Source organism: Chlamydotis macqueenii, chromosome 13 (assembly GCF_036417535.1).
Source record: "Chlamydotis macqueenii isolate bChlMac1 chromosome 13, bChlMac1.mat, whole genome shotgun sequence".
Classification (NCBI taxonomy): Eukaryota; Metazoa; Chordata; class Aves; order Otidiformes; family Otididae; genus Chlamydotis; species Chlamydotis macqueenii.
In genome coordinates, this window is record NC_141568.1 from 8,936,412 (window position 1) to 9,080,590 (window position 144,179).

Below are 144,179 nucleotides of genomic sequence, written 5' to 3' on the forward strand. Positions count from 1 at the left end.
GTTTAGAGATAGGGATGCCAGTGCTCGAAGATGGAGATTTTTGTGGCAATGCATAATGATAAAAACTTACTAGTCAAAAGACCTCAGCTAACATTGATTCTTCCCACCATCCTATTAAGTTTTGCAAATGGGAGATTTATTGGTTTATCTAGGTGCACAGACTAATCAACAAAATATAGTATTCACTTAAATCAATATAGTAATGCAGTATTGGCAAGAGAAAAGAAAGATAAATGCATCAATAATGTAACTATGATAAACAATCTATATCAATATCTAGTGTAGCATGCCTTGGAGAAATTTGGGATTAAAATAAAAATACTTCCTGTTCAAGATTCTCCTCATATCTTTACTTTCTCAAATAGAACTGCATTGCGTAATTCCAAGGCTTTATTCACTTTGAGACACTCATCTTGAAAGAAATGTGAATGTGGAAAGTATTAGTGCGTACACAGTCTTAAAAGTATTGAGGACAGCTTTCAGCTCAAGAGATTTGTTACGGAAGTTTATATGCAGAACACAAGTACAGGAGTCCAGTGAATTCTTTGACTCTGGATGTCTAAAGAAGAGATTTCAAGGAGAAGAGATGAAGGAAGAATACCTAAGCTCTTCTACCAAGGCTGGGACTTCATCACATATATCCTCACATTACAGGGATCAGATACATTTGTCTAATTTATTATCTCCAAAATTTAAGGAACGAATCAGCTTATCACCCTAGGAAATCAAATCAATCACTTGTTATTCCTATACTGAGCTTTGCTGGGACTCAATATCCCTGATGTGCTTAGAAATTACTGCTAATACAGATATGGTTTTGTCAACATAATCCATTATGTGGATACTCTTTTTTGAAGAAACCGTGTCTTTGCTAAGGCTTCAACTCCATCCTCTCTTGAAGTAACACAGTTCAGAACAAGGTTTTACTATTGAGAATGCAAGGGAATGTTAACTATATGCATTGATAAGTCCTTACAGTACTGGGGGCGGGGGGGGAGGGGAATGTGTAAATCTGTCTGCATCTAGAGTCTTCAACTTCTTTTTCTGCCTGAACATCTGGCTGCTTTATGGCGTTTGAATACTGAGAAGATTATCTTGGCTGATGATCCATCCAGATTGACTGTTAAACACCTCTTTTCTACTTTCCTTGCCAAGTTCCTCCTTTGTTTCCTTCCCTCTCAGTTTAAACCACAAGGTGCTCTTACAGACCTCAATCTTCATCAAGATTTACTGATACGAGCTCAAGATATCCATCTCTTCTAGTTAAATTATTAGAATCTTCTGAATATATATAAACAAAATATGTTTAATGAACAGCTTCGTAGAGTTCACAGGGATAACTTTTGCCCTAATAAATAGAACCTTTATGATAAGTCTTTCACTCAAAACCACCATACGTGTGTGTGTGTGTGTTTAATGTAGACAAATATTTGAAATTACACGCCCATTAACTTTTTTTCTGCATGTATAGAATAGTTAACTCTTAAGTGTTGTCAAAGGCCTAAGATTAGTACATAAAAATCAAAGAAAGGTGAGTATACAGTAGATAAAATAGAGACTACAAGACAAGCAGTCCACAAAATATCCACTACCGAAGACTTCATGTGTTTGTAAGAAATTAAGTTCATGTTTCTAGGAAAATGGAAATACTGTTCATCTTTCTTCCTGATGATAATATATTTAGAACATTACAAATCTTAAGTAAACTGTTGTACCTCTTCCCATCTCTGACTTTGATTTTTTTTTCTTCACATGGCTTATGAATCATTGTCAACATTAGATAAAACATAGGAACTTTATCTCCCTGGTTTAACAAACTGTGAATAGCAGCTTGGAATACTCTCATATTCTCATCATCACTTATTTGAATGCATTGACTTTTTAAAAGCCTGTTTTCAGCAGTTTTTAATGACCTGACCTACTGTTCACCTCAAGTATTTAGATACTTAATATCGATAATGAAAAAGAAGGTATTTTATAAAACAATTAATTATGATACAATTTTCTGATCCAGCATTTTCACACACCTTTAGAGTCTTACATTCTACCATAACAATTTATGCATCTAGAAAATTGAAGTGTAATTGAAAATTATAACGTGTAAGAGCAGTTCTGACTGACATAACATAGAGGCATGTAATAGGAATGTTAGACTCAGGAAAGAAAATAAAGCCTCTGAAGTTTGAAGTGTCTCTATCCACAATATAAGCCATCAATAGTACAGTGATTTGTGAGAATGGTGAGAACATTTACAAAATCATCTCCTCATTATCTCTCATAGAGAACACTGAATTTCACTTGGATATAGACTTGCTCTACTCTAATAGTCTTTCTTTTATTATGTAGATTTTTTTTTAAATGGTGCATTCTTAATGTTTTGTTTTAAAATTACTTGTGAATTTTAATGGAAAAATAGGTCCTCAAAGTAACTAGTAGTAAATTCAGAATGGTACTTTTGAAAGAAATCCTTTGAAAAGAGAACGCATTCTCGATTTTAAATTAGTCTGACTGTTCTTAAGTACACTACAGTTTCTACATTTCCATTGCAAATTTAAGACTTCACCTTGACTCAAGCAAAAGAATTATTTATCATGGAGTAATTTATCAGAATTTTTTTTTAATGTCAATAGCTGATGAAGGATACATCTAGTACAATTCCCCTAAATAAATGGAGAAGAGAATAGTGTTAGAAAAATCTCAGGTTTGGTTTGGGGTTGGATTTTAGGGAGGTAAAGAGAAGTATTGGTGGGATGAATCTCTGATATTTGTCCATGAAAAGACTTTGTATAAGAAGCTCTTTACAAATTTTAAATGTCAGTATCATGAATATTCATCTCCTGCTGCTTACAATAAAAGCGTTTTCAAGAAAAACTTGACAAAGGTAAAACCTTAGCAAGTATTAGCATCTCTCTCTTGAAATCAGTTGAGCTATGCTGATTTATATCACTTAAGGTCTAAAACACAAAAAAAAATCATATGTTTTTTGAAGGAAAAACAGCTTATACTTTCTTTAACTACCAAATTACTTTAGAATTTTATGGTGACAGATTTTTCTGAGGATGAAACACAGCATCAGGCTGGAAGAACATCGGTGCCATGAGGAAGGAATAGTTATTTCATAACATTTTACCAGCCATAAGCATTATATATAAGACTGAAAAGACAAGTTAATATTTTGTTAGGAAAAATCCCAAACTGATGGAAAAAACATCTGCTCCACTTAAAAACTAATGGAAAATATCAGTGCAATAAAAAGAAATAGTGCAATTAAAAGAAAGGGGAATGCTGAGGGAATATAATTTGTGGAAAATGTTTATCAGTTTTGCACATCTATTGAGGATTGCTTAGGCACTTCTCTCCAATCAACAGAAATCCATATAATGTTCAATATATGCAAACGAACTCTCATTTTTAAAGCAGAGCTACAAGCTCAACAAAGTTAACATTAAGTCAAAGCAAACATTAGACCCACAAAGTTACTGTACTTTTCCTCTCAGATTTTTCAGTAAATAGAATGGATTTATGGGAAAAAAGTGCACACTGTTATTTTCCAAGAAAGTATCCTCACATTCTCTGAACCTAAACAAGTAATAATAATTTGACTTTATATAATAGCAACAACTATGAAGCAATGATATTTTCTGACTATGTTGGCCAAAATTGTAGGATTCTCTTCCAGACTTTCTAGAATTCATTAAGTTTTGTGTGCACACACAGTCTGGTTTTAGTTACAATGTGGTATAGGTTTGAAGAGAACTGATTGTATTATTCTCTATACAACTATAACTCCATAGACTTCATGTAACAAAGGTTACAGAGCTGTAATATAAAGTGAACTGAGGAAAATCCGTTTGGAAATAGATCTGATTATTAACCCCAAGTTATCTATAATTGGACTGGAAGTCAAAGCTGATAGCAGAGAGTTAAGGAGGCATTTCATCTCCCTATCCTCTTTTAGAGGTTGGAAGTCCTGAAGACTTTGATCATTCAGTGATCTAAGCCCAACGTTGCTGTGGATTCCATGGTGGGACCACATTCCTTGAATCTCTGGACTGAACCACCCAATTTCTGATTTCCGATGCATAGTGAGGATCAAAACTCTCAACTAAACACTTGATATAGAGCTTGATATTCATAGTAAACACTTGGGCCTAAATCCAGAACACCTTAATTCCCACTCATTTAAACCTACTTGACTTGAGTCAAGTTGCTAGTTAGTGATGAGAGTCACTGTTTCTGACTAAAATTCTGACACTGACTGGTTCAAAACAGGACTTGAAAATCAGCTGCAGAGGCTACTGAAACACTAATCTAATCTCTGATTAGGTTTTATAGGAAACCTTAAGCATGCAGGAAAGCAGAATTTTCTAGTAGACATAATTCAAGGCACCTATCTGAATTTATGAATACTGTAGTAAATAACTAAGTATCTTGATAATGATAATATTGTGTAAGCATAAAGTATTTTATTTGCATATTTTAGCCTGCAGAGAAAGTTTTGCATGAGATTTTTTTCTAAATTAATATGACATCAGGGGTGTTATTCAAACCTTTAACTGCACTAGATAAGCAAATTAATTAACATTTCTGATTCAATACATTGCTTATTTTGCAATGTATTCTTTTGTTTGTAAGACCTAATTATACTTCAGTATTAACATCCGATCACCACAAATCAGAAAATCTCTGTTGATACATTTGTTTTGGTCTTGGTTTTGCATAAATGCTTCTCCATCACAGGGGCATTGGAGGGAGACTCATACTGAGATCACATGTACTCGACAGAGGCTTTTCTGTGGTTGTCACTAGTAAATAAAGGCTTTACGTTATCTATTGATTTAAGGTAATACCTCCAAGGCACGAAGTGCCTTCACACCAACTCAAATGTAATTGGTGAGGAGACAGGAAAAAATTATTGTTTGTAGTAGGAAAGAAAAAAAAAAAAAATCTTGTACCTGGAGAGGAAATTTTGGTGGTTTTTTCTCATTATTTTAATGAGTTTCTACACTGCTTTCAGTGTTAATAAAAAGATTTGCCAGTATTCTGGCTTCTTTGTATCAGTGCCTTGTATCAGATGTTTCCTGCAGAATAGCTTGTTCTATCATCGTTCCACACATTAAATGGTCGACTAAACAAGATTTTCCGTATTTTCTTCCACTCTGTTTTTTCACTTCTTTGCAGTTCCATTAAACCACAACAATAAAACCTTTCAAAGACCTCTATGCATTAGCTGGGCACATGCTGACCATCTTGAAACACTGATTCAAAAATACTGAGATCTATCGACCTCAACACAGGTACTGACATGACTCGATAGGCAGAAGCATTATAGATATAAGCAACCTCAATGAATATTATAATAGAATTTATATGCAGCACTAGAATAGTAGGATGTAGGAGCCTTGTTTTTTCTCCTGTCCTTGTCACTTGATGATATGTGATCTTATGCACATCTCTTTGGATCTCAGTATTCCTAAGCCAGTCAAAGTCCTGCATTCCCTCTTGTCTCCATTTTATTCTGATCTTACCAACTCTGAAAATCAGTTCCTTTGTTTATCTAATTGATCCCTCAACCAGACACAAAGAGGGTTGTCTGACTCCCAGAGTTTCATTTCCAGGGGGATGGTGGCTCAGCATTCTCGAGTCACATGAGACCCATAAAACAGTTAGCCATGATGCTTACTCAAATTCCAGATTTAAATGCTTTGCTGAAAGACTAAATATGGAGCCTGACTGTGTTCCCATGAAGATAAAACTGGGTCTGCTCTCCTTGTAACATTGTTAGTTTATCATGCTGTCTATATTAAAAACAGACTTCCCTGGTGGAATGTTGAAGTTAAAAAATGAGCTCACCAAAGTCAGCAAAAACAGAGATAATGCTCCACTTTCTTGTCATAATCTTAGCTGATCTAACCATTTGCAATTCCTTAAAAGATACAGATCTTACAACGAGCTGTTGTTGATTCCAGATGGGCAGATCTTTCTCTGTAGATGGGTGCTGGAAGCCTTCTCCCAAAATAATGTCTGGAATGTCAGAAAAGAGGAGCTCCACATTGACTGGGAATGAGACCCAGCAGACACTGCAGGGGCACTGATGCTGGAGAACTCACTCAGAACTGTAAAATTATTTCTTGGTTATGCAGAAAGCCTCTTCAAATTTCTTTTATAAGAAGATCCAATGTTGTGAAGGGAAATGCAATTTGAACCAAAATAAATGGGAGTGTGCTGTGTTCAAAGCAATGACACTCTCAGCTGAGAGTGCCTTAGTTTATGTCTTAGTTATACATCTCGTTTTCAGAGATCCCGGAAAGCCATGGGATGTTGTCAGACCTCAGTTCAGGCTCTAGTGTTTTGTTTCCTGGGTTCACCTTTTGAAGTTTAGTGACAGATCAAAAAAGGGATATGTAAGAAAAATAATGGTACCTATGGAAGCAAATAGTTCATACACTTGGTATTTCATGTCTGACTTTGTAATTCTATGTGAAATCAGTCTTCCTGAACAGCTGCACAGAACATTCATGTAGGGCATAAACTTTATGCTGGCCTGCACAGAAGAAAATTCTTCTATTCAATAGTATTTTTTCATTTGGTTTATACAGATCATGTACCCAAATACTTTGTATTTTTAGCTGACATGAAAAGACTTTCTCGGTACAATGTGGTTTAGAAAAATCCATTCAGTCAGGAAAAAAAAGATTGTAATGACCCATTAAGAAAACATTCCTTTAAACCCAGCAGTTTAATTTTAAAATGTCTTGTTTCTTCAGTCTCTTAATCCTAAACAGCCTATGCAACTAATCCTGAGAATGCTCACTCATGCAAATTGTTGCTTAGAATGGGAATAAAAGATTATGCTGTCAGGTTTCATATCTAGGATATGTAGGACTTCACATTTTACATTTTAGAAATGTCACTGCTCTTCTGGGGTGATGAAATATACTTCAACCTTGCACAAGTACTGCTTTACTATCATTAAGGTAAATAGAATGAATAATAATAGTAGTATTTGACCTGTTTAGGATGGAAGGCTGTATCTGTACCAAAACGCAGTTCATAAAACTGAGATTGGCCTATTTAGTTAAAAATCCTTCAAGTGTATTAGCATCCCAAATGCTATGAAGAGCTCATGGGATTTTTTTAAAGGTATGAGGCTAAAGCTTCCTCCAACATGTTCAACATTTGCATGAATAGAGGATGCCTTTTGATGGCAGAGAGCAGGATTGATTTGCTAATAGAAGTTTCTCCATTTCTTCTGCCTCTGTATCTATGGATCTTCCAGCCACAAGCTATCAGACGTGGTGGGTATTTACATTTCTTGTGGGAAGAGAAAGAGAGAGTGAGATCATAGCCCTAGGTGATACGGTCATAGTAAATTATTCATTGTTGTGATGCATATATAGCATCTGCCTTAAGTGGTACGTCAGTAACATGAAACATGATAGGTTGTTTCTTGGTTTCTAATGGTTAAATGGACAAATGCCTGAGACAACTTCTTTCTTATATTTCACCTTTTTGTGGGTGTTTTTTTCCTTTTTTTTAACTTCATGAACGTGCGCTTTATGTGAAATAATATGACGAAAGAATGAAGATGACATTTAGAGCAGGACAGAACTCCTTTTCCAATGCACTATGTAAAGCATCTTGCATGCATTGACATTAGTCCTCTCATATAAATTTAAAATATGTATTTCAAAACTTCCCCATGCTTCTAAACCATAAATATTTAATTCTCAGTATTATCATCAATCAAGTTAGATGATCTATGGAAGATATTGGTGGTAAAAGCTTCTTGCACTGTTTGCTCTAGACCTCCAAAAGCACTCCATGTTCACAGAGAGCTTCTAAGGAGCTGATGGCAGAGGGGGGCCATTGATTAATGGCTCCCTGGGACTCCCTGACACCTCTGCCTGGATCAGAGAGATAAGAGACAGCCGGAGTCTGCCAGAGAGCAGCGTTTTATACACGTGAGGCAAAGGTTAGCAGCACTGAGGAATTCCTGCAAGAAACATGAGATATGCAGCTTCCTCTGGGGCAGGATAATGGTCTGCAAAGGGGAGTAATAGAGTGAAGGATCGTTTTGTAATAGTCAAGCAAAAATAAGAGACAAGACAGATGATATTAAAGGGTTAGAATAAAAGCAAGAATAAGGATCCACGGAGAAATGAAGCTTAAAGTATGTCAAGTTTTGTTTGGGGTTTTTTTATAGTTTAATTTATCATCCACAACAGAGGGCTTTTGTCATGAGGGATTTTTTTTTTCTTTTGTTTATATATAATTTGCCATGCTAAACAAAGTGCACCTCTCCATTGTGGAAGGAATATCACCAATACACCTAACAGTACAGTCCTTATTTAGTTAAAATAATGCTCACATTATAATGGTGCAAGGAAAAGTCAGATAGATTGGTAAGAGTAGTTCGGTGTGAAAATGTGTTTTATTTTTGATAACTGGCACAAAACACCTATTGTAGCAAGGCAGTTTCCGTGATCCAAGAACATTGCTAGCATTTCTTCCATGTAAACTGATACAGAATGCAGGAATTTGCAATGCTCAGTCATTCATTTATCCCAGCACCATGCCTTTGGAAGAATCTAGAATCACATGCTTCCCAAGAAAATGGAAAAATTTTATTTTAAGTTAACTTTATCTTTTCTCAAGATTGTACTTGGACTTCATGGTACAAAGCAAGTAGTCTTCTTGTAGTCAGTTTCCACTTGAAGTCTGGAATGTTTTTCTCAAGTAAAATGTAATCACATAGGTTTCATTTCTGACCAAGCAGAAAGCTTTCTTATTTACTGATCTAACTATTAGTAAATGATCTGCATAGAAATAAAGGTGGCTTTAAACTTTGCAAATGTCTTTTGCAAAGAAAGGCACAAGACACCTTTGGGAGAATTCTGTACACAGGATTTGATTCAGAGAACCTGGGAAATCATTGGAGGGAAAAATAATTTGGCTTTAATGATCTTTGACTTAGTATTGAAAATAGGAAATTTTGACACATTTGGAAGTACTTTGCATTAGCATAAATAAGCTGGGAGCACAAATCCCTGAAATGGGAATTATTTCTAAGTTACTGTAGACTGACATCACTGACTGGATTTAACTGTCTCCTTTTCAGTGGGAAAGGTAAGGAGGAAAGGTCCATCAGTGTATGACAATATAAACTTACGCTGGGCATGGAGACTGGAAAGGACTAACACCTATAGTATCTCCTGGATATGGGTGGGTGAAGCCTAGAAACAGTTGTTAGAAGCTACTAATCCTATGGGTGCCCTGTTACACAGTAAATGGTATTAACTGGTGGCCTTGAAGAGAAAGCTGCAGGTGAAAAAGACAAAATGTCAGGTATGTATGTACTGTTTGGCATTGGGGTGTGTACATAACTGAAATTCACCTACAGGAACTCAAGAAAAAGTGTTTCTTTGGGCCAAGAAGGAGGATTTACAAAGCTCTGTAAAAAGCTTTTATTGCAAGAGTCATTGGGAGAGATGTTTTGAGAGTACAAAGATACATCTTTCAGTTACATCAAGTGCCTTACTCTTAAGAGATCACGCACAACACACATGTGCAGCGCTCACTTTAAACTGCAATGGGAGAGCAACAAACCATAAACTTAGAAAACAATGTAATTTCATATGGAGTTGATCCTTCAGCAACAGTTGAGGAGTAGTAAATGTCATTTTGCAGAGACAAAGCTTCACTGCTTGAAGCAGCAAAAATAAGAATATTGCATTCTTTCACTAAAAGAAAATAGTTTATTTAACACTATTGTCATTACTGTAACCAGACAGAATGACCAGAGAGTACTGTACTCAAAGGTCTTGTTTGCTACATGACATAACTAGGCATAACTGCAAACAAGGATAGATTCTGCCATGCTTAGTTTCTTTGCTACAATGATTCTGAGAGGCATCACTATAACCTAAAATCACAAGATTTTTAAAAAGGCGTTTTATAATGGTTTTTTTTTTAGGCAAATGAGCATCTAGTAGAATTTTGTTGTCTATAACTATTTAAAAAAATACCACTATATACCCTCCACCAGTGAAATTGCATAAGAAATAAGGCTTGTAGTTCCTTAAGTTTTGAAGGGCCCCTTCTTCCCCAGTTCTGAGAGATGTTGACTATGTCCTTCTTGTGGACTTAGGCCTTTAATGTCAAGGTTACTACAACTGAAAAGCAAATCTGTGAGGTGAGTTTTTGCTAGCTTAAAGAACTTAAAAGTGCAGTCTCACTAGGGAAAGAGGTTTGGAAATAAAGGGATAAGCTAATTATTTATAATTAGGTCAGACTGGGTAGGCTGATTGCCATAATTAACATTGCCTAATGACTGTCCTCAGGGATTTTACTTGGATACACCAGGTAAAATCTGGTAAAAGCAGATATCTATTATGCTCTTCTGGTGTGAGCGCATTTATAGCTCCCAGCTGAAGCAGACATGTGAGCAGGGATGTGCGTGGGAGGCTGTGTGCTACAGGCGCAGCGCGTGGTGCGGGCTGGAGCACGTCGGGGAAATGTAGGTTAGTGTGCTGGAAAGCTGAGCAGACTGGGTTAACGCCAGCGCTCTCGGGAGGGAAGCATGTGTGGGCTAGGGAAACACTCCTGAGCTAGCAATGAGGGAGCTTATAAGTAGTTAGAGATCTGTGCATCAAAGCAAACTGCAGCATTTCTTAATTGAAAAAGAATCTCTAGAAAATAGAGGAGTATTCATGTGGCTCAAAAGGCTGGGGGACTTCTTACAGACTGAGTTAACCAGAGGTACACAGACTGTGCACATAAATATTTCATGCAGCAATAATAAGCCATGAACATTTCCCTTTCCATAGCTTCTTGCAGGATAAGCTCAGATAAGACCCTGCGGGATCCCACACTGAGTCGATGCTAGCGGTTTTGCCTCACTGCATGACCTTCTCCTACAGCACAGCATTGTCCTACCTGCCTTTGTCTCACTGTAGGAACATTTTCTTCCTTCAGCCTGGTTGCTTTAATCCTCTCCATGACACATATGAAACGAAGCTGGGTAATAGCCAAGCGGACATAAGAAATAATTAACAGCAAAGAGCACACAAAAGAACCAGAGACTGAGTTACTTCAAGCCCACTTAGGAAGGGTGCCACACACACCTTGACAGATAGACAGCATGAGCACAAATCCTGACATGGCCCTTATGCAGCTTTCCACTTGGGTGTTCAAAAATCTCAGACTACATCCAAGTGTGGGGTTTTTTTATTCAGAGTTAAAGTGGCTATCTGAGGGAACAAAATGGCTAGAGGATCTACAAGCTTCACAGCTGTCAAAATGCACAACCAGAAAGACAGACTGTTACTAGAATTCTGTGAAAAATGTAGACAGTTGACACTGATGTGCGCCTTCAAATCACATATTGCTCTCATTGAAATATTCATGCCCCCCCAAAAAACACAAAACTTTACAAAAATCAAAACATTTAGTTTTGACGGACTTTTTAAACACAACTCCCTCCTTCCATTTGTATTAGTTTTCATTTGGAAGTTTGTTTCAAGTTTATTTAAACTTTCCCACTGAACTGTATAAAAGTGTTCTTAAAATACTGAAATCTAAAATGTTCATTGCAGATCAAAGTAAATGCTTTCATTCTCTAGTAAGCTTCTAATCCTTTCCTGTCCTTTTCAAACTTTAAAAACATTATTCTCACAAATCTAATGTTTTTTCCAATTAAAAAAAAAAAACCACAGCCAACCACTTAATTTGGAGGCAACATGGGCAGCATCCTGATGAAAACAGCCAGACGCCCATGGTGCCACAACTTTGTATGGGCATCTAACAGAAGAACGACTGTTAAAAATGACCTTCATATTGCAAATTTTGGTAATCAGCGACTGCAGTTAGGCACTCAGAGGGCCTTTTCATCTCTTGTTTCTGTGACGATTACTCTCGCCAGGTTACCACCAGTGTCTCACCCATACACTTTTCAAAGTCACTGAGGCCCTGACTCAATTAGCCTCGTTTTGCCTCCCACCTGCGTTAAACATTCCTGTTCCTGTTACCTTCTTGTAGGGAAGAACTATTGGGGTGCAGAATTTTAATTACTGTGTTGGAGAGGACACAACCCTTGACCCAGTGAAAAACAATACACTGTTTTCTTACAGTTATAGATCATTTTAAAGAAAGAGAACAGTTGTAAGTCTGCAATTCACAGGTACGGCTGTCAGCCTGGAAATCCCACACTGACGCCAAGGGGTATGTAGCAGCCCCTGGAGGAACTGTGAACTAAATGAATGAGTTCCATTGAAACTGGTGCTAAAAGAAAAGACACATGCACTCTTAACCAGCACAAGATTGTTCATTATAAAAAAATAGTACCTCCACATTTTAAACTAATGATGACTTTTAGGCATGGTGTAATTATAGCACCAGTGGGAACCCATATGTCACCGAACTTTCAAATGTAAAGGTTGTGCCTACAAAATGAAGCCATATATTCCCATTAATTGAAGCAGTTTATTTCTGGTTACACAATATTAGCTTTAATGGTGAGACTATTAGAAAGTCTATGAATTTCTTTTTGCTATTGATCTGTAGTGTTAAGGAGGCACACTTGAAACTGAGCAAAGTTGGTAAGAGGGTGACATTTGTGCCAGCAAAGTTATAAATATAAGAAGTGACTCTTATAGTTGTGGTCTGTAAGTTAGCATTAGAATAACCTTGGAGAAATGGTAGTTCTGTGCTGTCAGCACAGCCTGCACAGCTAGAGGATAAAGGATTAGCAAGAGAAATTTTGATGAGAGTATTTACTACTAATGACTGCCTTCAAAATTGCCTTTTATCTACAGCTTTTCAAAGCCTTTTCTATTCATTAAGCCTTATAAAACCTTTGTAGAATTGGTAGAAGATACAGAAGTGCAGATATCTTTGTGTCAAAACACACAGTAATACTTTGATAGAAAAAGGCAACAGTACACATCACATTAAACATTATTTAAAATAGGAATTGCACCATTTTACAGAGATGCTATCACTCTGTTAATTAGAGTTTGACCAGAACAGGGGAACAGTCCTTCTCTTATGAAAAATGATGTGGCATAATTGGCAAATGGTGCTCAGGGCTTCTGTTTTGTGTTGTAGCTCTAAGACAGATGTGTGTTATGCAGTGATATTAAAAAAAAAAATAAGTTAAGAATATGAATGGCACCTGTTCTTTTATTGTAATGAAATCTGCTTCCCAAACTGACAGTCCCCAGGGATCAAAAGCTGTGAGTCAGGCCTACTAAGACCTTTTTGGAGGTCTTTTGAGCATTTAGAGTCAGATTTCTATTCTTCTGCAGCCTCAAGGAATATAAATAGGAAGAAAGGCAGGAAGAAAAGAAAGAAAAAGAGAAAGAAAGAGTTGAAGGCGTATCTGCAGAGATGTTCAGTCTAGTGGTCTACAAGAGATGCCAGAGCCAGAAGTCATGCAACTGCTTCAGACGGTTAGAGCTGGGAAGACCAGACAGGCTGGCAGTGCTATTACTGAGCTGTAGTGCGTGAGCTCAGCCTGGCTGCATCAACAGTAGTTTTTATAATGAACACCCTTGTGCTGGTTAAGAATGCATGAGTCTTTTCTTTTAACATATGCAGACAAACACATTTTTTAAGATAAATTAGTAAAGACTGAAGCCAGTGACTACACAGTGCATTGCCCAGTGACTCAGGAGCCAGCTCTGACTGCATCAGTACCGGAGCTTGTGTCTCTAACCCCTTACACTGCTTTTAATTTGGGTAGCTCTAGTGTGCTTAACATCTTTGTCAATGACCTGAGTGCACCCTCATCAAGTTTGCAGATGATTTTAAACTGGGAGGAGCAGCTGATACACTAAATAGATGTGCTGCCCATCCAGGGGGCGGGCATGACAGGCTGGAGAAACTGTTGTTTCAAGACTCTGTTATAGAGTTATAGAATCATAGAATGGTTAGGATTGGAAGGGACCTTATGGCAGGGTGGTGATAAGAAAACACTTTTGATGTGGGTTGTTTTTTTTTTAGTTAGGCTCCTCTTCTCTTCTCTTCTCTTCTCTTCTCTTCTCTTCTCTTCTCTTCTCTTCTCTTCTCTTCTCTTCTCTTCTCTTCTCTTCTCTTCTCTTCTCTTCTCTTCTCTTCTCTTCTCTTTGCTCTGCTCTGCTCTGCTCTCTTTCTTTCTGTCCTTTTTTCTTTTTTTTTTAAATTACACTAGTTATTACTTTTTAATAATGTGTTAAGTCTCATCATTGCTGTTTAAATTTCTGGTTACTTGAAGTACCTCAAAATTCAGTGGTTTCTATAGAAGCAATGTTTAAGGGCTATCCATACAACTAGTCAGTTCTACAAAAACACAAGGAATTTAATAGCATGCTGCCAAAATATTCAGTAATCTGTTGAAAAAAAAAAAAAAAAAAGGCACTTTAGATTTAGGGTTTGTCTGAAGGCCACACTAGGCACCAACAGAGCTTTGAAGTCATTTAAATGCTTCTTTTATATACAATTGGCACACAGCTATGTTAAAACACAGAGCTAATTTGTAATCAGCTATATGAAAAAGCATAGAGTAAGTATGTGGATTTCTTTTTTATAAGGCTTGCTGGCTGTTGGAGTACTGTTGAAAAAAGGGACCTACATTTCAGTACTTAATATGACTGTAGTAACTGCATGGCCACAAACCATTAGGTTCTTCTTCTGGCAGCAGATGATTAATTTCCAGGGAATTACATATTTCAGAGAATAACATATTTCCCCAGACATCTTCCCCAAAAAGTAACCGTAAGAAAAGTTTCTCATAAAGCAATGTCAATTGTCAATGCTTTGTATTTACTGACAGAAAAATGAAAAAAAAAAAAAAAAAAAAAAAAAAAAGAAAAAAAAAAGAGAGGAAGAATAAGGTTTAAAGAATTATTCCAGCAAAACTAGTTTTCGTGTTTTGGTCATTGAAGCAAAACAAATATTCTCACAATTTCTGGAAAGAAGTTCTGTAAAGTAATACAGTGATCACGAGGAAAAAAAATGATTGCAACAAACTTACTGTGAGCATGAAATGTCTTGTCACTGTATCCTGACTTCCGAAACCAAGTAATGCTGGCTTATAAAGTGACTATAACTTCTTAAGAGAAGAAAATTTGTTTAAATATATTAAAAAAAAAAAATTATTACGTTGACCCTCTCCCACATCCTATTTTAACCCTTCTTATAGGCAGCTCCATGTTCAAGCTCATCCCTGGAGGCTGATGCTGAGCCTGGGAAGGACAAGGAGAGGATCGGAGCATTTGCTGCCCAGGCTGTTAGAGAATTTATCTGCCAGGTGTTAACTGGTCTTCACTGAGCATCTGTACACTGAGAGGTTTTTTTTTGGTTTGGTGTTTGTTGTTGTGTGTTTTTTTTTTTTTCGTTCCCTCTCAAGCTTATATGTCTTCTACATTTGTCTGGGTTTTCTTAGGGAGAGCTGAGTGTAACTCAGTGATGATATGGTCATCCTCCTGCCGGTTTCCACATCCCAGCTCCAAGTCTTAGCAATGCTGAAACTCTGTAACAAAACCAGTTGTCAAGAGTCTTTTAATCTTAGCTCTAATATTTTCACTGAAAATTTTCACCTATTCTGGTCCTCCAAAAACTTAACTTTTTTCAACTCATCCAGAAAAATAAAAAAAGAGTTTAAATAGTTTATATTTGACAATTGATGAGAGAGTGTGTGGGTGCATGCACGTGTGTGTCTGTCCAGGATGGAGCTCATAATGTGAAGTTACAGTGCTATGGTGTTATACATTTCAACAGTGTTTGCAAGGGTGTCTTATGTCAATGCGAATGTTTGAAAAATAGTGAACAACTAAATCTGTCTTTAAAACTCGCTATTTATTGTGTAAGGTTTCAACATATGGACTTAAATATCAGTATTGAAGTCATCTATTTCACCTGTCTCCTTACAGAAGTACATATAACAGCTATAAGACTATAAGGGTTATATAAAATTGCATCCACTATTTATGTATTATTGTATGCAACACATATGTCCCTTCCATATGGGATGTTCTCACTGTACAGAACATGGTCGGTTCCAAGTATAACTCAACAGAAGCATTCAACCTTTGATTTTAAAACTGTTATAATCTCCACTTCAACAACCCACATTGAAAGGAAATTCCAGATTGTGGGGGGGAAATGGCTGCCAATCTGAATAAGGAGGAACATCGTCAGATGGCAGGGAAGTATTTGTACTAGTTGTATTAACAGAAGCAATGACCTTTACACACTCCAAAACAAGCCATATGGGCTTTGGATCACAGCAACCGTTTGTCAAGCAAAACTCTTGAATCATTTCAAGTGGTGTTCAAATACAGTCATAAGAAGCCTGAACACAAAACACTCGTATAAAATGCATCTCTGAAAAAAGGGAGATGCACCAGATTTTTGAGGTAACTGCTATTGAACTCTTCAAATTCTAGAGCAATTTTTTTTTTTTTTTTTTTTTTTTTTGCATAATTTTTGGCCTATCCATTGTTGGGGACAGAAAACAGATGGGCTGCAGTTTAGCATTGCAGTAAGAATCCGAATTCAAGTCTCTGGCTTATTTTTAGGAGAGTTAATGAAAGTTGAATAATATGCACTAGCAGCCCCTAAGACATTCTATGTTTTTCTTTTTCTTTTCTTTGGCAGGGTGACACTATTCTGCATTAAATTTGCATAAGGCCACCTTTCTCCCTAGCATAATTCTAGTGATTCTTCTGGCCTTATTTCTGATGAATACAGGCCCTAAAATTTACAAACTTTGCCCTCACTCCTTAGGCAATCTCTGTGCTCCTTATAGCTTCTGCAGGTGAACCAGAAGGACCTGTAGAAGTGAGCAATGGTTTAGTATTTATATTTTATTTATTCATTAAACTGCTGAGAGTGTTACTATGCTCCTCCATGACAACACTGATGATTAACTGAAACAAACTAAACCTGTACCATAAGTTTTCTTAGCAGAGAGTAATACACTAAGAAGTTCTGGATGCTTGTGACAAGGATATTAATGGAGTACTCAGGGTGGCAAGAAGAATACAATTTAAATGTAATCTAAAAGAGATCAAGAAAGAAAATAGCATTTTTCAGGGACAATAACAGAAAAAAAGCAGAGACCAAATCGAGCATGTGACCTTCCCTGTGAGTAGCACGAATAGAGTTTTAAAAAAAAAAAAAAAACACACACAAAAAAAAAAAACAACCCACACCACACTACACAAAACAAATAAAGCAAAACAAATAACCCCACCACACTCTGCCTGGAGAACCTCAAAGAGCTGGGGCGGGGGGGGGGGGGGCCGCGGGGCGCGGCGTGCAGCCCAGAGAGGGACACAATTGGAAAGGAACTCAGCAGAGAACAGATTAAAGTGTTCTAGAAGTCTGTCACTATTCTTAAAGATCAATGGGGGGGGGGGGGGGGGGGGGGGGGGCGGGCAGGGGTGTCATGAGAGAAAGGGATTTTTAAGAGCTGCAATGTTATATTTGAAGTAAGTGGTAGCCTAGATTAGATTCTTTAAAATGTCACAGATCTGCAGGGCCTCCTGAAGACCATTGCTCCTATGTACCAGGCCTCAGAGCAGTCTGCTTCTTCTTCTAGCATACAAGCAAACCTTCTCCTCACATTGACTTGCCTCTGTTGTCTTTGGTGTTGGGTCTCCATCATGTCAATGCAACCAAAGCAGTGGCTGGAGAATGGGAGCTGAGGTGAGCACTGAGAAGATAGTCCCTTTTACACCTTGATACATGCTCAGATTATCTATATATCTTGCTTGTCTTGTAACCTCCTATTTCTCTCCCTACATGACACTGTACTAATCAGTGACAAAATAATAGTTTGCCTGAATCTTTTATCTCCTCACTCTTCACTGTAACAGCTTTCAAGACAAATAGTAAAGCAAGCCTGGGGAGTCTAGGATGGTTTAAGGTGAGCTTGTCCTTCTTCCCCTGCTGCCTTTTCCTCAGCACCTCTCCTGTTGCTTGGCGAAGGCAGGAAGCCCTCCTAGAAGTGCTTCTCTCCATCAGTTTCCTGACTCCCTGAAGTTGACAGTATTTTATCTGGCCAGAGGGGGTGGTGTTTTTTTGATGGTTTGGCCACAGCATATTGATCTTGGCAGGTGCAGCTCTGCAGCTGGCACACCTGCAATGCTCCCAAGGCAGCCCCAGTGCCCCCGTGCTGGGCAAGGAGCCCTGAATCTCTTATCCATCAGCGACTAATCCATCTTGTGACTCCTGGGAATATCGCATAAATTTTGCCCTTCTTAGACTCTGCAGCCAACACAAATCAGTAGCAAAGAATTATTCTGCCTGAGGCTTATGATGGAGGTCACAAGAGAGGATGTAGTCTGGGCTCTCAGAGACAGATTATTACAGTAACCTCCGTATTGCCAAATAAACAGAGCAGCTGACTGTTACTGAGCTTTGGCTCACCTCTTGTACGTGTGATGGGAAGGGGACATTGCTGCAGTGAATCTCTGGCATGTGGCTTCTTGCACTGCACTGGCAAGGTTAGTTTAGGTTCTGGATTTTACAGATGCAGTGGGAGTCTAACGCTGTTTTATCAGCACAACTCCATACTGACCACCATGCTAAAAAAAAAAAGCAAGGACTTTTTCATATTATCTCATAATCCACCAAGGGCAAATAAACATTCGGAAAGTTTAGTCTTTCTTTTTTTCCCCAACTCTCATTAGAACTGTGGTCTCTGTTATTATCATGCAGACATTTTGCACTAGTTTTTTATTACAGTCAAGTACAGATGCCCTTTTTTGTTTTGAAGCAGAGTTAATAGCAAAGCTTGTTTGCTGAAATTTCTGATTATCCGCTATGGCTGAGAGCAGTTTACCAGCAATAGTCTCCTTGGAATATTCAGGGTCATGAACAGCTCTTAATTCTTTAAAGAGTTTGGTGATAAATAGCCTGTTTATACTGTGATCTCACTTGAAAAGCAGCCAGCAGATTTCTGAATGGGCTTGCCGACTTCTTCCACCACCAAGCTGCTGGTCCAGCATCAGAAGCGTGAAGCTGGTAATGCAAAAGCCATGTTGTGTATTTACAGATCAATCCATTTAGTACCAGTTGGCTTTACAATGGACCATTTTGCACATCAAAAAAAGAAGGGAAAAAAAAAAAAAAAGAAAAGAAAAAGACTGGTATCTATGTGCTAGGTGCTTGTGCGTTTCTGTGTTCAGTAAGATGGCTTCTGACCTTGCACTTGGAGCAAGTTTAGTTTTGCAAGTCGATGGGGAAAGGGAGGAGGAGACAGCAAGAAAGACAGACTTCGATTTTGATCTACATGTTAGAGTGGCTTGATAGTAGGTGCTGACCTTACTGGCAATTTACGGTATCTCTCCATACAATGAACTCCTGCTGCTTTCTTCTTGCTTTTTCAAAATGTTTTCAAGCAAGTCCTAAGGCTTTATTTATTTTCCTGTTCTATTTTTCCCCTCTTACTACAGTTGCATATTGTTACTTACATGAATGAAACATACAATCAGTTCTCTTTAGGTGGCCATGACAAAAAAAATACACCATTTTAGCAGTTCTTAGTGAGTTGTTCAGGTATTATTGCAGGAATTTTTTCTCCATGAAAGGAATTATACGTGACACTGGGCACTTCAGAGTAGTTTGCAGTCCAGTGGCAGTATGTGTGGGCACATAAAGTGTTCGTATTCTTTCATTTAATGATGTTCTGACACAGTGCAAGGTACTAGCTTCCAGTAGTGTGGGAGCACGTAGATTACAGTAGTGATACCTCATTATACATGCTTTATGAGTGTTACCATTTATTCACAGTAGTAAACAGTGTGCTAAATAGTAAGTATATGCAGGATCTAGGCTTTAGAAAATAATACCACAATTATGAGCGCTGAACAATCTTGAGAGATTATGTTTAGTGAAAAGTATTTGCTGGAGCATTGTGTAAAGCCACAGAAATAGTTGCTCAGTTGTCAGAAATATTTCCTTTTGAATTTTTTTCCCCTGATAAAATTCTGAAACGAATTAAATGGCTGAGATTAAATGTGATTCATTAGTGACTAAAGCTGCAGATCCTAGGGCAGTCAGCCATTCTGTCTTTGACCTCTTCTGAGGCTGTTAGTGCGGGTGATGGATAGTTGGAAGATGGTTTTTGAAGTGTAGATTTCTGCTAAATCAATGGACAAGATGATATGCCAAATTTCTAGTAAATTTCAAGAGCTGCTACAAGCCCCACACAAATAGCTACTCTTTCATTTGCTATTGCACTGCACTGGAGCCACATAAATTAACACAAGAGAAAATTATGTTATGTGAGTTTTTATAGTCTAATGCATCCAACTTTCCACTTTAGAAAGCAAAGAACATAAACAACAGTTTTGCTTATACTTCTGGGTAACGTACATACATAACAGCTCCATAATCAATAATAGAAAATGTTACTGAAAGGCCCAATAGACCTCGAAGAGATAATGTGAATCGGCCATTAACAGTAAGTCATTATAGAACTTATTAAGTGAAGCCTTGGGGCTGTCACAGAGCCTAAAGGTTGACATAAATTTTTCATACACGTTGAACTTTGCTAAATGTGCTTGCATTTGATTAATGATGACTTTCTTCAGCACATTAATAGGAAAAAGGAAAATACAAGCTTGGGCTGCAGCAGGGAGAATCGTCTCCTGGAAGGAAGGCCATCTTTGGCAGCAGCAGAACAATGGGGCTTTCTAAAGACACCCTGCCAAGTACGAGGGAGTTTATTACTGTCTGAAAAAAATTGCTCCTTACCGCCCAGAGATAGGGCACTGAGCACAGCATGTGAACGTGGAAAGCCAGTTTTGTAGTTGGGGAAGTGAAAGCATCATAGCTCCAAAACAAAAAAAACAAAACAAAACAAAACAAAAAAAAAACCAAAAAAACAACCACCCCTGTGACTCCCTTAAGACCTCAATATAACACACACAACAATACAGAAGCTCTTTCTATTTATAAAGCAGCTCTGTGAGAGGAGAGGTATGTCTGCAGGGCCTGCTGGTGATAGAGCTGGAGAAAATTTGCCTTGGCAGCCAAAGTAGTGAGTCATGGGTTCATGGAACGATTTAGGTTGGAAAAGAAGACAACAACAAAAAAATAAACACTTCACTTGCAGAAAGGCCTGGAAAACAGCATATGGATTTGGTCAATTAAAATAAACAGGGTTTTGACTTGTTATAAAAAAAGGAAAGCAATCAGTACCCTCAGCCCAAAGCAGTTACAAACTCCCTTTCACTAACTACCAAAAACGCTACTTCAGGGATAGCTTTAAAAAAAAAACTACAAAGTTTTTCTTCTCTTTCTAGATTTTATATCTGTTAAAGCTCAAACTATTAAGCTGTTGTTGTGATTTATTTTAAAAGAGCACCCTTGTAATCAAGAGTCTAACAAATAGCCCTAAGAGAACGCAAGAGAACCCAAAAGTCTTTTCCTAGCCTTAGATAGGTAAGTAATTAGATTTTGGTCCTGATTTGCAAACATAAAAGGAAAAACAAATGCAGAAAGTGAGAGATGTATCTATTTGTTTTCACCTCCTGGCAGTATGGGGTAAAGATGATGTTTTATTCCTCATCGCTTCCAGCTATGAATTCACCACTCCCAGGTTGCCACTCCAAAGCAATTTCCGCCCCTCCAGCCATGAAGTTCTTTGCCCACCAGCTTGCCTAGTGTTTCAGCTATTGCTGTTCTTGATGCAGCTATAGACTACTGCAAATGGACTAAACAACTACTAAAATTAAAAAAAACCACAAAAACAAAAACCCAAACACACCAGGTTTTGAGTTTGGCGGTTAGGTAACTCACCAGGACTTTGATAATCTCAGGTTTAATTCCCTGGCCCAGTGAATATTTAATTATTTATAGAACAGAAATTGGCTTCAATTGAAAGTCTGAAAGATTCTTGAAAAGGACACATCTCTGACCTGGAAAGAGATCATAGAGTCACACACAGTCCAAACAAGTCTGCTTCTTTTTGGGTCTCTCTCTGTTCTCTTTATTTCCACTGAGAAACCTGAAATGCTCAATGTGCTCTGCAGAAACTCCCACATGGGTAAGCACTTGCCACTGGCTTGTGCAACCCGCCACCTCTGTCCAGAAGATGGGAGGCCTTGGATATCGACAAAGTCCATTGCGTGTATGCACACACAAGGTTACCACGTTGTACATGGCAAAGCTGCTCTCTCTTCTTTGGGTCATAGCTTCTGTACTCCCTCTGCTGTAAGAAGGCTGAAGACCTGATTTTGGAAGCAGAGTTTGCTGTTAATAAGGGAGAGAGTAACAAATACAGAGCTACAGCTGGTGAGCAGACAAGGCCGGGGACTGTGCAAAGCTACAAGAAGCATGTTTTCCAAATTACTATGAATCTATAAGTTTGAGTTGGTTAAAATGTTTCTTTTTGTGACCTAGGTACTTGTGGCCAGCCCAGCTCAGTCAAGGATTTGAAACCACCTTCCTTATCAAATGATGAGACTGGTGATATTAAATAAGAGAAAACTTGTTCACTCGCATGCCTGGGCATGGAACTGGGTCAAACTGGTTGATCCCCAGTCTCAGCCAAAATTAGTGAAAACAATAGCAAAGCTCCAGAGATCTGCACTCAACTAATTCTGACAACATAACTCATTTCCTTTCAAAAGCCATTCCTTTTTGTTCTTCTGCTTCTTTTTCTTTTTTTTTTTAAATACAGAATGTGATTCTTCTGCTAATTTTTCAGCTTTGGTTACAGTAGCTCAGTATTTTGATCAGTCATCAAAGTAGAAATTTGCACAGCGTCTACCTAGATTTTTTGTTTACTGAGCTTTCCAATAAAAATACATAATTCTGAGAATTCTGCTGGATGAGGAAGTCATAAAATTATTTAGGCTTTTGAGTCTTAGAAAACTAAGGTTTCCTCTTTGTGAGCCTGATTTAAATTCCCATTCTTCACTTCTTCTGTAAGCTTATCAGCACCAACATGGTAAAATTCAGCTTTTTTTTTTTAATCAGTTGGTCAAAAATATGGAGCCAAGAAAACATGCAAATTATTTAAAAGCTTTTCTCATCTGTGGTCATATCAGTTTCTGAGGCATGATCTTGCCCAAGCTCATGTAAATATTGGTGGCAAGCTTGTAGGCTTGTACCTCTTGATGCAGTATCAAAAACTGCTTGACATAATGGCAAGAACATGACAGGCAATCTAAAAAATCCCAGACAAACTCTCCCCTTTCATATCAGTGTAAGTTTTGAGAGTTCCCTTAGCAACCACCACTGAACTTGCATACCTAATAGCTTCTTGCTGGTGATGAGAGAAATTATGTACAAATATGCACTGTAGATATGCGTGAGATAGGGGACACATCAACCTTGCTCAGATGCAAGTTCTTCAGGTGATAAGCAGCTAGACCAGGAGCGGAGTATTTTTGCCAACAGGAGCACATACACATACTCAGCTCGCAAAATAAACATCGCTCCTGGCTGATGTCACACTGTCTGTTACTGAGGGTATTTGGAAGTGTTTTGTTGTTCCTGCACTCCCTCTAAATGATGTCTCAGACTTAGAAGAGGGGGAAAAGAGAGGATGAGGCATCATTTGCACTTGCTACCGTCCTTTATCTTACCTGGCTCAGTCATGGTGATCCTCCTTTTAATTAGTGTTTGTCTTCAAACCCACTGAAGTTGTAATTAATCTTTCAGTTGCCTTCCATGGATGCGAGTCCTTCCCTGAGCTCAGTCGGGAAGTGAGAGAAACTACGCTAAAGTAACTCATGCAAGTAAAACCCTTCCCAGGGTGTTGAGATCCTTGGGAGCACTGTGACAAACGACAGCCCCAGCCCACAGACTTCTCTGATGTGTGTCAGGGACTAACCCAGGACTGCTGCGCTGGGCTGGTTTTTACACTCTCAGATTATAAACCTGAGACTCCAGTGAGCACTGCTGTGAAATTTCACACAAATAAAAATGTCCTGTTGTTGTGCCAAAACACGCGGTTCATCAGGGGTGCTGCAGATGATACGTAATGAGTATAATTCCCAGCATTTCAGAGGTAGTGTTGGCTGAGATTAGCAAGACTAACTTAATAAGGCACTATGATAATTGCATATTCACTGGGAAGGGGAAAAATAATCAAATGAAAAAGGACAAAACCAGCAGGGAAAGAAAATTTATTTCCAAGCATCTATGAGAGTGCTACAAACAATAGAGACTAAAACTCAAAGCATTTAAAACTATTAAAAAATGTCGTTGACAATGTCCTCCTTAAAAATTAAACATAAAAATGTAGAAAATGCAGTTATTAACTCTAAAACTTACTCAATAGTGAAATAAACCCAGATAGCATCAATGAGGATGGAGTCCTAAAAATGCCTTTTTTTTTTTACTTCATTTCCACTTGTTAATTTGTAAATTGATACTCATATCATTTTTTAAATTTTTATTTAAATTTATAATGGAGAAATGTGCAAATCTAGCAAAATATTCTTTGGATTATAAACAGAGAAAAATCAACAACCAAAGAAATTTGAACCGAGTTAATAATAAACTATAGAATTATATAGAATGCATACAGCTATAATAAAGTGAAATATTACAATAAACATTGTAGAGCAAATCTGCTGATTTAGCAAACTCTGCCTTATAAAACATAGGGATATAATGGGACAAATGAATATGTTATGAATATAGAGCTGAAACATCATTCATAATTTTAAAGAGTTAAATTTTAATCTAACTACATATATGGGGATCTTCAGAAAAGCAATACACCAACAAATCAGATTTCCTTTCAGATCAAGCAGTTTGGTACCTGACTGCAAATGAAGGACAAGGTCTGTAAAATGAATGCTAGAAAAATGTATATAATTTCTATTTATTGCCTCTTCCCATATTGCAGCTGCTGATCTCTGACCCTAAACAGCAAACTATATTAAATTTAGCAGAAGTACAGCTGTACACAGATGCTGAAAATGTTGATGCATGGAACATATTCCAATCCCTTGCTCATTCCGAACTAAGATAAAAAAAAGTTTAGAGATCATTTTTCAATTAAAAACATACATTACAAAGAACAACTCTGAAAGCACTCTGTATTTCTGTCATCACAAATTAAAATGTCTTCCTATCAGTAGACGATGCTATTCTACTGCAGTAAATGAAAAAAAAAAAAAATCAAAAGAAAAAAAAAAGTAAGTGCCAGAATCTTAATTACTACTCAGGTAAGGTAATTGTCAGGTAGAACAGTCTTTAGGGAACTTACAGCTAAATTGGGTCAGATTTAAGTCTCTAGAACCTGCAGAAGCTTAGTACAGATACGGAAATTCACAAGCCTGGAGTAAATTGTAAGTACAGAGTACTCCTGTCCACTTATAAAGTCATTTCTGAAACCTCTGGAATTTCTAAGATATACGATAAATGCATATTACATGGGAAATATTGAAAAGTATTACACTTAATTTAATCCAGAAAACACAGCAGTATTACATGAAGATTACTACTGCCTTCTGGGAGCAGCCACAAGCTGTAGATAGAGAGGGTACAAAATGTTCACCAGACATTACACTTTTTTAAATCTAAAAAACATTTGTAAAATGTACTTGATTTTTAAATAATCACTTAACAAGGCAACAAACCAACTACAAACACATAATAAATAAGGCTATTAAAAGGTCACAATTGTAGTAAATTAGTGAGAACTATAAATGGGACATAAGAAACACTATGTTTTTCCTTATATGCTTAATAACCAGAACAAGAATTAAAAAAGAATCAGTTTATTTCAAAGTCTGCTTCTTATATTGAAGCACATATTAAAGCAACAGTACAATGTTCATAAAATATAAGTGTGATGCTGTAACATTTCTTACATGTCAGAATACTGATATTTGTATGTATACTAAAATAAGAATTTTAAAATTGTACAAATAGATACATTAAAAATGACATAGAAATAGGGCGCCTCCCACTGCAACAAGACAGAGTTTTTATATCTGGCACGTATTAGTTCAAGATGAAAGTATAAGCAAAAAGATTTACAAGAATCAGCAGTAACAAGTTTGATGCTCAAGAGACATAATAATTGTACATTGTACTGTACATACATCATATGGGTTTAAGCTGGCTGAATATTATATATTTCAAGTTTAAAAATGCACTACCATATAGAGTGTCCATAGTTTAAGGCGAAATTACAGCTCAGAACTGTTATCTTTTCTAATTTGTGGAAGCTTCTTTGACATAAAAGATTTAGATGTTCATAACACATAAAAGATTTCCCTTATTTGTAGGTTCGCTTTTAGCTTTTTCCTTCATTTAAATATTTTGGATTTCTTAAGTGGGTTTTTTCCTCTAGTGAAGTTGGCAGCCAACTTCTATATTTGCCTTTTGTAGGCAAAGGTACTTCACAGTATTTACCACTTTCATGTCCTTTTTTATCAAAGGAATCCTCTCTGTCAAACTTAAATGTTTAAATGAGATTTTTCTTGATTTTAAAAAAATACCTGCTTACATTTCTTCTGGATTCTTCAGAACATCGGACACAGTTCTTAAGGCCAAATCTTAAACTTTATTGTTAAGAATCATCATCGAAAGTGTCTTTGGAGCCATACAAGTCTGCAAGTTTCTTAAATCGAGGTCCCCAATTTTGTAGATAGTCGTAGTCCAAATCAGAATCTGTTGTCGCTGACTCTAACGAGCTAAGTGAACCAGCCACTGAGCCTCTTCCTTCATAGCCATAGATCTGAATAGAGTCATAAGGAGGAGCAGTTGGATCATTATCAGCCTCTTGTATTCTTGTGTTGATGAAATCATCAACATCAACACTATTAGGGGCTGGCCGAAGCCCTGGTCTTGGCATATACTGATACTCAGGTTTTATGTCTTTACGAGGAATAAATCCATTGATGCCATCAGGGTTCTGCAAAGTAGCTATGTCAAAAGCTTCGGTATCTTCCTCTCCTCCACCTTCATCATCGTAAGTAATAATGTTCTCTCGGACATCTTCTTCTTCAAAAACAATCAGAGGTTCTTTTTTCTGTCTTTTCAGTGTTACAAACAACACTACGATGACTACAGAAAAAAAAAGAGGGAGTTAGACTGCACTCTCAAACAGTAGCTGCTTTATTAAGAGATTATCGCATTCGCTGAAACCGCAGCTTTTGTGCTGCAGTTCACCATGTAGTTTTGCTAACATCTGCATTTTTAGCATATCTAGCTAGATAAAAACATTGATGTTTGTACACAGAATTGAACATACTGATTTGAGGTTCTCTTTTTGGGCTGAATGTCACTGATTTTACTAATTGCTCATTACTGCAAGACTAATTCAAGAAAAGCATTTGTGGGCCCCCAGTGCTGCATGAACACTGTGGCACTGCCCTTGAGCACTCCAATCACACGTATATCTGCAGCAAAACAAAGATGAATCTTTATTCTGTCCTGTATGCCCAAAGCTGAAATACATGAAAATGGATTTTTTTTCTTAAGCAACACCTCAAAACTCACGCCTTTGTTGTTGTGTTCCTTCTCACTTCAAATTTCTATGAAATAACTTTAAAATACATAAGAAAAGAAAGACTATAAATTACTATAGGCAAATTTAAACATTTTATATAAATATTTTCAAATCATGAGGAGATGCTTTACAGGACTTTCTTAAAAGCAGGTCTTTTGTGAGGCATTCGTTTGCTTCAAGACAAGAAGAGTTAGAGGGAAAGAGCTGGCTGGAGCCATTAATCCTGGCTGACCTCAATAAGGAACCTGTCATCCAGGGATTATCACAAAACTCAAAACTGTATGTCATGACCTCCTTTAAATAGTGTCCCTGATTAACTGATACGAGGCCACAAAAGGGTATGCTCTGAGCACACCTAAACAAATTCGCTGATGTTTGCTATTGCAGCTGTCATATATTGCATTTCAGCCAGGCAGATTAGTACTTTTTATATAATAAAAGCTAAGAAATTAAGATTCATTTATCTATATTGGAGCTGAAGGCAAGATTAACTTTTTAACACAAACAAGTGTAGATGAGTAATAAGTAAAGAACTTTTTTTTACCTAATAAAATTACAATGCAAGCAAGAATTGCAATTAAAGCTCCAGTGCTTAATCCAGCATTGAGGATGTAGGCTTCGGCATTACAGGAGAGCAAGGAGCCGTTGCTGTCACAGCCACAGACCCGAATGGTGAGGGTGTTGGTGCTGCTCATAGGGGGGAGTCCACCATCACTTATTACAATAGGAAGAAGGTATAAATCTTGCTTTTGGCGACTAAATCCTTCCCGTCTAACAAGAACGCTTGCTGTGTTATCTGTTTAAAGAAGAGAGAGAGTCATCATTATTTTTTCCACAAAGTCATCCTCCTAGTAAATACTGAAATAAATATACCTTGCTACAATGGCTCTGCATTTTCCGATGCTTCAGCATTATTTGTACAATAAACCAGTACAATGTATCACCTTCCTAATGACCCAAGAGCAACTACAGTATTGTACTTTGTTCATACAGTACCACACTCAATTTTATTTATTTTGGGGTGATGACAGTAACACAAGGAACATAAAAAAAATTTCTGTTAGTACCTCTTTTTAGCACCCACTAACTTTCTGGGAAACTCATCAACTGGCAGAATGACTGGGCCTTGGCAATGCTCTTTAAGCTGGTTTTAGTCCCTTTCCAGAGTTAAAGCCTTCAGTGGAGGGAAGAAAACCAAATCCCCCTGGTCTATTGTTCTTGGTGTCAGACCTATAGGGATGGAAGGAGAAATCTGCACCAAAATGGCCTGTGTTAATGAGACTCCCACCAAAAAGAAAAGCCACCAGCTGCTGTGTATTAGCAGATTTGAGCTGCAGTGTTGACTCAGTAAGAAACACTAAAGCAAACAGTATTTTATCAGAACCTGTTTTTCACTGAAACTCCCAAAGCCAGAATTCAGAAAGCTTGATCATACGTGCACAGTATGTCTGGGCACACTTTGAAATATGTGATATGAGGAACAGCTAAAGTATTTCTCTAAACACTACTTCCAGTTGTTTTCACTGAGCAGTTGCTTTCCATGGGTCTCCCAGTGCAGGGGATGGAAACCAAGCTGTCATCTCCGTGCAGAAGGTCATTTTGGATAGTCCTTCACACTTCCTGGCACAAAAGCATTTGAAAGGGAAGTGTGTGACATGAAAGACTGGGATGAGACAGCCAGTGCTTCCTGCTCCCAGTCATGCTGGACAAAGGCTAAGAAACACAAACAGCATTTCTTTGTTGTGCTCCTTGCTTCTTAGTTCTCAAACTAAACCAAAGTTTATAAGATTGTAAACATCCTTAAGCACATAAAATGAAACAATCATATTCGTGGTTTTCAGACCTTCGAAAACTAGTTTAGGATGAGGATTTACTTCACACAACCTTTTCTGTTTTATCACTGTTGTAGTTCAGTAGACCCTCCCTCACTAACAAAACCAGAACAATCACGTTCTTTATTTTTTGCTATATAGAAAAAAAATTAAAAGAACAATTCTTTTATCTACTAAGGGAGGTCTATTCACCTCCAATGGTACCCATTTTACTATTGCCTTGGGGTACTGCAGAAGATTAATCATTTCCCTTTTGAAGAGTCAGCATAAATTCCAGAATGTAATAATGCAAATCATAAAACCTCTCTTAATGATCTAATCACTGCTATTTCCATGAAAGTCTGTGAATAAATTATACAAAACCAGAAGTATCCTTGCCTTATACTAACCACTCTTGCAGGCAGTACCCCTGATACAGGACAAGGTCTGGAACTGTCCCCAGATTTGGTGGACATAGGTCAAGTTATGGGATGAGAAGGACGCTTGCACTAGGGCCCTGCTTATCTGACTCTCCCACTAGTAACTTCTGCAGATCACACCAGAAAGGATAAAATTTTTTTAGGACTGTCCTAGATAGGATCTGTTTGCTACATGCCAAATCAATTCACCTCCCCATAACTACACCTCTCCTGCCAGGCCCACCACACCTGATGCCCAGCGTGGTTACCTTGGCATGAAAGAACTGTAGTCTTTCTGATACTGAAGTCCCATAAAAATAACATCTGGACAGAAAACAGCTTGTTAACTTCTCCTTCACACAATCATCATATTTGCTAAGGACAGAGAATTTTATACAGATCTGATTATTTGTTACTTCTGGTTATCAGAAGTGCCCTTTGTCTCTTTTCAGAGTCTTTCTAATCTCCTAAATGATTATATGTAACATTTGCCCAGCTAGGCTTTGTAGCACAATTTTTAAAGGACTTTAGTGATATCAGTGTCTGTGTGATAGCAGTCTTATTTTAGGACTTTAAATTATCAGGCTTGTAACAATTTGGTATAAATAGAAATGTAACATCTAATATCTATTAAGCTCTCAACTAATACTTGAATATATATTGATATAGAATTAAACTATTCCACAAGGTTCTCTAAAATGCATTTAATAATGAATTTCCTCAATATGAGAAAAAAAAGATCTGCTCTGTTAAATAAAATACCACAATAGGACAGATTATTCTCGTTGCAAAAAATATGAACGCTAATAGTAGGCTGAGCTACAATTGCCTAGAGCTGCAAAGGCAATCTGGAAGGAAACATAGGCAATATCATATATTAGTATATTTAATCTGTTGGCTATGCATTTTTAAATTTTATTGTATTATATTATATATCCTATTGTATTTTTCTTGAATTTTGGCAGCTCAAATAGTATTCCTAACTAGAAATAAGAAAAAGATGGCAAAGTATTCAGTTATTATACAGACTGGTCAATTCCACTGCAGTCAATTACATCACACTAAGGCTAAATTTGATCCAGTGGTTGATTTATCTGGTTTAATCTGAAGTGATTTTGAGTTTAATATATTTTTTAAAACAAGAAAAATCCAATCAACATGGCTGGCTAAAGTTTAAAAAGGACTACTACATATCAACCCTAAAAGGTCATTTTAAAAACTTTTTTTTTCTGTTTATGTTAGCATCTCACATTTAGAAGAAACATAATATCCATAAAAAGGAAAAAAGGTCTTTTACCTAGATAAAAGATAACATATAATCCTAGCTAATATTCTCATCCTTGCTTTTTCATTATTTTCAAGTCCCAGGAGTATAACTATAATCCAGGTATAATGGCATTCTTTAAGCCAAGAAACAGAAGTTAAATGTCAATATCAGCTTAAAACTATTACTTAACACATATGGGAGCTACTTGACTGACAGTCTTAATGAACACAATGGAGGTTAACACAAGACAGAAGGAAGAAAATAGCCATCTCAACATCATCCAGAAAAAATACACATGCTCTCATTTTTCCAGCTATTATTGTCTGGGATATCCAATATCCAAAAGTGTTGTAAGTGAAGATTACCTATACTCTCCATGAAATCTTCACAATTAGAAGCTGAAATTGCATTCTTTTATGGTGACCATTGATTTGTGTCTTTTTCTCTTGTGATTTTATTGATGGTTTTCCAATTTTTCCTCTACACACAGGCAAAGGTAGATTAGCTTTGGGGGGCTTGTTAACATATATATTGTGTAAGGAGGCTTCTAGATTAAAGAAGCTGACTGCAGTGTGAACATTATCACCTACACCAGAATGTGAGTGCTGACTCAGCAAGAAACTAAAACAATTTCATGAGTCCAACTGTCTAAATTCATTACCAGGCAGTGGCAATTCCTATGGACAATCCATGGCAAAATCCCATAACTGCATTATTCATATGTTTCAAAATATCTTGATTAAAAGGGCTGAAATTGAGAGCCAGAGGACATGTTTCTACTTAAAAAGTGGACTTCAGTGGCCTCACAAACTTAATTGCAGTCACTGTACAGCACTATCTTGTGTATTTGAGAACGTTATTACACCTCACGGTTGTCACTGCGGTATAATCTGTCCTTGTGCAGCACGGCAAAGCAAGGTGGCTGCAATCCCCCCAGCATCGCTGGCTTTGTGCGGCCTCCATGCAAAGTCAGTGAGCCCACGTAGAGGGCATTTCAGTTTAGGACGGAGCACGATTAAAAGTAGGAAATCCATTTGCTAAAAATCCATCTCTCTGCTGTGAAGTGCCATGAGCCTCTACCGCTCCTCTGAAGCTCTAACATCAATGGGAGTAAAATTGAACAGAGCCTGGGCAAACACAGTGCTGTTTATTTACGTTGTATAATACAAGTAAACAGTGCAAAAGTAATTCAGTGTTTTATCACAGCATGTGATAAGCCATTATCTCATGTTTTCTATGGAAGATAGTCTCAGCTGCAAAACTTGGTAACACAGTAGGCTATTAATAGGATGTGGAATGTGATTATGTTTTTTGGATTACTGCAATATGTGATTACTTTTAGGAGTTGGTAGAAAGAAACTCTATTAAACTCTATTCACTTTAAAGTTCTGTAATAGACTCAAGCATTGGAGTTTTCATTAACTGTTCTCCACAGTTAATAAAGCCATTTTTCTTTAAAACTAGCAATTCCCTCTGAAAGCACTGGCATGGTATATCGACCACTCAGATTTACAACTGTAAAAAGAAACTTCAAATGATCATGCAAATTATTTGACTCGCAAACGGTAACACACTGCCTCCAAGAATTTTTTTTATGTGGAAGTACATAGAATTTTTACTTTCTTACTTTGCTCTCTACCATAACTTATTTAAAAAATAAGCACAGAAATAGTTAAAACAACATCACTACACTGGGGATTGTACAAAAATGAGGGAAAGACAGGATGGAAATGGGTGGATTTCATTACACTATTCATTTCCCAAACATTAAATGATATAAGCAGATACAAACCTTAAATACCATCTTGATGAAATAACCTTTTGCAGTACCATCAGGTACAGTCACTACATTCAACTGACATCATCATTTCCATTATAAAACCTTTTTATCTGTGTTAAATTTGTCATGAAAAAAAAATATGAATTTACAGCATATGGAAATGAAGGATTAATGGAAACAGCTGGAGTCAGGAACCATTATACCATTTGCCTGCAGCTGTATCAGAGCATCTCAATTCTGACCTATGCTGCTTCTGTCAGATTATAAAATCTAATCAATTTTCAATTTTATATGGTGACCATAATACATCTTTTATAAAGAAACTTGGCCTCAGGGTCTCAAGCAAAGAATACATTTTTATTTACTTCTCTCTAAAAATACATTCATCAATTTTTCAAAAATTGTGGTTTACTACTTTAAAGAGAACGAATGTTTCCCCCCTCCACTGCATCCTTTATGAATTGCTTATATACGTACAAGTGTCAAGCACTCAGCAACAGTATTACTTTGATCCTTCAAGAATAACAGAAATTTTGTTTGGGAACTCTGATTATAATTACCCTCACTTCAGATGTGATAGAGACATAAAGCATGCCACAGCATAACACTCTAGAGAAAGAAGTTGTTACTGAAATAATGAATCTGGATTATGTTGCCTTTTGTACTTCTGGCAATCTAGAAGAAATCCTTTGGATTCATTATTTAAACCAGTTCAACAGAGCTCTACATTTCAGAAAACAGCCTAGTTTCCTTCAAACATTAAAGCTTGCTAATCAAAACCAATTTCTTAGAAGCTGAAGCAGTTTCTTCTCCTTGTACAGGAAAATAAGCGAACATTGAATGAGAATGTCATATTATCATTAACTAAATAGAATAAATATTTATAATGGCTGAATCTTTTTTCTGTTTACTCCCCTCTGGCTTCCTCAAATTCTGGCAAGCTAGGTTCACTAATGCTACTATGTTAGATGATCAAATAAATTTTGACGTTCACCTATGCCTGGGTTTTTTTTCCCAGAGATTTCTTACATCGTAACATCAATCTGAATGCAAGGCTATACTATATTTTATGAACAGAAAAATGGCAAAGGGATCAGGATACCCATTACCCTGAGATACACTCAATCTGGGTATGTTTCAGAACAGAAATCCACATATGTATTTCCAACAAAAGAGTAGCATGGCAGTGATTGTATTCCATTAGGAATTTAGTCCATGTCTCTCGTGATCCATAATTTGAAAATCTAGCAAGCAGAGAAAGGTGAATAAATACAAGCAACCTGACAATTTTCCTGTCTCAGCTAATTTTAGCTTAGCAAGTAGTTTTCTCTAAATCAAGGAGATCTGCCAATTACATTTAGTGAATGTTTTATCCATGTTTTTCACTCTTTTCCAGGGAGATAAAATAGCAGTGGATCTTTCATGTAGGGTACTATTATGTAATTTAAAATATTTATTCAAGAAAAGGAAAGTGAGTTAACAAACATTACATTATTCCAAGAACATCGCTGTATTTCAGCTATATTTTTTCTGCTTTCTCCCCCCAAAATCTCTGGAAAACAGACACTCTGCCAAAGTTCATTAAAATGGTGTTGCATTACATTATGTCAGCCATTAGTTTTCCTTTGTCATTTCTTTGGACATTTGTATAGAGGGAATCTTCACACAAACCTCTGTTGTCTCTGAGTGTAAAATTTGGATTATGAATAATTTCAGGTGGTAAACTGAAGATAAATCTTGGTCCGTTGGCCGAGTCATCTTTGTCATCAGCACTAATTGTAATAAATTGCTGCAAAAGAAAAGCACTCTGTAAACAAGCAGCTCCTTCTCTGGTTACATCACATATAGATAGCATTCTGAGAAATTCATTGAATAAAAATAATCCTGAAATAGCAGAAACCCACTAAACACCTCAACAAATGCATGCAATTATAAACAAAGAGCAGACTCAAAACTAGAACTTCATTTGCTATTACATTTAGCCAACTCAGAATTATAGATGAAAAATTATACACCTATACATACATTCTTACATACAAACACATGCTAATGATAACTTAGTAGACTAAATAAAACTGCAGAAAATTTAGCAGCTTAGAGGGAGTTAGCACAATGTCCATTCCAAAACGCTAACTCTAACCCTACAAGTGCAGATAATGTATAGAGCGGTATTTCTATATGATACTGACCCCTCTTCCTCATAGCTAGTTCAGGGATAAATCTGTAGGCTAAACTCTCCAAGCACTGTACTGTGATTCTTCCCATAATATGTTGAGTATTTCTCTAATATTTTAAAAAGGCTCACAAGTGAGAAAGGTGCTCCCAAACAGCTTTGTTGCCCATGTGATGGTGGATGCTCACAGTCAACACCAGTCATATTCAACGCACAAAGCACTGAATCTATAACTGTTGATAGCAATTCAAAATAAAACCACAGGAAAGTGCCTTTCTGTGTGCTCTAGGCGTTTTGGCCCAAATTTCAAAATAAACATTTGTTTACTACCACTCATTTGAGCTGCGAACATGAAACTTGGCCAACACCCTGAAGAAAGAAACCCACGTGCAGGGCAGGCGGTGGGCGCAGGCGTACCTGGTTGCTTCGAGCGTTCTCACAGACAAACGCTTCATAGGCTGCTGCAAATTTTGGAGCATTGTCATTGACATCAACGACCTTAATTGCAACTGGAACTTTGGCTTCCTGGTGTTGTTTGTCTATGGGAGTAAGTAAAACCAAAATGAAACAGAAGCAGGAAACCCCCTCAAAACAAACAAAATCTCAGCTGTATCCAGTTAAAAATGAAATAGGCTAAAGTATTTCTATTAGGATTCACTGCAGCTTATCAAACTGAGACAGTTAGAAGACTACAGAATTTATGCCATTGATTATAAAATATCTTAGTGAAATACTTACGAACTTCAACTGCAAAGACAGATATATTATGCCAAGCAATTTCTTCTCTATCCAAAGCTTTTATTGTCTTGATATTGCCATCTTCTGCATTAATAATAAAATATCTTTCAAGGTCAGTGTGACGATCAATTGAATATCTAAAGAAGATTTAAAGTCAGCAATTAGATAAAAGGAGGACTTAGTAGTTTCATGCATCCAAATTTGTTCTATGTTGTTATTATTTTAAAATAATCATAAGTAGTACAGTTATTGTTACCCTTAATAACACTGTCAAAAAGATGATGTGTTTCTTTTAAAAGGAGATTCACCTAGTTGGTTTCTACATTTAAAAAAAAATATTACGTCAGAGTGTTTGTAGTAAGTGAAAATTACTGGTCTTAGATCATACCAGTTTATTAAATATTATCCATTATCTACACATTTGTACAGCTTTATATAGCTCTGGTTTTATATCTTTACCTTGAAATTCTTTGAAATGTTAACTATACTCACAAAACAGAGTTTCATAATTTAATTTACACTGAGAACATGAGAAACAAAAATAAACAAATAGAAAACTACCCAACATAACTGCAGAAAGTAGGTGTGTTTATGTGCTTGTCATTAGCAACTAATGCTTAGCAAGTACCCAATATAATCTCTAATCTACTGTGTAGATTTCTATCTTTTGAGAAAAAAAAAATATGTTGTGATGAAAGCATGGGATATTTTATAGAAAATATAATTTAGACTAGAGTCTAACACGAATATCCTTAATTATATGTTAGGTAGACATAACTATAGCATGCTTTCTTAGTGATACAGTCTTTGAGAAACTCATAGCTTACGGAACAAGACAAAAACAACACTGTATGGTTAAAGTTATTAATATTCTGTGTGAACTTAGACTATTACTATGCTAGATCTATCACACTATCTTAATAACTTACATAATAATTATAAAAGCTAATGCTTAGAAAGAAACAGCCTGCTTTAATGAAACATACCTTATAGCACTGTTTGCAGCATCAGGGTCTTTGGCGTGTACTTTTCCAACCACAGTACCAGATGCTGCATTTTCTTGCACTTCAAAAATATAACTTGGCTTTAAAAATACAGGTGGCTCATCAGCATCTTCCACTGATATCTTCACTGTTACTGTGTCCTTGAATGGCCCATTGCTGATGAACTTAGGATCAATATGTACATTGGCTGCCTCTACCTTCAGACTGTAGGACTTTTTGGTTTCAAAATCTAAGACCTGAGAGAAAAAAAAAAAAAGACAACAATGCATTCCACAGTCAAGAAAACTAGAGTGTAAAAGCAATAAGAAGTCCCTTAGTATTCAGTGACATAAAACAAATGTGAGCATCTGTCAACAAGCTTGGACTGAAATGTGTGTATTCAAAAACATAAAGACTCAAATGGAAGGAGCTACATTCTACGTATAGAGCAGCATAGGAAGGCACCCAAAATATCACAACAGAGTCCTTGTCTTACTCATTGCTAACTGTATCACCCAGGAAATCATCTTTATTTGGAAAATTAACCTTGTCTTCACGCAGCCTTCCAGGCAGCACAAAAGAGCAATGGGTAGAGAAAAGTGTTCCTATAAAATGCCAGGCTTGGTCTACCCTAAGTTGGCAGGCATTCCTTTAGAGATATGGATGTGGCTTGAATTGCTTCTGGGTGCACCATGAGACAGGACAAAGAGAAGTTAAATTATTTAAGTAGTAGGGGAAACATGAAAATAATTAGCAGTGCTTTCATTTCTGTAGTTCTTTCCATCCATAGCTCTCATAGCACTTTATAAAGGGTAGGTGAAGCAATGCCTCATGAGGCAAGTCCTTCTGGGAGCCTGATCAAAGTCACAGCATATTTGCATTGTCACCGACATGAAATGACTGCAATGTTGCAGTACTGGTAGCTTCACAACGATCATGCCTCTAAACATCTGAGAAGGAGGTACCAACCACAATTCACAAAATATGATAACACCATAGACTTAGTGGTGTGACAGTTCACCCATGTTTTAAAATAAAAAAAAAAAAAAAAATACACTCCCACCTCTAGAACAGATACAGTAATTAAACCACAGCACAGTTTTGCCCAGAGGAGGTCTCTTCCTCCGATCTGGGTCTCTTCCTTAGAGACTGTCTCAATGTGCAAGGCAGGGCCAACTTTGAAGTTAAGTTGCCCAGGCCTTCTCCTTTGAGTTTTGATTATTTCCAAGAGAGATGAATGGCTGTAAATTGGCTAAAAATAATAATGCTTAAATAATGACTAAGATTTATGATTTATAATTTGTAATTTAAAATTCATTTAATAACACTTCTAAAATCACATTGATGGATTGTATATGAAATCACCTCAGTATTTTTGCTGCTTTTCACATAGCCTGTGACTCCTTCAGAACAATATTGTGGACAACGCACAGCTGAAAAATTCAAACTATAGGGCATGAGGCTGTTCAGACCGAACATAAAGAAACAGTGAATGTCTGCTACTTATCAGCACTAGGCAAAACTTCATTAACAATGAAGCTGATGGCATTGTATTTTACCGTGACTTTTTATTATGAATTCATTTAGTTTGTGCAATTAATCCACTGTACAGTATTTATGTAACTCTTCTTGGTTATTTTCTTCCATTCCAATTCAGCTAATGGGGAAATGGAATATTAACAGTTAATCACAGCTTTAGCAACAAATTAAGTGAAATTGCATTTACTGATATTTTAGCTATAGGTGGTAATATCCATTATTACAAAATATTTTGTCAGCAACAAAGAATACTACACATTAGTAGCCGTAACTCACCTTCTTAAGCTTTACAACACCTTCCTGAGTCTCATAATCGGTTGTAATTTCAAACATATCCATGCCATCTCCATCAATGATGCTGTAAGCTACTAAGCCATTTTCTCCAATGTCTGGATCTTTGGCCTTCACTCTTCCTACTTCCTCTCCTGGGACAGCTGCTTCCGACACTGACATCTGGTACACACCTGGTGGAAGAAAACAAATGCATTTGTCTTAAGTACGCAGTCTGCTCTCCAGTTGTATATTTACACATTTAACTTGTAAGTTCCAAATAAACACAGTAATCTTTTACATTTTCAAATCCTCTGAAGGAATGTTATGTTATAAAGAGCTCTGAGAAGACAAGTCATCTGTGAAATCTTAAAATACATTGCTAATCTATATAAAATTACCTCCTCACTGGTGTTTTACACAACATCTATATATCTCCGTTCAGGGTGGGGTTAAAAAGACAACCAATCATTCAGAATGCAGAAATTGGTGTGACACCAAGGTTATCATTCATATCAGAAATGTTATTACAAAAACATAAGGAAAATTCTCTTTCATATGACCCATGGTATGGCCTCCAACTCTGTAGAATCCAGAAGTGCTTCTGCCCATTCATTCGGGAACCACAAATGATATACAACGAATTGGACAAGACCTCTCTGTTGTGCTGGCTGAAGAATAAATCTACTGCTTTCTGAGACTCTAATTTGGAGTGTGAACTTATAGTAGAAATGATCATTAAAACTTAACACAACAGAGAATACATCCCAATTTGTATGGAATTCCATGTAAAACAAAGAATGGCTTTCCCTCATTAAATTTCAATAGGAAAAGCATCCCCAAACATCCCACAGATGTGTTGCCATACAGGTTTTTTTTTCTCACATATTCAGGGACACCAGAGGAGAACAATACCATTCTCAGAAAAATCTCTCTCCAACAGTTGTCCTTTAGGCAGCACTGATTCCAGGAACTTCCCAACCCACTCCAGAGTTTAAATAACATAACCTGATCCTAAATGTACAAATCTATGCCAGCATTTTCTGTCACTTCATTAGCATTAATATTTAAAAAAAAAAAAAAGCATGAGACAATAAAATAATCTAATTTATCTCCCTGCTCCATAATTGCTCTTGTTGCTACATGAGCACCCTAGGACCATCAGGAGACTTACACCAGGCAGGGTCTTGGCTCATTACCCATAAAAACAATTGGCACATGTCATTGAAATAGGTCATTAACTCCAGTCACAAATAACCCAAAATTTAAGCACATAACTCACGGAAGGTTTGAGCAATGAACAAAAAAAAAAAAAAAAGAAAGAAAGAAAAGAAAAGAAAAGAAAAGAAGAATTAAAATATCGGTCACTTCGATGTTTATATAAACAGGTCAAATCCTGGTTTTGAGTTACAAAATATTCCAAATTAAGATTTTAACTTCTAGTTTATGATTCAGTAGAGTAACTGCTATTTGGCATTTCTGATAATTTTAAATATTCTCCCAAAACACTCAGTAAAGTGGCCTGAACTCATAGAAAAAAAAAAAAACACCACTTGATGAAGTTCCGCAACAAAATACCAAGTACTGGGGTCCCAGGTTATGATTTAGAGTGAAAAGGTATGTTTGTGAGGTATGTAAAACCTGATATTTTTAGGATTTAATACTTTCCTATTAGAATGGTAGAAAGTGCTGACATAGATTTTTACATTTAGATATTGCCTGCATAATTTAAGCTTTTTTTATGAGGGTCTGGGAAGCTGTGATATTGGAAGCAGAGCTGTTAGAGAGATGATCATGTCCAGGACGTATCAGTGTCATAACGGTTGCTCAGAGGAGAAACAGAGTGGACTGGGATGGTGCATACACTGCACTTCAAAAAAAAACAACAAAAAAACAAAAACCAACCACGAACCCATGCAGAGATCAGATGTGGAACAGATGTGTGGGTCCATTAATGTACTTCCACCCAACTGTGAAGACTGAATGTGTTGATGTCAGCCCTGATTAATTTTATATGTGAAAAATAAATGGCACAGGCATAAAAAATTACTTTATTTGGCCACCAGCAATACACTCCAATCATCAATTTAAACATGTAATTGTATTAAATTTGGTTTGTATTGCCATGCTAAATATAAGTCTTGAGGAGTATCCAGTATATGATTCTATGATTCTAATCCATCAGTTACTGCTTTTTGAAGTTTTGAATAGTCTGAGATTATACAAATATGGATACTAGTAGGAAATGTGAGTAAGGATTTTGTTGTTACTTACTCTGTGGGAACTTTGGTGGGTTGTCATTGACATCTGTAAGTGTAATTGTCACTTTGGTTGTCCCTGAGAGGCCTCCCATGTGTCCTCCCATATCTTTTGCCTGTATTACAACGTGATACTCCTCCTTAGCTTCTCTGTCCATGTTTGGAAGGGCAGTTCGGATAATTCCTATAAATACAAAGAAAATATGGCACATACAAATTTTCACAGGTTCACATCACGTAAAATTGGGTACTGCATTTTTAGCTTGCATTAGAATACAGCAATATTTGCAGTTATGGTGCAGGTTCTGTTTTCCTTACACTGTGCATCATGTTATGCAGGGAAAGCAGCCCAAATATTCAACACAGTCGAACACAGAACAACCCAGAAGTTCTACCACATGCCAGGAGACCAACCTGCAAAAGAGCTTAGCTAGAGTCAAGAGAGAATGAAGGAAGCTTTGCTCAAACACCTCAGCAGATATATCTAAATGTACTGCCTCAGTCAATATATCTAATTCATAGTTAGTACATTTTAATGTATTCCAGTTATGAGGTCCTACTCAAATAAACTACTGAATAATACCTGTTTGAGCTTCCACCGAGAAGTACGGCTGACCTTCAAGAATACTGTAAACCAATTTGGCACTGTTCCCATAGGTAGGATCATCAGCATCTGAAGCTGTTACCTGAATAACTGATGTACCTAAAAACGGAAAGCAAACACAGAAGGAATATAGTCAGAAGCAAACATATCTATAAGAACCACACAGAGATGCTTTCAGTCATGCAGCATAACTATTTCTTAACTTCTTTTATTTCCAGGTTTGGTAAATAATAAAAAAAAAATACTTGGCAATTTATATACAACAAAATAGACTCATACAATCCAAAAAAGATTTGTCACCAGCTGTGATGTGGATTAAAGTTCTAAACAATGAAGATATAAAAGTCAGCAGTCACTCTGTACCATTATGGGCTTTTTTCCTCAGTAGTTTAAGCGTTATATTGCTTTTGTCATTAGACAGCCAAACAATAGAGTTTTCTTTTTACATTTTCCTCAGTAAGTTTCAGAGAAATCATTCCTGTAGAAATCTCCGAGACAGAAACAAGCTCAAACCGGAGATGAAAATGGAATAGATAGTGTGGCAGTAATTCCTTAGCTTTATTACACAGCTCTGCCAAAGGAATGATCTTGATGTTTACCCCAAAGAATTCACACTCCATAAATTCCAGGGGACCTTCACATTCCTCCTAGAGGAAATAGTCCTGTTCTAGGAACCATCTAGAGACACTTGAACCATGACAGTTAGTAGCTGTGCAAAGTTTGATTTTGTCAGCAAATTAGGTGAATTGACTGAGTCACTGGCTGAGCATGAAGTAAATTTAACTTCCCAGAATTCTAAATGATAAAAATTAAACAAAGTCAAGACATACTGACAATGCAACATCTTCCATAAGGGCAGGAACTGAAGTGCATTTATGAGTACTTACCTACATTTGATCTCTCTGGCACATTGGCATGGTAGTTTTCATGAAGAAACTCAGGTGGGTTGTCATTTATATCTTGAACTTTAACAATGAATTCAGAAGGTGGTTCCAAAGGTCTGTTAGTGTTCCTGTCTACAGCTTGTGCTGTGAGAGTGTACTGAGCTCTCTCCTCCCGGTCCAGTGTCTTTGTTGCATGGATGTTCCCTGATTTGTCATCAATAACAAAAATTATTCCTGCTCCTTCACCTGAGAGAATGTATTTAATGTTTCCATCTCCAGAATCAATATCTGAATGAAGCTAGAAAATGAGAAACAGACATATCTTAACAAGATCATATACATTTAATGTATATGTTTATGAAACAAAAAAGTTAATGATATTACTATCACTTCATAGTTTTCAAAAATCTTGTCTTACCATCAGGCAATAATCCATACTTGAACAAAGGCTGTGAGCACACCTGCCCTGCATTCAGAGAAGCTCCCTGCACCAAATTGCACGTTACCACACGTAGGGTGCTAATGAGACCCAAGTTTTAAGATTTAAGGAAGAGAACACATAAGAAGATAGTTATAACAGGATCTTTATTCAAAGTAAGTTGGAAGGAAGAGCCATTTTTACAAAGCTTTTGTGTACTTGATACTAATCATATTCTACTGGCTTGCTTGTGAAAAGCTGTTAAGTGACAGATGGGATGTAAGGAAGGAGCCAATCAGTGAGTGCAAACTAGTTTTTAATTACAACCTTGTTAATATAAAAGAAGTAACAAATACTTACTAAACATTCTTAGTTTCGCAACCAATGCACACTTCAGTTTCATGAAATAGGGAAATATTGAGCCAAACTACAGATTTATTGACTTTACATTGAGATCTGCAAATTGCAGACTACTAGCCATCTTTTAAACCAGAATACCCAGAACGGTATTTGCTGCCGTTGATTCTGTACTCCACCCTTTTGTGCTGGGATTACAACAGTACAGTTCTGCTGACCATTTTTAAATGGGCAAATACACTATTTTATTTATGTATTTATATTCTGTTAGAGTTAGTAGAAGAATAAAGAATCAGTCTAGGATGTGTGTACATACACATGCACACGCGGATATACGTCTCCCTTTATCCATACTCCTCATATACTTAATTTTACTGATAACTTGAAAATTACAGGATGAACGAGATACCTGCTGAGCAGTACACTTCTACTGAGCTGCTGGGTTAGACATTACATTTTTAATTACTATTTTTAAAGGCCTAAGAATGATACCGGTTATGCTTGAGACACATTGTTGCTCAAATGGTTTCTGTGGTTCTTGCTATTGTGTTAAATAACAGCTTGTACATCTTCGTTCAAAGACTGCTGAGGTCAATGGAAAAATTTGTTTTCACTTAGGTAGTATTTTGCTTAGCATCTTAATTGAGCTACAACGAAATGGTTAATTCTAGGTGAATAAATAGCTGCTGAAGAAGCAGCTAATACAACAGAAAAGTAATGGCAAGAAAAAAAAGTAACTCACAAAATAATAATATAAATCAGTAATTATTAAGCAATGAATGAAAAATAAATACTTTCTTACCCTTCCTACTAGCACAGGATCTGGTCCCGTATACTCCTCTATAACAAAGAACTGATTCCACACCCAGCCTCTTTTTGAACGATGCAGAACTTGTCCTTCTTTTCCTTTTTCATGGTGACCATGAAGCGACGGCCTTGCGTGGTTCATTTTTTCTGTAGCTACGGCATGGCTGTAATACAGCACGCCCAGGCAGATAAGAGCGGCATGTAAACAATTCTCCTCCTTCATTTTTGGTTATTCTGTAGGCACAGGAGTATCCAGGAATCTACCCCTTCCACCTTGGAAGTCAAAAAGTTTGGGGCTGCTGAGTAGTTTCAGATAAATTGTTCTGCACATAGGATGCCACCAAACATTAAACACATCACTTCAATGCTCTGCAGCTTCCCAACTTAATTCCTGAAAGAAAGTAAAATGGAGAAGATTATCAGTTCTGTTATGTCTTTGAGGTACAATAATTTTTTTATTAAGCAAAATGAAACTCGGACTACCTTGGAGAATTTCAAGATAATAATAAGATTTAAATATAGTAATAATTATGAGATACTGAGTAATGAGCATATTTGGCGTTTTGTTACACATAACTGCCACCTTGTAAAATCTCCTGACTTGCTGGATAGGGCATTCATTTGTAAGTCAAAAGATAGAGAATCTCATTCTCTCATGATCCTCCCAAATGGATTTAGCCTAAGATGGAAGGTAACTGTAGAAATACCTAATTTATTTAAGGTATTATTTAATACCTAATTTCAATCTTCTTTGGAGCTTAGATATAAGCCATTAAGGTTTAGATATAAGATAGACAGCAAGATACTTGCTTATCAAGATTCTACACATGCCTGGAAAAAGGCCATTACATGGACAACAGATTTTCATGCTGAAAATCACTACATATGTTTTGCTAGGCAGGAGCAGTGGCTGACAGAACTCCAAGGACCTACATCTTTTATTTAGACTCTTGAGGTAGCCCTTCTACCTCCCTCTGAGCATCAGGTCATCAAAAAGGAGAAGCAGCATTGATTGCCAATTCTGTTGCCTTTGTGCTAGTGATGATAAATGCCATAAACCAATAAAAACATATTCAGATACTTTTGAAAATGTAGCGATATATTTGGCTATTTTTTTTCTACTTTCCCTGTGATTTAAATTACCAGAATTATATTGATTTCTTACTTTCTAATAATTCTTAAAACATCAGGTCAGAATTAATATTTGAAACAGAAACTGCATAATACAGTGAAACTTGAACTAAGGTCTATACCTCCAGCAGCCAACAATCCATCACAAAGGCTACTTTGACTTGTCCCTGGGGTTTCCAATATATTCTCCTTCAGCCTTTACAGAACAGACAATTTTTATAAGCTCCCTATGATGTTTGTTTCAGCTTTCAGTATAATTCACTTTACTCTTCTGCAAGATACTAACATCACATAATAAAACACAAAACACTCAATGTTATATTCATACAGGTATATGTATAAATATATGCTACCATCTTCTTTTAAAACAGAATAATTTTTTAAATGAGAAATAAGGAGATATTACACACAGTACTTCCAGCAGACAAAATGCGAATATAGGGAAAAGCTTGAACCTGCATCACATTCTATAACTCCAGCAACAGATAAATATCTCAGTAGTGCCAAACCCACTCATCTTGTGGATGTTTTTCTGAAATCCTGAGCAGTAATTTTCTCCTGCCCAGGTCCCTTTGCATAGTTACATAAAAACACAAACCAAACATTGACAGAGAAGGATTTATAAGTAAGGAATTAATAAATAAGGAATTAAATATTTGGTTTTGCTTCCTCAAAAAAAAGTTACTTTTTTATCTTTATTTTACTGAAAACTGATATCACCTCAATTACACCACCACAATGGCTGCAGCATAATGAATTAAATGAAAGTCACACATAGATGCAAACATAATCTGGTTTTCATAAGCACATTTATTAACTACAACATTTGGTGTAGTCATTTAATTTTTTACTATTGTTATATGATGTCACATTACAGATGACTCATACCAGCATAGAAGACAAGAAAAAGAAAACAATCTCTATTATTTTGGTCAGAAAAATGCTTTTATTCTCACACAGTATGTGTGTGTAAAGTATGGAGCATTAGATCTGTGGTTTTAGAGCTTATTTCATAACTCCATTTTGTTGATGGGTAAAAATAAGGTAGGACTTAAAGGACCTGACATCTAAGATTTAACCTATTTTGGAAGTGGCTTAAATATGCAAAGCTTTTCAACACTAGTTATTATAGTGGTTTCCTATGATAACAGTTAATTCTAAAAGGAAAGGACACTTTTTTAATCCCCAGTTTTGCATAGAAAAAAAAAACCAAAAATTGAAGCCCCTAGTATGTAGTATTTACTTACCAAGTTTCCCTATAATTTAACTTCAGTAAATCATAGTCAGGCTTTTTAAATACAAGCCATCAAATTCTCTACTCAGCCACAGATGTAAAATGAGTTATTCTGTCTTGTCCAGTAGACACCTCTGGATTTACCACCTTGTGGCAGGTGTAAATTTAGCCCCACAGCAAGCAAGCTCTGAGGTTACCTCTTTTGGCCGCTTTGTCTACAGAAATTTATTGATGTAACCAAATTCTACGAGTTAAGGCCAGTTCAGGCTGCTTCATACTTGCATTCAGTCAACCAATGATACTGCTGTTTCAGATGTAGTTTGCTATGTGTCCTCCGAGTCAGATAGTCTTCGATGCCACGCCCAGTATAGCTAACGACACTGGATGAGTACTCTTGCTGTAGGGATCTATAGATGTTACTCGTGTGCAGCAGTTAGAGTTGCTTGGGCTCTTGGACAGTTAAACTGGGCCTACATGCTCCAAACAGAAATGAAATAGGAAGGTGTGCCTAGACAGCTGTGCATTTTTAAACCTGCTCTGAAAAAAAAAAAAGTGTAAGTAAACTGCTTACATTAATAGATTTTGGACATGTTTGAAAATTAAACTCACTGATAATTATTCTTCATTAACATCACATAATGATCTCAACAATGAAAATAAGTAAACAAATATGACTATTATTCCAAAACTTCTCAATGCTGTTATGTAAATCAGTAAATACTTTGTAAAGATGCTTAACAATAATAGAAGAGCCAAGCTAACACATACATTGCTTATTATCAGCTATTCAAGTTTGAAGTGCTGGAAACAAAACATTAACCACACATCCGTGCTTAATTTACTAATAAGGATTTAAAGTAAAAATTGTTTGCTAGCTTTTGTTTAATTCTCTGCATATACACGTATAGGGGAAGCAATAAGGCTACATGCCTTCAAGATAAAGAAAACTGTTATCTCTCATCCACTACTTGGGCTACAAAAAAAAACCCCAAATCACTAAGACTGTTTATGGTAATTGCTTCTGTTTTGAGTTATAATATGAAAGGACTCCATGCTCGTAATACCAAGTTGGCTTTTTAGAAGTGATCTCCTGCTAGACAGGTTGCAATCAAAGCTGGAGCTGCAGGCAACGAGGTCTCCCTGGCCTCCTCATGCCCCTCTCGCCTTCTCCCTTCCCGAAGCTCCTACTCTCTGTTCAGTTACATAGCAGTTACCACAGCGGTAAGCCCTCTGACTGCTATCAACATAAGAAAAGCTAATAGAATAAATCAACAGGGTTCCACAGAAGCTTACAAAATTACTTAAATTCAAACCAGCTACAGTTTGTCTTTTTATAAACTACTTTCTTCCTAAAAGGCAAGGTGCACGAGATGCTCTTAAGTTAAAGCTAAAATAAATGTCTTTAAAAAACAAAGCAGTATTATTAAGAAAAGAGAAGTTTCCTTTTTTTTTCTCTTTATTTCCAAAACAATCTACTTAAAGCTTTCAAACATTTTAACATTAACTCAGCTGCTCTAAGTCTACAGTTTCCTGCTTCTTCAAGCAGAAAATATGTAAAACCAGCTAAACAATTTAGAAAGCAATACCTTTTCTCTTGCGGAAAAATAACTCATCATCCTGTAAGCATGGAATACAGATCTGAGGAGGGCAATTGCTGCAGCTGGATTGCTGCTCTGGTGAGCGTCCACAAACTCTCTGTGTGCAGCACTTCTGTTCAGACACTGCACAAAACTACACAGATAGCGAACTGTCAGAATCATTTTCTCTGAATGTTTCTAGTATTTCTTAAAAACTCACAATCTTAGCGACATTCTCAACATTATTGTTATTTCTGCATGTAGATTATAATCCTCAACTACAGCAAAGGAAATCTCAGTGGGCAGTTGACCAAATTGCAACATTTTGATTTTTTCCACTGTTGTTTAGAATTGCGCAACATATAATTTTGAAATCCTAAATTTTCCTAAGAAATCTGTAAAAAAAAAAAATCTGATCTGCTTCCCACTTCCTCAAACACAGTCGATGCCAGGTTTGAACTAAAATGGACTTTTTCTCAAAAGGAAGAATTAAATTAATGTATTTTAACTGCATACAAACAAATGTTGGCAAATTTTGTAATTAATTAATGTAATTAAATTTGTAATAATAGCTCTATCATGGATAAAGGGAAAACAAGAGTTAATCAGCCACCACACAAGATCAAATCACATCAGAGAGGCACATGAATGCAATGAGATTCCCAAATGCTGCCCATGTAAGTTGATCAGTTGAGGCATGTAGGACTGAGAAATCTCCCTAAGTAATTGTGGGGAAATGCCTTCAGGGCACTTCTAGCTACGTAGATAATACATCTATGGTTTGTACTTGTAGTTGCTACCTAGTTCTGGAAATGCAAAGCTAAGAAGTTTAAATTTGAAATAAGAAAAGACTGTTCTACCATTAGAAAATAAAATCCATCAATATTCTTAATGGAAATATGCTATTGAAAAGAGCACATCTATCATAAACCTGAAAAATTATGTAACCACGTCCACAGACTACGTTATGGAGCAGAGCCAGGGTCTTGACTGCTCCACAACACATCAACGCCACTCTTCTTGCGCACCCTCCAGTGACAGACCACAAAGTGCTGAGACCCAACATGCAGCACAGCAGAGAGGCGGTGTTACAGAGTTATCCCTGCTCTAACAGGCGAATCTAAAAAGTCAGTCTCCTCTACAAAACTCACACAAACTTGAATGACTGTTTAGAGATGACTAACAGACAAAAATAAAAAGCCAGCAAAGATTATTTTAATGATAAAACCAGTCACAGAAGTGAAGTCTAGCCAATTTTAAATTTCTTTCATTATATTTATAGCAAAAATAATCCCAAACATTCATGCTGACTTCCTGTGAGCTATTAAATGACCATATGCCAAATTATAATAGACTAAACAATTTTTCTGATTTGTCTAGGCCATAACTGCTGGATGATACATTAAAATAGCAATTGTTCCACAGAAAGCATTCAAGAACACAGTGTAGCAATAATGGATGATTATGTTCTGAAATGTTTTGCAAAAGTATCAAGTAAATATAGCAAACTCCCAGACCAAATGAGATTTTAGCTGTAATTAGAATTAGCTGAAAAGATGAGCAATTTATTTTACAATAATTTTATCAGACAAGGAAATGAATAGTTTTAAAATGACAGAATAAATATTGGATCATATTCATTCTGGAGTTAAGAGTGCCTAAGTTTTGGGCATAAGGATGGAGCAGCAGGCAGAGCTGGCTGAGCCCTCTGCTGCTCATGGATGCAGGGAGGGACCTGCTGTGGCCAGACACCACACCCAGCTCTGCAGCTCTCCTCTGTGTAATTGGGCATAGCAAAGCTAACAAGAACCAGCTTTTGGGATAGGGCTGTTCTAAGCAGCCTCAGGGCTCACACTCCATGCTTTAACTTAAATCATTAGCTAAGAGGCTTTCTTCCTTCAGTACTGTAATCGTGGTCATGAAAAATGAGCAGTTCATATGGAAAGAAGGTAAGAAAAAGATTACCAGACCAAACAATCAGTTGAGTCCCACTGAGCCCATACTGGTTAATCTTCAGGGAGTATCATGAATTTAACTACTTCGGAAGTTTTTAATAGAATACATGAATTGAGGAATGCAGAATAGTTTTGTGCACAACTGTTTCATCACTCATGTGCATTGGAGAATGCATGCATCAGCAGTGTAAATGCAGGAGTTCAGTCTGGCATGTATTTTTATCCTCTTGTAGACTGCTATATTCAAGTATCTGATGCCCAAGTATTTTCAAGGAATTTATATAAATTAACATGAAAATATTTTTGAATGATACTAGTTATTGCTGCAGCCCTAACAAGTAAGTTTCACACGTCTTGATAACCTAATATTTGGTTTAAATTTATTTTTTTCCTGTTTAACAAAACTTTGTTCTTTTCCTTGACTCATGTCAAGAAAATGGTACATAAAGGTAAACAAGTAGGCTGGTCCCTTTTGTTTATGAAACAAGCTAAAATACTAAGAATCAGTACCTTCCACATTTAACTTAATTCTCTCCATTACTTTTTGATTTTAAACTATTCTGCATTATCAGACCAATCTTTGAATACTTTTTAGCTTAGACTCACTGTACAATATACCTGTGGGAAAGAAGGCATCTCATTTTATTTATAAGAAGTAATGTTATGCACTGTATTAAGATCTGCTATCCAACCTATCCAGTTTGCATGACACATACAGTAAAGCCAGTTCTTAATATAAATCCTTTAGTCCTGAAAAACATCAAACTTCCTGTGAGATTCTGGATACTCTAAATCTGGACAAGGCTAGAATTAGGCTTATTGCATTTGTCCACTGGAACTAGATTATGCCTGATTTTTCCTTGATAGAGCTACTTATACGATACACAGAATTGAGAAAGGTATAACACTGCCGTATCATCACTTGCAAGGTCGACTTTAAATGAAACGAGCTGAACTGGAAGATGAGACAATATCACCTTTTAAAACTTTCAGCTGCACCCCAGCAGGTAAAGGCTTTATCCATGTCTTTCCAGTCAGGAGATCATCCCATTAGGAGATGGATTTTTGCTTCCTCAGATGAACCACTTCTCCCAGGGCAGCACTGGGACATAGAGCTCTATTCAGACACCAGCAGAGCTCCCTCTCTAAGCGCCAGGACCACGGCCCTTACTTATCACATACAAAACAGGAAAATTGAAAACTAAAGGACTCCATACTCTGCAAATCGACTTTATGAATATGACTAACCCCATGAGACCAGTCATATATATATATGTATCTACTGGGAATCAAGCACTACAGGCCAATCTGCAGCAGCCTAATGTAAAATGTTTTGTTTACATGACAAGAGCTCTGATCTCTGATATACGAAAATATTTTCATTATATATATGTAACTGGTAAGTCTCATTTTTCCCAATGTGTAATTCTAAACCAGACTGCCAGCAACTAACTCCCTGTGAGCCCTTCTGAACACTGAATCTCTCTTCTTGTTGAAGCTTATTTCAGGTCTCACTGGAGTGAATAGCAAATAACCCTCATCTGAATGCAAATTGATACAAAGTCTTTTGTGTCATTCACAAAACATAATCAGTCTTATGAGACAAAAGTATTTAGTCCAGAAAAGGAAATTTTTCATATTTAAAGATACTTGGAAAAAAATTCTCATAGTTATTCCCCTGAATAATGAGAAACTCACACTTCTCCAGTTCATATTCTGCTGTTTTGCGTGGAAGCACGATGCAATTGTAAAGGATTATAATCTGAGCTTGTAGTTCTGCAGAGCTAAATATGCATATAATTTTATATATGGTGTGGAAGCAGCCAAGATTCTAGGGGTATCCTACTAAAGAGGGATTCTAGATCATGGCAAGATTTGTATGAACTAACCACATAAATAAAATCTCTACAGAAGTGGCAATTTTTATCTTTAGCAATTTAAGTTACCTTAAAAATGTTAAGTAAGTTTTGTAGAATCGTATTCTGAGTTCTGTAGAATCCTATGAAAGGAAATCTTAATCCTTTGTATTTTTAAATTATGTTTTGTGGCACTGTATTGGGTTACTGAAATGTTTAAAGCCAATAATCCCTTACTGCTCCAAGGAATACTTTTTGAAATGTAGCCATATTTTCCTGTAGCAGCTTTGAGACTCAGTATTAGGAAACCATAGACAAAACCATAAAATGATGCCTCTTTGAAAACAGAAGTCATTTTGTAGGAAAGAGGGAGAAAAATAATCTCCTGATTAATATAATGTGATATATTCTTCAGTATCCACCTCTGAAATCATAGTGGAAGGAAAGTATTTTCACCAGGCTTTGATTTAATTTGTAGTCATTGAAGAAGAGTGAAATTGCTATTTGGTGTACCTCATACAAAGCAGCAGAAAGTAGGAAGACAACTTAGTACATTATGAAGTGAATGACATAGAAATAAGCCTAAGAGAGTGATACTAAAAGGCTTGGGAAATGAAAAATGGCTGTAAACAGAGTTTTACATTTACTTGCTGCCCTGGGGAGATCCACTTAAGATAAATGTGACAGAGGCTGTCTGGTTTTAAGCATAAACTCTACAGGAAAACAACTAGCATAAGAAAGGTAGTCTTATTAAAGACCACTGTGATTGATAGAGTCATTTGAAGTAATGACTAAGCTCTTGGTAGAGTTTATTTTAAATAGTAATTGTCTTCTTGCGCGTCTCAGACAAACTGGAATTCTCATAATTTCCTGTATACTCAAAGGCCAATATAGCTGCCGTCTATGTCCAAGCTAGTTTCAATATAGTCTGGTATTATTTAAGTGGCTATAAATGACACCCTGAGGAGGAAATAAATGACAACTAAAGTCAACTTACTTCCAACTACTAATGCTGTATTTACATGCTAAGCCAACCCTGAATATTTTTTTTTTCTCTAAGAATTTATACTTCAGAATTGCTAAACAACACTTGTGCTGTGACTTCTTGGTTTATGCCAAAAACGAGACAGAAAGTCAAAATCAAAGAGTCATAACTAAAAACCTATCAAAAACTAACGACTACCAGCATGCCAATTCAGCTACCAAACCAAACCAGAAGGAATTCCAACAAGCAATCCATTTCTGTTCTGATCTGTAATCTCTTGCTGAAGGGCTGACAGCCTCCACACAATCAGAAATCTAAACTGGATCTGTGGTATTGTACCTACAGCTTCATTTCTAGAGGCAGCTTCAGCAGTGCTGCTGAAATGTCAAACTTTTATAGCATCTTGTGTGGTCTTTATATGACCAATGTGTTCCTCTACAAAGTCTTTCTCCACTTTGAATATAATTCTACTAGACTACTTGATCCCCTGATCCCCTTCAATTTGGTCTCCCTCAAGCATGAAAGTTTCTGATAAAAGATGGCCACTTCACAAGCACGTGCAAACCACCCTGACAGCAGTTTGTTTGAGTCTAGCAACCCTTGCGACTCTCATTTAAAGAGGTTTACATAATTAGATTCTCTGTAACACTTATCTTTATAAAACTTGACAAGTTAGTGAATTACTAAGAGTCTCTTTCTTTTTCAAATACATTTCCTAGATAAAGAAAGGTGAGAGCTAAATTTCTAATAAAAGACTCTTCTCCTTTCCTCAGCATTCCTGAAGCTGGAGAGGGAAGAGTTCAGATCCTTCAGCCATGCACACATAAGGTTTTTTTTCTTGACAGTTTGCTTAAGTGTACCAGTTTACTGCAAATTTCTTCCATAAAGAGCATAAAAGCCACTTTGAGATTTTTTGAATGAACAACTGAATCAATAATTAATTTTTTCACAGGCAGAGATTGTCTGTGAAGAGACCTATTTTGGCTCAATAGAATATTCAAATACATTCCTAACACGTCAATAGCTCTAATAAGGGAGACCATCACTGTTTAAGTACCGAATGAGTAGCTACAGCTGAAAGGACCAAAACTGCAAATTCAAATTACTTTTTACAATCTATTAAATCACAAGATTATAATTCAAACAATATTTGCATGAGTATCATCTGAGATGTCTTGCTGTAAGTAGTTACCTTAGAATATTTCCATTTAACTTGAAAAACAAACACACAAACACAAAGTAAACCCCACCTTCATCAGATACAACCTTCCCTTTGGCTTTCTGTGCAGCCTAACCTGCTTTGAGTACAAATCAGAGGAACTATCTGTACTTCTAAAGCTATAAGGACTAAGACGTAATTCCCAATACTATGATAGAAAACCAAAAATGCAACGAGAGGCGCTAAGGTGATGCAATTAGGTGCCAAGCATATAAATAGCACAAAAAAGACAGGCTTGTCAGCTTGCAATTAAAATTTGTTTTTCATGCAAATGATACATCTGCAAAAAAGGGCAAAAGATTCAGTATATTTTGGATGAACATAATTCATTTTGAGTTAAACCTATTCACTATATATTTCTAACTGATCATATGAAACATTAATACATCCCAGAATTTATGGATTGGCACTACTTCTGACCTGTAACTACAGATGATTGCAACAAAACACTTCATTTCTATTCTTCTGATAGAAACCATTAACAACAATAGTTTTAAGGCAGTACCTTGCTACAGTTGGAACAATGTTTGGCACCACAATATCAGGCAGAAGAGGCAAAATTTAAATACCTTGAACCTATAGCTATTCTTGCATAAAAGCCCTAGTTTCAGAAACTGATGTTCCACAGAAAGCTGGTCATGGGAAATTGGCAAAAACGGGCATTTGTTTAATTAGATTAGTGTTATTCACAGCTAAAGCTATGAATCAGCTATAATTAGACATATTCTGGCAGTGCACTATATGATTTGGAGATGTAAATACTCTACCTTTTCCCACCATTTCTGTGATGTCAGTGGCAGGTCTTGACCTTAAGAGAGCAATAATTAAAACTTGTGGCATGTATCCACATTTTAGACCACCAGTCCCAGATTTCTGCATCTTAGCTCGCCAATGTCTTTTTTTTTTTTAACCAGTGGGACAGTATAAAAGTATTCGAGCACGAATGAACGTGTGTTGAGTCAGGTAAAGCTTCAGCTTCTAAATCAATAACAGATCATTTTCTTCCTAATGATGACCAGTGAAGTGTTACTTAAAAATGAGCTTGTGAAAAAGAAAAAGGAAAACAACCTGACACTTGGTAGAACTGCTGGACTGAGAACAGTATAATTTTTGGATGGAATTACCATCCAAAACAGGAGGAAGAATTTATATTCATAGAAGAAAAATAGAGGCTAATAATAATAAACAGAAGAATTAACATATGTGTGTGTATATATATATATACACACACATATATGAAAGACTGAAAGCTTCGGTCCAAAGAACAGGATTAGGCATTTTTTTCACACTAAATATACCCTTATATTCAGCGTATTTTCTACCAAAATGTTATTTTCGAAAACTTGCCGGGGTGATATCACTACTTCAATCCAACCAATTTCCTTTGAAGTCTCCCATAATGGTAATTAAATAAATTGCTCTCGGAGCAATTATGGTTTCATCTGGAAAACGAACTATTAGGGTAAAGAGAGATGAGAGAGTCTGTCACCAAACATAATCTTTCTCAATACATGGTACTTGTTACATTTATTGGAAGAAGGATGGAACACTTAGAAACTCTGGACATTTTTAGCTTTTGTAAAAGGAAATGTCAACTTGAGAGTTGAAATAAGAAACAAACTAAAATGACTGCCAACAGTCCTGGGAGTGCACAGAGAAAGAAAATGGAAGTAGTGTCAACAGAAAGCTTTTAAAGATCATATGTGTTAAACCCAAGAGAGCTAGTGTGAACTAGAAGCCCAGATTACCATATTAGAAGCAAGTAGCTGTTGGACAAAATGAAGGTGACTGAAAGCTAAAGACTAATAAGCAAGTGTATTGCATAAAATGGCATTCTTCACATGAGCACAAATACATCATGTTTGCAAGAGCACGAGGATTTGGAGATTGGGTTACTATATAACCCAATCTAATAAGAAGATAAGATTCTGTGTATGGCAACTCATCAGATCAAATAACTCTCATCCCTGTGAATTTTATAATCTTTGATAGAGAGAAACAAGATTTTAACTGTTCCAAGTAATTTCCAAATATGTCACTTTGTGTTTCATCGGTATTTTTCCTGTTGTTTATAAGTCATGCTAAAATTGTTCATTGCAGTGTGTCAAGTGTACCATGAGTTTTGTTTATGGTTTTTATCAGATTAAGTTTTAACTTTGCTAAAGATTCCCCTATTATTTGTGGGAATTTGCCATATACCTGCTAAGCAACCTGTAGCATCCACTGATTTAACCATCAGAACAGGCTGACATAACCCTCTACCTTGTTTTCTGGTCTAGTCTGGTATCCCAGACTTCACAGAATTTAAATGTAATACTGATGCTTGCTGGTTTTGTTCACCTTACAAAGAATCTGGAGTTTTTAAATTAAAAGCCTAGGTAAAACTTCAGTGGGTATGTTTTTCTTTGTGTATAATGCTGAACACTCTCATCTCCCTTTTTCCTTTAAATCTCTTTGGTAAATAATATAAGGTTGCATAAGACTAAGCCATATGGATTAGTATTTGAGTTTCTTTATGGTGGCTTAACAATATCACATCCAAGGAGAGTGATATAGTGCTCTTCTACAATGCTAACCCCGTATTTTCTTGCCACTTTTGAAAACCAAAAGACAGTGTTTTCAACTCAAAAATGCACAAGAGTGAGCAAAAGGAAAAGAAATTATTTGGTACCATTTGTACTTCACCTACAACCAAAAATAGCTTCCTGGAAATCCAGTGGTCAGAAAGAATAAAGCACCAGACAGGCACCAGCTGGAGAAACTGGATCTGGGGATTCATCCAAAAACTGGGAACATCTTTCTGAACAGACAGACATATTTCTTGTTCAAATGTAATGACTGTCAGGGTAAACATTGCCTTAAAAAACCTAACCCAATTTTTACTTTAAACTCTTTGCACTAATTTTGTGGACCCATTCTGGCTTAAGCTTCAGTAACAGAGCTTAGAATCAGACCCAAAGAATGATAAATATATATTATAAGAAGGAAGAACTTATTAGGAAGGTCATACGCAGACACTTACACTATGCCATGCTGTTTGTAAACACAGCTATAGCTAAACCCAACTGTGATATGTGACACGAATTATTATGTAAGAATAAGACTGCTAATATGAATGTTTACTAAATGCCTATTTAATAATGGGGTTTAATTAAATAGTGTAAAAAAAAAAAAATTCCATGTGTAACATGAGCTTTTTAACGTTTCAGAGCCTTGTAAACCATTGCTTGCAACATGCCAAAGGCTGCATGTGAAGCTGACAGCCCAGGCCTCAGGACCCATTAGGACTTGTTAGGTTTCACTGGGACTTGTTCTGGCCTACCTGGGGCTTGGTTTTGGTTAACTTATTCGGCTGTAGCAGAGTATCTAAGGACCAGGTGACTATAGCCTAATTTGTTTTAGCTTTTTACTCAGCTTTGGGTGACTGTGTTGTAATACAGTTGGTGTATGTATGTATTCGTAATGAATAGATAACAATAACAATTTGCTATTCCGTATAGAACAAACTAGCTATGACGTTCGAATAAAATGCAGCATAGAAACAGGCATGAGGTGATACGAGGAGATTTGAAAGTCTAGGTACAAGATGATAGTGGAGGTCCAGGGCTGTAAATGGCTCACCAGAGGTCAGCTACTGGCCTTTGAACAAACACCACCTTGGAAGCTGTAGGAAACCAGTTTGAGAGTTAACACCGAGGACAAAAGACAATATTCAAATATACGTAAAACACACCATTCACAGTAAAAGTGGATGTAATATGGAATTGCGTACCAATGAAAAAAAGTGCAAGATGCAGAGATGTGTAATACATTAGCAAACATTAAAAATTACTCCAGATACAATCTAGAGTGAGGAGGAAGGAACCATCACTCTATTGCTCTGAGATGCAAGGGCCTCCATCTCCGTTTCTGCCTGAAGAGGCAGCTGATGGCAAGTGTGACACCAGAGAAAGCGTAGATACTAGAAAGCTTGTGTGTATCACTTTTAACTGTAAATAACTTGTATAAGAGCTCAACACGGCTGAACTAATAACTCTTTGATTAGACTGTTATGACTTCAGGTTAACAGTACATTCTTGGCTTTATATGTAAGTTTTGTTCCTTTGGCCTAAACGAGCTCCACAAGCTGTAGCATAATAAATTGATGGAGACTTCAAGCAACCTAGTCTGAAACCTGGATGCAACACACCGGTAATCGCTCCCAGGCAAAGCAGTTCAGTCAAACAAAAGTGTGTTGTCAGCAATGTGTGAGCTCACATTAAAGGAAATGGAGTCTGTGCTGAAAGGAGGTAACAGCATGTGGGGACCAGAAGTAACCTGGATAATGACTGGGCCAACAGAGCACCAACCTCTGCTTAGGAGAGTTAATTTTGACAGTTATTAAAAAAGCCATTACCAGTCTATTGTTTTTGGGAAGTTTTCCCACTTAAACATTTAATTGATCTTTATATTTGTTAAATGAAAGCACTCTTTAAGCAAATCAAATCACTACAGATCTACAGGGAGAAAAAAAAGGTCATTCCATTCGATGCGAGGTTTCTTGAATACACAACTATTGTACTACTCTGTTTATCCTGCAAGCAGCAAAGTAGCAGCCACCACTGGGTCACTGGCTTTACTGTGAAACAGCACAACACAGCCTTTGTTGAGCTTTCCTTGGAGTGAGTCATTGTGATTCACTGAAAGACTGTTCCCTGTGATGGGGCTGTTCTCTCCTGTGTCTTACACAGGGCAGAGAGGGAGAGAAGACAGAAGCGGTACCTTTGGACGTGTAAACAGAAGAACGTAGCAGTGAAGTTTGCAGTTAGTACCCAGTCTTGAAATGAACAGCTCATTAGCAAGCACTAAACATTTGTGCAAATACATTCCTTTTAAAAACTAAGAGAAAGACTCTTCTCTCCAACATTCTGCAACTCATAAACGTTGCCCGCAGTGAAAGTATGAGAATGGCTCCAGAGCTCAAGGGAAAGTCTTTTGGTTGGCTGGTTATTTTTGCTTCAGTGGAGCCTCGGTTCACAAAATATAGCTTATAGCATGAAACTAAGCCAAGATAGCCAGGAGGCCTCTCCAAGTGACCAGACATTTGAGGTTACATAATCTGCTTTTTTCCTACTTCAGAGGGAGAGAAGGGAGAATGGAAGGCCAAGTACCCAAGTTTTCTTATAGAAGTAGGTATAAACCTGTAAAAGTACAAGGTGATCAGACCCCAGAACCATGACTTCTCAATATTTTATGCTGTTGTTCCTAAAAGAAAACCGCATTCATAAACAGAACCAGAGAATACCCTGGAGGGTCAGTCCTGTATTTGATTCAAAACATTATATTGGCTTGGACGTCCCCTTTTCTGGCCTCTCATGTTATCGCATTGAATTCATTAAAAGGTTGTGGCTACCAGCCAAAATAAATGGTTAATGCATCCCAGAGCCCATATTGTTTGAAATATCTTCTGAGACAGGAATTTATAGCATTGCTATAATAAAACTCATATTTCATCATTAAAGTTTAAGTCTGTGTACTTGCCACACATACCAGAATTATATAGAAAATCTGAACAATGAAACTCTGAGGACATTAGGAAAATATGCAGCAACATCTAAAAAGAGGCCATTAGGACTTGGTTATACCTTTAAGAATAACCTTAAACAAGAGATAAACCACATACGATGTTATACAGGTAGCAGCAATGGACCTAAAAGAAATGTCACTGAATCACAAATCCTTTAGTTTTGCCACACTGAAGTACATAAAATTTAGACTGGTCTAGAGCAGCTACTACCTTAGATGAGAACAGATGGTACTGAGTCCTGATTCCGTCCTTGCTTTGCCCCTCCATGCCTCTGCCCATCTCCTAGAAGGTTCGTTTTTTCCTTGATGAAGATATTTAGTGTGTTCTATTCTGTCCTCTTTTATATTATGTTTGCTATTTTGCATTCAAAATATAATGAAATATGTGACTTCCATCCCAAAAGAATACTCATTATTCTTCTGTAGGAATTACAAAGTATTGCTTTTATAGAAAAGAAATTGTATAGCTTTTTCCTGTAAAGGAATAGAAGTATAGTCTTTGCCTAAAACCTTGGAACAAACCTTCATTTATGAGACAGGGGAATCATTTTTATTCCACTACAGGAATTCAGTGGGCTGCCACAGGCCAGTCATAATCTGTTATTGTTTCCCTGCAACCTTGTACTATTAATTTTTCTTTTTAATGAACTGTCCGGTCTAGTTTAGCTATGGGAACTATGATGGAGCTGCAATATAAATGGTTTATGTCATGCCTTTGTCAAAAGGCTTTCCCCTACAGCACTAGAATGTAATTGAAAAGCCATTTTAAAATAAAGTAACTGAATGGTTGCAAATGCAGGTTGTCAGGAATAAAGTGGGAAAATCCTGTGCGTTACATTGGATTTTACCAGTCACGACCTGTGTGACTTTATTAGTGTTTATATAGATTAGTAAAGCCGCATAAACTGCGTATGTTTGCATGGTTATATTAGCAAGTATTCCTGAAAGATACCAAAGCCATTTTTAAGAAGTTTTTCTTCATCTGTGACTAATAATGCAGTAATTGGTTTGGTTAAATACCTCAAAAGAATTGAATACACTACATTTTGTTTTATTTTATAGCATACAGAATACTCCCATGTTTGAGAGAGCAAACTAGCTTCTGAGTAGAATTCAAAATAGTTTTTGTTGCACAGGAAACTTTGAATGGCTGAGTACACAGTAATCTTCCTATATATAATATATATGTGCAAGACATATAATTTAGTTTTATCTTTTGTTTACTTTTTTATGCCCTGGATGTATGTATTTGTTCTTGGAGGCACAACAGTGTATGTTTTAATAAATGCTAAGATGATGATGATTATTATTATTATTATTACTAAAGTCCAAAGACACCAACTATAGACATTATTTAAATAAATTAAAGCTGACATCATTTTTCTCAATAAATTCCCATCAAAATTGTTTCTGTAAGATTTTGATTTAGCTTCTGGTTCACACTTCTTACCTTAAAATAACTATGGAAATTTTGTCAGACATTCATTTTATCAGAACACATATTTCACAACTAAACACAAAAGAAAGAGGCAAAGTATAGATTATACTGGATATATAAATTAGTGTTGTAAGTGAATTTAAGTTTCTCTTCCCATATAAGAGAGATTTTTAAATATGGCAGTACATAATGCTTTTCAGAGTAATATAATTGAGAAGAAATTTATCTGTTGTGCCTACTCTCACTCCCTCTAGAATTTCAGTATAGAAAATTCAAGCAGCATAGGAAGGAAATATCTAGTTGGGATATTCCAGCTTAATGAAACTACTGGCCATATTCCTGTGTGACTGAGTAGCCAAGCCTGTTATAGCTCCAAATGAGCTCAGCAGTGCCTTTGTCTGCCCTGTTGTTCTTTACTCCACTAACAATAGTTAAACATGAATATTTACCTTCTCAACTGATTATCTAGATACTATAACAGGATATTTGCATTCCTGAACAGGCACAGCTGGAAATAATTTAAGAATGAAAGATCCTTCAAAAGAAGAGAAGAGAATTTAAGAAGCATATGGATTCCCCAGGTTTACATGATAATCAACAAAAGTGGTGCTTGTTCCTCCTCTTCTGCAGGGAGGCACTTCACACTCCAACCAGAGAGAACATCCCACAGACACTCGGTAGGAAACTTTCTTTCATAAATTGTTTGATTTTCTATTGAAAAATAAAAAAGCCTACAAAAATAGACACAACAGTTTCTCAGATAAGACATGAAAAAAACTTGAGTAGGGACCCAGTTTGTTAAATTAATTTATCTCATATCCTACTGAGAGTGATGGGCCTTCAAGTTTTCCTTTAAGGTTATTTCTCCCAGTCCTTTAAGCTGGAAAACTAAATCTACTTGGAAGTGTAGCTCTGAAGTTAAGAACAAGAAGAGTAGAAAGAGGCCTGAACTAAACCTTGAAGTGAGATACACAAAAATGCCGGAAGAGGCAAACTGACCAGATCCACACAGCTTTGCATAAAGGGGAGACTCAGAGAAATGGAACACCTAACTAATTTAAGATATTTTTGCTATGTCTTCTTGATACTTATATATGAAGTGAAACCTCGTCAGGACGACTTCAGTAAAACCAAACACTCCTTAAATTCATTCTGTTAAAAAGCTGTATCTGACCAAGAACGGAGCGTTGTTTGCAAAATCTGGCCCTTGTGTTTAGTGAATGACAAGATAAAAATCTCTCGTGCTGAGCTACAGCTCTTCCTAAGAAGCAAAGGAACTTACATATTTCTCAGCTAAATTAAATTGAATGCTGTTGGTATCACTGTCAAATACACTGTTTCAGACTGATACTAGTTGCTGCAGTTAACCCTAAGAAGTCGGTGGATACCATAAACACATATCCTATATAGTTGCTCACAAGGATGGTTAAGTATATAGCCCATTTGGCTGCCAGAAATAAGATTATCAGCATTCAAGGACATTTCCAAAGAAATGAAGCATCTGTCAAGCAGGACTTGAGTGCACTGAATGTAAAAACTGTGAATGAGTCAGCTGGACAAAGAGCTTTATTATCCTGGCTTTGTACTCTTTATCCTAGACAATTCAGATGGGATCATGCTTTTGATTCTGTAAAAATTATAGTATTTACAAATTTATTATCTATTACATTTAATCTATTTCTGTGTTAATTTTTTTGAAGTATGGATACTCCTGGAAGTGGCAACTCTCACCTCTGTGGAATCACTGGTTTCAGTAATAGCACACCTGAAAGTCACGGAGGATATGAAAAATCAAAGGCATCAGAGCAGCAGACATAACTATTTTTAGGTCTAGGGTTTTCCATAATGCTCTATTTCCAAACTTTCCACAGTCACCTTCTCTGAAGCCTAAGAGTCCCCACTAAATTATTTTTCTAATGCAAGTCTGAATAGTTGTTAAGTTCAGTGGTATTTCACAAAGTAGCGGAGAAATAAACCAAATATGGAATTAATCACTCACTCATGTAGGCCTAGAGTAAGAACAGTATGACTGATCAAATCAAGTTGGGAGCCTAAATATTAGAAAATTTCTTACGTTTCTATTCTTCAGTGCTACACTGCTGTGAGTTGCAAGAGGTTATCTGATGTTTTAAATAAGAAATTAAATAAGTGTGATCCAAAAAATGCACCTTATCAAACGGTGTTTTACAGACAGAGAAGGATTGTTGGTGTCCTACAGCATCGGCTCTCCTGAATGACAATCAAGACCAATGGATAAACTATGATGCATGAGAAAAAGTGGCTGACAGCACCCATCAAGCGAGGGATTACTCACTGCAGAAATGTTCCCTATATTGTACAAGTATTGTGGACGCTATAGAAACAAGAGATTAGCTATGCATACCTGACATCACACAGAAGATCATACTTTTGGATGCACTACTTACCTTCACCCACTGGAAACTTGTTGCCAATTTATGTAGCATATTCCACACATTTGAAATGCCACTTAATAAAACTATGACGAATACGAAGATCAAAGTTTTCTGCTGCCGCTTATCCGGTACTTCAGCTCTGGCTGCAAAGAATGAAAAAGTTCATTTGAAACCCAATGCAATGTTGGTACCATAATAAAATAAAATGAAAGTCTAGCCTATAAACCATCACAGTAGCCTAAAGAATGTTTAAAGACTAGCAATTAAATAACACTTACAATTCCAAGGAGAAAATGAATAAATAGCTTTTACCGTAACAGACTTGCTATTGCAATAATGTTCCCATAACTAAAATGCTGGAGGCCATATCAAAATTCCTTCACATCTTTTTCGTTATCTCCTGAAAAAACAGAGTTCTACGGAAAAATCTGTTCTGGGAACATTATCCATACAAGACACACTGTAGGGAAAAAAGTAACAGCTGCAGATACTATTAGCCAACAAGATGTGCTTTGAACATTTCTAAGTGCTCTAAAGGCATATTAGAAAATTAGTATTTTTACCATTAGGATGAAGAAGGGAGTAGATTATTTTAGTAAGTAGAACTACAGTGGGGAAAAGAGATCTAGGATAAGACATCTGAATGGAGAAAATGAGTCTCTGCCTGAGAGGAGTTGTTTTGATGGTTAAAATTCTTTCAAAAATGGGATAGTGAGTTCAGACAGTCTGTATAAAGGGTTCAGAAACAAAAAGAAACCAGCTGAATTCTTTCTTATGAGGTGAGGTAAGTCTTTTCTTGAATTTAAATTAGTAACTTTTGCAGAGCAGTCCCTCATCATCCTGTGTGTTTCTGACAACATGTTCCCACACAAATAAAAAATACTGTTAATGTGACTGAATGCAAAAAAAAATAGTCAGTGTGATCTCGTTATGCACTGATGTACACACTGTATTTCTGATGCTCATTTAATACCTTGATACACTCCTAAGCGGTTACTAAATGAATCCTAAGACCAGGATTCGTTCTAGCCAAGGAAATCAGGCTAGATTACCCAGTACTTTCAAATTTATTACTTGAGAATTTCTAGGAGGAATTATTGCAAAATAGCCTCTGCAATTTGGGTTGATACATCCAAATCAGTAATTTTCTGCAGTATTTAACTGTTAAAGCTGTCTCATCTGTATCAATCCTCCATTTTATACCCACTTTTCATCCCCTGTAAAGCAATCAAATTTTACTTGCAAAAAAACAGTTCAGCAGCACAGGCCAGATTTCAAAGTTGCTAGCAAAAGTGTTGAGGAGAAATGAATAGGCATTGACTGAATATTACATATTCAATATTACAATATCACACAAACACATTTCACACTTACTCCATCAAAGGAAGAAACAAAATCATGTGGCTTTTATTGCCAGTTGTGACTGCAGATATGTTGTCTCACTGTTTTAAAAATTTGTGATACATGTTCAATAAAAACCACATTCCTAAAAAGTTAATTTTGCTAAGGTAAGGTATGCTTTGTGTGATGAGTGAGTCACTAATATATAAAGGTTTATAAAAATACTCTATACATACAACATATTTATGCAATTTTCTATGAAGTATGTTTTAAAATATGATCATTTTGCAAACATAAACTTATTTTCATAGAAGACCCTTTTGAACTAATTCACACTCCACATGAGTGAACAAAAAGAAAGAATAAAACCGAATAACCTCTCATTTTGATAATTTACTCAATATCTTTACAGATGACTTTGCAGCTCAAGATTCCTTTTTGCTCAAGATATTTGAAGTTGCTTTGTTAAGTATTTCTCAAAATATCCTCTCACATATACCCTTATGATCTAATTTTTTCAAGATCTGCTTTTGCTTTTAAAAGCAGTAAATAGTTGATAACAGATGCCACCAGTCCTCAGCCTGACCTGCTACGCTATTAAGCTTTTTTTCTGCACACACACCTGACCACCAGACAGTGAATTGCCCATGTACGTAATAATTTAACTGTCACGTAAAGGCTCCATTTTCCAGTTACACTGCATTTAAACAGACATCAGAGGTTACAAATCAATACTTTTTGTAGCACTAATCATTATTTGAAGCAAATAAATCTTCATATTAACAGCAAGCAAGGAAACTCCTCCAGATATCAATTTGCACAAAAGACATGATTTAAGACTGCTAAATTATTTCCATCATGCCTATAGCACAAGAAATAGTTTAGCTGATTAATTGATACATAAGTACCAGATATTACTTTTACTGCATATTATGTTTTTATTTTCTTATTTTCTGCTGCAGTTGAATATAGCTTCAATAGTAAGGTTTTACTAACTCTATAATCTTTACAAAAGGGAGAAAAGCCAAAACAAAAACAACTGCTGTATTTACAGAAGGCTATTTCAAAGTCCAATTATGATTACAAGAAAACTCCAAAAACCAGCCATTAAACAGTTTTAATGCTCCAAATAGATTTGACACAGTGGCACTTTAAATCAAATCTCCTAACAAGATTTTTTTTTTTTTTTGTAAAATAAGCCGTGGCTTCAGAGTCGGTTTATACAAAGTGACAATTCGAACAATTTTGAAATGTTGCTAGTTAGAGGGAAAAGAAAAAAAAAACCCAAACCCATTGTCACTATGGTAATTATTTCACAATGCCTGATGTTAAATGGGCAGTCCTGTGGCCTAAGAAGCAGCTGAATCCTGCATTGTCCTTGCATGATAAAAAGATTTGAAAGTCTGAAAAGCAGAGGAACGGAATCTCACAGCTTCTTAGCCTTCGCTCTGAAAGGGCCATTGTAACATCATCATAAATCCTGGACTCCCCAGGCACTTGACAACTAAAGCAGTGGACAATAGAATTCTTGTGTTGAACAAAACACTCCTTGTCTGCCAAAGGGCTTATCTGCTTCATTTACAAATGTCTTTCATTGTACCAAAATAATTCCCTATTAGAAAAACTATTAGGAACAGAACTAAATAAATATTCACAGCTTTGTGGTCTGTTTGGCCAAATGAATAAACTAATACAATCAAGGAGCATGCAAAATATGAGATTTAAATCAAGGAAACCCAAAACAACCTCATGTTTTCCTCTCTTCATTTTCTCTTTTCCTGATTGCAGGGAATTACACTGAGAACATTTATCTCTGTAAAAAAGACTTAAGTACATTACACTCACTAAAAGAGATGAAAAATATTAGAAATCTGAAAAGGTCTCAGATTGGCACAAAATTGTATCCAATGTGCTTTTAAAGTTAAATATTTCCAGAAGAGCAATTACAGAACCAAACTTCAGAACATATCTGAGAGTTTAATGAAATAGAGACAAAATACTTAAAATCATAAAAGGATTTAAACTATGGGTTTATAACTATGTATGTTTAGGTCCTTGTTACTGAGAGATACAAGGGCATTGGGGACTGGTTTCTGAAATAAAATTGTCGCCAGATTATTGCAACTTTTTTCAAGCCTAATTAAAATTCTGGCAGCTATAATAGAAATGAGTGAAAGAGGCTAAAATATTCCAAATATATACATAGATACATATATGCACAACTTCAAAAAGCATTTCTAACATAGTCAGAATTCCATTGCATCAGGTTTCCACATAAACAGTTATTTGATTACAATCTACTAGAAAAGTGCTTAGGGAAAGACAACTTACACCATACACAATTATTAAGGAAAAACCTGACCAATCTAAAGCATTGCTCAAGCAAACAGTGCTGACCATATTCAAAGTGCCAGAGTGATCTGTACAGCTGAAGTAAAACCTGAAGAAGTTGAAACCTCTTAACTGAATTACTGATCATAAAATACTTATTCAAATCCAATAGGAAAACAATGTTTTAATACAGCCCAGGCAAATGGGCTAAGTAGCTGAATAGCTTTTTATGCTGTGTCTAATTATTACAAGACTACAAAACACACAGGCATTTCTAATTTGCATATTAAATAGATATTCAAATGGAAAAATATTCAGAATGTACACAATAAACAAATATACTGTTAGAAATACAAAAAAGAGGTTAGCAACATTTTAAATCTCACGGGTTTAAGCTCTCAATCACAGGACAGAATCCAAGATTTAGGAATATGTGAGCTTTCCATGGTTCTACCGTGAATTTGCAGTCTGACCCTGCCACACACCACTTAACCTTGGAGCCATTTCTAAAAGTGAACAAAGGCACTCTATAAAACACCTCACCTATGAAAAATGTACTAATCAGTATAGAAATCAGAGGAAAGAGGCCTGAATTCAAGACCTCCTACATGCCAGTTGAGTATCGCTACTGTTTGTGTGCAGAGTTTCACCATTTTTTCCTCTTACCTTCTCTCCTCAGTGAATAATCAACTGTTCTAAAAATAAGTACAAGTTCTGATTTAACATAAAGTTTAAACTTGACCTCTCATTGACATTTTTTGATGTTTGCTATTCTATGCTATGCATCGCTAAAACTCCCTTCCTCTTGAACCTGTATTATCTGTATAAATATAATTTACACAAAGTTATTCAGATCATTTAGGCAATTTGTAATTCGGGAATATGTCTCTAACAAAATCTGTTTCCTGCCAGCTCTCATAGTTTTATTCCAGTTCCTATGACGTGACACACAACCACACCACATCTGTACACAGTCAGCAGTCTGTTTAGAGAGTGGATCTGCACTGAAGTTTAAGTCTCTTAGGGCAAAACCAGCATTTAACTGTGCTAGAGAAACCCATATCTGGGTGCCCTGCCTAGAAGGGTAGTGTCCTTGGCTATGTATAAATTGCTTCTGCAAGCTGTTATCTTAGCATCTAAATAAGCTTATGCTCAGAATCACCTTCCAGGAGAATCTATCTTTTTCCACTTACTACAGACAGCTAAGTCAAGTAATGTGAATCCCCACACGCAGCAACCAATACAGCATCCTAGAAAAATTTAGGTGGGAAGGGACCTCTGAAGGTCATCTAGTCCAACTCTATAACTGAAAACAGCATCAGTTTCAAAGTTACTTTAGGTTATTAAGGCTGTCACTTCATCAATGTTAATAGCTGAATTAGCAGCATGACCAAGGTCTTTCTGTGTGGACATGAATGCTTTAAGGGCTTACCATCTTCTGCTAAAAGATGGGCACATGAAATGTAAAAGAACAAAAAAAAAAAAAAGGGCAAGAATTGTATCAGGAAAGTATAAAGGTAATTTTATATAATCTGCCTTATAAACACATATGTATCCAATTACAGGGTTGATTGGCAGGTCAGGGCAAATGACTTTGATGACTGACCACTTTTCAGGGTTGGGGGGACATTTGCACTGTTCTTTGTGTGATCCTGAGCATCTGCAGCAGACCTAAGGTGTATCCTGTGCTGAGCAGCAGCAATGGAGGAGCACACACTTATTCTATTATCGGCTTCCACCACCACCATACCTGATGTCTTTAAATTGTTTTTATTACCTCCTAGTTCTGAGGTAAGAAAGTGTTAATATCTGTATTCTACAGCACAGAGTTCAGTCCCAGAGGAGGTAAGTTTTCAACCCATGGTTCACATAAGAAGCCTGTCATAAAATGAGGCTTTTGAAAATAGATTTTGAACCAAAGTTGTACCATCCTCTACCTTCCTCCAGAAGGAAAGAAGGACCTTGCTACCCAGGGGGATGCCTTGTGGAAGGTAAGCCATGCAAGAAAAGGACAAAACTCAAGAGCTGCAGAGAAGGTTTCACAGAAATAAGGTTCTGTTCAAAGCAGGTAAATAGCCTGCTTCTCATGAACTACTCTGATTTTGCATTATACTCTCTACCAGAATATTTTCCAGTGGTGTTCCTATCTCTTCACCATGCCATTGAGCACTAACATTCATCAGGTTGCAATGCCACAAGCAGGGAATTGGTGAGCCTGACTGCTTCCAAATACTGTGCATTGAAAAGTCGCCGACCGTCCTGAATACTAAGCTGTTAGATGTGAAGGCCACAGACTATGGCAGAAATTAACAAACTAAAAAGCAGAATACCTATATGCTCTCATGAGAAATGAAAATACATCTTAACACTTTTCAGAATATTAACAGACTGAAGACTAAAGCTCAACTCTTATCTGTCCAAGGCCACATTAAATAGCAGTAAGAGAAAAGGTCCATGAGGGCTCACAAGGAACAAATTAGTCCCTCTCAAAAAAACCTCTTTACAGATCACGAGTGCCCAGGCCATGTGTTCACCCAATACAATATGACTTTATCAGATTTTTCTTGCTTTTGGGTCACAAGTGCCTGAAGGTAGATGATAGGCCCTTGAGGAAAAGTCTGTATTAATTAGCTTCATGCTGCTCCAGTCCCATCCTATCCAGGTACCAAGAATACAAATGGATTGGGAGGCCTGAAGGCAGGTATGTTCTGTCATTTTAAATATCATAAATCAAGCCCTCCATTTCAATGCTTCCAACTTCTCTGAGTTTCTTCTAAAAACTAAATTTGGAAGAAGAGGATCCACAACAAGTAGATATATACTTTTTATACATACATGCCTACATAGATATATATGCACAAAGCTTAATAAAAATATTTCATAAAACTTTTTCATGCATAAACAAATATTTCTATGTACCACACTATATAATTTGAATTCCCTGCATTTGGAAAAAGTCTTCATTTGTCCTCTAAAAACTTGATTTTTTATATTTGCTGTCTAACAGATTAACTTAAATGTATGTTCTTGAACCACCACTAGTAAAATGCTCATACATATATTCTCTCTTGGATAAACATATTAAACACACAAAATCAGCTACTACCATTGCAAGAGGCATATAGAACTGCTTTAAAACCTTCTAAGTCATGCTGGAACTTAGCTTCCACTGGCAGCAGATGTCAGAGACTACTAGAGTGGAATTTCATCATCACAGAAATATTTTTATGGCAAATTTTCCCTGCAGTTTTTTTTTTTTCTTGTTTGTTTCCTCCCCTTGCCATTTTCATATTCATCATCTTCAATGATTTTCTTCCACTAAACACAAATGGCCAGATCCTTCGTCTAGAGCAAAGCTATAGCAAAGACCGTCTTCACTAGTATTTGGTGCTCTATTTATCTTATCTTTCTCTGCTGCCAGTTTCAGTAGGCTGTTCTCTATTTCTTTCCTCTGGCTTTCTTCTGCTCTCTTTTATCAATCTCTTCTACTGACCTGAAAAGAAAACCTAAAAATTGAGAGCCACTGAAGTATATGCTGAATGCCCCCATTAGTCTAGCTGTAGGGGACACTCAGCACAGAAAAAAAAAATCCAACTAACCTTTAAAAAAATCTTTATATGAATGTTCTACAAAATCACCCTGCTGGTTCCAGGTCCACTGGAGACACCCAAGAAAGAATAATTTTGGGACATCAGAGATACCATAAAGGAGAATAGCTCAAAATTCGTCCAAGAGACTCAAGAGAAACAGAATTCTTTGGTCTTAGGGACATTTTTTCCTACCTTATCACTTTTATTAATAAATAAAGAAAAGAGGAGTTGTTGAAAGACACCACAGAGATCTGACGTTTCTGAATTTCTGTGTGCCTCATTCAACGCACTGAATATCTCTGTTATCCAAGAAAGATACATGATTCACTCTGGGAAGTCTATTGCAAATCCAGCAACGACCCTTCAAACATTTGTAAAGCTTTTTTTAAAGTTTAATTCAGTCTTATTTCTGAACCAAATACACCTTTTTCCCTATTCCCCCTCATCCTCCTCCCAGACTCCCACAGGTCATAGCTTGTCTAGATCTAGTGAGTGTGGAAGGAAGGGAAAATAGATAGTAAACTCATTTTAGGTCAACCAAAAGGCATTCAGTCTCAGTGCTTGCTAGTCATCTTTTCCTCATTTCCTTTTGTATTTTCTCAAAGGACACTACACAGTTGGCTTCTCAATCAAGGACAAGGCAATGTCAAACATATTAATTTGTCCATAAAATAGTCTTAAAGTGTTGACAAAAGAAAGCTTAAAAAATGAAGACAGACAAGCTAACATTACTGATTAAAAACCAAGCCTCGTTAAACGGTACGTTTCAGTTTTCAGGACTGAACAATACTGACCAACTGATGTTTTGATATTATCCTCAACAGTATATAGTTCTTAAGTAACAGTAATTAAAGATACAGCAAAATATCAATGGGTAAGTACAGAACTTGGAAGATGTGCAAGCACTAAGAGCATTTCATAATGCCTAGTGTGCAGTTTCTACTCACAACTAACAGAGCTTTCCAGAATTTCAGCAACGTTTATAGCAAGGATGATGAGATTTTCCACCATCTATTATGTCAAGATATTCCACTACAGAAATTATAGTATACTTATATTTTTTCTGGAGTTATTCTGTTATTTGGTAACAGGCCTACCTATCTGTTCTTGAGAGTTGAAACATAAAACACACATCTGTATTTCAGCTGCATCAGGTAACAAAGCGCTTGTAACACTGAAGTTCACAGCCAAAATTAACCAGAATATTTGACAATATTAATATTTAACATTTGTCTGCTATTTATTATGCCTCTGAAATACCACTGAGACTTTAATTTTCTGTAATGTAATTATTGTAAGCTATGAGCAAGTGTATTATGAGGTTTCTTCAAAACAATGATTGTGAAATAGAAATCCACGCAACCAGATAATAACAGAGTAAGTGCTCTGCATATTCAGCAGAAACTGCATAATTAGGAAATAATTCCTACTGATATGGATTGAAGTTTTGCCTGATGGAGATAGTCCTATCGGTCCTACAGATAGGTGCTATAAAGGCATTTGCTTTAAATAATAAAAAATGAGCTTCAGAGTACTATACTACTACCAATCATCTAGTAAACGCATATTCAATCAACTAAAAAGACATATTCATGAAATAATGATGGTAGAGAAAAAAAAAAAAACAAAAACAAACCCTAGTTGGTTGAAAGCTGAGAACCCATCTCCGCTATTTTAAATTATTTCAGAAATACAGCTACTCTCTCTGTTTCAGTTGCTTTCTTTTCAGAGTCAGCCAGGAGTGCCCAGTGATAACATACCTAGACAAAAAGGAAGACTGCATATGGAGACAACCTAATGCCTAATAAAAATCAAAGATAGTTTTATAATAATGAAAGAAGTCACTTTGTGCAAAAACGTGATTTCCTGTAAAAGCACAGAAAGGTCTATTTGCCAAAAGCTTATCTAAAAAACATGTAAGTATAATAATTTTCATACAGCAGTAACTTTTTTTCCTTTTCAATTGAATTGACAGGGATGGAAGAATATTCCAGGCCATAACTTAAGTCTCCCGGGTGGCCTTGGGCAGATTTGCTGGGAGTATCTACACAGTATATTGCTGGCAGATGTGAGCTTTTTCCGCCCAAGTTCCAAGCTGAGTTGAGGCTGAATAAATGTGGTTAGCACAGCACCCTGTGCCCAACCCACCAAGCCCCACCGTGAGTCGAGGCATACGAGTTTGTGATTAGATCTGCTAATTCAGATTTGGCACCATGATAAACATGTTTCTGTAGCTCCGGTGGGCTGCGATTCCATCTGCCAACAATAGACTTTGTCAACATGCTCTCTGCTCCTCAGCTCCATCACTAAACTGGAGATAATAGTTAATGCCTGTCTCTGAAAATGACATTGTGAAGGTAAGTTAATTTACTCTCAAATGAACATTAAGATGCTCTAAAACTAGAATAATATAGCTGTGTAGTTATTACTTAAGGGAGTAAACCTTCTTCCATATGTATGCTATGGAACCGAGCCAAAATAAGGCTATATACATACTTAATGTTCAATCTGGTGAGCTCTCCATTTGGATAATATAAATAGATATGCACGTCTTTGGTATTATCTTCAGGTTCATGAGACTTATGAGTATTTGACAAATCAACATATCTAAACAAACCTGTTATTTTGTTTTCAGAAAGTGTCAACCTATGTGAGTTATATGGAAACAAGTCACCTAATAAGCTTACCTAAGAGTGTGGACAACTTTGCTTCAACACCTTGCTGATTCTCCAGTCAATATTCAACTGCACTTACACTGTAGTTCTTTTTAACAGACAGCATTCTGCATGCCTAATTATGGCTGAACACTTCAGAAAACTCATTTGAGAAGTTTCAAATGACAATAATAAGCTTCCCCATTCCCTTTTCAAAAATAAATCTAATTATTCAATCTGTCAATCTCATGCAAAATGTTCTTTGTTTTTACATTATTACTGTAACTGTAGTGCATGAAAAAAGAGAGAGGATGAGGAATAAACCACAGAAATTCCTCTAAATGCTGGATTTTTCCTTTTATATTTTGTATTTTATTCATGTGCTGATTTTATGCTTTTATTTTTCAGAGCACAGGAACTTCCCCAACCACGTTTGAGAAAAAAAAAACCTCAACAATCCCCCACATCAAGACAGTATAATTTCATGAATGGTTGCATAAATTATCTTCCAAAACACTTTGTGAAGAAATATCTTGTGGTATTGAGAAACACAAAGTGCTGTAACTCAAAAGGTCAAGATTTTGTGGTTTCAAACACTGCACATCCATGAATGTGGTACAATAGATCGAAAAAAAACTGACCAAAAGTTGCAAGTTTCAGAGCAAAATCCTGTGCTGCATCAAACAGATAAATTTAGATGACAGCAGGGAAGCCCACACATCTGCACAGCATCGGGGCAAAACATTTGTTCCAAACGCACTGGTTCCCCCTCTCACGCTTGTACTGGAGCACTGAGTAACTGAGTCAACAGCCACACGCTGCTCTCCTCTTGGTATCCAACAATCCACGTGTTTACCCACGCTGGCATGGTACAGGCATGGCCTTTCCAGCCTCTGGAAACACAGAAACCTGCAAAGCTGTACTTTATGCTACACAGATGTTAATAAACATCTTAGAAATAGGAAGTAAAATTGCCTATTATCAGAGATAAGAAACACAGACAGTTGGAAGTGCAGTTGTTGAGCTGTACTTTTTCTGTACAGATTTCTTTGTGCCCTGAGTTTGCAGTACTAAAGTTTCTTCATTCCAGCACAGAAATATTTCAATTCATTTAAAATAATAATTGCAGGAAAGGATATTTACAGGGAAGAAAAAAAAATAATCCAAAGCATTGAGGAGATTTAGGAGCATAAATTCTAGTGAAAGTCTTAAGTTCTTATATGATTAAATCACATTGACTTTGAAAAAACTTGTGATCTTGTGCATTTTAAGATCTTCCCCCACAACAGCAAAGGCAAAATCTCCTAGTTAAATGTAATAAACCCACATGTGCAATGAAACCTAAGTGCAACTGTTCAGCACCTTCCAGCAAATGTCATTTATTTTAATTTCCAAAGTCAGAGCCAGCACTAGGTTTATGTTCTAAAGAACATAAGAACCAGAAACTATTCAGGTAGGGAGGAGACTGCTATCTGAGCTCTTGTATGTACAGGGCAAATGACTGTCTAAAGCTACTTCAGGGATATGCCAAACTCAGGAGCAGTCTCAAGGGTCACTACATGGCACCGTACTGCATTTACAGATCTGCCACCTCTCGCATGGCAGGCTGGGGACCATAGAGGACCCCAGGCTTGCTAAACTCTACTCAGCTCTGAGTAGAACACAGCAACTTGTGAAATGCAAAGACAAATTTAGCTGTCTTGGGGGGGTGGGGGTAAGCCTTAAGAACGAAGCCAGCAAGCTTTGAAGAGCCAGCAGGCTTCCATGTTAGCCATATGCCTTCATATGTCTGTTCCGTGGGAGTGTTACAGCTCCCGCTGTTCCATTCTTCACTTCTTAAGGAAAATGTTACAAGGCCACAAGGACTCACAAACATTTGTTGACATTTCTCTGGGTCAGCCTTAGGAGGCCTGCAAGAATTTAAACATATGGCAGTATTTAGTTTCATGAGGGAATGGGTTGTTTCAGAGAAAAGCAGTATTTAGTTGCAAAACAGTTTAATCCATGATAAAGGTTTTAATTTTTTTTGGCTAAAATCCAAACTTTTCTCATATTTTTCACATTATATTTTTAAAGCAACAGCAGCTTATAAGTTGAGCTAGTATTATGAAATAATTCACAATATTTTCTACTGTCCTCCACACAAATAATACCTTGATCTGGGGTTCCAGATCAAACAGATTTGTTGTGTGTTTAGATTTGAAAAAGCTAAAAAAAGAAGGGATCAATTGACTACCGAAATTTCCCAAACTTGTGAAAGGACACCGAGCCGTTGCCACTATGAACCACAAGATTACTTGAACTGGGTTCTCAACACATTTTGGTAGCAGCACATACACATTTGCAAAGCAGAAAAATGGCATTTCCAAGGCTTTATCTCATTATTCAGATGACTTTGTTCTAAGTCAGTTGCTACTAAACGCACAATAGCTCACTAGCTGGCATCCTTTATATCTTGCTGTTATAAAAAAAATTCACTGCACGCAGAGATGAGAGTTGAGGTTTGTCTCAAGCCATGAATACAGGGCAGCAAAACGTTCAACTCACTCAGAACCACACTGGGAACACACCTGATACACCTGTACTGACCAAGCTGCAGTGTCAGGTGTGGACCATAGCAACCTACCTCACAGGTAAAGGTAAAAGGCCTGTGCAGACTGTTTTTAATTCAACGTTTATTTCCTTCTACATTACAGCACACTAATAAAGGAGTTCCTGGCACCCTTTTCACTTGCATAATATTAAATAGGCCACAATCTTGTCTATTAATCTTATAGCACAGTATTTAAAATGAGTAATTTAAGCAGTTGAAATGAAAGGTCTTGCATGGAAAACAAGGATGCAAGAGCCATTCTCTGCTAAAAAAAAAAAATTCATTTTTTCCAAGCTATACAGCAGACATGGTTTTTAAAAGGTAGACCTGATCCAGAAATTATGCTTTTCCTAAAATGTTCTGTTAACTAATATCTAATGTAACAGATTAATTAGAATGAACCAGAAGTTGTCCAACAAGCTACTAGTTCTTGCAAGCAGCCACGGGCGTTAGGAGAACTCGCGTGCATCCTTGCACCCGTCCTTCCCTGCCTGGCAGAGGCAGAGCCGTGCCCTGCACCTGGCAGGGCCAGGAAGGCAGGGGAGGGCTGATGGGGGCACCACACCTTCCTCTGCGGTGGCAAAGAGTTTGCCCCAACAGACACCTCATTAAAAGCTAACGTAACCATCAAGGAGATGAGACCGTGGATTTTGGTAGGATTTCTGTGCAAGCAAGCATGCTGCAGAATTTCAAAACAATGCTCCAGTTTAGCAAACTCCTCTGGTTCTGAACAACATTTCGAAGCCTAAAAAGGAACCCAAGATTATTTTTGTGAAAACAATTGTAAGAAATTCATTCATGAATTACTGAGACAGATAAAGAAATTTTATAGACATTATAAGGGAAAGCAAGGTTATCTATTTTAACAAGTATATTGCACAAACAAAAAGAAATATCTGGATGAGGAAGTCTAAATGACATAGGTTTTATGCTTTTTGTATGCACATCCTTGGGAGTTCATTAACTGGCAGCAGGCAGTGTTAGGTGCATTATTTGTGCTGTCAGCCAGACAAATGAAAGTTGCTCATATGCGTTATTTTAACCCAATTATAGACTGGAAAAGCATCAAACATTCTGAAATTTAAAATGAGTCAGAGGACCAAAATTTGTTATTACAAATCATGTGGACATATAAATGATGTGAGTAAAATTTCAAGGTCAAGTTACTTTTATCTAACTTTCATACTCTCAACAAAACCATCATCCAGATTTGGTTATAGAGATATCTATCCAAAATGTTGCAGATTTTGCAGTCCTTAAGAAACAGAGCACATTACATCTCATAAAGCTTTGCAAAAAGAATTTTTATAGTTTTGCTATAGTTTGACCTTTCCTGAAAGTTACCCACCTATATTTAGCCTTTATTCGAAACTGTTCAGTAATAAACTGCACGAGGCATTCTGATATTGAGGGAAGGTAAAATTGAGTTTCAAATCCAGTTATCAGCAATGATCACAACCAGGCAAAAAAAAAAGATTACTATGAGTAAGAACGAGCAACTTCAGAGGAAACAGTAAATAAACCAATACTGATTGTTAGTCACCACACAACAAATCCTGTTGACTTAGGGATGGGAAGGTTTGTGCTCAAAAGCTGAATTTGGCCATGATGGAATGTCCTGACTATATGGAAGACAAGTTACACAGTATGAAGAAACTAGTGTCCTCAATGGAAATCACCTGCAAATGCACATTTGATGCAGTAAATAAAAATTAGTAGTTGAAAACAAAGCGTCTAACACAGTAGTGCCCAACCTTGCAGCTGAATTCAAAGCTTAAGTATATGTGAGCCAGACATATCAAAAGATTTATCAGCAGCACGGGAAAAATAACAAAACGATGAATAAAAGGGACTGTATGACTCACCTAAATGTCAGTAAGAAAATGGCATCAGAGCTGAAGCCATCAGCTTGCAACAATAACTAAAAGGTTAAAAATAAGTTTCACGTGTTGAAAGAGTGGCAGAAAGACTTAACTGCAAACTTTTCATTGCCTGCAATGACAAGGTTGTAAAGCAATTAAAGTTGAGAGTTGTAAAGAAATTTTTATACAAGCACTTGGAATTAAATTCACATTCTTGCCAACATTATGATAGAAGGCAAGACACACAAGTCCATTTTTATCTTCGAGTAAGGCAAACAATGGAAATATTTTATGTACCCTAACATGAGGGGAAAAATGCTTATTAGACTCTTGAGTCTACAAACCACTGACATTTTTCAAGGGAAAAAAAAAAAAAAGATGGATTCAGTTCTGGATCTGGACAGGACATAAACAAATGTAAAAATAACAGTATGCAGCATGGAACAGCAAGGCTGTATTGAATGAGGTGGCTCCTACGGCAGTGACAATTTCTTGTAGGATGCAGGTGGTATGCTAAGGGTTTTCTCAAATGTATCTGTTCAGAGTAGCACACCGTGCAGCGCCCGGGTGGGCAGGCTGCTGCAGGGAGCCAGGGGAACTGTTCTGCACCAGCACAACGGTCTGCCTCGCACTGTACTGCAGAACCAGCGCTCTTTATCACGGGATTCACTATTACAAGTTCTTGTCTGACAAAGATGAGCAGTTATGCTTTGGGCTCTTGCATACAATTCTAGGTATCTGTTGTACTAAGGAGAATCTAATTCCAGTTATCTGAAACCAGGGAAGAGTTTGTTTCTGTATTTAGATACTTAGCCCTATCTAATTCATTCCTCTTCTACAAGATAAGAAATCAAAGATACTCTGATACACCCATGAGCAATATAAAAGCTATGCAAATGTTGCCAATGTATCTATAAATATTCATGTCATATTAAATCTTTTTGATCAGATGCACATGCTTTCAGATTCTATTTCTGCAAATATTTCCTTGAATTCAGATTATCAATTCAGATTATTATGTTTGTTGAAACTGCGTATTTTAAGTAACTATTCACAGCAGACTTCCAACTTGTAATTTGGAATGTTCATGTCAGAAACCTAACTAACTCAAAGAACTACACTTACCTATTTAGGGAACTGAAGGTTATTCACATTACTTGTACACCCCATCAACACAGCTCACAATGAATCAAACAGCTCACAAAAATTATCAGAATAAAATACGATCCTGCTAACAATACATGTTAGTGACCTTGTGCAAGTGCTCTACTGAGATGAGGAAAGCTGATGACATACACAAGTGTTTGCTGAATATTTCACTGAAATTAATTAATTTTCAATGAATCTATTAGTACGTCAATATTCCCTGAACATACTGCAAACGGAAAAGCAAGACAAATTATTTAATGAATTCTTTGTTACAAATTAACTACCCTCCTACAAAAAATACTTTTAAAGCTCAACTATATACACACTAAATGTTTCTATATTAAATGGATTCATATTGCTTTATTAAAGATACAGTTCCACGATAAACAAATGAAAATTAAGTTGATGTGATTTAAAATCGGTCTTTGTAGATTTGATGTACCTCCAGCTGAAATCAATGCAATCCAGTTAAACAAATGCTCTTGGCAGCTACTTCTTTGGACCCTATCATATTAGCCATTATTTTGATGAAATTAATTTTTTTTTCCACTTTTAGAAGACTGCAACTGTTTCTGAAAGTCACCAAATGTATACTGTCTTCTGCAGAAACACGAAGACAAAAAACCTTGATGATCAAGCTCACAATAACAACACATCAACATATTTTCAAGTCCTACTCTATATTATTCTTTGGTCAATATTTGTATTCCTTTGCCTGCTCAGCATGAGACAGTGCTTCAGCTGGTTGTAGAGACTCGCATACAGCAAAGCTACCTCTGAGGCAGCATTTGCTCTTATTGCTTTTCTTTTTTTAATATAACCCATTCAGCTGAACATGCTTCCATACTCTATCATTGTTAACCCAACCATGACGAATCCAAAATCTCAGAAAGAATTGTACAGGATCTAGTGATTCCTTTCATTTATATTAAGGGTTATGAAACATAAAAAGGTCCAGCTAATATTAGCTCGTTTTAAAGCTTCCTTAGCTGTCTGTTTTCGTTTCAACCATTTGTAATAAATATTTCAAGATTCTTTTAAGACAGACTCTCAGTGGCACAATACACGCTGACTTCTGTTCCAACCTTTCATACCATGGCTGATATATGTTGTGAGTCAGATACTGTGGAGACATACAGCTATTGAGAAATATCATAATTTTTTTTTTTAAAAAGTAAAGTTCCGTCACATGTAAGATTAAATGTCACATCCATTTGTTTAATTTTAACTTACAGATTCTGAGGAAAGGACAATACATGACCACAATTTCATGGCATCTATTGGGATAGAGCATCTATTAGGATAAACTGTAATAATCACAGTTAGAATTTCCCATTATCTATGTCCAGTTGAATGCCTAACACTTACGTTGCCAAATCCAAACAAACTGCAATCCCATTTTCAGCCATAATTAAGTACAATTAGCAAACTTGATGGCTGCCTCAATCAAAAACATCACAAGTGAGGTTTTGTAATTCCTACGACTTAGGCTGAAATACAGCTTTGGTCGAGATAATTTCCATTGATATGAAGGCCAATAAAATATATTGGGTCAAGCTACTATTATTTTTATTATCCAACAATATAAATGGCTTTGCTGCACTGAAGTAACAAACATGATGAGTGCTATTCAGACAACATCTGATTTTACACTCAAAATTTAGACCTACAAAATTAGGAAAAAGTAGACAAGCCAAGCGCAAGTTCAACTTACTACTATAGTTTTTAAGAGATTAAGCCATCCTGATGGACTACTCTATAATCCTGGTAAGATACTAGCAGAAGCTCAGTTTGATGTCTATCATCAGGCATCTCTGCAGTATTTAGCAAGCACTTCATCCTCCTTCATTACCATTTAGTACAATCCCAAATAAATTTAATACGGTTCAAGAGTAAATTCTTCCTGCTCTTGGGAAGGGAGAACTCCAATTCAATAAATTGGTATTAACCTTTTTACTGTCTTGCATTAAATGTTTTCAGTAACAGTTTCAGTTCAGATTTTTCTCAGGTAGTTTTTGGCTGGAGATAAAAGATTTTGTAATTGCTATCTGTTTAACATGAGCTAAGGATTAACCAGCTTCAGCTGGAAGAAAGGCAAGATGAAGTTGACTGTGTCTTCAGGAGCTTAACTTTTTCTGGATTGACAAAATGCCATTGCTAGAATCCTTTCAGTACAGCTGCTGTGCTAATATGTCACTCTCATCCCAAGCTGAGCTATTTTTATGTTCTTTCGATTCTTTTAATTTGTCACTTTCACAACTGTAAGTATGTTTTTAGCATCTGCATTGGTCATTCTTCTCTTGTCTTGGCCTAACTCACTGTTATTCCTAAATCCCAAAAGCAAAGAACATGTTTTTCTAAATTAATGGGATTTTTGTATGTAGAAAAGGTGACAAAACTAATAAAATTCAACGTAGTCTACTAAATACAGAGCAGTAACAAAAATATAAAACATATAAAATTCAGTCAGAACTGTTTCTCACATGAACACAAAGAAGAAACTAAATCTGCACCTCATTTTCATTAAATTGAATTTTTGGAGAAAGAAGAACAAAAAAAAAAAAAAAACACCCAGGAATTCACTCTAAAGTACAACGCTAACAAAAATTATATTTTTGTAAAGCACTTTTCTCAACCTACCAGCAAAGATCTTGTGTCAGCTGATTCTCAGTCTCTGTATTTCATTTTGATTTGTATTAAATCCCCATAGTATAAACTCACAGACACATTGCATATAAAGCAGTAACGGTGAGGCGAAAATAAACCCACAAAGGTTTCCATAGAAAAGAACGCTCCTAATATTCATGTCTCACGTCACTTCCATATTTTCTCTACTTGAACATCTTCCTTAGTGTCTCACTTCTGCCTAGCAGCTCTAGCACATCTTAACCTAAGCAACTATAACCTGGGACAGCTCTCACCTACAGAAACACTAGCCAGCCGATTTTGAAAGAACGAAAACTTGGCATTGATAGTTTCTCAGTTATTAGCAATAATGAAGTGCTTTTTGCACAGCAGAAAAATGCCAGGGCGCCATGTGAGCTGCAGGAATACTAGCTTTCTTGGTGGGCAAGCAGCAAAAGAGCTGTACCAATTTAGCAGTTCTATCCTCATGTAACCGCTATTGACATATCCAAAGACTGAACTGTAACAAAGGGGTTTGAGAGCTTTTTTACCTATTTTTTTGTCCTACCTCTCTTTAAACAGTCATGCCTTCAAACACAGAGAAAAACACCACAAGTCTGGAGTATATATGTTTTGCACCTAAAAGATTATACACAGAAGAAATGTGGTGCTTAATGAAAAGATGGAAAAGGAAAATGGTGCTGAACCATACGCACTAAGGATTTTATTGTACTGCATATCAATGATGCATATGTTCCACTAGCAATATATTAGTGACATTTCCAAGCTAAGAAGTGCTTAATTTTGCTAATTTAATGTTGATGCATATAGTTAACTATAACTCCTTATGCAGGTTCTGAATTGAAGGCCACTGTTGGCCATATTCAATTGAACTCAGGCTGTTACATCCACGGGGTTTTTAATCTCCTGCACAAGGCTTTTCTGTAAAAAAACTCTTCAGACATTTTACTTAGATTGGAAATTATTCCTGGTTTGACAGTAGGACCCTAAAGCCTCTTGATTTCTAAAACCATGTGTACACATATTATAAGAGATAGGCACAACCACCTGGGAAGGTGTAGAGACGAATGACCTGGATAAAGGCCATAAAACAAGTTATTAAAAGAATCCACAACGGTAGGAGAAGAACTCACATTACTAAGGCCACTCTAGATTAGAAAATGCTATTTTAACTCATACAATCTATCAATCTTTGCTGTCAGTTTTTAGAGGACCTAAGAATCTCTTTTCATCAATACTTTTTTTCTGTTGGTGATATCAGGGTCTCTTTAAAACTGTGACTTCAGAATTAAAAAAAAAAAAAGTTGAAACTTTAGAGATGTCAAAATCAGTAATGTCTCACTTTCTTTGGAACCTTGAAAATACGGGTCCAGCCTACATTAGTCAGAGATATATGGTTTCAGACCCTCCTCGCTAACAACAGTGAAAGACAAAAACATGAGAACAGAAGTATATTAGCTGGCAAAGACGAGTCATTTCTGCCAGATGAGTTTTACTCATGAACTGATAAAAGTACTCCTTTGCCAACACATGCTATGCTTAAAATAAGGATCATTATTGATACAGATATCTTGGCATAACTATATTAGCAAACACTTTCTAATGCAGAACAGGAACAAAACCATATCTTTTCCACTAGAAATTCTGGGGTTTTAAAATTTTGAACTACTAAAACCGTTACATGTGGAGCAAAAGGTTTGGAGAGAGTTAATTTCTTTAAAACGTAACATCTTTTAGTTTTGAAGCAAATTTTGTTTTCTGCTACTGTCTCAACTTAAAACTAATTACAAATACTAATATGAAAAAAAGAAGTAATTTCAGACATCTTACCTGGAAAGGCCACCTCTATATTCTGTAGCTCCATGCGTCTAATCTAGTGGAGTTTTCCCTATTCTCCTCATACTAAACAGAAACAGCTACTACTGACGCAACAGGACACAGAAGACTCTCCCACTAACTACACACACATTTCCATGTGTCCATGACTTCCAATATATGCATATATTTTGTCTTACACAGAAAAAAGAAGCAGATAATGAAATAAATTTGGAAATTAGTTTCAGTTGAGTTCAACTAACAATGATTTGGGAACCAGTAATTCTTCTTGAGGTCAATCTTCTATCTTATTAAAAGAAAGATGTGCTAATGACTTTGAAAACTCTTACATGAGCCATTTGCCAAGAATACTAAGGGATAGAATTAATTTTCCTCTGAATTAAAAATTCTAGATTTTTTTTTTTATTCCAGGAAAAAAGTATCTAAAAAACACAGCAAGTCTGTTGCTTTATGATTTTTGCCTATTTTAGCTCCTGGGAAACAATAATTTCAAAGTAGTAAATGTACTTTTTTTTTTCCATATAAGGAACTGCAACTATTTGGTCTATGAGTGAAACAGAATTTTTCCTTATTCTTGAGCTGTTATTATTTTCTCCAGCTTCTTTTAGAATAATGTTAGCAATATTAGAGTATCTATTTAAATTCTATACAATAATACCTGAAGAAAATACTTAGAAGAAATTATCAGCCTATATTGATCTAATCCTCTTTCTTTTGAAAACCTTAACAGTTCCTTGGGAGACTATTACAGTCAGATTTGTCTGAATTTTGTCTCATTCTGTGGTACACTCATCACCTCCTTGAGGGACAGTTTACTGCAGAAATAAAATATTTACATTTCCTCCATTTTAATTTTAAGGAAAAAAAAATAATCAGAACTGAATTAGTAGTATAGAACTTCTTAAAAAAAAAAGAATTGGAAAAGAGCAAATGAAATATAAAGAATATCTTGTAATGTGATATACTGCAAAAAAAAACTGTCACAAAATTTATTTTTCCCTGGTAAGGACAAGACTATAGATTTCTATAGAGGTCAGTTAATCAACTATATGCACCTTGGTTTTCTCAGGCTTTGTGAGAACATAACAAATATGTAATATTTTATTTGAAAGAGCACAAGTTATTTTACACTGAAAAAACCCACTGAAAATAGAGGTCGCCTTCTCTGAGCTGAAAGATATAGAATAAACCTGAAAAGGATAATTGTAACAAACAATTAAAGTTTCACTCTTTATTTTCTTATTATCAAAATATTTTAAGAAAAGTGTTGGTATTCCCTTGCTTAAAGATCCCTATTCCAATAGTGTTTCTTCCAGCTGACTTTAAAAGCAACAACTCACCCCAGGATGTTATTGGGGGTAAGTTATTTAACAACTGTAGTTCCAAGAACCAGGCTGATTTAGTGGGTTCAGTGCAGGTTTAGGTAACTGAAGCTTGTACAGCTGAATGAGTTGGAAGGACTGTAGCAGCTTTATCTTGATCATTCAACAAGAGAAACTCATTTGACAACCATTTAGGCTCAGTGCCATGTAAATATTCTGGCATAAGTAATTCAATCCTCTTCACTCAGCTTCTTTGCAGCAATCTATGGACTCTTCAAACAACTTCCAATACTATTTGCTTCTGAGGACGATAAGATGCATGTGATCTGCCTGTTTTAGTGTTTTGCAGATCATTTAGTACTCCCAAAATTTTTAAGTACATAATTAGGTTTTAAATAATTAGAATCACCGTTTAAAAAAAAAAAAAAAAAAAAAAGGGGCGGGGGGTGGTGGGAAAGGGGGATTCCTGTAGCAAGTATGCTGGAAAATTTGAACTGACTGGGAATCCACTGTACATGGCACTCTGAACACTTAGACCTGACCCATTAAAGTTCAGCCGTAAAAATCTTATTGAGTTCAACAAGTTCAAGAATGTGGAAAGGAAATCTGTATATTTAAAAATGCGCAACAGACACATAGGTTAAAAGAAGGATTCAGGCACTGAAAAGATGAAAGACTAAGCAATACGGGGGTGAAAAGTCAAGAATAAGAATTCATTTTATCTCTGTCTTCTTTAATGCAAGAGGAATGAAAAAAAAATTATTTGACAGAGTGCATACAGAGCAAAGAAGATCCATGTCCTTCCTGGCTCTAGCACCGCTTACTCTATCTTTTATTTCAGCTCTCACAATGGAACCCATCAACATAGCTTGTTGCAGAATAAAACTTAACATGAAACACAAATTTTGAGTACAACACCTCCATGATCTTTCCCTTTGCCTATATTTAAGTGTATTAATCCATCCTCTAAAGTACTAATGCCTTCTACATAAATATGTGCTAAGATTCCTTTGATATCTAAGAATATATAAAGTTGCTTATCAGCTCCTATCACAGTGCTATACCCTGCCCAAAATTCACTGAGAAAACCTCAGAAAAGAGAAACCAAGAAACTGATGTCAATAACACCCTAGTGTCAGTCATATTTGGAGTCAAGGGTCCCTTTCCCCGCAAACACTAAGAAATTATAGTTTCACAGACACATTCTTTGGAAATTTCTTGAAGGAGCACTGATGCACATTCTCTATTCCATGACATAAAGCAAATCTGAGAAATAATTATCTTGTGAGCATGGAGTCAGTGCAGTGTAAAAAAAGGTGCCAAAAATTCCAATGCTGTCATTAACTACTGCTGGCTGCTTGTCATCTGAGAGTGGAGGACAGCCCATCAGCCTGTACTGGTGATGGGAAGAGATGAGAACATACCTGTACGCAGTAGGATATTTATAAAATGTAATCATGCAGGAAAAAAATACAGAAATTGCCTCACAAAGAGTTGTAGCACTTATCTCAGTTACATGACATTTCATTTTTCCTCTAGAGTCGGCAATGTCCTATTGCTGATCTTTCCCTGAAAAAAACTCAGTTTCCAAAAACCTATTAAATACTGAAGTTCGTATAGTCCCTGAATTGAAACAGGATCAAGGAGGGAAAGAACCACTAAATTAGTGGAATATTTTGTCTGTTTGCAGCTGATCTATTTCCTTTGAAAGCTGTCAACATTAATATTTGTAACTTTTTTAAAGCCCACTGTAAATATTAGTGCTTAAACAAGGGGTTTCTGCTCTCGCTTCTGCGTTGTCATGCAAATAAGCAAAGAATTTGCCTCTATGGCTAAGGTATTGTACTACTAAAAGAAGAGGAGCACCAGAAACTTCTGTTCTCCAACTCCAGCCACCTCAGGCAGGCAATGCAGAAGTACTTTGGAAAGGTGCATCCACTCAAAAGCACGACCATACGTATGCAGCAAATAGGCTTCAATGCGTGCTACAGTAAACATAAGGCATGCAATACAAGACCAAAAATCTATACATATAACGTGCCATAGGAGGAGAGCTTGAGAAATCAAAAGGTTTCACCACTGGTGTGGGTCCTGGAAGAGGAACACATTTGTTATATAAAAGCCCCAGATGATACTATAAAAAGATCGAATTCCATGTTACACAAGAAGAAAAGTACAAATGGAAAAACAATCCCAGTGAGTCTGATCTGAGCCTGCCTAAGTCTTGCCCAAACAGCAGCCTCTAAAAGAAAGGTGAAGCATTCCCTCGTTCTCCTGCCTGGATCCCAAACCATCCCTCAGGAAGTTAGAAAGGAAGTGCTGTTGGTCTTTTAATTACCATAATCTTAGGCATTTCTCTAATTGGATTAGCTATAGCCTTTTCAAACAAAGCTAAGTTATTGACTAGATAGTGAAACTGTATTTTATTTTGCAGGGGAAAAAAAAAAAGTGTTCCTGTTTGTTTGTAGCATCACAGTATTTACAATAAATACCTTAATCTGCTATTCAACTGATTACTGTACATTTTATTTTGTTTTACTGGCTGGCCAAGTTCTATAGTCATTTCAAGAGACAAACTAAAGACAAGAGACAACTTCTAAAACATTTTAACTTATCTGATTTCTCTTTCATCTCTCACATCGGGTTGTAAAACACATTTTTCTTATTCACAAAGAGTGCCACAAACACAGATTTTAGCTGAAGTCTGATCTACATGACAGCTGCTGAAGCCATGGACAAGAAAAACTATATCTCAAATTGAATGAAGCGGGATATAAATGATAGCGCCTTCAGCAGTAGGTGCATTGCTGAACATCACATCAGCAGAGCTGGTTAAGATATATTGCTTTGACTATTGCATTTCATTCTCATGGCAATAGCAGATTCCGTTCAGTTCTGTTTAGGCTTCAGCAGGTCTTATTCTCCTAGAAAGCTCACAGCAGCAGGACCAAGCCAACTCTGAGGTGCTACTGCATAAAGAGAAATTTCCAAAACTGAACTCGGTAGTTTCATTCATCTGTGTTAAACGTAAACACAGAACATCACTTGGTTCAATCAACCTCCAGGTGCTGTTCCTGAAAGAGGGCACATCCTCAGATGGTATGAACTGGTATTGCACCTAACTCTTCATACATTTGGAATGGATCCACTATAAGAATACGAATACTGAGCATATACATTGTTTATCTCTGAGAATATGACTGGGCAAACAGACCATCATTATTACATGCCTCTATCTGTAAGCCTTCCCCTCTTGATAGTTACTTGCAGATTTTTTAACAATATTCAAAGATGTGGAGAAATGGTAGGAAAATAAGGAAGAAAAAAAGATGGAAGGCAGGCAAAACAGTCCCTGTCAGAGGAGCTTGAGAGCACAATGAGACGGAATTTTAAAGGACTGTGCAACACATACAGTAACTTCCAGGAAAAGCTGAAAATAAAAGTGGCCACTGTACAGCTTCATAATCACTTTAATAGGCCCTTTTACCGGTGAGTGCAGTTGCAAAATGAGTCTCCCCTTTCCTTGGATTTTCCCTCTCTCAAAGGTTAACTGGCTTTACATTTGTCTTTTGAACCTCTCAATCTACTGAGCCTTATCCGACCGTCTATGTATTAATTTTATAACTTTAGTAATGTGAACTTAGTTAAGTGTTCACTCTCATTTTATGTGTGCAGCTGTTGCATCTCCATTGATGTAACACTGTTTAGAAGCATTTTGGCACATGTTGGATGCTAACAGTTACTATATAAACCAAAGTTTCATTCCAGTTTCATACAGAGATTGAAATATTCACAAATGTCAGATATGCGTCTGCTCCTATATTTATGTAACTTGAAAATACAAGTCACCATGCATGTAATACCCCCCCCCTTTTCTTAGCATGGACTAAAATACAATTCAAATACAATGCACTACGACAGTTTTAAACTCCTAACATCAGATTTGGGATTTAATTGTACATTAATAACATTATTTGTATGAATGTTTCAGAAAAGGACTGAAACATCTGCCCATATAACCTCTTACTAATAGCATGACTGTCAATGTCTAAATATATTCTGCATTTCTGTTAAGAGGTTCTACAGTGGTTTTCTTTGACCAAATGTACATAAATCCTGTACTACCTGAATTTCTGTACATACTAAAACATGGAATATATTTGTTTATACTGTTGCATTATAAGATAGTATGACAAAATAAAAATAAATGTATATTCCTACATTTTAGTCTGGATATCTTTACTTCAGCAGTAAAAAGGAGACAGGAACTGTCTGATGTATGCCACATATAAAACTCAATAATTCAAAGATCTAAATGATAAATCGTATGTTGTGGTAGCTCTCTGACACTCCATAGAGGACCTATGTATCTAAATTCTCCCTAGTAAATGTTCTATGGAACTCAAAGGCTCGCGTAATTTAATTAACAGGTTTATAAAGTATATATATAGAAGTAAGTCATAGCCAAAATTGCAAAGGTGGGGGTGGGGAAAGAAGCAATATTTCAGTAAGATGCAGCTTATTATGTAAATTTGTCACCACATGCCATACATAATGAATAAACCTTGTGCTCTTAACACTTTGATTATAGACTATACAGACAATGCAAATTAAAATTCCTGCTGCTCTATAAATGCAATGAGAGGAAATTATGTAAATTTTAACACATTAGATTGATTTGGTTGAAATGAAACCTGTTCCACTTGATGTTTTAGGGGAAGAGCCACAATTACAATGATTGAGAAAGTGCAGTGTTAATGAAGTGTGTTATTGCTAATCAATTCCTCCCCCTCTGGTAATGGCAGAGGCATGTGCACTATCACCACATCATTCACTGGCAAACATAACCACTCACACCACCACATAGTTTGTATGGCAGAAATTAAGGCTTCCATAAACTCATCTATATAGTCCTGTTTAAAATCAGAGATTTCACAGTAAAACTGTGATAGACATTCAGGAGGAGTGCATGTTCTCAGGTGCATATATATATATACACACATAAAACTTCTTGGCAATACGGCCCGGCTGACTATAATACTGCTGTTTTGGACACTACTGTAGATTTGGTATCATACCAACCAAGTAACAGCACTTTGAGCAAAATAATCACCTTTCTACTGGCTGATCTCTTGGGAAACATGGAATGAGATTATCATGCAGCAGTAACTTGAACATATTTAGTTAATTGAAAGGAAAAGCAAGGTCTTTCAAACTTAAAAGAAAGTTTTCTGACCAAATTGAAGACACTGAAAAAATCAGACTCAGTGATTTCAAAAGTTTCACACAATGTGTTCTTTCAATAACAGAGTTACCTGGTAATTATGGTAGGAATTTGGAATGTATTTACAATGTATAGTTGATTTCATTCTGTAATCTTATTGTAAGAAATGGCAGTGTACGTAGCCGACAGAGCTGTTTCAGTTAGCCGATATGTGAAGTAGATTATACCTTCTCTACATGAAGCAGAGGAGCATGTCTCTCCAAGCAGCACGTCACCATTTTAAACAAAATACTTTGTACAGCTCCTCACCAGCATGACAATGAATTGCAGAATACTGCATTGTTATCTTGTCTTAATTATTTACTGTGTTATATGAGAAAATTCATTAGATTATTTATAATAATTTTGCATTTTGCAGTCCTTTTTTTTCTATAAAAATTTCCATGGCATTTTTAAAGAAAAATTTTCATCTGCAAAAGGATCTGCAGTAGTAGAAATGTGTGGCATTTCTTATTTCATAGCTAAACAGGCGAGGGTAGGATGACCCAACCCATTATTATTTTCTTTCTATTTATATCATATTATTCTTGGAAACATTTGTTACCACATGTAGGGACTGGATTTGTTTCCTGTCTTTACTGACTTGTCTCCCACTAATTTATTTCTGTTCTTGCTAAGATGTAAGGAAGCACTCTGCACAGAAACATCTCACTGGCTCCAAGAGCAGTTTGACACACAGGATTGCTGCAGGACATGAATATAACACATACAGAATCAGGACAACACAGGCAATGAGACAACTTTGATGTAGAAATGACATAGCAGATAAACATACAAATGCACACATGAAGACTGGCACTTACCATAGGAAATGTTAGTATGCCACATTTGGTCCATGAATGTGGCAAAAAGAGGGGTTGGGCCCCAGCTGTGAAAGGAAATGTAGTGGACCAAAAGAAGAAAATCCAAAAATAAAAATAAAAAGGAAAGACACAAAGGAATTAATCTTTCCTCAAAACCAAGTGACATTCATTTTTGCAGGCTGAGAATCCATTCTTGTATCAGCACGCACGTCTCTGCTATGTTTAGGGTTTTAAAAGTGCCAACCAATTTTTGCTTCATTAATTCTGAATTAATGTGACCGCCACCAATGGCGAGAAGCACAGAGAGCACTTGGGACTGAGCACTGTTCCTTCAGACCATGGGCTTCTATCACCACCCTAAATTTCTTCTGACTTTTGGCTGGGGCTGCTGAAGGAATCAGCTATGAACTCCCTCCTCCACATTAGGGTGCAGAGCGGACATTACACCATGCTAATGAGAATCTCAAAACAAGATGTGGTCAAAGAGCCACTTAGAGCTTGGCAAACAGAGATTTGCAAAATAAACATGAAAAATCACATAAAATTTAGGAAACAGGAAAAACAATGTCAACTAAGTGAACTTTCAGAAGTAGGAGCTAAGCATTTCAATTTGCAAGATTTGGTACAGGTTTAGTTATATAAAACAAACACAAAGAATCACAGTGGTAAATATCTCGCCTCACAGGAATCAGCTTAATTTCCAGCTTACAAAGATCCTAGAAAACAGAATCTCTCCACACTAGCTTTTGCTTGGATTCTTTGACTTCAAACTGCTTTGTTTATAGGAAAAAAACTCTCTTTGATGTTAGAATATTAGAAGGAGTGAAACAATAAATTTCCCATATTCTAATATCCAGACATCCTGAGCTTGTTCAAGGACCCCTTGATTCATGAAGGCAAATAATTAAATTACCTGAGCTTTGATCAAGGAGTTGCTGCAGTTCCTTTTTGATGTGGCTGTTTGAAGCTCCAGACAGATAACTAGCCCATACATTTTTTAACCCTTTTGCCTCTAGTAGCCGATTTTATACAATGCTCTGGCATTTCAAAGTAAGCACCACAAATGTCATTTGGGGATGCTGCTCCAACAGGGGTATAGTAGGGATAGTAGGTCCAATAAGATCCTTACACCACAGACTCGATGAGATGTTTACTGAAAGGCTGCAACTCGCCCTCCTAAACAAGCTGAGATTATTTTCAGTCAAGTTAACTTGCCTTAATATAATGCTTTGGAAGCTGCTCTTTAGATGGCATGTCACTGATACACACAAAAATACTTCTGAGAAGCAAGGGGGCTTGCCTTTGCAATACAAGAGTTTTCATCACGTTCCGTGCTTTCCAACTGTTTCCCCGAAAAGAAACCTGAGTGGGCAGAGACTCATCTAGTCAGGTGAAAGAAAACTCTTAAACCAGAAAAAAAACCAGATAGATAGATTTAAGCTTTTCGTTCTTCCCTCTCCTCAAGTGCAAGGACCTGCACGAAGTCATATTTGCCATTAACAAGTCAAAGTCCTAGCCATGCTTCCTGCAAAATGGAACAGAAACTAGAAGTCAATACAGATGCTCTCAGATGATTTGTAATTTTCAATATGATTACTAAAAGAATTTCTCTCCATAAATGAGGAACTATAGTCCTTTTTATTCATTCTAGGAATCTTTCAAGATGTGAGGAGATTACTAAAAGAGCATCATTAGAAAGCATAATTAAAGTATAAGGATCTCTTAACTCAGTTCCCTATACAGCTTCAACAACACAGCCATATGCATATATACTCCTAATTTTAGCAACAGATCCATGGATTATAGAAATGATCTCACCAGACCACCATGAACTAGGGAAAAAGAGTTTTGCAACAGGACTTTTTCTGGTATAATTCATGGTAGAAAGGCATCTGCCCTTCAAGGCACAGCTGTGGAAAGGATTCACGCCATCCAGACTGACATCTCAATTCATAAGGATACAGGCTTAAAAAAAAAATAGCGAATATGCCTGGCTTACTATAGATAACAGACAAATTATTTTGGGGCATGCGGATGTAAATAGAAATTCATGTCTTTACATTTAAAACACGTGATATGTTATTAAAAAGTTGGTATGTTTCTAGTTTGTTGGAAAATAAAACTTGGGGCCTTTTTTAAAGCCTAAAGGGGAAATGCATATAATCGATTGGTAAGAAGGAGAAAGTAAGTTAATATGCATACAATTTCATGTTTTTTCCATTAAGTCACAGGAGCTGCAAATACAACTGCACGTGAAACGGGAAACTGTTACATCCGAGTGACTGAAAATACTCCTTGTAACATTATTGAGAAGCATGAAAGGAGGAGTTGCTGATCTCAAATTCAAGAAGCAACTAGCATTCGTTAAGTCAAAGTAATAAACTGCCCAAGGCATTTATGGGTAAATATAGTCTACTTTTAAGTACACGGAAACAGTTAAAACACAAGCTTTTCTGCAGTTTACTTTGAATTATTTTGTTTCTAGTAAAAATTGATTTAATTTCCAGATGGGGTATACCTCTAGGCAAAAACATTCTTCTTCTCTCCTCCAATAAGCAAAATGTTTTAATATCAATAGAAAATTCTTTTGTACACATTATTAATTTCATTTACATTTCTTTCTTTTCTTAATAAAGTATCAGTGACCTTCTGTATATTTTTTGAAAAAAAATAAATAAAAGTTAAAAGTCCCATTTTTGGTAGCTCTCACATTATGTACAGCTTTCAAGAAATAACTTGCTAGTCATTCATTTTTGAAGGGAAGTATTGAAAAGGTTAAGTTGTTCCACAGACTCTATATGGCGATAGTCAGAAACAGGATTTAACAGCTAGGAGAACAAAACACAGATTTGCACCCAGTTCCTCAGTAATCTGATATATGTAGACAATCTGGTTCAAGTCTGCTGCAGAGAACGACCTACAGAATCTTACGAAGGCAGTAATTACAGCCAGCACAATTTCTGACCTCTAGCTCATCAAAAAAAGTCAAGGTCATGACAACGAGCAACGGTCAAATCTTGGTAAGTATCAGAGCTGGCACTTTCTCTATAGCCTTGACTGAACAAGAAATGAGTTTGGCTGAAACAATTTTATTAGATAATTAAACAAGTATTAGTGCAATTTCTTACTTATGATGGTGTATTCACAGCATTCCTGACACTAGTAGGACTGAAAACTGGCTTACCCGTGAAGTGCACACCTCCATGTAAACTCTGTTTAAAAACATGAGTTAACGTAATTACCAAAAACAGTTTAAAATTTCCATATCAAGGATAATGTTCAATAATACCAATGTCAATTGAATGGACTCCAATGCAATTTCTCTGTGTTATATCACGTTGACCAGACAGAATTTTACCCAGTAAACATCAGACAAATAGTTTAAACATGTCTGCTCAGAGAAGTCATTAAAAAAGTCTAACAACAACAACAAATAAATTCTGAGCATTAAATATTATCTTGTTAAATAAGATGGACATTTCCACAGCCTTCTAAATGTACAAATACATACTGAAGATCACAATAAGGTGGCATTCAATGTCAACTCAATGCCATTAAAAAAAAAAAAAAATTAGACTTTTGATTTTCATCATATGTTTTGACTGCTCCTTTAAAACCCAGGCCAGCAGCCACTTACAATTTGTGATGCTATAGAATCACAGCACATCACTGCAGCACGGAGTAAATCTTTGTGTTTCCTCTTTCAATGGAGTTCGTGTCCCAGATACATATGACATCTGCATACTCTGTACAAATGGCAGTAAGGCTGGTTTCCATTTCCTTTTTCATGAGATTGCTTGAGTATTTCTCAGACCACACAAACGTCACCTTATTTAAATGTGGAGTATTCTTTATTATAAAGTAAATATATTGGAAGTAACTGAATACACTGAAAATTAGTTTTTATCAAATCTAACTACTCCCAGTAGTTTGATATATACCCTAGCCAAACACAAAGAAAGTAAGATCTTTGCTTACGGATCCAAGAAACTAAGTAATGTGTGTCCAGTAACTGGACATTACTAACTACAAGGCTGTAGTGAGGGGTCTGATTGCACTGCAGCCCAGTAATGGGGAGCCCTTGTTTAACTCAGGTAGAAGCAACAGCCAAAGGAGAAGGCAAGTTTTGGATTAGCCTGACCAATCAGACAATCATGTCTCCACATTTGAGGATAAGTGGCGATGGCTGAGTAAAGCAGAAATATGAAAATAAAAAGGAAGGCTAGAAATATATCCGCTATATCTAATGAAATGGCGTTATGGTAGGGTACAGCAAAGTTTGCATTGAAAAGTGGGAAACTTTGAAGGTGAAAAGTTCACTGAATATGAGATTTAATGCTGTGGAGGAGCAGAAGCTAATAAACTGAGGCACGAGAAATACCATCTAAACATAAAGAAGTTCAATGAACTCAGGATGATGATGCAGCAACCTGAGAAACCAAGAACTATGCCTAGGAGTACAGGCTCAATCTTGCCAAGGTCATACAAACAGTAACTTTAAATATTGTACATATTTTATTTTAGCCCAGGTCATGCAGATACTCCAGTTAGCTCTGAAGCCTCTTAATCAACTTTGTTTGTACACATCAGTAGACTGTGAGCTGCAGTACAGGATTGGGAATCACTGAGGAAGGGATCATCTTACACCAGCTCTCCTACAAGGGTATAGCTAAAGACGGCGCCACAGAAAGCCACAAACTAGACATTTCTAGGAGGATGGTTAAATTTAGTACTTGAAACATGCCTAAATATTCATAGTTTATGAACATAACATTTTTTTTTCATATAAATATTGCAAAATTCACCATTTAAAAGACAGAAAGACCTATAAATGACCATCTGAAGCCTGACCTTCAGTCACTTGTGTTGCTACCTAATCAGCTCTTTTGTATGTAAATGATAAATTGTTTGTATGTAAATGCCAATGCCTGCTATGTTTTCTCCTTGCTTTAGAAAAAGAAATGCTATGTAAATTGCAACCGTGCTATAAAGGATTGAAATGCATACTAATCAACCATATTCTCTGAGCTACACCAGCTATAACTGCAATGGTAACAAATAAAAAGGCAACAATCAGTGGCGGACAGAGTTTTCTATTTGAATCAGAGCCCCAAGTAAAATTATTATTCAACTTCTTTTCAAAATTTTGGAACCTCTTCTGTCTGGAGAAATTGGGTTTGGAACTGTGAATGAACAGTAACTTCCACTAATAGAAGTTATTGAAGATCTTCACAGGAATTTCAATTGCAAGAAAAATACACTGAAAGAGAATGGGAAGGAGCCATTATCTTTAAAAATATCTGTTCACTGTGTGCATTGGATAAATGTTTGAGTGATTCTTCAGTTACATGGGTTTGCTAATCTCTGTGGTTAAACAGTGATGGTTACATGCAATACGAAACTGGAGGTTTTGATCACTGCGCTGTAGGTATCGAATTAACCTGGCAGCATTCAACCATGCTAATATTGGTCATTCCTCAGAAAAAGCTTACAATTATTTCTGCCCTGACCAGAAAGTACCCTGTAGTGAAGAAATGCACTAAAATTTTGTCTTGAATAGCGATCTAAAATAACCTGAGAGATACTTAGAAATACCTAATTATATCAATATGTGGTCAGGTCTGCTGACAAGGAGAAATGCCTGTCAGAAGCACCCTTCTGAAAAGAACAAGATTTCATCCTAAAATTTCAAGTGTGTTTTCTAGTGCTAATGAGATTAGGTTTTTTTGTTTTCTAAATGCTATTCAAAGTCCTGTATATACTGTAGGATTTATCTCAGACAAAATTAAAATATTATTTCAAAAAATTAGGTATAAACTTTTTGAATGACAATTTTCTCAAACAAAAAGTTTAAAGGTTGCATTTTTTACCTGTTGCTTCAATCAAAATTTTCCAATAACCCATAAAAATTAATTTTAACTACATAAATGAAAATATAAATATGCATAAAATACACATAAAGATGCAGGCAGGTACATAATGATATATGACCCTAAAAAGGTCTGAGAACCCTTGTCTGGGGTCTAGTACAGTTAACAGGTATTCTGCTCTGGTAATGAAAACACATTTTTGGTTCAAATACCAGCCAACTTTGCACAAATTCTAATTCTTTTGTTCACCTTACAATGTCTACATTAAAAAAAAAAAAGTTGATAAAAGATGAAAGGAGTAAGGCAGTTATTCATTGAGCAGCCAAGATCTTTGAGATAATTACTTTAAATCAAGAAGGGACAGACCATTTAAATTTACGACTTAATGCCGACACACGCATGTATTAATAAAACAGTTAGCATTAATGGAAATAGGGTTTAGTCTCCTGATTCAAATAGAGCTATCATTTCTGGTTTATACTGATCTAATGACTTATCCTTGGCAGAATGATATGTATGCATGTATTTAACTATTTAACTTAACCACAGAGACCAATTAATATGTTTCTGAAGTTTTATTTTATTTAAAAATATATATCAGCAGCCTCACTGGGATAAAAATGATGTTCAACCAGAGTTTCAATGGCACCAGTTTAACCTTAAATGTAATGCTCTTACATGGAACATCTGATGACGGCACTGTACAAAATGAAGAGCACTGAAACGCAGTGCAGAAGAAGCAGGTCTTCAATGGGATTGACATCCAGTTAAAGAACATTTTAGCTTACCAAGCTAGCACGGGCTCTGTGTGATTAGGAGCTCACGTGAAAAGAAACGGCGGCTGCAAGAGAGTTTGCCATAAATTTAAGCTCTATCCCACTTGCTAATGTGAGGATAGAAGCAAGGAACAAACCTGTGCAGAGTCATCTAACCCAGGCTGTTTTCAAGCTATGGGGTAGTGCTGATGCATGCTGGTAGGGCAAGGAAACCTGGACTAGTTGCACCATACGAAGACGAGGCAGCTAAATGCTCAGTGCTGTGAAGCTCACAAACATGGAAATTCTGTGAATTGTGCTTTAAAGGGTTACTGAACACAATTCCTTCTGCTCATCACTCCAGTCTTCACCTGTGTGGGCCTTTGTCTCCACAGCATCATTGTGAGTTCACTGGAACAGTATCAGACCTTATCAACACAATTAAACGAAAGCTTAAGTGTAATTACTGTCTAAATAGGTACTTCCTACAGCTTACATCCATGTATCAAAGTTGTGTTCAATTTTGTCATGATCTACAATCGCATTTTATGTTAGTTTATCTATAATGTGGCTACAGTTCATCTGTTGATGAAGTACTAAATCAACATTATAATAACAAATTCTATTTGGAAACCTATTGCTACATTGTTCATCAATTACTCTGGAAAATCCTGGCTCCTCTTTTACATTCAGTTACTTGGTCCTTTTCTTTTAATCCATTTACATTGATTTCTACCACTCCAACTCTGCCTGCCATTGCATTACAATTAAGAATTCTGATGAACTCTTGCTGATTCAGAAGGGAGAGGGCTCTTACTCATTGCCAAACTTCAGAGAAAAAACACAAAAACCCCTTAGAATTTGCTTGAGCTAGCACTTTAAAATTGAAGCGCTAAATTATGGCTCATGGAGCCAGCAGAGCTCAGTGGGACTGGGATGCCTGAAAGCCATCACACCACCCAAGCAGCTATGGAAGAAGGCCTTCTGCCTTTGTCAGGCAAAATTAACCATAATGTCACCTTCCCCAGGGGCACTGCTCAGCAGCAGGGCTGGCTGCTCCAGACATTTGTCTCAGAATTCCTGCTGGCTTGCAAGGCACCGCTAATGTCCCAGCCGTGCACAATGTTCTCAGAAGGGCCCTGAACACGGATGGCAGCTCTGACTTTTCCACCCACCTTGAGTGCATCTAAGAGCGTCAGGGCTGTTGCCTGCCTTGGAGCACAGAGGATGAGCAGTTAATGGGTCTGGGGTTGCTCTTTGCAACACAGTGGTCTCCAGCAAAGTGGTGCAGTAGTTACTAACTCTTCTCACCGAGAGTTGTTACTCTAAGATAATTCTTAATTAACATCCTAGATCAGGTGACTAACAGAAAACTGTACAACTATTACAGCACTGTGTTGTCCACTTTTAGCATTAAAGTTGCAGACAATTTCTACTGGACACATTACCTTCTCCGGCTGCCTATGTGCCCAACTGGATATAACACAATATTATAAAATTCTGCACTCTGTTACTTGTAGAATGTATTTCTTAGACCTATCAAATTCCTGTGCATATGAGTCAAATCAAAGATTCGTGCAGCCCAGCACCCCGCCCTGAGCAGTACCCCGAAGTGGGTGTCTAGGGAAGGACACCAGAACAGTACAGGCACAAACGAGACTCCCTCCACACCCACAGCCATTTAAAATCTGTACTGTCACATATGTCCCTTTTGATCGGCATCTGCAATGATGGGGTGTAACAACTTTATGTATTTCTTTCATATTCCAAGGCGCTACAGGATATATCGAAAAAATTTGGACCAACCCACTTTTCTCAGTTCTTCAGTTGTAAGCTCCACTGACCTAGATGTGTAGAGGTAAAATTAGGTTAATTTGGCCTAATATACCTTTTTTTTTTTCCATCAAGGATGCCTTGATAAGACCTCTCAAGCATGACAATATTTTTCAAAGAAATATTTTTTGTTTGTTTCACTGTATCGTTTTTTTTTTTTTCTGTCTTTAAACTCCTTCTTTTAGCATAGCAGGAACCAGCACTGTCTTTGGAAAGGAAAGAGGGCGATAGCAAACCCCTTAAACCACGCCGCTGCTTCTCAAAACCGAGCCGTTTCCCTCACACCCGGCCTCCAGCCGCGCCGCCCCTCAGACAGCCCCGACCTCCGCGACGCCAGAACTTCGCAGGGAGCGCCGGGCCGGTACGACGCCGCCGCAGGCAACGCCACCCACCGCCCAGACAGCCGCCGGCCCCGCCGCGCCGCTCGCAGCCGGCCCGCACCCCGCTCCCCGCGCTGCCGGCGGCGAAGAGCAGCAGCGCCCCCTAGCGCCCGCCCGCCCCCCCCGCCCCCCGCCGCGGGCCGAGCCCGCGAACTCCGCGCCGCCGCCGCCCCCGCCGCTTCCGGGCCCCCGGCCGCGCAGCGAGGTGAGCGCCCGGTGAACGGTTTCCACATCCCGGCCCCTCGGGTAAAACCTCTCCTCCGGGAGCGTCGCCTGCAAATTCGCTACCCGCTGGTAAGACCTAAATGACGCTGAAGTCCTTACTTACACGAGAAAAGAAAACAAACGGGGTCGGCGTATGCTTGCGCTTAACGAATCACTAATTTCAGTCTAAGAGTACCCCTGGCCTTCCGTATCAAAACTCAAACACTGGACTACATTCTACTCCTAATATACCATGAAGGAATTTTAGAAGTGTAGGACTACAGCACTCTTTAACTCATAAGAGATAAAGCAAAATATATATATGAGAGACAAAATCACAACACTTGAGTGTAAAGTAAGTCCTAATTCATACAAAGTGCCTGATCCAAACTACATTTAAATCATTGGCCATCTTCCCATTTACTTCCCTAAGCTTTGGGTTGGCCCCAACAAAGGGACAATGAAAACTAAAGTACCTTTTTAAAAAAAAATAAAATGGATGTTAAAAAAAAAAAAAAAGATTATAGCATAGGAAATTATACACAGATTTTTAACTTAAAATGCTAGCAGAAAAACTCAGACACAAAAAGACTCTAGAAAGTATGTTGCTAAACTGCTTTAAATTAATTGATTCCAGATGAGACCTCTGCTTCTCACACACTGAAAATATTTCACTAAACATCCAGCTCACAAAATGGATTCAATATTGGTTTAGGAGGCTCACCAAAGAGACGACACTCATTTTAAGTTTGAAATTACTTTAAATTTCTATGACGCCTTAGCTAGAAATAACTTCTAAGAATATTGTGGAAATCTCAGCAATAAAACATTTGTTCTTCAAGTTATGCTTTGTCTAGTTACAGCATTCGCAGGAGACAAAAATGTGAGTCAGTCTACTGGAACTCTGAACTTCACATATGTTTCTGACACTAAATTAAATGTGTTAAATGTGTCAAATGTTGTCAGAATAGCGTATTAATTGAAGTTGAAATCACATGATATATTTTTTAAGCATTTTATCAGATAAATCACAAAAATCTTCTAATCTTTGTAGTTTCCTCATATTGTTATGCAAAATAAATTAATTTTGCTGTCCTGTCTCTCAATCAACCATTTCTATACATATTTCCTTCTGAAACTGCTGGTGATAAATCACAATGACTTATCTCATCTCTTGACATACCCTATTGTAGCAGCATTTCTGATAATGAAGTAATCCAGTTCTTAGTGATTTTTTTGGACAGGCAACACTTAAAATTTCAGCAAAGTTAAAGCTGATGTAGAGAAGTCTATAGATAGCATTCTCAGTCTGTGGTCATTCTCTGATGCTCTAGTGCAAGGCTAAGGTGGGAAAAAAAAAAAAAAAGTCCTATTCCAGGGCCTAAGAACAAGAGCCTGGAGGACAAAGATGTCTTTTAGGTAGTTTTCCTGAAGAATTCCCACATCTTTTATTGAAGATCTTGTTCTTAGTTCTGTAACTTTATTCTCTTGTTCTCCTGCAAGAGGAAGAACTACTTTAGAAGTACAGTCAGAAACTTCTGTTTTCTAGAGCATAGCAGACTAAGAAATATGGTACAGAAACGCTGTGTGTGCTAAGGTATGAAACTCAAACCAGACCTTCTGCTCCCAACCTCCCTGCAGTCCTTGCTGCCCATCTCCCCAGCAACAAGAATTGTGCCGCTCTGCCACGGAAACGCTGTTTGTAAGCAAACATCTGCAATCCCACTTCCACACACTTCTATGTATCTCTCCATATAAAAATCACCAAAGGATTGAGTACAATCATTGACTTGTGTTCCAAATCTCAGTGGACAGACTTGACTGAGGCAGATGTCAGATTAATTATTGCAAAACTTCTACTCTGAAAGCAAATTTATCTATTGGTATACGTTAGCCAGAATAGAAAAAGAGAACAAAGTATTTACCTGGAGAATCACACAGACTTTGGGAACACTGAAGCAAGCATAAGAGCAAGGGAGGGGGAAAGAGACGGACATTCAGTAACGGCGGAGTGCTGGTGATTTTCTCATTCAACAGTTTAATTATTAAATAATTAAAAATATTTCTCAATAGAGGGGTGCAGAGTCTGTGAAATTCTTATTGTAGCACCATCACAAATCAAGAGGAAGAAAGTCTTTCCCAGGGAGTTACTAGCCATTGGAACACGAAAAAGAAATGAGCATTCTCCTTAAAAAGGGCCAATTTCTGAATTAGTGACCTCATTTGCTAAAGAGGTTTCTTTGTCACAGATATCTCGGTAGGTAAATACCGCCTTACACAGCCACACTGTCCTTTGTAGCAATGGTACAAAGAAGATCTCCTAGCACATACTGGTTGTCTCCTCACCAAATGAATATTTAAAAGAGCAGACAATAAAGGAGACTTCTATAGAAGGTAAAGGCATTTGTATCATGATGTCAGACTGCTATATGTGCTCCCGAAGGACTGCACAGGGAGCACTTTTATTCTAAAAGTTAATGGTATTTACGGGGACCTGCAGCCTGATCTATTTTACCTTTCTTAGGGATGTGCTTATGTATGTATCACCCAAGAGTCTCACGCTTTTTGGACCAGCCCGTCTGAGAGACAGATACCATTTTGGTACCTTGTGAATAGTAATGCATCTGAAAGCCAGCAGGAGAAATAAATTTAAAAAAAAAAAAGGAAAATATAAATCAAAGTATTTCCCATTTTTATTCCGGATAGAGTATCCTTCATTCCATGCACTCATAATTTCTGCGTATCCATTTCATGTCTGGCAGCTACAGCGCAAGTAAAAGATTCTCCGTTCGGGGCTTTCAGTATCTGCTTAACCGGAGGAACATTTTAAAACGGACAAACACTCGCCCTCCTCCCTCCTCGCCTCCCCGCCCCAAGCAAGAGCCGAAGGAAAAACCCCACCGTTTCCCACAGTGTTTCCTTTCTCCCTTCGGAGAGGCCGTCTCGCCCCGCCGGCCGCCTCGCACGGAGCCGCGGTGAAGCCCCGCACCGCACCGCGCCCGGCCCCACTCCCCGCGCACCTGCCTGGCCCCCAGCCCCGCTGCCGTGGCAAGTTTCTGGGGCGCACACACGCATCCTCCCGCTCGCTCCTCTTGCCCTGAGCTGCCAGAAGACCCCCATCCCCTTCACTGAGCCGCCTCTCTGCCCGGCAGCAGCGCGCCCCGCACCCCGCCGCCCTCCTCACCCGAGGCGACTCCGGCCCCGCAGCTCCCCGCGGCTCCCCAGGGCAGGCGGCTGCGGCCGCCGCTTACCTGCGGGTCCGGCGGGGCTGGCCGCTCGCCTTGGCCGCCCTGGGAGGAGGGAGAGGAGGCGAGTCCCATTCAGGAGCAGGCGGCCGGCAGACGCGGCAGCATCTTCAGCCTGTTACACTCCACGGGCAGCGGCTGCCGAATGAGGCTCCGAGCTAGCGGCAGGAATTAGAAAGGAGGAGGGAGGGGAAAGGGGAGAGGAAAGGGGAGAGGGAGGGAGAGGGAGCAAAGGGGGAGTGAAGCAAGATTAGAGGAAGGGAAAGCTGGAGGCTGTTGCTTCTTCTCTTATTTTCTTCTCCCTTCCCCCCAGCCCGAGAGGACAGCAGACCCCGCAGCCTGCCCTCCCGCAGGGCCCCGCGTCCCCAGTGCCCCCCCGACGCCTGCGGGGGAGAAGTTTGGGTTGGCGGGGCAAAGTGAGGGGGCGAAGAGCCCAGGGCGCTCTCTCCCTCCGCCCAGCCAGCCCCTGGGATGGGCAGGGCACGCTATCCCCCCACCCCACGGGCCGGCTCGGCACTTCCTCGGACACGCGGGCACCCACCTCCCCCCCGCGCTGTGCTGGTGGGGCTACGGGCAGGGATGCCCTGGCCCTTCCCTGTCGCCGCTCCTCCGCAGGCAGCCCAGGACCACCCCACGGCGGCGCCGCGGGTGGGCTGAGACCCACGCCAGAGCCCGGAGCACGGCCAGCCCCTGCCACCGGGGGTCTCCTGCTTGGGGGGCTACCCCCTACCTCATAGGACAGAGAAATCGCCTGAGCCGGACAAACAGCAGGGGCATTTTATGCTGAACCCAGTCATGTTTCCTGTCATGATCAGATATTTGTCCACGGGGAGTGAGTGGGAGAAAAAGTTCCCCCAGCATTTTTGGATTTGGAAAATCTTTTCTGTTGTAGTTCACATCCAAGGCCAGGCCCCTCTGCCCAGGCAGGCTGCAGATGCTGACCCTTCTCAAACACACCTGAGCGAGGGGCTGCTGCTCTCTCACTGTTTTCATTACCAAAAGTGAAAACACCAGGCACGATTCCCAGGTGGGGCTGAGCTCTGTGAGCCCAGAGAGAAGTGCCCTGAGTGGATGTACCCGTCCAAACCCAGAGGGAGCATGCAGTCCACTCCTGGCCTGCCCACAGAGACACACGTGAGTCTGCAGGTCCCCTCTCACCCATCAGCTTTCCCGACAGTAGCCAAGACCTGTGCACTGCGAGGTGGCTGTCGGCACAGTCAGTGCCATCTGTGTAGCTGCAGAGCAGCACAGAGCAGAGCAGGGAAGGATGCAATGCGCAGCCCCTCAAGAGCAAGGATTGCATTCGCTGTTGGAAATAACCAGGTACCGCTTTGTGAGGATAATCTGCCTATCCTCAGCCAACCCATCCGACCGTTCATCCCCCACGCCACCAGGCAGCACTCATGCTGCTCTGTGACCGCACCACTCGGCCCCGAAGAACAAGGCTTTTATATTCTGTGGTTAATTAGCTCTGCCAATAACTCCAGGCAAAGAAAAAAAAATATTGGCACAAAAGCTGCCGCTGTACAAACAAAGAATTTGGAAGGAAGAAAGCTGATAAACAATGCATCCCAAGGAGGCCGAGGGACATGAAACCCAGCTCAGCGGAGCAGCAAGTCCTGCCTGGTGTCAGCCCCAGGGAAAGAGCAGGAGCCTCCTCGCTGCACAGCCAGGGCCCTTGGAGAATTAAGGCTAAAACTTACTTCAGAGAGAAGTTGAGAGTTCACAATTTGATTCACGAGTGCACCAGGGAAAGGCCTGCGCCTACCAGGAGGTGGGAGGGCGCAGGCGGCAGGGCTTCGAGGTGAACGCAGGGTGAGATGGCCTGGGGCACTGGCGCAGCACCCAGGACCATGTTCTGGCACCCAGGAGGTTGAGCGTGGTGCAGGTGACTAACGAGGGGAACTGGCCTGGTGGGGAAAACAGAGAGCTTGGGACAGACAGGTGAAAATAGTGAACAACCCCAGACACACCCTGGGCTGGGCTGAAAGCATGAGGTAACAAGACAGCTAATTAATTGGTATTGAAGTCCTAAGGGCCTTATTTTTTATAGGAATAGGGCTGCAGTGCTAAGAAAAGTTTTAGGAGTAGGTTTTGATAGAAAATTTAAGGAGTAATAAATTGCCATTGAGAAAGAAAACATGTAAATGATCATTCAAGAATGTTTTGGGGAGAAGTAGTTGAGGAGGGAGGGTGATGCACATTAATTTGGAATAGTTTTGTTAAGAAATTGGTTTTGGACAGAAAATATGAGAGGAAGGGAATATAGTCAAAATAGTTCCATATAGTCCAAACCCATTGCCTTTAATGGCAATGGACACCATCAGTCTCCTGTGACAATAGTATGATAATTACCATTTGTTTTCTTTATGGATACACTGCAGTGAGTACTACTTAATGCAGCTCTGCCAAAATAGCCACTAAGCTGAAGCCCAGAGCTGGGCAGCTGGCTGACAATTTTTTCCCTTTTTCCCTTCTCTTGCTGGCTTTAGCAGCACAGTGGAGGTGATGACTTCTGTAATTTCCTTTTTTAAACTGCTGAGATCAGTTTTTTTTCAATATAAAGGAAATGTGAAAGCAATTTCAATCTAATTAAGCATATACAATAGGTACCCATAATATTCCCTAGTCAAAGAGCATATTGATCTATAATGAAAGGTTTCATTAATTCCATTCAAGGCAGCATGTTAACAAATGAGTGTAGTAACATCTGATCTGGTGAGTGGCTTGTTTCCTCCCTTCCTTCTGCATTGAAATCTTAGTGTAAACTAATCAGATTCTGCTATTATTTTCCTCTCATTTGTTCATCTTCCTGTAGGATCTCTAGATAGACAGTACTTATCTGCAAACAAAATTAAAGCAAAAGTTCTGCTGAAATCTATGTGTTTGCACCTCTGGCTAAGGCCCAATTCTGATTGCATTAATAACCACTATGGAACTTATTTCACCTACCTTAAGCCATTTTTAAATTGAGTATCTAGTAGGCTATCTGTAGAAAAAGTTCATTTAATGTCAAAAGAAAGAAGTCCCTCCAACTGGGCCAGGCCACTAGCTGGAGACACCTCTCTACATACCAAAGGGTTCTTAAGAACTTGCTCAGACTAGAAACCTGCCTACAACCATCTACAAGTCAGATGAGATGAGTCCTACTCTTTATGTTAGATACAGAAAATAAGAAGTGGTCAAACCAAAATCATTATGTGACGCTGCTAAATGACAACATTTGGTATATTCCCTTTAGCCATTACAGTTTACATTCAAGCAGTTACACGCAGTTCCATCATTTCAGGAGAACTACTGCACTGAGTCCTTGCATAAGAACTGACAGCGGGTCACATAAAAGAGGAGTGTGCAGGGAGGGAGGGTACCTGGGAACATCTGCAGAACTACTCCACTGAATTTCAACCAGTGCTCAAGTGTGCATCCACAGCACATGCGATGGGAGATTTTCATAGCTTGCCCAGGTCAGGCCTTGCCATTCCTTCACTACACAAAGTCAAGGAAAAGAGGACATGCTACTGCAAATTTCTGCCTTTGCAGACTATTTCTACCGGTTGGTGACTCTTTGCCTACGAAGCCTTGGGCTAGATGGCAACTATGAGTGGCATGCTGAAGCCAATGTAAATTCAATGTGGAGAGCATCAGAGTAACTAATGAAAAATCTTTCTAAATACAGTTGCTACCTCTCTTCACAAAATGTTAGATGCAAACCAAAAAAGCAGGCCTTCGCTATCCTGCTGCCATGGAAGTCATGGCAGAGCAGCAGGGAAGTACAGTGAGGTCGGGAGTAAGCATTTACAGCTGCTTGAAACCTGGTGTCAGAACAAAATCAGTGTCAGACATAAATAAAGGAAGTTTATACATATTTTAAACAGTATTTGTTTTTGCATATCCATATATTTAGGTTAAGAACATCTGTGAAAACAAATCTGTGAAATCTAAAAAAAGGTTTCTTTATCTATTGTGGGTTTACAGAGTCTGAAGTTTGTTAAAATTCTGCTCATTGCTGGGTAAGGTAACCCATTTGTCATTTGAAAATAAGCTGGCTGATTTGTTTTCTAAGCATCTGAAGGGGTACATGCACTTCTGCTAATTGAATCATTGTTCTAGGAAACACTGCAGCTGAGTTCATGAAATAAGCATAAACAGGTATATTATAAGTTTAAGCTAGACATTTGTATGAGGGTACGTGAAATAGCTTAAACTGTGAACTTTGGAAACTGAACTCCAAAAAGTCTTTCGCAATTCAAAATAATTTATCAGTGTCCCATTTACTCAATAGCTTGGGCACATCTATGCAGTAAGTATGAAAGAAAAAACTTCTTTCCATCTTTTGACCCCGTGTTCTCCAGGCCCTACAGGCCCTTTTCCCACATGGCTTCCAACAGACTCTCTTCCTTCTCAGCTACCTTTAACAGACCTGCAATTTCCTACACTTTTCTTCTCACCTGGAAAGTACTAGAGATTTAAAAGGCACACAAACAGCATATTGCTATCTGCAGGAGCTGCGTGTTTAGGAAGATGTAAGACAGACAGTGAAAGAGAAGAAGAGGTTTATAATAAAGGACATTCCACATAGTCTGAACAAAGTCGTTGTCCAAAACGCCCTTGAATTTCACTGTCATTTTGCTAATGAAACAAAGCAAACTTTGATTCCTATGTGAAAATGTGAAGGGTGAGCAGGATTGAAGGAGAGAAAAAAAATTTTCATAATGACTCAAAAAAAAAAAAAAAAGGAAAACTAATTAAAGCCAGAATACCAGCACAGTGAGAAGACAAGCGTCTGAGAAGAATATAACTTAAGTGTACATCTTGCAGCAAGGAAACAAGGCTTTTACACAATGAAGAATGGACAGCTCAAAGCAGCGAGTATCTAAAGCTGTTTCTTCCAATAACAAATATCTTACCTTGTAGGAGTATAAAAATATAACAACATGTGTTTACTTAAGGAAGGTTAAAACAAAGATGAAACCACTGAGGTTAAAAAAAGTTCTACACAAAGTAACTAGATACAGAAACTATCTCCACAAATTTAGCAATGCAAAAATCTTTCTTTGGCTATACCAGTGGGTTATACTGGAAGCACTGAAACCTGATGAGAAAAGGTAATTTTGAAGTGGGAAGAGGATTACAGTAAAAACCAAACTGAACTACGGAAATACTACAGTATTATAAACAGTGCTATGCAGCGTTTTGTTTTTTAAATTTCAGGTGTGTACATGGAGTTTCTTGTAAGTGCACTAGCTACACTGATAAATCATCAGCTTGAATCATTATTCCAAGTGGTGCCCACGGTGGTACTTCAAATACAGGACTGGTGTGCCTGGTATATCAAGGAAGAACCCATATTTTGGGCTTGGTTATCTCTTTTCCCTGTTCACTACAAAAAAAAAAAAAAAAAAAAAAAGGTCTCATTCCTATACCAGAGTGAAGTGAAACTCTTCCCATTACTCTGCTGATGGAGTCTGGCCTTGATGGCACTTCACATTTTAGCTCGTTTTCATGATGAAGATTAAAATCCTCATCTTCAGTCAAACCCAAGTAGACAGACTCAGGCCACAGAATAAGCATCTGCCTACCCACAAAAGACAGCAGAATTTACTCCAATTTCATTTAGGCTGCAGTAGAAAAGTAGTCTATTTTTCTCCAGTTTTCAAAGACCTTTTAAAGGTACGTCTATTTTTATTAGGACTTTTAAGATGTGAGCTACCTTGTTTCACACTATCTAAGGAAGTTGGTTGGCACATACTGAGTATGGACAATTAGACGTTTCTGTAACCGAACTTGGAGATCATCTTACCCTGATAAAGTCCTCAGAATCTTTTGGGACTATTTTATTCAGTTTTAAAAACTATTGTGATAAGTGAGGATGCAGCGGCATTCTGGTCATTATCCCATTTCCTCAACTCTGCTGTGATGTACTGAAGACCAGGCAGGACTGGATTCTTCAGCTTGTATGTTCTGAAGGGTTCTCTCAAGCCTGGGAAATCTCCAGAGGCACCAAGACAGCCTTTTGGTTGCCTTGGGTTACGGATTTGACCCAAGCAAGGATCAAGCCCCGGCTGTGTGGTATTTACAATGCTGAACTAGAGTATCAGGACAATAGTATTTGTAAGGACATTTATTGAAAAATGCTGTATGCAAAGTGTCTGCTGACCAACGTAGATTCGCAACTATAGACTTTATTTATAGTTCCAAAAATTACTGCTCAAAAAAAATTCAGGAGGAAAAAAAGCCTAAATGGTGAGTCAGACAGACTTCATAAACTTTTTAATGTATCAATGTCTTTTGCTAATGGTTTTTTTAGAAATACAGATCAGAAAATTAAATTTCTCATTTAGACAAGGTATTATTTAGTTAGGAACTTGAGACTCATTTATTTCTGACACTGCACATTAAAAGAAAGAAATACATTTTAATATATATGTGTATGCACACACATCTGCATGTATGGCAGTCTGCATAGGCAGTCAAGCAGGATGAGGCCTCCAAATGTATTTAACTCATAGCTTATGCAACTAATTTTACTAGAAAACAAGTTTGGAAAAAATGACTGCATCTTACTAGAGAGCATGCACGGATTGTACATACATCATACAGCATAGCTAAATAACTGGTAATAATTATATCTTTTAATTCCATTTCTGAATGTCACATATTTTGTGCAGGATATGCTGTACAATTAATGATCATGTCTCTTCCAAAACCTAAGAAAAGATATATTAATTATTTTTACTTTTATTTTCTGTTTTCCTGTGGTTTTTTTTTAAAGAACATGCATTTTATTTGTTAGAATGTTCTTCTGCTCAGCTACAAATACTCTTTACATGTATATTGGGTATATCTAACATCAGTTTGCAAATAGCCCAAAGTGTGCCCCAGAAGATTTAAAGGAGAATGATGTTCCTGTAATCTCAGCTGCTAGCCCTTCTGTACTGATGAGCACCAGGCAGTCATGCTTATCTAGCACAAAGATCTTTCTTCATTTAATGCCCACAGCTTGAGATAGTCAATCTTGCCCAGCATGCGCCTCAAGTATTTCAGATTGTTATTTGTGATTTTTGTGTATGTCCCCATGCTATTCCAGGTACTATGAGTTTGTAGCTACTTATCTATCCATACAAGGCCATAATCAAAGGCATTTTTACATCAGTGTATGACTAACTGTGTTGCACAGATCCAGGACATCAATCACTATCATGATTGCAGGAGTTCGGTAAACAATTATTAATTGAGCTGTTGTAGATAGACTAGCAAAATAATGACAAAATTACAAACCTTTAGCCATAAATTCTGCTTTAAGCCATACATAATACTGGACCAAGTGATATGCTATCACTGCATAAACTTCTATCTGCTACTGAAAAAAACACTAAGTGACTTTTCTCTAATGAGCTGGTGTAAAAAAAGTTATAAAAAGAAATATAGGTTTGCTTGACTGTTTAAAGTCCACAAGATTATAATTCTTTAATATCGCTTTTATCAGAAGATAAAAATTTAACGGACTTTAGAGTTTGTCAGATGAGTCATAACTAAAAACATTAGGTGATTCACACAATAATCAATCACAAAACACAAAAACAATCTCAGTTATTAAACTCGGTGAAAAATGAAATGGTGCTGCTTTACTATAAATCTGCCACATGGTTTAAAATTTCATTGATCACTAAGTAAAAGATTTTTTTTTTTTAAATCCTATGTATAATAAGGTATCATTTTGTTTAAGTCCAGATAATTATTTAAAGTCTGGTAATATTTTTTCCTAATAACATAAAACCAATATTGCATAGAATTTTTTAGTTCCACATATAAGTTGATCAAGGGTTATAAATCATACTCAGAGAGGTGATGAGAAGCATGCTTAAAAATGACAGGCTTCACCTCAGGAAACTCAGATATATATGTGTCCTTAATTCATGTCCAGATAGATAATCTAACAAGCTTCCACCCAAAAAAAAATTGTGTCCTTTAGGCATCTATTAGAAATCAGTATAAACATTAAGGTTTTACATTTGAAAGAACATGAGATATGAGATTTCAACAGGGCACATCCAGTGACTACAGAAGTTGGGGAAGGCTTTGCATTGACCTCTGCGAGCTTCAGATCAGGCCCTGTAGCTTTGCAGCATCCACACATGGGAAAGGGCTGCATGAGCTCCTATTATCCTTTCAGCAAGCAGTGAGCGCTCACGAGAAGACACGTATCGGCTGGTCAGTCTTCAGCTGCACAGCTCAACTCATCACACAGATCCACTGTGTATCTATACAGTCAAACAGCCACTACAAATATACTACCACTGTTATAAGAATAGTGTCACAGCAAGAATCATGTAAACTAATGCAAACAATTCTTATGTGACTTACATTTTGGATGCCGGTTTAATTTTTTATGTTTTCCTATTTAAAAAATAAGATTTCTGTTCCCACTGTATTTATGACATCAGTGAGAAATATAGCTTTTTATAATGCATTTCTGTTGCTTGGCCATTTGATGCTTTTGGTTATTTGTTCTGTATACGTGGTAATGTTTTTCAGTTTTTGAGAAAAAAAACTCACAAATCTTCTGCTGATTCAATAGCCAAGATGTGTTACTGTTTTCCTTCAATTTTTCAAAATCAAAAGGTAGATTAACACAGCTGCTTAAAGCATCAAGCAATGTCAGGTTTTTTCCAAGTGAAATATTGTGAGTGCTAACAAATAGCGGAAAACATGTCCAAACTATGCTGCCACACTGTCAAATATAACTAGAAGAAAAACATATTCCATTTGAAAATCCAATACACCATCCTCATTAATTTAATAAACAGAGGAAGAAAAACTGCATATTTAAAAAAGAAACTAATGCAAATTTCCACATGGACCAGGCCTCTTCAGTCTATGTTCAGGTTATACAATACAAAGAAATGCTTCACATAAGCATTTCATACAATTTAACACAACTGAATGGCTCTTTCCTGGGAGTATTGGAGAAAATTACATATGTTCTGGATCTGCAGAGCCCTTAATCCATGGAAAATGCTTTCATTTCCATAAGATCTGCTCAGAGAAAGCCTCATCTTTCTCCATTTTTCACTGCTGCAGTCCAGGAATGTGCAAGTAGCCCTCACTAAACTGTTTAGCATCTAGATGAACTCATTTCTGTGGAAAGCAGTACCTACAACCCTCTCCTGTGTAGTAACCTCTAAGAGGTTCTCTCTAGCTGCTTTCTGCTTTTAGGGATGCATTTATTGATCTGACTCCCTTCTGAGTGCCTTCTTGGAAAGGGATCACCTTCTGCGGCATTTCAGAAAGAAGTGGATATTCTCTTCCTTTGAGACCTACTCTGTACTCCACACCAGCCACTGAGACCTGGATCAAGACTGAATGGATCAAGATACTGGTCTAAAATTTCAAGACCATTCCTACAAGATGTTAAAATGAGCCAGTTAATAGATTCCTTGGACTTTAAAACTCAGTTATTTAAATGGAGTCTCATCTAGCCTTCTGCAAATAAAGACATGGACCTGCCTCTTACAACTCAATTTTTATGGTGGCATACATAAAGTACCTGGCATTATATTATAGGCCTCGGCATTTTCTTTTTCAGTTTGATAATGCAGTTTAGCATTGTTTTGCAGTTTTAATCAGATAGCATTGCTTGTGGTAGATCACAGTATTTGAAAATTTCGATTCAAGAATACCAGAAACAGACCATTTAAGAATAGTATTGATAAATAACACCCTTATGTCCTCAGGAGTTACACATACTCACACATCTAAAGGACTACTGAATCCATGGACCTTTTAGCCTTTTAATTGTAATACTAAAACTGATAGTAGTGATGGCTACAAGTGTCCAACAAAATCATGATTTAAAAATACGCCCAAATGTTTGAAGTTCCTGATCATGCAGAGAAAAGGAAGATTTTTTTTCTTCTTTTATTGCAGTAAGTCAGGTAATTAATACTGTTGCTGTACCATTTCAATACCTGTTCTGTTGAAAAGTTAACAGACAAAGACTCTATAGAAGAATTGCAAAATAAAGACCCAAACAGGTTAGGTAAAGAAGCTAGAGAAAATAATCAATTAATTATTGATGTAATTATTCTTCAGATCAAGCTCAAATAAAGCAAACAAACCTTTTGGCTAGTAAAGATGAAGAAGGAAGAGTACATGATTCAGAAACTTTTACACTTGCTATTTCAATGAGCTAAAACATAAGGATGCTACGCCGGATTCTGTTCTCATGCCATAAATCCAAAATAACACCATTGGCTTACTTAGGTTTTACATTGACTTCAGGAGAGTTACTTTGAATTTACATCACTGTAAGATCAGGATCAAACTGCTGAGAGGATATTAAAAGGAGATTAAACATGATCTTAAACAGTAATATCCCAGGAGATCCAAGGATTTTCAATTTGCAAGATTTTACAACTGTCTGAGAGTTGGATAAATTTCAAATGCAGTTGCTGATAAGAGCATTTGCAGCTGCCAAAAGAACCTATTTTAAGGACCTGGAAGCTGGCAGAGAAACTGAACATCATGGAAGAGTGTAACAGAACAAACAAGGCTGCGAGTAAGCAGAAGGGAACTCCGAGGGCATCTACGAGAACATATGTATGTTACTGCATTCATTTGACTTCAGTTGTTGGATAGGTTTATGCTATTCTTCTAGCCACTCATTCAGTAAAACTTTGAGTATAAGTTTAAAGCACAGATATATGTATTTTGATATCAAGGTCCAAGTTTGGCTACCTAATTCCTGTTCATGACAGACTCGTATCAAAATCAACTCAGAAGACGTTTCAATATCTTGGTCTGAGTTATTTTGCTTTTTCCTGGGCCCAGGACTAATATTCAGCACTTCCATTTCTCAATATTGATTGCAATTATGATGCTTCATCTTGCTTTCCTTCATTCATTAAACAGTATTCCTATAAAATTTAACGGAAAAAAATATTTTTGTCTAGAGGCCTGTGCTTTTAGGTCATTGTAGCTGTTATTTGCAGGATACTCTAAGAGCATCAGTGAGATGAGTGCAACAACTACAGATTAGTAGTTCTTGAGGTAGAGGATGATTTTAATTTCATTCAAACTAATTTCTCATCTGGCATAAGAGAACACAATATCCATCTTTTGATACCCTGAAAGTCATAGGCTCAGTTGATAAATTTTCCTGAATAAACGAGAATCCCAAAGAACAGATTAACAAACAGCAAATTCTGTTTAATGCTGATCTATAGGTAAGAGATTTTGAGAAGAGATTAATGCCACATTCCCAAACCATAAGTGCAATTTTTAGTATTGTGTGTCGTTTCAATTTGCTGATGCACGCATGTACAAAATGACTAGTTATGAAGTTGAGCAGATATAAGTATGCTTTTTGAGTACAACTACAACTTTAGTCTGTACACCAAAGTATTGAATAAAACCCACACAAAGAAGACATACACTTTTTTCACCTTTTACCCTGAAAATCAAGCACACTAAATCATCCTTTTCAGGGATGTGCTGCAGTAACTGAAGTATGCAGATTTTAAAGATAGCAAGAGAATAATTTTAAATAATTTAAACTGTTTATCAGTATTATACGTTAAACATGAAACATTATATAATGGGCTAATTTGAAGAAGTCTCCAAATTTTACTGCCCTTAAATTTGGCTGAGAAAAAACCTTAAAGAAAGCATCTTCTCTAATTCAGAAATTATTTTTTTATTATTATTTGGATGATATGATGCAACATTGCTGTAGTTCACATTTAATACAATTTTTTAGCAGTTTTTCCAAAATAAAATGGAATCAAAATGCACATACAAGTAAAATCGTTTATTTTTATTGCCTAGAGCAATTACGGCCTGAAATCAGACATAAATGCTGCACAGGCTGATATAAAAGACCAAGGAAAGTATTCAAATTTCAATATAACTTAATTCTCTAGAAAGTTAGTTGTTATTGGGAAATATAAACTGGCATTTTTTTATTCATTGCCATTAAAAAAAAAAAAAAATCCCAAAAGCATATACAATGTACTGAAGCATGTCCCACATGACACTCCTGAGTAGTCCATTAAATAAAATTATTTCTGCCGTACAGAATTTCTAGTCTGTGCAGCTTTAAGTTATATCCATGGCCTCCATGCATTTCACCTCTCTATCCTAAATCAAATAGCCCTTGTGGCACGCAGTTGCTCACCTTTCAAAGCATATGGCAATTCAGCTTTTGTAAAACTCCAATTAAAATACCAATTAACAAAAAGAATATTTATTTTCAGCACAAAATACTCAGTACTGTGTTTAATTTTGCTCTTAATTTGCATGTCTTTTTATCAGCCACTGTTCAGAATGTTCATTTCCATAATAGATTAACGTGAAGTTCTATTTGCTATTAGTCAAAACATTAAACTGAAGTTTTAACAACAAACTATTGGTAAATTGACATTCAATCCTGTGTGCAGGTTTGACTGAGAGGAATTGGGGAAGGGAAACATTAGAAAAGTCAAAACATTGTTTTAATATACTTTAAACACAATGGATGAAAATGTTATTTATAAACGTAAACCAAAACAAAATATAGCTAAAATTAAATTTTCAAATCTAAATGTTTAAAACCTAGCTGCAATACCCTCTTTGAGTAGAATACAGCATTTAGTTCACCTGTAAAAATATTTTGTGAATTTCACTTCAATGAGAAAAAATGAATGTTTAAATTATTTCATTCAGCTAACAAAATTGAAAAAAAAAAAAAGGATTTCTACTCAGTTTAAATAAGGTTCATGAGAACATCTATGAGTGTTTGTATCAAGTAATTTGATAATGATGTGCACAGATATATTCTTCTGAACTTTCAAATTATGAAAGTTGACTAATTTGATAATAAAGTACTTCTATGACTTCACTCCCCATGAGCTTACATATGGATTCTCATGATAATGTATCCAGTATAAATATATTTCCATAATTTACATATTCCCCCCAAAAAAACCAACCTATTTTTATCAATCTTCATACATATTAGATATGTAAAAGGCAATGAAATGTGAAAAGGCAGCAGTTAAAATGTGTAAAAACAAACATTTATAATGATATAATAAACTCTGAGCACAAATGTCAACTTATTCATGGTGCAGATTACATGACATCTGATGATTGATGAAGATGGTTAAGTGAAGTTCTATTAAAAGCAGTGCAATGTTCAAGATAACGAGGTTATCACACTATTATCTGGTTGGACAAGGCTTTGAGTGACCTGGTCTAGTGGAAGATGTCCCTTTCCAGAGCAGGGGGGTTGGAACCAGATTATCTTTAAGGGCTGTTGCAACCCAAGACAAATGATTATGCATTTTCTAAATGGAATTACCAGGTAAGTGTCATTGACCATCAAAACATTGTATTGTAATCCAAGTCCGTGAAAGCACAGGTTTGAAAACCTGTATATCTAAGCAGCAAAGAGAGAGGATTAGATAATCCATTGTTATAAACTGTTACATAACTAGAAAATTATGAAAATGCATAAAAATAAGAGGAAAATATGTGTATTAAGTGTTGCTACATAATGTAGTTCTTTCATAGAAAACAAAAGCATTATATTGTTTTGTAATCTTCACAAGTGTACTCAGAAAAAAAAAAAATTTGATCCATAAGTCAAAAACAGACTTTTGCCTTGATTACACAAATAGGTATGCAAAACATAGGAAAGCCATTCAATACTCTGGTGACCTGTGTTTTGTGCTACCAGCTCAAACCAGGGAAAAAATATTGAAGAGTTTCTGATGGTGGCTAGGACCTGAGAAGAAACTGCATCCCAGTGCATAGAAGACTTACACATGGTGTATTTCTGAAGATGAAGACCTTGTGTTCAAAGTAAGAAGTGTTTCCAATGTATTTTTTGGAAATATTTTGAAATACTAGCAGTGGCAAGTGGAAAGAAGACAAGAGCAGCAAATCTAATCAGATTCCTGACCATACTAATGTGCAGAAAGATGGTTCACATCAAGAAAAGGGAAGAATAACTAACTTAAAATGAAATGTTGTCTAAAGAGTCTACAGACTTCTAAATATATGAAAAACTTATGTATTGCCTTCTCAACAAACAAAATATCATAAATCCATTAAACATAAATGCTAAAAATCTGTCTCCGTAACAAAGCAATTATAATGAGACTCGTCATTCATCTCCTTTACAAGGGTGTCGTGAGGCATGATTCATTACATTGGTAAAGCGCTTTGAAATCCTGAGATGAAAGATGCCAAAGACATGTGAAGTATTATCATCATGATACAAAGGAGTATTATCATTGTCATCAAACAAAGTGCCTTAGGAAAGGCCAATTCCACACATGAATTAATCTGTGATTTTAAGAGCTCACTTATTCCAATGTAAAGCTTCTGTTACTATTAGATCCAAACCTGGATCCAGGGAATGAGACTACCAGGACTATATTCTTGCATTCCTAGGCCCCAGATGTCATTGCTATACAGAGAAGTGCATTTGAATTACAGCTTCGCACCGCGCAGGCACATTCAGTCCCTGTCTGTCAATCCAGCACCTACCTCAGCAAGCAGCAGCTGCAGCTCAGGAGCATCCCTCCTCCAGGACGCTGTGCACATTCATTGTATCTTTTGGAGCTCATGCAAGTGCTGTTCTAAAGAACAGTGCACAGAGAGAGCGCCAAAGTAAAAATATATGCAGATGCACAAAATAAAAAAGTGAAAATCGCACTTTTTAAAACATGACCATTTTCCTCTGCATTAACATTCCCCCTCCAATTCTGCAAGCAGTTTAACTTCACATATGCATTGAATTCCTCTAAAATGTCTTCGTTATTACCTGAAAACTGACAATTTTTTTTTTTTACTGTTACAGGCAGCAACACAGACTCACTTTGAGATCTATGTCATTAAAATGATGGTGCTGTGCTACTTCTGTTCAAGGGGAGACTCTGGTTCCATATATGAACACCAACTCATCCACTGTGATACAGCAGCAGAATTGCTACAGTCAGCAACTGCATATGCAGACAAATTTGTGGGAAGCACTGCAGATGCTCCCCACCAGCAGCAGAGCTCTAACAAGCCCCTTTGCCAGGCAGATCTCTGGCTGAGTTATGGCTTTTGCCACTGATGCTTGCTACTGATTAAGTATTAATGATTCTTTACAAGGTTCAGCTATACCATGCCAGTAATCTGTCATTTTTATTCATTTATCTAAAAGTAAGCAAATTACATCAAAATTTAAAAGGTTATTTTTTTTTTTATTGATCTTAAACCACAATCTAACAGATATTACTTTCTTTCCATAGGTGCTGGTTTTGGCAGCATTCCTCAGCTGAATAGCATGGAAATTAAATTCCTGCTTTGGTTCATTAGAATATTCAGCAAGTTAATACATTTATAAATCATAATTAACTACTCCTTTCTGTTTTGTTTCTCTCGTGAATTATTTTGCATTTGTTCATTACTGTTTTGGGGCAGAGACAAAGTACGCACATGGAAGATTTCTGAACTCCCCTGGATAAAGGTAACTTTTGATTGCAGCTGAACTCATTTATTCCTGCTTGGGGAGGATCAAGCTGTCATTGTTTTTTTTTTCCAGTTAAACTTAAATCAGTCTACTAACTTCAACAGTGCTGTCCAGCCTTCTCATACTGGGCCTGTCGCAACTTACGCTTATGGCTGTTAAATTCTGGTATTAATTCACAAAACTGTTTTAAAGTCAATTGAGTTGAGCCAGTTTTCATGTACAGAATATTCTGCCCATTATTTCTGACATCGTATAATTATAGAAAAGCTCTACCAGACTCCTTGTTTTTATCAAGAAACAGTTTATTTAAATCAAGTGTATTGTATTGTACAACACTTTAGAAAAGGCTTAAAAAGCCAAGGGAGTATAAAGAGTAGATTACTGTATTACTTACAGTACGGGGGTGGAATAGCTTCATTTTTATGTAAATTCCTCTAAGGAATGATGGGTTCTTCTTGCCTTGATAATGTTCAAGGTAACAGTAATTCTTTGTGGAAATATCATATCAGACGTACAGAAAAGGTTTCCATTAGGGTACGCTAGAAACTAACATGCTTGTTACTTTTTAATAGAATAACAGATAGATCAGTTTGGGAGCGATTTCTTTAACTTTGGCTTTTTCTGATGGCTTGGAAAATAACTATCAGCATTCTCTGCTCTTAGCACAGAATGGTTTGGGGTAATTAAAGGACACATATGCCATGTACAAAGGGTGGAAAGCAGATGACATTGCTATTCATTCTGACCCTGGCCAGCCATCAGAGCAAACTGAACATACATGCTCATCATTCAGAGGAACGATTAGCACAGTGCTAATCCTGTCTACTAAATGGTGATCATAGCGCTAATCCTGCAGACTGAGGAAGTCTAGGATTTTGTTCCTGGGGTAGTTCAGCATCACATTTCCACACTGTAGGCATACATCTGTCTACCACAATCTGGCCTTGACCTGTTTGCTTCAAGTGTCTTGTTACAGAACAGTATCTGACTAATGTTTTCTAAAACATTATTTCCAAAGACAATACAAAAAATTTAAAACTTTTAAAATCAATCTACTCACTCCCTTCCTCATACCAGGACAAATATGGGAACAAATAAATCTCCATGCTCTGCAGCCATACAAACTCTATTCCTCATCAACAAGACCAGTGCAGAACACATAGGACATATTCTGTGGCTCAGAACTCAGAGGAGACCAAAGCACCAAAACCTCAGGAAGCTCTGACTAAGGTGCCAACTCCACAACTGCTTGTAGTTCCCGTCTTCTTAGCAGTGTATAAGAACCAGCAGTCCACTGGTTCTTGGCTTACAGACTACGAGGTCTTTATGGGAACGCCACAGAGCACACAGGGAAGTTAATGTTGCTTAAAGTATCATTTGCTTTCCACAAAGCAAATGGATCATTCCTCTGATTCAGAACACAATTTCTATTTTTATGCTCCTAATCTTCAAGTCACCACCAAACTCATTTATATCTATGCCACTGGCAAAGAGAAATATTCTGTTTCTTTTTTTTCATATGTTGATCCTTGTCCCTCTCCAGTTCACAGCATGGTTATAAATTAAAAGTGTTGATCCTCCAATAAAACTTGGGAGACACATGAAACACTGTCCAGGAAGCCCAATAAAACAAGATAAAATGAAGGGAAAGGCTCAGAAGGAAACTACGCAATGCTGCTTCTGTTCAAAGCACACCCCGCCTGAAAGAATCCAGTATGAATATAACATTGAACTGACCTACAAAAATCATAAACACTTGACGTTTGAATCATAAGACAGAAAAAACCTAGGTAAGACATCAAATGCAGTATAAAACAGTGAGGATAATAGCTACAAGGCAACCTACAAAGGTGAAGGAAAAGAAGTATTACAAAAATCCTAAAATAAAAAGGTGCTAATTGCCATTAATCTTAAAAGTATGCAATTTTCCAAAACATTATAAAACTAGCCATACTCTTCCTCTTAGTATGGAAGAATAACATTTCAGGTAGAATGTTTCAAATACAAAGAAAAAAAATAAAAACCACAGAGTTTTCTAAGTAAATTGCACTAAAACTCATTGGACTTGCAAAAACAATATATGAAAACATGAGAACCTAGTACACTGTCTTTAATCATTACACCATCCTTTGTCAGTAATATCTTAGTGAGTAGGTTAACATGATTATTTGTATAATTTAGCACAACCATCTGGAGATACATAAAATATTATTTTAGGAGTCCCTGGATCTATTCCTTTATAATGCTTGTCATAGTTTTGCTTAAAATAGCACTTCAAAAAACAAAAATGTTTGCTTTTTAACTAACTCTAATATTTACTATTAAAGTAAACAAATCAGAAAGCACTTTCTTCTTGATTTTCAGGTATCATGTTCACTTAGTCAAAAGAAATTTGCAGAAAAACATACTCTCAGGCTCCATTTAAGGAAATGTGGAGCATATGGAAAGGCCCTGGAGCTTTCTGTTCACTTTCAGCCCTAACCGAGTGGCTGGAATCACTTCTTAGTCTGAGAGAACACTATTTAGAGTTCTTTCTTAGTAGCTCCTTGGGAACTTGCAGACTCTACACTGCAGTCCCATCACTATGGAGCAGGAGTGTCTATACTCAACCACGCTTTTTCAAAGTGTTCCTACAGTCAACGTCTTCTGACAGAAGAATTAGCTCTGTTTTCCTCCACTGATGCTTTGAATGTGGTAAGATGTCCATTAAGATAATGTTTAAAGTAAAATATCCCAAAATATCAAGAACAGTAGAATTAATGATCTACATTAGTAAATCCTAAATCGTATGTCTATACTTTTTAAAGCAGACTAAAAATAATATAGTACGTAATGCTGAAATAAACATAATCTCCTATCCTCCTCCTCAGTCAGTATTTCCAAGATTTTGGGATAAAAAGTTAATGTTCTGAATTCTTACATAGCCATTATTTTCTTGTTTTTCACCTTTACTGTACTCTCCATTGCACAAAACCTGGATTACATCTAACTCTGTCCTGCTTTTTATGATCTGATCTACATGAAATCTTCCTGTTTTTTCAGGGACACTGAAGGAACTTGTCTTCACCTTGAAATGTCCATCCCATTTTAGCTGAAATATTTTTTCCAGCTCTAGTCACTTATCCAAAGTTACGAAATTTCATTTTTCCTCAATCCTTTTGATAAGGCCATGCTAGGACCTGAGTTAAACACAATCTACGGAAATAGAAAAGCTGCACCATGGCAAATTTCCTCCTCTGAATGTTCTTGTATAAAATGATTCATTTATTAGTATGAGAATAAACAGCACATGCCCTACAAGTCATGATTAAAATCTCCTTCTATATAATCCTGAGGGTTTGTAGTTATAAAAGTCTTAGCATTTACAGATCCCCTAGAGGAAGCCAAAGAAATCCTCAGACTTTGACAGTGCTAAGGGACTAAAATATTGACTAAAATATCCACCAGGACATATGAAACATCCAGGGAAGAAGCGTTTGGTTTAGACATTCTTATTAAAATCTCCTGTTAGTCTAACTCCATCTGTGACCTGTTGATACCGAGCTGGTTACTACGATACAGCAGTACCAACTAATCCTATCCAAAACCATCTATGTGTTACATGTCTTGTGCTACTGCTATAGTGAACAGTGCTTCCATCTGGAAAAATTCATGGAGGAAAACAGTAATAGAAATTTTATGAAAAAAATATAATGCTGCCTCTACTTGAAAATAACTTTGTTATTCCTTGAACGAAGAATACACCATAAAAATAAATTGGATTCTACATTGTAGATGCAGAATTGTCTGGCTGCTAGAAGAGAGAAAAAACTATTGCGGTAGCAGGAGATAATTATGGATGATGATGGGACATCTCGTAAAGTCTCCTGGGGCGGGGGCGGGGCGGGGGAGGGCGCGAAATAAAGGTTCCAGGCTACTGATAATTCCACTCTCTCTTTCTATCTCTTCCTCTGCTGCTTCTTATTCTTTCTTTCTACTTTACTACTACTCTTATTTAACCTTCAGCTAACCATTTAAGTGACCACTGAACAGCAGTAAGACTTGTTTTCAACCAATAGTGTAGTATATAATCTTGCATTTTTCTTCTTTTTAACATCACTTTCATAATATTTCCAGTATGATAAGAATGTATTTTGTATTATTTGCAGTGCTTTCAACTGTACTGCAACTGTACTTGTTATTTTCCAAAATTTGAAAAATGCTTCAGTGACAGAAACTAAGATTCTTAGTTTAATTTCATCTTTCTGCCAAAGACTTATTTTGGATCCATGCATAACCCTAGATCTGGTTGTATGACAGCAACTGCTTAGTCCATTTTATCCTTCAACATTTAAATAAGAATCACTTAACAGTCCTTGAAATTCTTACTAATAAGGTGACAAGAAAGTACCAGAATACCGGTGCTGATGTAGCCCTGCCAAAAAGGGGAAGATATGCAAGCTTAAAGGAAAAACAACATACCTACTTTTCAGATTTTTTTTTTTCTAATTCTGGATATCCTGTTATATTACCTATTATCAGGGACTTATATGATTTCTGTTCTGCAAAGTATAAACATCATATTAACAGAATTAATAACTATTATAGTGACTAAGAAAGTACTAGCAAAAATGTTGTAAGGCATTATAAATATTAACATTTAAAACAAGCAGTGTATATAAATGAAACTGTGAAAATAAATAATCATCTTTCTGCTGGCTCTTCATTTTAGGTAAATACTTGAGTTTCACTCACAGAAATGCTATCAGGAAATTCATTTAAGCTGACTACGCATGCCAAAAACAGTGTGGACTCCAGAAGATGAGCTAGCACAGAGAGATGACTTTGGAAACGTTATTCTAACCAGACTCCTGCACAAAGATACTGAAACATGCAAGCAAAACTACAATTTAAGGGTTTGATTTGTGGGTAGGATTGCACCAACAAATGTTACTTTGTCTCAGTAATGTCACAGTAAGGAGGGGAACCTTCAGTGATGAATAGAGGACATGCAAGACCAAATACTGTTTTGTTTTGTTTTTTTTTTTTTTCCTCAGAAGAACAGTGTTAAATTCTTTGATGAATACAGTGAACTTAACAGACAGCAAACTTAGCTGGTGATATCCTAAACACACCTGACAAAATATGCTGAAACTAGAAAACTCCAAACTGGGCATACATTTGTAATGGATAATCGAACACAGCGATAATTAAGGAAGGTTGGTGCCGTCATCTTTTCTCATCTCGATGCTTTTCTTGTTAAAATGCTATTGCTTCATTCGTGTCATGGGGCCCACTACAGTAAAGTAAAAGGGCAAAATTTATTGCATATAAAAGGTCAAACCAGATAATCTAACAGTTCCATCCAATCCTGAAATTAAAAACACTTTTTGATTACTTGCTCTCTAAGCTCTATACACATGCACGTCTTCATAAATGCCTGTACTAGAGAAGGAATTTCCTTCATACTGCTCCTTTACAGTTGCTATTATTCTCCACAACGATTTTTTTTTTTTTTTTTTTTTTTTTTTTTTTAATGTAGAAGAAACAGGATAGTAAAAGAGGTCTATTACCTTTTCGGTTTGTGGGTTTTTTTTTTTTTGGTTTTGGGTTTTTTTGTTTGTTTGTTTGGGGTTTTTTGTTTGTTTGTTTTTTTTAAATATAGGTTATAGAACTAGTCCCCTTACAGCTTTAGGGTTGATATTGTCAACATTAATATTCCTCAGCATCAAAGAGTGTGAATGTTCTTACATGTACACACCAGTCAAAGGCTATTCACAGCAAAAAAAAGAATGTTGCTCAAACAAGAAGTTTAGATTACATTTTTTTTATGTTTATGAAAAATATCCCATTTTGAGTTTTTTAATAAAAACATGCTTTTCTGAAGAAAAGAATGTACCAGGATGCATTTAAGATATGTTCTCAAAATTAATAACACTAGGATTTAAGTGCCATCTACAGAAACATCTAAGACGTCACTTGCCAAGATTAGTTAATATGGCATAAAAGTAAGTGGAAGGCACAAATTATATAATTTTGGGGAAAAACAAACAAACAAACAAACCAAAAGCAAAACAACAAGCCACCAAATCAACAAGTCTGATTTTGAAATATCTAGTGAATATCTTTGTATAGCAGACAAATACATAAAACATTTTATGGGTCCATTCTATCTCAATTTTTATGGCATACCGACAGAAAGAAGGATGAAAAGGGTAATATTCCCTGCATAAATATATAGAATTAATATTCATCAATGCTATTTTATGTTAAAAAAATAATTGTACTTTCACAAAGTATTTCTGCTCTTTGCAGATCTCCATCCAAGCACATGTTGAAAGAATGTCAATTTGAGGGAAAAAAAAAAAAATGTGTTCTGGATTAGAATTGCACGGAATGAAGAAAGAATTCCAGTCAAAATAAAGCAAATCTCATATTACTTTCTTGGGTTGAAGAATCAGATACATTGTTTCCCTTTTCTTTTAATATATGAATTTGAAAAATGTTTCCTTGTTAGGATATAATCATGAACATGTGTGAGAAAGATCTAAACTGATTATACTCTCACAAAGAAATGAAAGAAACAGATTTGTAAAGATAGGATTCTGATTTTGCAATGCATACACATAATTGCAACTATGAAGGTGAAAGTATAAATTCCTACAAACACCTGCATTCAATCCACTTTAAAAAGTAAATATAACAGTTCTAAAATTCCATATTTAATTCCCAAAATATTTCAATCACAATGGCACAGAAAAAAAACCCCACCCTTAAAATGTATCTAGGCAGCTAAATATATTGTTTAATACTTTGCTTTAAAAAAAAAAAAACAAACAAAAACAAGCCAACAAACCAAACACAAAAAAAAATCTCCATTGCGTCTATGATTTGACCAAAGAATAATTTAAGAATCTTATAACTCTTTCATTTAAAAATTTACTTTGCATGTTTTTCACCAACCATGTATTTTGTTGTTCTGTCTAAAAGCCAGCAATTAGAAATCTCCCACAGCATACAGACTTAGTATTTGTGTTGGGTACAACATTCAAATAATCTCGGATATTTTCTAGGAAGGCTTGATTTTGCAAGTTTACATACAAATCTCTATTGAGAAATATGGACGTCTGACTTAGCTGGGACCAATTATCTTCCACATAGTACCTGGAATCCTGAGTGGAGCAGGAGAAATAACGTCACGTAAGCAAAACAGAAGGCAAGAAACCAGGAAACAGAGCCAAAGTATCACAACTCTGTTTCTGTTCATGTTCACCTGTATTCTCTTCATTAAGCCATATTTGAAGATTCTTGGGGGAGTTGGGGTCAGAGCACAACGACATGTAAGCACATGCTTTGTGGCATACAAACTTCCTCCAAATTTGTCCTCAAGTTCTTATCTGAACACAAAGAAAGTCACATATTGGCCATTCTCCCTCTTTCGTGCATTTATTACCTATCAGAACAAGTCATTTTAGTCTCCCTTGTTCTCTTCATTCTTTCAGAGCAAACTTGGGGTTTTTTTAAACAAAATAAAGCAGATATGATGAACACGGATATTGGGAAACTTGGATTTAACTAACTACATTGAGGACAGGATTTTCCACCCTTCAGTTTTTTAGGGGATATGTATGAGATACAGCACAAAAACACAATCATGCATCAGGTAAAGCTTAAGAAAAAAAAAAACAACCGGTTTCAAAGCAGTTGATATTAAGAATGCTGATACTTTGTTTTTCTCGTTGGTCCAAATATTTCTGGAAATTTTCTGAACATAGATAAGAATCTGTTATGGTGCAACTGGAAGTCAGTAAATCTGAGCTAGCTAACTCCAGTAGAAGATGTGCCCTTATAAGCCAAACTTGAAAAATCATATAAAAATGAACACAATCTGAAGGATGAACACAATTCCAAATGTAACTGTACTGACTTAAAAACAAACAATAGTTCTGTTAGAAACTGGCAGCATTCCCAATAATAATATTTAAACAAGACAGAACACAATACGCACAGGCATACTCCAACTATTTTTAAATGACATATTACTGTATACTTTATAAGAAAAGTTCAACCAGATTTGTCAAATAACTCAAGGTCTAGCTATTCAAATGCTCACTGCACTGAACAATTGCCTCTTTTTTCGAGAGCTGACTTTCCGCATAGTTACTAAAAACATGCTCAGAAGCTCCCATCTGAGAGCTACCATCTCAATGCCAGCAGAAACATCATGCAAATTTTCTTGCACAGTTTCTTGTGACAGAGAGGGTGTAAATGACCGACACAAACTACTATTATGACCTGACTTACACACTGAGCAGGCTTTAGACAAGCTGATTCCTTCCTGCCCATCTTCAGATATTTCACTCTTCAGTGAGTAAATTTTGCTTTCCCTAGCACATAATGGCTGCTCTGTGTAAAGCCTCTGCAAGACTGCTCAAGGGCCTTGGAGCTTCCTGGGAAGCTGCTAAAGACTCAGAACAGTTTGTCCCAACAAAACCTTTACCAACACAAGGTCTGTCAGATTTAACTGCTTAACACAATTTGAGACCCAATTCATGGCATAGTTGGAAATTTTTAAGCCAGCACATATTTATAGGGTCTGTCTGATACTTAAAGATGTACAAGAGTTATGGCTCCACAATGGGCTTTTCAAAGATTTCTTTATCAGCAAATAACAAAGTGAAACCCATCAGTACAGACCCCTGGATGAGATTAGATACGTTTTTAGGTCGCAAGCTAAAAGCCTGCTAATGCTTACAGGCATTCCTTGTCTAGGAATGTTTGTTAATTTGAACTCCCCTCCCTTGCTGTGTTTCTTTAATCTCCCAACCAGCTGTCTCCCATAAAAAGATATTTCTGTTTTTAGTTACAAATCTGTTTAGAGATAAAACTTGCTCATAAATACACAACTGCATCCATGGTCTTTTTTCGCTGACAGTAGAAAACTGACTCCAGATGAACAATATTAAACTTTATTTAGGAAAAGAAAATGTATTCCACTTGCTCGAAGCATGGTGCGTGTGTTATAGATGCTCTGGGTTTTAGGTCTAGCAAGACACTGTGAAAGAATGCACTGAAACAGCCATTTTTGTCACCTATTCAGATTCAGAGCCCATGAGATGGGATAGATTGAAGCGCTTTCAGTGCCTGGTAGTATTTTTATCTGCAGAACACCTGAACACATGAAATGGAGTCAGTGTAAACAACAAAAAACCTCCCTCAAGCCCCACAACTTTTGCTTTTCTAATAACAGCAGGTAATTTATAACTTGTTTTCCCTTCCCTTGATTTCTAGATTTTAACTAAATAAATTGTACTTATTTCATCACCGTGCATTCACTACAGTTACATCAATCCAGAGTTCGACATTACTGGGAACTATGGTTTTAAGTACAATCAAGGACTGTGAGCCAGAACCTCTAATTAAAATACACATATATTTAGATGGTTTTCAAGCATTTTCACTAGAATGTATTAAGCATTCTTTAATTTACCTCTGTCCACACCATATTCCTCTGAAAGTAGCTTCTATCTTCTGAATAGTTCTGGTTTCCACTAAAATGATTATCAGGTATTTTCTTAGAGATAGCTTGAATTATAGGGAGAGGTATTTCAATTTAAGTGTAAAAGAGCAATAGGTTTCTAATGCTGAATTTTACTGCTACAGAAAATAGCATTTCAGTGCTACCCAAGCAATATTCTGGAAAATGCTTCTACACATCATCCTTCATACCTACAGGAAAACATATACAGACCCAAATCTATCATTCCTCCATTTGTCATCTGCTAATTGATGATCTGGAAACTCATCTCGCAGTATTACTTCAGAATTTAGCCAGGTATATTTTTGTATATATAATACTCTGGTATTACCCAGTATATCTTCATTATTAAAAGATTACATCAAATATATTTTCATTAATATTTACTTTACTCCTGCTGCAGTTCAGCATACAATTCTGTGGGAAACTGACTAAAAATACAGTTGCATGAAATATATGAAAATCAAATTCTACTAGTCTCAAAACATCAAGATTTTATGGACAATGTGCCAAAACTCTATGCTATAGTGCAGAGTATAAATATTTACAATAGAGCTTATATATTAGCAGTCAAATGTTGTGGGATGTATTCATTCTCTCAAGTGAATTCACATTTGAAGAGACTCTGTAGTCTGTCAGTTAGTTATCCCACGTAGTTATTTTATCTAAACTGCCTTCCATAGGAGGCCCGTGCCATTTAGATTCTGAAGTGCTCTGGAGTAGATGTAAAATCAGCTGAACTTGGAAGGTCTGGGGCAAAGCGCAATCCCTTCACTGTCTAGATTCACATAAGCCATGTGATAACCCTGGGACTCCAGCTCCCTCTGAGAAGCCTTTGAAAATACCTAGAGGTCTACAGGAAGCTAAGCTGAAATTCAGTAGCGAGAAAAGAAATTACACTGGCTACTACCATCCACCTGGTCATGTTGTGTTCATAATTAAACCAGAGCAGAACCACAGAGCGCTCAGTTACTGCACAGTCATAAGAAGATTACTCCATGCAGAACACACCATTTAATAATAATAAAAAAAAAAAAACAAAAACAAAACCCTGAAAAAATGGACACTTACCCAAAACTTACTTTAAAAGTAATGATAACAATAGCAGGTAACAAAATGGAGCTTTAAGTGCCCCATCTGTAAATTAATTAAAGAACTTGTTAAAGAGGGAATAAATACAAACCACAGGCCTGTGTGGCACACTTGAAAAATGATCTGACAAACATGATGCCTCTAGAGGAATGAGCTAGCAGTTAAACAAGACAGGTTAATACCCTACTTACATCCACAAGACATTCACAGTGCTTCCTTGTAACTGCTGTGACTTGAGACTAAAAGCTTTAACCAATAAAACCCATTAAACCTAGGCAATAAAACAATACCAACCACAACAGACCACATGACTATGGATCAATACATGGTATTTCCTTTAGAAATCATGTCATAAGGTTTTCAGTTTGAAAATATTTTTTCCTGGTTTAAAAAAGGAGAGAGAAAAAGAAAATTTGGCCAGGTTTAAGTTTAAAGAACTAAAACCAGAGGGCAACAAATATAGGAGATTCATGATGTTATCACTCCAAAAATGATAAAAATGGAACATGGACAGCTCACAACATTTTTTCTCACAGGTATTTCTTTGTAGGGCAAATGGACCCATCTATTCATCCACGGTTGCACTTAGTCTTTAAGAAGATATATATATATATTTTAAATAACAATCCATCAGATATTCTATAGAACTTCTTAAGCTTTTATCTAAGATAGAGTAGCAAGACTAATAGTAATGAGAGCTGGCGTCAAGGAATTCCTTTCCAGGATTCAGGCATTACAAAAGAAGAATGACTAGGCCAGTACCATGCTACCTAAGAAGGCAAAACTACCTTGACATTAAGCAAGATTTCCCCTGGGAATCAGGTCTTTTGGTTTTACCCCACTGTGCTCTCAAGCCAGAGCTTTCTCAGCATATGAACTCCTCCATGCCTATGAACAGTTGACCAGAAATGGAGGTTTTTATCCTTCACCAGATCTCCATCACTGTGGTGACTTGTACATTTTCCAACGCATTATTTAATATATTCATTAAAAGTATTCTTTATATTTATATACTTCTTAAGTATCGGGTAATATTCTGCAACAAAGGAGAGAGAGCTCAAGACAGAGGTCAAAGAACATCCACAGAAGGTTAAACAAAGACTTCTTCCGTGTACGTTTTCTATCAAACCCCTTTCGCTTCTCATCCTTTTGCAATGTCTGTGATAAAAGCCAAGTTTCCTACCTTGACTCTCTACATTCCAAGAAAAATGAGGGTAAACTTGCCACACAAATCCTCTGTACCAAACCTCAGGAGTGCTTCTGAGCCAGCTTCCCAACTCTGCCGGGGTACTTCTGTGTCTTGAGGTAAAAAGCACACACCACCTTTTAGTTCCTGAGAATCACTCTGTTGTTCCTTTTTCCTTTCTGTAAAGGGAGGATGATCTGTACTTACCTCTGAAAGCTGTTGCAAAGCTTCATTTATGAAGTCTGTCAGAGATGGGAAGATAACGCAGATCCCTGGACACGCTAGACCTGCAATTTTCCAGTTCCACAATCCTTCCTGTCCATGTTATTGCTAAAGGCATGGGGCTGTTCTGTCTACACAGCCAGTACATTTATCTTACTCAAACACTTGAGTCCAGCTAGGCAACACCACATTTTGTTTCTTTTTGACAAAGAACAAAAAAATGATATAAAACTACGATGAAACCTTAATTCTTAACTGAATGACCCATTTGACATCAAATTACTCTGATATTTCAATTCCTCGTGCCTTAACAGAGTAGCAGCTTTATCTCTCTCAATGTTAAAGGCCTTGGGAAGTTAGATCGGCAATCAAAGTAATAGAAAAAGCAATACAGAACGTATATAAACTGAGCTGAATATCCTCAAATGTTTTCTCAGCATGCTGGCTGTTACAGGATCAGGCACCTGGATAGTAAATTACTAGAGTTTGATTTGTGTAACAGGTATTTTGTGTGTGGTTACCAAATTAGCAGAAACAATCTAAAAATTCCCCATAGTTACTGGCATCCATGTTCTGTTTTTGAAATGTTATTGCAAGTTTACTTGGGAAGGAGCTTTGAAGGGCAGTTTTCCAGAAACAACTTAAATACATTTTCATGGGTCAATTTCTGAAGAATATTATTGTTTCTGTTCTGAATTGTTTGACCTTCATGTTATGAAAATCAAAGTCATGCAAAGCCTTTTTTATATAAACTGAAATTAGGAAAATGTCACTTCTTACATTGGTAAGAAAGGCTCAGAAGCATGCACACATGCATATACGCACTGCATTTCAACTCCTAGCCAATTTTCTATTTCAGTAAATAGAGAAAAAGGGAAGATTTATGGCAAGAATACTTTCCATTTCTTTCTCTATGATTTGATTTTTTTTTCCTCCTTGTTATCCATATATCATAGAGAATATATTCAAGTACAGTAACCACAAAAAAAAAGTCAAAACTTTATCAGATGTAGGAATAAATCTTCTGGACCTCCTACCTTCTTTTTTGTTCTTTGCAGATAATATATGATGGGGGCCCGGGGGGTGGGGAGGGTATTAGAGCACTCATTTTGGGCAAGCAGGAAAAAGTGAGGTGAGGGATTTCTCCTGCTGAGTGAAAGCATCAGGTCAAAAAGACGACAAATCTTTCTTCTCAACAAGGGAAAAACCCTCCTCTATGCTACCTTACTTCCTTGTAAAAACTGAAAGATTTTCTTCTTCCATGACTGAGTCAATAGATGCAAGAACATAATGACCAACTGACCTTAATGAGTAATAAAAAACTTGCACTGCTTTTTCCTGTCACTAACAAGTACCACAAACTCTTCATGCTTCAGTATCCTTTCCCTCCCTCTTTCACTGCATATCTTGAAGTGTAACTAAAGGTCATCTTTACTAAAGACTTTCTAGTTTGAAAATTGGAAATCTGCTAACATATTAAAAAATTCTATGACTACTAGTTGTTCTGGAATGACAGTCAGGGACAGGTCAAACAAAATGGCATGAAAAGAGTAAGACAGACAAGAAATAATATTGCAGAAACAAAAAGTGAAGATAGGAAGCTACTTCTTAATGGCACAAATACTTCACAGTGGTTACTGTCCTAGAAAAGTTTGATTTTCCACATGACTGTCACTACTACAAGCCAAAAAATGCATAACAATAGATCTCAGTCTTTTTTTTTTTTAAAAAAAAAAAGATACTTCAAATGTTTCATGATTTGTAAAGACAGCATGACTCAAAACTGTACTGACCTTGGAAAGGCTGGGAAAGCAGTAGTTTTAATATTTTTACAAAATGACCTCCAATAGCTACAATGAGCCTTACATCACTGACATTAAACACCTTGGGAGAGCCTGTGCAGCACACACTCACATTTCCAACTTTGGTGACTCTTGGGATACAACATCAAACTCACTAATCCAGAATCGCACAGTGTCCTGATGCTGAGAGCTTGAAAGGGATGAACAAGTGATACATCTAGGGAGAAGGAAAGAAACACTTTGTGGCAGAGAAGAGGGAAGGTGAAGGAAGAAATGTTTTTGTTTCAGTTGGCTAGATTAATGGCTGAAGCTCAGATATGGGAGCTTAAGAGCACTCAAAATGCACACACACGTTTCCAGACTGCAAAATCAGGAATGAGAAATGCAGAACATTCCAAACAAGTGCTGGTGAGACTTTTGTACCCTGAACCATCTCATATCTTCTGTCAAAAAGTATGTATTGAAAGATAAAAAGGAGTTTTAAAATAGATTATTGAAACTATTTTTGTAGCCTATGCCCATAAGCCCAAGTTCTACAGTGAATGCCAATATCGAGGACTCAGAGGGAAAGAAAAAAATGTGAACTAATAAATTCAGCTTTGCTTTTGTAAGGCATCTCCTCCCAACCCCATGCTGATAAAACCTTTATGCCATTCCATCGCATATTCTCTCTCTCTCCCTCAATTTTAATTTGAGTTTTCCCACATCATATGTAGCATATGCAGAATACATGGTGGTGCTTGGTATAAAGGTTTCATTAGCACTCATTTGGGATGCAGCATAACTCCCTTATGATTTCACAACATGGAAGCCAGGGAGCCATTCCAAATACCTCCTGCTGAAACATTTATAATGCAACAAGCTATCACCCACTTTCTCTTTCACTCCACATTCACCCTCCACCCACACACACTGCCTACCCCATTAGTTCCTAAGACCTGAATAAACAGACCACTTCCGTCTACATGTGCATCCAGTCCCTGTGTCTTGTTGTATATTAACATAATTTAAAATCCTCTAGTTGTGTGGGGTTTTGGTGACGGATTGGAATAAAATAACTGGAATGACTCTATTTTCAAAAATTGATAAAAACACCACCCTTATTTAAATTCCCTTTCAAGTTTTGCTTTTTTTTTTTCCATAGAAATACTGCAGAAAGCTATTGCAAGAATTCATTTAGCACTATATCTTTAACTACAATATACATTCTGCGGAATCTCTAGATTAGAAGTTGTTTCAAAAAAAAAAAAAGCTGAAAAACTTAATGTTTCAGCAAGATGCAATTATGTGTCTTTATTTTGGTGGTCATGGAAATCAGAAGGAAATGCGTATTTATTTTAGCTAATCGGTAAGTAAAAATCTCAGCAACATGTCTTGGAACTTATCATTTTAAAGTTAGGTACTATACATAGTCTGTAATTGTACTAGGGAAAATTGTGTTGGTATGAAAAGCTATTAGGAAGAGTAAGAAACTTTTGGGTGGAATGCAGTGTTAATGAGAGCTCATTACTTTACTGCAAATTTTTACATACTACATGTTTTTCTTACACTCCCAGCTCCCCAAGCCAAGTAAGTTTTATTTCTCTACAGAAGTAAAATAAAAATATGCTTTCCCTGTCTCCAACAACAACAAAAAAAAAAAACAGAATAAAAGGATAAATTACTTAGATCCCTATGACGTGGAACTACCCTAATCACTTAGATAAAGCAATTTATGGCTTCTAAATAAGACAAAATAAACAATATTTAATACTTGCCAACAGAGAAAATGGCAAGGAACTGCCAATCGGGCAAGATGAATTTGTCCCTCCCTGGCATGAGGCTGCAACCCTTCTGGCATCGCTTCATCAACTGAAGCCACACGACTCATTTGTTCAGTGTTTACTTTTCAGCTTTACCTATTGCAGGAAACATGAGACCTTTACCACTTCTGATTTCAAAACTAACAGTGATTTAAGAACGTAAGGTATTTTTATTAGTTTTAGACAGCTTCTTAATGACTTGATTTACAGGAGTTATTTTAAAATGCTAGAAAAACATACACAGACTTCTATGTACAGATATACTGTCCCTGATTAGCTTTTTAGTTACACTTTCTGTAAGAAGATAGATCTTTCATACAGATTCAGTTCTAAGTTGAAGCATCTTAAATGAAAAGCATGAATTTTCCTTATTCGTCTTAACTTTTTCAATATTAAATAGCATTGCAGCAAACCTGATTTTCTGGCTCCGTTCAACCTGTCTGACCGAATTTGCTGTATAGTAATGTGGCAAAATTGTAAACGGAACAATAATTATACCAATCTGTAATTTCCTGATGTACATTTTTATTTATTGTGAGCGCCTACAGTAAAAAAAAAAACAAACCAAAACCAACAAAAAAAAGTAGTGCCTCTTCTAGGACAAATCTTTAGATCAGACTGTGCTTCTCTCTTTACTTTCAAATATTCATATCACTTGCATTGGCAAAGCTGTATTCCCAGCAATTACAGATAATTATGTTAGACTTTTCAGAAGGATACGCATAGTTTCTGCATCTACTGGGTGACTAAAGGAAATTATTTCATTGTTACAGCAGTAGCATCATAGTGACACAGTCAAGACAAACAATCTGATAAAAATTCTATTCCTCCTTGTCCTACATCTGGACAAGAAATGAGATCAGATCTGAATCCTGGCTTACAATGGTATTTTTTTCTGCCTATTTGTATCCTTTAGCATATTTTACAGTCTTTTTTTCCCCAGAAAATTAAGTTATTTAGTTTCTTTCTTTTCTTTTTCAATACTCAATTTAAGACATTCTTATGTGCGTAACTCCAGCATAAGTTTGTTTGGAAAACTTAAATTCACCAATCTGTATGTTCTAAACTTAGTCTCATCACTGTTAGTATCTAGCAGATAATGTATGACACAGAAGAATCCCAGCCCAGACACATACATACTTCTCTGCTGTGCAGAGGTGAACACAGCAGCAGAAGCAGATACTGCATTGCATAGTTCTGTATGTTGTAAAGCAGGCCACACCTTTTCCTGCATTGTCTGTGTCACTTGGTATCCAACCTGCCTGCCAACACCATGCAATGTTCTTATAAAGGATATACAGCTAAGAAAAAGCTGTAAAATTTATTCTAGTTTATATAAGGTTTAACGTAAGAGGATTCTAATGCTAATTTGCCTTTTTGGACACTACCTGAAACCAAATAAAGAATGGTTATAATAGCAAACCATACTTGCTCCCATCTTTTCCCATTCCAGCTTTTATTCCCATTATTTACTTCTTGTGCCCTTCACTGAGAAGATAAAAAAATATTTTTGCTAGTAAATGAAAGGTTTGATTTGTACTGCAAATCTTTAGGAGGGGTCTCTCTCTAGATACAGAGGCTTTCAACAAAGAAAAAACAAATCCCCCAATCAAAACCAAGAGAAAACCAACCTCACAAAATGCTTTGAATAAATGAGTTTTTAAAATGTTTTACAAGAATTGTTAATACATTCTTTGAAGTGATGTCACTGGGTCAGCATCGCGGTGTTTCCTTCAATGACTCCTACAGGCCTGAAGAGGCATCACAGATTTCACCACCTGTGCTGCAAATGCAAGGCATACTTCTGTCCAATATAAACAGTTTATATATAAAACAAATCAAATGACAAACCCTACCAAAACAAAATGCTCCACTGCACACACCATTCTCCCTTAGGGAGGGAATCAGAGAAGAAAACACACAAGACAGATGTAAGTCATGTTGCTTAATGGACACCTGGAAGGCACTCATAAAAAGTCTATTTTAAAAATAGAGTAATTTCCTGTTCCTACTCCTTTTTTTTTTTTTCCTACACCACAACAATAACAACTCATTTTGAAATTCAAGGTAAAGTTTAGTCCAATTACACTAAGCTCATCCAATGTCAGAAAAATGTGTTTCGTAAAAGGGTCAAAAAAAATTCAGGTCAACCAAACCCGTGAAAAGTTACAAGTTGTAAACAAGGTCTCGTGCTACCAGAAGGCAGAAATGCGAGGCCTCTAATACCTCACACATTATATTTTGTTAAAGGAAGACAAATTAATCTGAAGGAAATATTTTTATTACGTTTCTGCACAAGCACAGCAAAGCTCTTATTTGCATAACCTTAAGTATAGACTAGCACACATCCACTTAAATAAATATTACTTTTTAGAAACATTTTGTTTCTTTATTTCTGGGGTTTTTTTTCCCCACTAATGAGCAGAGATGACAGCAAAATAAATGGTTAGTTTTACTTCAAGTCCAATTGCTTAACTGATAGAATACATTGATGTAGATATTAGCTAGTTTCACCTATGGCTAATATATTTTTTAAATACCTTACATGTACCTTAGGTAACTATGAAAGTCATTCACTTCTTCTACACATTTGTTCACAAATAGTCAAATTGTATTTTGGAAACAATACAGGAAATCAAAAAATCTTTGGCTTTTTTTAGTCTTTGAGTTAGATTTATAGCACTACAAGCTGGTACGGCTAAGGGTTGAATCTCCGTTCTGCCCATTCATCACATCCCATGTCAGTTTTGAAAACATTTACCTGACATGGGATGAAAAGCCAGGTGTGAATTGCCATACTGAATGGCCACAGTGCAGTATAGTCATATTCTGCCCTCATTCTTGGCACAAGTTACCTGCATTTAGCTCCCAATCTCTGCATTAAAAAAAAAAAATCAAGCCTTCCATTAAAAGGAGTTTTAAACTCCTACATACTGACACGTTACAGGATTTCAGCCTAAAAAGGGAAACCATGGAGAGAAAAACCACCCCTAAAATAAAAACAATATATAAAATGGCAAAGTTTCTGTTGCTAATTTAACTGGTACTAATGCCAAATCATTCATGGCAGTGTGTTTGGGCAGCAGTGGGGTGAGAAGAAAACACAGTCCATGAGGACCCCGTGTATTCTACCAGCACAACGAGCATAAACTATTTCTCTAGGGTGTGGGTTGCACAATCACTGAATCTGATCCAGAAAATTGTACATTTATTCAAACTGCATTAGTCAATACCAGCTACAGCGAACATTAACATGCTGCGTAACATACAAAATAAATGATGTGTTCTGCTACCACAGTCAGTACTATTATGCTTTGTCTGTAGAAAAAGCTTAAAACAGTTTTTCCTAATTTGTATTGCATGCAGGCATAGCATGGTGTTAAACAGTTCTTGACTTAGGGATTAAAACTCAGCTGACAGGCATGTGGAAATTTCTTCTGCAAAGCATTCTGTTTTTCTAAATAAATTAAAAGGCTTTATTTCCTTCAGAGATTAACTCACAGAAATGGGTGTAAAATGTTGGCATGTTTCTGAAAGCATAAACTGACCAACTTCATAAAAGTAGGGTTTTTAAGATGCAGATGACTGATGTGTTGGTATTGTGAAGGGCTTTGTCATAAACTCATGTTTTTACTTTCCCTGTGGTCATCCTCTGGGTAACCTGGGTTTTGTCTTAATCATTAAACAGATGATTTGCAGATTGCATTCTTTTCTCTCTCATGTGTCTATTCTGTTCTCAGAATAAATTTATCAAAAGTAAACTTCCATGTCATACTGTATTCGTCAAATAAGTACAATTATTCACACCGGAACCACAGATCTGTATTTAAATACAACCACAAGAAGACCACTATTTTTTCCACTGAAAGATGATGATTTTTTGGGATACAGGATGGTGAAGAAAAAAAAATTATTCTGGAATACTTCTAGAATAGCTACAGAGAGAGCTTATTAATATATGTAATCGCTTGCTTTCCTCAAGTGATCAACAAGATCAGATTTCCTTAGCCATATGTGTCACAGGTTTCCATCTTGCTCAACTGCTACAGAGGAAAATCTCAGGCCACAGAAATGAAACAGTTGGCTTCAGAAGGCTCCAAATCAAATTTTCAGAAGAAATCAATCCTGAAAACCCATTTTTTTTCTGACTAGAAAACATAATAAAAACAAACATCTGAACATTTCCAGAAAGACCCTACTTTAACTTCATAGGCACTGGGAAGATTAGTAACACAATGATTGCTTTGGAGAAGGCCTTTGCAACTAGACCTCATTAAAATGGGCAGACAGATCCAATTGTCTGTCATTACTGTCAGTGATCATGTCACCAACTGAAAGCATTAGTTACAGCACTATCAAAAAGGTAAAGACATCCTTAATCTGTCAATTATAATAAAAAAAATCTCCAGCTGCAGTTCTTAAAGCTTGCCAGTCTCTGTCTCACACCTAACATATTTTAGATCACATTAGATATCTACCGAATATGCAGACTCTATTAACTATGGAGTCCTGTCCTCAACTACAGCAGACCTTTGCAGTTTGTATCCAGGCCAGAAAATGACAGACACCCTCAATTCACTAAAAATTCAAGAGTCCAAAATGCTCAGCACCTTGCCTAACTAGGCCATTTATCATCCAAATGACTGCTTACCCAAGGAGCAGCTAAGTGACATGCGACTGGATAATGTGCATACCTTTCAAAGGCTATTTTAGGCTCACAAAACTCAGCTGCCTTAGCAAGCTCTGCCTCTGGGTAATTCAAGCCATTTTACCAGGCTGAGGTTTTTATATTGGTTTTATAAATGTCTTAAGGGATAGAATATACCTTCCATGAACTAGAGATTCACTGAATATGCTATGATGGTATATAGTACACTTAGGTCCAGCTTAAAATAAAACGACTATAATTGGTCTCTTGTCCATATTTAAGGTAAAATAAGTGCCTAAGCTTTAAGAAGTGCAGCGCTCAAATCACTCATAATGAATTTAGAAAGTGCTGAACAATTTTGAAAACAGGGACAAACATTTTTTTCAGCCTGAATATGAATAAGAATCTAACCTGAGGCTGCAGTTCTCCAAAAATCCTACTGCTCTCTATTTGTTTTTTACTTCTCTTCTGTTTTCACCTCCATACACAGGAAAAAGAGTCTTCTCTTTCTGGTCTCCATCCTGCTCTTTGCCAATTCTCTTCATAGTGGAAACTGAATATGAGTCAGCCTCCCAAAGTCAAGAAGTCGAGTAAAAATTTGTAACTACACAAATGGAGTTCACTCTTTCCTACCTAAAATGCAGACATGATTTTGCAGAAAAGCCATGATAAAAGCATGGTCCTCATATGAAATACCCACATCTAAGTTACATTTCAAAATTTAATTACTTAATACTCCATTGGGAAGCACATCCTGTTCCCCTTGCCCCTTTGTTTGTTATTTACTGCTAAAAGAAAAGATTAATATCTGCAACAATGAATCAATAACATTATAATTATAACATATTTTCATTCTGAATTTAAAGCAACACCATTCACCAAGGAGTTTGAATGGCTGCTTCAAGTATCCCAAGATGGGAGTTCTAGAAACTTAAGTTTTCAGTTAATAATTTCAACTGAACAAGCACAATAAGTGAGAACTTCACAGCTTTTTAAGCTTGCCTGACTACAATTACTGTATAATTGTTAGAAATAAAGATTCATCTACATAGCAGATGAATCTGCAGCATTCTTGTGTTTCACAAATTGTCAACATCTTTTATATAATCTCCTAAGGATCTTTAAATGCACAGCCTGAGGGGGAAAGACAGAGCTCTCCAAGCTGTCTGTGTACATAGTAGATTCACCTCTACTTTCAAACAAAAGATGAAAATCAGACCAGAAATTTCCCTTTGCCACCTTTCAAAGCACAAATCTTTGTCTTCCAGTATTTATCAGAACTGTTTCTAGTTATCAATTTCTGTAAAACTTCTCCACAAACAGAACAACACAGCTACGCACTTACATTCTCTTAGAGAGACAGAATATCATGGACACATAATTGTGCTACATTTCTGTCATCATTGTAGGGCACAGAAACACTTGGCAACAGGCATGACCATATCCTTGTAATACTGGTTAGGCAAAGCAAATTTCTTCACACTCTTGAATTTGCAGTGTTACATAACCCCATTCCTTTTATATTTTCTTCATCATCTGATGTTGCATCTTAAAAGGCCAGCCTTTTATGTTTGCTTACATGTTCCTATTTAAGTTGAATTAAGAGTGTAAAAGATTACACATGCTCCTTGCTGGTTAGAAATGTGTAGGTTCTTGTTTCCTGACATGAGTTTCTTTCCCAGTGTTGAGTAGAACATTAAAAGTGCCCAGGAATTCAACAGGGAATGGAAATGACAGTGGACTGAAGTGAAAGGGCACTTTAAATTACAGAATAATCAAACCACATTATTTCATATCTGAAAATGCAGCAACTTAACATAAAACTGATTGGAATTTGGAAGTTTTGTCCCACAGAAAATGGTAATTTTTCAATCCTTCCCCAAGTGGGATAAGAAGGTTAAATATCAAGTAATTATGGAATCAAATATTAATAATGAAATGCCAGTTCTAGTGTGGAATCAGATGTTCCAAAAATCGCTAGCATAAGGGACACTCCCTTGAACTCCAGGAGCCTGGATTAGGCTCTGGTTACGGACCTCTGAATGAGTTTTTCTGAGCTACGCTTATATATCACCAAGTATCACTCTGGTAATAAAGGCAGTTAGGCAAACTACATGAGTGTCCTGGACAATTATAAATCTTGAAGCATGAAGAGTTTAAAAAGAAAACACAAAATATTGTACAGCCCTTAAGCAAACTTGTAATTGTATGGTTTTTTTTTGCTACAGCTCAAGATATGTATAATTACCTTTAAAAAATTCTAAATTTAAAGTGACAAGCATTGTTGAATACAGACTAGCAAAGGTAAATTACTCTCTTGAAAAAAAAAAATTCTACTATTATAATGAATTGTCTCTAATTACAATAAGAACATTATAGATACTACGTTTGGGAAATAATTAGAACTATTCAGGCAGGTTTACCTTGCTATGAAATCGAGGTTATAAAATACTCAGTAATGTTCCTAATATTTTGAGGTCTTGGGGAAACTAAGAGAATAACAGGATTGTGTTTAATAGAGTAACAGAAAACAGAGTTTATAAGAAGGCAAGTAGATGTGTAAACATACATTAATTCCCATTGAACTACTTATTTAGTTACTAAATATTTATGGGTTGAAGTTACGTGGTCCAAAATTCTGAGGATTTTTACATCTGTGAGGGTTTTAAATATCCTTGGCTGCTTAATACAGTTGTCAATTTCTACCAGCGTCTGTAGATTGCAATTAAAGTTATCGATCTAATAACTATTGTATTGAGGTCAATAATATTTAAGTGGGATTTGGGTTTAAAATACCAGGTAGGATTTTGAGGGGGTTTGAAGGCAAGAGGAGGAAGAAAAGTTATAAAATGACAGCTGATAAAACAATATTAAAGCTACAGACAAGTGAACTTCACCAAGCTCAGCATTTGAGTTCAGGTCTGACAAGCATTCAGAAGTCCAGGGGCTTATCTGGGCTTATCAGAAATAGCTAGATGCCCCTGGGTCTGCAAAACTGAGCTGTAAATCTTGCAAGAGATTTCAGTTTCTGGTTAGAAACACTTCACAGATAGATTATTTCATTGCACTTTAGCATTTTAATTATCATTCTGATTGGGACTCAGTAGTCATATGAAAGGGGAAAAAAAAAAAATGAGCATGCCATGTTTAGAATTTCCATAAAGATTCCTCAATCAAAGTTCAAATTTGCTAAAAAAACCCCAACCAAACAAAAAACAAACCACTCACCTTCAATTTTGGAATTGGATCTGAGATGAATTTGGTTTCTGTTTGCTTGTTTGTTTTTTGTAACTCCATTTATTATCCAGACCTATTCAAACTAATGAACCACAAAAAAGGATATTAATTTTAGAACTCACCTAGCATTGTTGTGGGATCTGCTGAAAATGCCATCAATAATAGAAAATATATCTAGCGTGAAGGCAGCTTGTCAACAAAATGACTGAGTTCTACACTCTTAAATTGGTTATTTTAGCTCACAGAAGATCTTATTGACATGGATATATGTGAAACAATCCCCTCAGACACAGTCACGAGGTTTGAAAAGATCTAAAGCCAAGATAAACTGTTGAGCCACATATTTCCAAAGGTCAGTATTATTCATTTCCTTCAAGAGAGGAGATGGTGATGAGTGGGAACTTGCTGAAATTCGTGTCCTGGACGTATCACACCAGCTATCCACTAAGACAGCTTTTTATTTAGCACATCCAATATTTTGGTCAGAAATTTTAGTTGCTATTTTTAATACTCCAGTTTGTTATTGAAGTAATTTCTCAAGGATGAAGATAAACAGTGTTTCTAAATCATAACATCTGCTTTTTAAGCAGATTGCCTTTGAAACTCCTCAGAAGTTCTGCTTAGACAGGGCTTCTGGTTTGACATCCCTTGCTTCCTCACACTCTGCACCAGAGATATGGACCTGACCTCTCACTATCCGCCAGCACTGCCTGTTGCAAGACTTTTCTGATGAGAGACACACTGATATTGCAGGAAGATGGAAACCCTCACTGTTGCTATCACTTGTTTTGAATTTGTTCTATCAGACACTATTGCTGTCTTATTTCTTCTAAAAGCTCTTCACCAGGCTTTACTTCACAGTGTACAACAATGCACAGCTTTTGTACATATCTTGCCTTTCCCATCTACTGCCTTCTCCCCACCACAAGAAGAACGTATAAACATTGTGGGTTCACAGTGAGATTTCATTTAGCAGCTGCTTCAATATTCACTGAAGTCAACACAAAGTTCCCGTTGACCTCAGTACACTTTGGGTTTTTTTTTTTATTCTACAATGTGAAAAAGTTTTATAGGGAATGTTAGAAGACTCTTTTTGTTATTAGTCTTTTTAAGGACACAAAAAAGATTGAGGTGTTACCAATAATTCATAAGTCTAGCATATTTTGTCATCCCTTACACAGTCTGTTACCTACAAATAACCAGCACAATTGCAAAACTTTTTATCTCACCCACCACTAATGTTAACTGGCTTCATGCAAACATCTTCAGGTGTCTGAACAAGTGTTATGCAGACTGGATGAATCTCAGGAACTGATTACATGCCCCAAGCCTTGGACAGTGGAAGCCTGGGGAAGGGCCTAGCCTACTCATAACATTCCTAATACTTCCAATGCAAAAATAATTTTCTTTCCTCCCTACACCACCAACTGCTCTTATGATCATAGAGATGAGAAGCAAAACTAAAATCATTTTTAAACACAAGCGGGACACTTTTAGGGACCAGCACTGCCATGAACATTTTGGTACTCAGCATCCTATTGACCAAGCCCAAACTACAAAATAAACACATGGTTTCAGATCGCAGCACCGATTACTACATTCAGAAAGTTCTGACACTGTCACTTTTGAATACATTAGAAACCGCTGAACCGTCTCTGCATTCTTATGTAGGTGCTTAAATGTTCCCCCTTTCAGCATTTTTCTGCCAATGAACCTTATCTAGGGCTCCGAGGTCATCCTGGCATGTGAAGATAATTCACATAAAATAATCATTACTCATTCGAAGGAAGACAAATGATTGTACAGAACTGTGCTTTTCATAAGAACCCAAAATACGCAGAATATGAGCTGAAATGTCCAACTCTGAGTTACTTACGTCTAATGCTATTCAGTTTTCAAGATATAAAGAATATATTAAAGTAAAATTCAAAAACAGTATTATATGCATGAGAACTGTGAAGATTTGCAAACAGCACATTGATGTCAGCTGTAGATTTCTCTTTTTTTTTATTAAAAGAAAGTTCTCACAGCAACGTTAGAGTGACATTAGACATTTGCTTTCCCAGTCACAGCCAGGTGGTGCTTTCCCCTACGTGAACCAATAGTGGGGGGAGTATTTTTTTACTTTTTATATAGGTGTATATATACACATATACACGCATATATATTTATGCATATATAATTATACTTATGAATATATACATAAAATAAATGCAATATATATGTATAAATCATTTCACTTGAAAGCCCAAGCACTGAATACCAGAAGTTCTCTATTGAAAAGAAGCTAGACAGAGAGCATGAGTAGGCACAATACCG

General features: G+C 36.9%; 1 protein-coding gene across 1 annotated transcript; it reads right to left on the reverse strand.

The window, feature by feature from the left end:
- Positions 1 to 24,114: 24,114 nt before the first annotated feature.
- On the reverse strand, positions 24,115 to 103,062 carry CDH11 (cadherin 11). Its single transcript, XM_086757936.1, has 13 exons — positions 102,859 to 103,062; positions 63,167 to 63,297; positions 43,776 to 44,171; positions 42,202 to 42,496; positions 41,294 to 41,413; positions 40,727 to 40,894; positions 38,459 to 38,646; positions 36,647 to 36,900; positions 35,661 to 35,797; positions 35,340 to 35,461; positions 34,421 to 34,538; positions 28,017 to 28,268; positions 24,115 to 27,027 (listed from the first exon to the last, which is right to left on the reverse strand). The coding sequence occupies exons 3-13, from the start codon at positions 44,001 to 44,003 to the stop codon at positions 26,531 to 26,533; spliced, it is 2,379 nt and encodes a 792-aa protein (XP_086614062.1). The 5' UTR covers positions 44,004 to 44,171; positions 63,167 to 63,297; positions 102,859 to 103,062; the 3' UTR covers positions 24,115 to 26,530.
- Positions 103,063 to 144,179: the final 41,117 nt, after the last annotated feature.

Coding starts and splice junctions, on each gene's coding strand:
- CDH11 (XM_086757936.1), bottom strand. CDS start 44,003: ATGAAGGAGGAGAATTGTTTACATGCCGCTCTTATCTGCCTGGGCGTG. Junction 36,901..38,458: donor GTGTTGTAAAGCTTAAGAAG/GTGAGTTACGGC, acceptor TTTTTCTCTCAG/GTCTTAGATTTTGAAACCAA. Junction 35,798..36,646: donor GCTGCAAACAGTGCTATAAG/GTATGTTTCATT, acceptor AATCTTCTTTAG/ATATTCAATTGATCGTCACA.